The sequence below is a fragment of the Tiliqua scincoides genome, chromosome 1, assembly GCF_035046505.1.
Source record: "Tiliqua scincoides isolate rTilSci1 chromosome 1, rTilSci1.hap2, whole genome shotgun sequence".
Classification (NCBI taxonomy): domain Eukaryota; kingdom Metazoa; phylum Chordata; class Lepidosauria; order Squamata; family Scincidae; genus Tiliqua; species Tiliqua scincoides.
Genome location: NC_089821.1, coordinates 300,858,955 through 300,976,161, shown reverse-complemented (window position 1 = coordinate 300,976,161; position 117,207 = coordinate 300,858,955). Strand labels below are relative to the sequence as shown.

The 117,207-nt window shown below is 43.0% G+C and overlaps 2 protein-coding genes, 1 long non-coding RNA gene and 1 pseudogene across 3 annotated transcripts; 3 read left to right on the top strand and 1 right to left on the bottom strand.

Annotated features, from left to right (window-relative positions):
• Positions 1-6,389: 6,389 nt before the first annotated feature.
• Positions 6,390-56,353, bottom strand: WDR20 (WD repeat domain 20). Its single transcript, XM_066629216.1, has 4 exons — positions 56,096-56,353; positions 25,860-26,042; positions 18,787-20,067; positions 6,390-7,188 (listed from the first exon to the last, which is right to left on the bottom strand). Exons 1-4 carry the CDS (start codon positions 56,342-56,344, stop codon positions 7,135-7,137), a joined length of 1,767 nt encoding a protein of 588 aa, XP_066485313.1. The 5' UTR covers positions 56,345-56,353; the 3' UTR covers positions 6,390-7,134.
• A 384-nt stretch (positions 56,354-56,737) lies between these two features.
• Positions 56,738-69,409, top strand: LOC136636919 (uncharacterized). The gene is made up of 3 exons (XR_010793571.1): positions 56,738-56,822; positions 67,658-67,907; positions 69,316-69,409. It is a non-coding gene; the product is annotated as an uncharacterized lncRNA (long non-coding RNA).
• On the top strand, positions 64,631-64,748 carry LOC136637934 (5S ribosomal RNA; annotated as a pseudogene).
• A 9,193-nt stretch (positions 69,410-78,602) lies between the features above and the next one.
• HSP90AA1 (heat shock protein 90 alpha family class A member 1) lies at positions 78,603-88,066 on the top strand. The gene is made up of 11 exons (XM_066629205.1): positions 78,603-78,689; positions 81,225-81,380; positions 81,471-81,837; positions 82,257-82,390; positions 83,626-83,937; positions 84,249-84,414; positions 84,872-85,062; positions 85,159-85,306; positions 86,250-86,518; positions 86,786-87,119; positions 87,362-88,066. Exons 2-11 carry the CDS (start codon positions 81,225-81,227, stop codon positions 87,469-87,471), a joined length of 2,187 nt encoding a protein of 728 aa, XP_066485302.1. The 5' UTR covers positions 78,603-78,689; the 3' UTR covers positions 87,472-88,066.
• Positions 88,067-117,207: the final 29,141 nt, after the last annotated feature.

The window sequence follows — 117,207 nt, the reverse complement described above, 5'->3', positions numbered from 1 at the left end:
CTATGTTTTGTGTGTATCTGCTAATTGCAAACGGCTGTGAAACTGAGACCCAGAGACTGTTTGGCTGGAATCCTAACCCCACTTTCCTGGGAGTAAGTCCCATTGAACACAATAGGACTTACTTCTGAATAGAACTAGCTTGGATTGTGCCTTTTGTCTTACAATAGCAGCCAACAGAGTACCTCCCCCAAAAGGAGGCAGGAGGAAAAAGGGATGGCTGAAAAGCAATGGGGATTTTTTTTATTTTTAATCAATTTTTGGAGACAAAGCCATCAAGAGTGGCCTTTCTTGTTTGAGGGGGGAGGAAAAAGAGGAAGGTGAGGATCCTTGGTAAAGCTGACACAGACCCCAAGCCTATGTAGGTCTACTCAGAAGTAAGCCCCATTTCAGTCAATGGGGCTTACTCCCAGGAAAGTGTGGAAAGGATTGCAGCCACACCCAGCAAGATTACAACTCACCCCAAAGTAGATGAGGGCTGCTCTCACACACACACCCAACATGCAGATACTACCCCTGTTCCCCCCAGGCAAGACGGAGGGATGCAGGCTGGGGCATTTGGACACCCCCCCCCCCAGGAGCAGGCTGGTTCCTTCCTTCCCAAGCAGCCTTGACCAATCCCAGGATGCACAGGGCAAGGGGCACACTGGGAAATGTAGTCCTTGGGGTGAGGTCCCACATGGAGAGAGATCCATGATGAGACGCAGCACCTCTGCCTGCCCAGCCAGCCTTCTCTCCTACCTCCCCTCACCATGTTTCACATGCCCTCCCAGCCTCACACTGCTCCACCCACCTCACTCACAGCTGCAGAAAAGCGGCAAGTCAGCAGGCAGCACGTGGAGCTGAGCAGAGCAGCCTTGCATCTCTCCCAGAGATGCCTGGCAATGCCCCTGGAGGCCAGGCATGCCTCACTAGGGAGGTGGGACGCAGATTGAATACCTCAGGCTTATACCATAGTCTTTTGAGACTGAAGGTTGCCAACCATGCTGCAGGTCTCCACTTGTTTTTAACTAGTCTCAGACTGACCTTCATATTATGATTATGAGATGCTATTAATAACTGAAAACATCAGTTGAGAATAAAGGCTGAAACACTTGTCCAGCTTCAGGTTGATGCTCACTCTGAAAAGCAGCCAGAGTCAAACTCTTCATTTGTGTGCACTCCGGCCAGTCAAGACATGTTGGAGGGTCTTAATACCTAATTACAACTAACTATGTAAATAAGTCTGAGACTCAGATGCTAAAGCCATTTGGAAGCAGATGAGCTGTTCTTCAACTCCTCTTCACTCTTGAATACTGTAAGGCAATTTCAGCAAATCTTTGGAGCCTGTTCTATGAAATACAACACCCCTACCCCAGTTCTCATTGAATTAGAAGCTGCTTCTGAAGTTATTCCTCCCCCACCTTAATTTTGGGAACTTGTGTGACAGATGCATTTAGAAAGGGGGAAGGATAGTTAAGTATATCTTAATATGTTGAGTCACAACACAGCCTGTGAACCAACCTGGGTCCCTACTCAGGTTACAGTCTGGCTCCTTCCTGCAGTCTGAAGGTTAATGACAAGATGCTTTGGACCACATGGGAAGAGTTAAAAGGCACAAAGAGGTAGTTGGGGAGTGAACTCAAATATAACTAATAAGGCTTTTGGGGCAGATTTGGCAGTCTTGGACATCACAGGAGGAGCAGAATACAATTTCCTATGGTCAACGAATGGGATTCCTCCATAGCTGTTCATAAGAACATAAGAACAGCCCCACTGGATCAGGCCATAGGCCCATCTAGTCCAGCTTCCTGTATCTCACAGCGGCCCACCAAATGCCCCAGGGAGCACACCAGATAACAAGAGACCTCATCCTGGTGCTCTCCCCTACATCTGGCATTCTGACTTAACCCATTCCTAAAATCAGGTTGTGCATACACATCATGGCTTGTACCCCATAATGGATTTTTCCTCCAGAAACTCGTCCAATCCCCTTTTAAAGGCGTCTAGGCTAGACGCCAGCACCACATCCTGTGGCAAGGAGTTCCACAGACCGACCACGCGCTGAGTAAAGAAATATTTTCTTTTGTCTGTCCTAACCCGCCCAACACTCAATTTTAGTGGATGTCCCCTGGTTCTGGTATTATGTGAGAGTGTAAAGAGCATCTCCCTATCCACTCTGTCCATCCCCTGCATAATTTTGTATGTCTCAATCATGTCCCCCCTCAAGCGTCTCTTTTCTAGGCTGAAGAGGCCCAAACGCCGTAGCCTTTCCTCATAAGGAAGGTGCCCCAGCCCCGTAATCATCTTAGTCGCTCTCTTTTGCACCTTTTCCATTTCCACTATGTCTTTTTTGAGATGCGGCGACCAGAACTGGACACAATACTCCAGGTGTGGCCTTACCATCGATTTGTACAACGGCATTATAATACTAACCGTTTTGTTCTCAATACCCTTCCTAATGATCCCAAGCATAGAATTGGCCTTCTTCACTGCCGCCGCACATTGGGTCGACACTTTCATCGACCTGTCCACCACCACCCCAAGATCTCTCTCCTGATCTGTCACAGACAGCTCAGAACCCATCAGCCTATATCTAAAGTTTTGATTTTTTGCCCCAATGTGCATGACTTTACACTTACTGACATTGAAGCGCATCTGCCATTTTGCTGCCCATTCTGCCAGTCTGGAGAGATCCTTCTGGAGCTCCTCACAATCACTTCTGGTCTTTACCACTCGGAAAAGTTTGGTGTCGTCTGCAAACTTAGCCACTTCACTGCTCAACCCTGTCTCCAGGTCATTTATGAAGAGGTTGAAAAGCACCGGTCCCAGGACAGATCCTTGGGGCACACCGCTTTTCACCTCTCTCCATTGTGAAAATTGCCCATTGACACCCACTCTCTGCTTCCTGGCCTCCAACCAGTTCTCAATCCACGAGAGGACCTGTCCTCTAATTCCCTGACTGTTGAGTTTTTTCAGTAGCCTTTGGTGAGGGACCGTGTCAAACGCCTTCTGAAAGTCCAGATATATAATGTCCACGGGTTCTCCCGCATCCACATGCCTGTTGACCTTTTCAAAGAATTCTATAAGGTTTGTGAGGCAAGACTTACCCTTACAGAAGCCATGCTGACTCTCCCTCAGCAAGGCCTGCTCGTCTATGTGTTTTGAGATCCTATCTTTGATGAGGCATTCCACCATCTTACCCGGTATGGATGTTAGGCTGACCGGCCTATAGTTTCCCGGGTCCCCCCTCTTTCCCTTTTTAAAAATAGGCGTGACATTTGCTATCCTCCAATCTTCTGGCACTGTGGCCGTTTTGAGGGACAAGTTGCATACCTTAGTCAAGAGATCTGCAACTTCATTCTTCAATTCCTTAATAACCCTTGGGTGTATGCCATCAGGGCCCGGTGACTTATTGATCTTTAATTTATCAATGAGGTCTGAAACATCTCTTTTAACCTCTATCTGACTTAACTCCTCGGTCAGGAGGGGCCGTTCGGGGAGCGGTATCTGCCCGAGGTCTTCTGCCGTGAAGACAGATGCAAAGAACTCATTTAATTTCTCTGCCATCTCTAAGTCTCCTTTTATCTCAGGAGGACATCACAGGAGGAGCAGAATACAATTTCCTATGGTCAACGAATGGGATTCCTCCATAGCTGTTCATCCCTCCCTGTGGACAGCAGAACCCAAAATCAAGAATATGCAAGTAACTTAGCTGATGAGTCAGCTCACGTAATTCAGATTTTCTAGTGTGAAATGTTAATGTTTAGCACAGCTTGCAAACAGTTCGGATGCTGGCGACCTACAGAAGTGAGAAAATTGATTATGCATATCCAGAAAGATTTTACTTGACAAGAACCAAAAAGAGTATATTTCTTTACTGATGTGTCTCCTAAAGAACTCTTCCAACTTATGCAAAAGCTTACAGGTGCACAGGGGCACTTACTATACAGCTGTCCTTTATGGAGCTTGTTTCTGATACACCAAGAAGATGGGGGGGGGGGGCTTTTTCAGAATGGGTTAAGAATCCCTGTACAGCCCTCTAGAGCAGGGGTCTCTAAACTTTTCGGCCAAAGGGCTGCATCAAATATCTGGTACAGTGTCGAGGGCCAGAAAAAAATTAATAATAAAATTTAAATACGTTAAAGATGGAACTTAGATTAATGAATAAATGCATGGGTGCGAATGGCCAGGATTTCTCCAAGCACCAAAAAAGCCTAAGAAATAAAGCACACACTTAAATTGACCCCCATTCCCCAACCGTACAAGTATAACTACAGGTTGTATTTGGGCAACTGGGCCAGAGTTTCTCAGGGGATCAGAGATTGGCCGCGGGCTACTTCTGGCCCCCGGGCCAGGGTTTGGAGACTCCTGCTCTAGAGCCAGGTCCAAAACTGAAATTCATACACAGGTTCCCATGCATTTTGAAGAATGGCTGTCCTCCATTATGCTTTAAACACCATTCCAAGCAAATACTACTCATATTTAAACAAAGGGAAAGGCAGAAAATTTTAAAATAGCCTTCATGCTACTTAGTACAGCTGTCTCTTGGTTACTGAATCAACTATATTGCTGATTTTATTGAAAAACTGAGATTCTGATGAAACATTTCAGTTTTTCTTTAAATGATTCCTTTAGTTATGTAGAGCGGAAAGTTACATGAGATGCAGTTACATATACAGCTTTTCTTGTTGTCAATACTGTTCTGTAAAAAGGTGGATATGAATTGCAAGCGTGCTTGTAAATAGACACTTGTCTGGAACAACTAAGAACATGCCCAAGAACTAATTTATACCCCATCTCCCCCACTACAGGGTGCCCAAAGAGGTTTAAGGCAAGGGAGCTTTTGTTACTTCCTCTGCCCCATCTCTTAGAATAGCAGCATACTGCAAATGAATAATAAAGGCAGATGTGCTCACTGGCCTATCTGCCTCCAACATACTACAGCTCAAAGTCCTTTTGTTTTTCTTCAGAATCTAAAAATGAGCAGTGATGAGCACAGCTTTTCAGTGCTTCTGTGTTCTCTTTCAGGTTTAAAAATTGAAATGTCCAGTTATTCCCTGTATATAGTTTAAAATGAGTCTTGGAAGAATCCAGAAAGCTACACTTTTGATTCTAAGGGCTCACACAGTGCAATTGTTTTTCATATTAGCTTCCCACACTGCATCAAACTGCTTCTGGAAAAATCCTGAAGTTTAAAAAGTGAATCACCATACAGTGAAAGGGGACATAGACATTTACAGAGTTGCAGACTTTCCAATCAAACAAGCAGCAGAACTAACTGTGCAAACATACTGGCCTGGCTTAGACATCACATCCCTGTGCAAATCACCACTGCATTTTGAAGTGGTAATGCGCAAGGAACGCAAAGCATTCACTCCTGCCCTATTCTTTGCAATCCTGGTTCGTAGAAAGCACTCAAAATGCTGTTTCCTGGTTTGGATATCATAGCAAACTGTAGTTCCACAAACTATTTATGAAGCCAGGTAGTGAATTTGCTGGACTGGAACTAAGCCAAGTCGACTCAGACAAAACTACCACCTCCCACAACAACCACCCCTACCCCTTTGTGCTATTGTGATAACCTACATTTAAAGTTCCAAGCTTTGGGTGAAGACGGTTAGTTGTACATATCTTAAAAATAGGCTCTGTGGGTTGCAGTTTGTACATCTCAGCATGATGGGGGAGTGAAGAGAAGAGGATGTTGCAGCCATGTGGGTGCCCAGATCTGGGCTTGAAGTTGCAAGGCAGGCTCTCTTATATTGAGAGAAAAAGAATCCTGTCATAGTTTTTTGCTGTCTAGCAGTGGAGGAAAAACTAGATGGGATACTACAGCCTTTAATGTGTTCAAGTTTGTTTAATAGTAACTAATCAAGCAGCATTTAAATTCTTAAATCTTCCAGCCCAAGGCATCTTTTTTCCTCTCGTAAATTGCACTCTGGCACTCTTTTCTGTGGTAGACTTATTTCAGTGTATTACAATAATTTTAAATATTCACATGTTCCTTCTAGCATTAACAGACTTTAAGCTATGCATTCTTAATATGAAAATTTACAGTATCACTATTAACTGACCAACATTTGTGAAACTGAAACTTGGCTTATTAAAAATTAGTGTAGTGTTCTGAACAATACATTCAGAGGAAAAGATGTACATAAAATAAAGTGCAGAGCCATGTTTCCTAGTAAAGGTAAACCCAATTAAATAGCTAGTGAACCTGAGCAAAGTGTCAAAGGAATATATTGTACAAGAAATAGACCATATCTGTACCAAAAACATTCCATTCAAAATAATTACAACAAAATTGATTTAATTTAAACAGAATGTAAACAAAACTGCATATTCAAGATAGTTTAATATGTATTTTCTGAGAAATATCACTTTCTTAAATGATGAAAATTACTAGTGTAATGACCAATATCTCCCCCAATCACTGAATTACATTATTTACACATATAATACAGATCTGATTGTAGTTGAAAACATTATTAAAATTAAAAGTTTAATAGATACAAAGGATCTCTTCTCCATAACATAGCTTTACAGGGTGTCCAAACACCCACTGAAAAGTAATTCTTTACTAGCATTAAGCTATTTAAGTGCAAACAATCTTTTTTTTTTTGTAAAGAAAAACTATGATTGCAGCATCCATATTCCTGAATAACATTTAAGTCAGAAAGTAATGACTTTCATTTTGCATGAGAGTATGTCAGACTAACCATCTCTGGTTAAAAAAAGAATCAGTGCAAAAACCCGACAACAGTGATGTACTAATTTATATAACCATTAAATTTACTTGAATTTAAGAAACATTCTATTTTACACTTATCTCTCTCTCTATATAATCTTTTATTTTTTTAAATTACACTGAACTCGAAAAGTATAAAGAAACTGGAAAAAGTTGAGCTTTTTTTTTTTATTGCCACACCGGAAGAAGCACTTTTAAGCAAAATTCTTCTTTGGGTGAGCAGCCTAAAAATATTAGTTGTAAAAAGAACATTACATTATTTTTGTAGAACACTATGTGATTCACATAACTCCAAGTTTACACTCTGCCTTTAAGAATTTGTGATGCTTTCTGGCTGAACAGCAGCTCCTGGTCCCATTGCCATTACTTCTTGTTCTTTTTTCAAAGATTTGCTAGCAGGAGTATGATGACTATACTACAGTTCCACTTGGAGAATTGGCCTGGTTTTGGGATGGCAATAAACCCTGCAAACAAAGCAATTTACATTAATCCAGCAAAAGAAGCCAACATTGTTTTTAAAAAGTTACGTTTGCAGATTCAGTACACAATGTATTTGAATATTCTGATTTATAACTGGAAGATCGCATAGTTCAAGAGTCTTATGTGAATGATTGACATTTTTACCAGGTAGCTTAGTTGAAAGCAACATTCAAGATTAAACCAGTTAGAATTCCAAGAGATGTCTTTTTGATGAACATTTTAGTTTGTTCTAACAAAACATGAGATCCCGTGGGACGTAGAAATCAGCAGATTTTAGTATGACAGAAGCTTTTCTGAGTCCACATCAGCAAATGCATGGTAATCTTAGGACATCTAAGTGGGCTCTATTTTATGAAAACTTGAGTTGCAACAACAGTGTTAAGGCTTAATAGGGTCACAGGATTGTTTTCATACAAGAGGACACAATAGGAATATGCTGTAAGGAGTAAGGTTCTGTTTCAGGTTTTATCCTGAAGCTTCTGAAGCTTTTCTAAGTTATAGTACCAAACCATTAGGAACAAGGAGAATTCTCTGTCAGATTACTGGTGCTTTCTGTAGACACATCATTCGTACCCATGAAGAACAGACTTAACCTTGACTAATCATCCCAGGCCAAGCTGCTAAACTCATACATGCATCAACTGGTTCAAACAGCAAATGGAGCGTCTCATAGCCACCTTATTCCTTCCACGGACAAGAATAGATCCTGCAACCTGTTAAACCTTTTCCAGAAGAACAGCACTCAGTGGTACTCAAACTGGGGCATCACAATGCCCCAGCCTGTGGGTCCTGGTCTCTGCCCCCTTAAGGGGTGGGGCAGCCAGGACACGGGGAAGGCAGCTGCACGATCCGCAGAATTGCGCCCCTCAGGGGGGCTGCAGGGGCTTGGGTGCACTTGCCCAAGTCTCCTGCAGCCTCATGGGGGTGCAGGGAGCCCTGCGTAACCTTCGGCAGAGCTCCCCAGGTCAGAAAAAGTGAAAGCTAAGCGATTGTGCCCCGCTCTGCAAAACCGGAAGCAGAGCATGATCGCTCCGCTTTCCCTTCGGATGGGGCTGCAGGGACTGGGGTGCACCCTCCAGTCCCTGCAGCAGCCGTCCCTGTGTGCGGGGAGCCCTGTGCATGCACCTGCAGGGCACCGCAGGTCAGGAAAAGGGAGAGTGGGGCCATCACACTCCGCTTCTGCTTTTGCGGAGGCAGAGCAGATCACTCCACTCTCCCTTTCCCTGACCTGGGGTGCCCTGCAGGTGCATGCACAGGGCTCCCCTCACACAGGGACGGCTGCTGCAGGGACTGGAGGGTGCATCCAGAGTTTGAAAACCGCAGAACAGCACTGCTGGCTAGGAAAGCCTTCTCCCTGGTCCTTTCTTTAAGTAGTATAATTGAGACCACCCAACTTGAAGATCTACTCAGCTAGCAGATTACATGGTTCAATGTCCTATGTCCTAACACTGCACAAAACACATCCTGGGGAAAAGTCCCTCTTTTAATGAGCTACTACATTCCTTGCAACCAGATTGCAAAGGGGAAACACTAATAAAGGATTTTGATGCAAATGGCACCCACAGTGCACCATTTCCAAATTAGGAATTGTTTTCAACTGTAAGCTTTGGTAAACCAATTAAGATCAACTCATTTCAAGTTCAGCAAGTAATCTTGATCTGCCTTAACATTTTATAATCATTTATAGAACCAGTTTCTGATTGAGAAACTAAGATTAGTTCTGGAAAAACAGAATCAAACTGAACATTTCCATTTGTGCCTTCCTCTACTCTTTCATACATTAAAGTATATTAATAGGAAAGCTAAACTCAACCCTGGAGTTCACTAAAAATGGTGTTCTATTTTAAGTATCTATACAGAGAAATTCCTCAACTTCCTTCACCTTACACTGAACTGTGGAACTTTGTCTTCCCTCATCTCCCAGTCAAACTCAAGATCCAAGTGCAATTGTAATGTAGAATTAAACCCTTCTTCAGAATCTACAGGAGCTCTTTCTGGCTCTGACCTACCTATTCAGAAAGCACTACTGAAACAGTCCCTGATCTTGAAGCCATGGAGAAGCCTTTACCAGAAACTACGTTGACATTTAAGAGGCACTGTGAGAAAGTACACACTTTGAATAAAGTATGGAATTAGCAAGAATTCAAGAAGCAAAGTAGTCAAAAGTTAAGTCATGTCTGAGCTATGTATAAACATCATATGCTGCACAGGTACACTCTTCTAGAGATGTTCCAAATTCAGATCTCCTGGGCACAACAGATGCTAATGGGCAGCTGTAGCTTTTTCTATAGTTATAGTCTCCCAATTCCTGTCCCAAAAAAACATTTTAATACTAGGATACAGCCTTTGAATAATGAAGTGTCACTTTTACTTGTGATAAACTGGGCTATATGCATGTCACATTCCAAGAAAAAAGTCAAAGTTCCTAAGCAAAGCTGAATTCCGTGACTTGTATAATTATGTCAGCTTGCTGGATTTGAACATGTTCCTGCCAGCCACAAGAAAGGACATGGAGCTTCAGAGCACTGCAATCCTGTTCCTCAACCAATTAAAATATTTAGCTGCCACTCTGGCTTCTGCATGCTTCTAGGCCAAACATATCTGTGAAGCTATGAATGTCAAATTGGATTTAAAAGCAACAATTCTTAGCATGCTGTAGTTTTCACCATGTATTAAATTCAACCATTTTTCTGTGCTTGCGTGAACATAATATAATATACAAGTGTATCCTTGGGCACCTGCCTCTTATCTGACTGCCAGTAGCTTCCCAAAGTCTTTTCCAGTCCTGTTACTGGGATTCTTTAAACTGAATCTCTGCAAGCAAAGCATGGGCTGTACTAGTCAGCCCCAATTGCAGCCAATTGCTATGCTTATTCTCCATCATATCTATTTCCTACAACCTCCTTAAAGATATTTATAAAAAAAACAGCTGCAAGTAATGCCATAACAATCAAGGACAAAACCTCCACCTTCAGAGGCAGTATTACTGGTGATTACCAGATGTCTTTAGGACAGTGAGCAAGTTTCAATGATGATCAAATTTAAGTATTTTGCTTACATTACAAGCCCCAAGCATTTGGAATTGGATGAGCTATATAGACATTGTTATAGCAAACAGTTGATCCCAGTCAGCACAAAGTGCCATATTTCTCTCCCTTTTTTATAATCCAATCACATGTACATTGGATTCTTGCACTGTGATTTTAAAGCCTTGGCCTGCCTCCCAATAAGTACAGACCTAGTTCCACATGCCCAAGGGACTTTTGGAGTTGCTCTTCTCAAGCAGCAGCAGCAGCAGCAGCATCAACACTGTGCAGCAAACCTCTGAAAAATGGGGCAGATGGTTTAAAAAGCAGTGAGACAACATTGGTATAAGGTGGGCATGTCACCACTGACAGATTTGGGGGCTCCTAAACCACCAGTGCAGTTAAAGAAGCTTTTTTAATCCTTCGTGCCCAGTCCATCTGATTCTTGCAAGTCATATTTTTTAGTATGCAAGGGAGGGTACCAGGATGCAGGTCTCTTGTTATCTCGTGTGCTCCCTGAGGCATCTGGTGGGCCACTGCGGGATACAGGAAGCTGGACTAGATGGGCCTAACCTGATTATTATTATTTATATACTACTTTTCAACAAAGTTCACAAAGCGGTTTACAGAGAAAAATCAAATAACGGCTCCCTGTCCCAAAAATCTAACAAGATACAAAAGAACACCAGCAGATAGCCACTAGAAAAGACACTGCTGGGGTGATGTGGGGCAGTTACTTTTCCCCTGCTAAAAAAAGGATCCAGTAGGGCTCTTCTTATGTTGTGTTCTTAATATGTCAGACTGGATTTGGTGTGATTCTAGTCTTCATGGGCCTGTTTCAGAAGCATTTTGATATTTAGAGTTTGCCACTATCAATACTTCCCCAAACTGTTCAGCCAGGTGGTTCAAACCTTATGCATCTTTTCCATATGAGCATTCCAAAATTAAGCTGTACAAAAAACTAGGCAAGTGATTTAAACTGTGATATATAATTAGGATTAGTAGCCATCCTGGAATGTCAAGCAACCTGAGGTAGCCAAGTTTAATTGGGTAACTTGCATAAAGTGCCATTATTCCATTTGAACTGTGCTGAAATGGGTATTGAAGTTTGGCCTTTGATCAGAAGGGTGCAAGACTGGGTTGCAAAGATTTTGGGTTTCAGAAAAGCACATATAAGAGACTCCAATGAAACAAACCACTAAGGAATTTCAACAATATTGTTCTACCTCAAAAATTTTGTTCAGATCCATTCAAAACGTTGCCAGAAACAACATTAATATGGACATGAAAATCAAGCCGAAAATTCCTGCACATAAACATCAGTGCTGTCATGTTATTATAGAGATGTTAAAGAAAGTGGAACTGGAGCCACTTATCTGGCATACGCTAACATTTCCAGTGGCAACTTAGAAGGACCAAGTGGATACAAATCCAAATTGTGCAATAAGACAATGGAGAAAAAAGCTCTCATTTTAGTTGATGTTGTCTTGCATTTACTTTAGAAATCCCTGCTTGGGGAGTTAATCTGCCCAAAAGATTTCCATCCAGGAGTCATTCCTCAGAGTTGTACATACACAAGCTTGGAAGCATGAGCACAGGTTAGCTGGGAGGCAGAAGATCAAATATGGCAGGTTAACTTTTAGTAGTAATTGGAGCTTCTGTAGTTGTCATGCTCCATGGGAGAGAAATCTGCTAAGATGTCTAAATCAGAATCCTGAAATCTCACCCATTTTAGATTTGGCAGTAGCAGAAATACAAGTCACATATACTTCTAACACTTGTGTCCATCAAGGACAGCCTTCTCCATTACCACTGAACATCCCTCAAAGCACATATAATCAGTAGCAGTCCTTTACCCTAACCTGTTGAGACTGGCATTCAATTTGGAGCAGAGCCAAGAAGCAGAATATAATTGAAAGGAGCAAGGCTATAGTTAATATTTGCTGGGCATATTCAAGACACATAAGAGGCATGTTCTCTATATGATATACACAGTATGCAAACCAATAGCTTTCATGGACGGACCTTTCCTTGGTAACACACAGGCAACCTTTTACTTTTCAAATCCTTCGCAAACCAAGCCTATTCAGAGGGTTTTTTTCCCCTTGTAAGCAAGAAGAAAACAAAAAACCTTAAACTGGAAAACCTTGCAATTAGATTCTTGACAAAATATGGTTACTTCATAAGAACATAAGAACAGCCCCACTGGATCAGGCCATAGGCCCATCTAGTCCAGCTTCCTGTATCTCACAGCGGCCCACCAAATGCCCCAGGGAGCACACCAGATAACAAGAGACCTCATCCTTGTGCCCTCCCTTGCATCTGGCATTCTGACATAACCCATTTCTAAAATCAGGAGGTTGCGCATACACATCATGGCTTGTACCCCATAATGGATTTTTCCTCCAGAAACTTGTCCAATCCCCTTTTAAAGGCATCTAGGCTAGACGCCAGCACCATATCCTGTGGCAAGGAGTTCCACAGACCGACCACACGCTGAGTAAAGAAATATTTTCTTTTGTCTGTCCTAACCCGCCCAACACTCAATTTTAGTGGATGTCCCCTGGTTCTGGTATTATGTGAGTGTAAAGAGCATCTCCCTCTCCACTCTGTCCATCCCCTACATAATTTTGTATGTCTCAATCATGTCCCCCCTCAGGCATCTCTTTTCTAGGCTGATAGTTCGCACCTGCAGCCAAGCACAGCAACAAATAGATAGGAGCTAACTATTTGAACTACTAAAGAGTTTTCACTGCAAAACAAAACTGGATTCCCAAGTTTTTATCAATATGAACATAAAAATTCATATTTTTATCAATATGAACATAAAAAGGAATTCACAGTGGTTGAGTAACTAAGCTCCAGCTACAAAAGGGCTATATGCGTTCAGTCGGTTAATCATGTATTCTGTATGTGACATCTACAAAAGCTAATCCCATACATATTAGTTGGATTCAACCTAACTTATTTCAAACAGTGAGACCCTTCACATGGTTATGGTGTGTCTTTTCTGCATGTAGATTAGAAACCACATCAGTGAATAATTCAGGCTGCTAACTTAAGAAATTCATGAGCCCTCAAACATAACCACAATAATTTTCACAAAGATGAACTTTGAAATGCAAAAACTCAGCTCTCTACTTTGCCCAACAAGAAACTATGGCCAATTCACTTTAGAACTGGTCAGGGAAAAAAGTTGTGTTTGTCATTGCTTGGGAATTTGAAAAGTTAGAATAACCAGGCTAAAAATTAGCATAATCTGGCTTGGCTAAAAAGACAACAAGACTCCATTGAAAGTTAAAACTTTTGTTAAAACACTTCAATTTTGTAGTCTTTGTTTTTAATAACTTCCTTGCTCTTAGAAAAGGGCACAGCTAGTATTATTGTTAAGTAGAGAGAAGCGTTAGTGAAATAAAAGCAATGGGTTCACAAGAAAAACATGCATAAACATGGCCATGGAAATAAAGTCAGAAGCTAACTTTAAAGCTTATTTTGAAGGGCACTAGTGTGGCGATACTAATTACACGTACTGTATTTCCAGTACTAGTGAGATTTTAATTCTTGCTTTGGGAAGAATGCTGCACACTCTCTACCATGACTGCCATGAAAGTTTATCCGCAATATTTCAAGATAGCAGCAACCTACCTGGCCAAGTGCCTACATATGCTTTGGGTTTTCAAGTCCATTTAAGTTTGCAGCTATCCTTGATTGTCCATTTATGCAGCAGCTAATTGTAAATGTTTTACAAAAGTGCTTGCTAACCAAATGCTAATGCAAGGCAGATCTTAAGGAGATCTGGAAAATGAAAGAGCTCCTGTAGAGTCTAAAGGCACCAGTTCTCCATTTCAATGGCTTATCATAACCACCTTAACCTTCCTTTTGTCTAAACTGAACACACTTATCCAGTCCACTCTGGATTTCAATTAAGTATACTTCAACAGACCAGTGTGGTATTTATGACAGTTCAAATGGACATGAATTATAAGTCAGATCAATGTTAGTTTTTGCTCCTAAGGGAACATTTGAAATAAGTATGAAATACATCATACATGAAACATTTAGGGTTAATTATAAAATGGCAGTTACAAAGAGACATTTCAGTGGCCATTTTTCAGGATGGTCCTACTGCATAGGGAAAGTTGCAATTTTTGGAAAATCAACATTTTAACTTCAGGTATGAGAAGCACTACTGACAGTTATCTTCATTTTACAGTTCAGTCACACATTTTTTATTTAACGTCAGTATACAGAGGACAACCCCGGTAAATTATTTTGTAATGTCAAGTATTTAGTAGGGTTCTTCAGCTGAAACAGTGACATAAAATGCTCAAAAATAAGCAGTATGAAACAAACATGATTTTTAAAAATTATAAATATACCAACAATACTTATTAAAGCTTCATTATTATTGCAACAGTCAATTTAGTTTAACAATTTGTCATGTTAGAAAGGCTTTTATGAAATTTATTCAAGTTGTCAAGAAATTAGATGAACGTTTATAAAGAAAATACATATGAATTTCACTGTTGATTTTTCACTATCATTACAATTTTGTACAATATCACCTAATGTGTCAATCTTAACAAATTCATGTATACAGATTTCATAAATGCAGGAAAAAATCTTGTTTTTAAACTTTACACAAGTAATGTGACAGTAAAGTAGCTGGTTTTCTCTCTTAACACAAGCAGGCCAGCAGTTATTCAAAATGCAAATTTAGTAGCTTGAAAGCCATAAGGAGGAGGCAGAAATATACAGTCTTTTCAAGTACATAACTCTGTTTCCCCCCTCCCCCCAAATCAAGCATTTAAAACAAGGTATTTGTGGAAATAATCATTTCTTCCTGATCTGGATACCCTCACTATAAGGCAAACACTCTCTCCTGGCATCATGGAAGCAACTGGCCCATCTGCAAACAGGCCCTTTTTAGACTGGTACATTAGTCAACATTCATACTGATGATGATGATGATGTATGGCAACATTTCAAGGATTCACCACTCTTGTTCGCAGTGTGTTTATATTTCAAGATGTTTTACATTTTATAATGACAACCTTAAATTTAGACACTGAATAAGCTCTTCCAAAATCATCCCTGAATTCAAAATTGTGTCAAACAATATAGATAGTACTTTCCAACAACAGTACTTTATACTTCAATTGCAACAAATAATTGTTAACAAATAACTGTTTTCCCAACAAGAAGGATTTCATAGTAAATGTAATCTCTTCCCATGCCCAAATATAGTAGCACAATATGTGTTAAATATTTTAGCAAAAACAGAACTCATTTAAACAGGATGCTGTACTACAGTTACTGTTTATTGGAAAACTTAAGGATGTTCTATAATTTAAACCTAGATTTTTCCTGTACAATATAGTTCAAATAAATATTCTAAATTTCATGTGCATTTGTTGTACAAAGTGGTAACACATTTACTCTGCCAGGGTATATGCTGCTATTTCACTTAAGAGTCTTTTATCCACTCTTACCATGAGCTTTTGGGATAAGAAGTGGCAAGTTTCCCTGAAATTACAAGTGGTTATATAGATAATCTGGGTAGGATCTGTCATTTAAGGCCACACCTAGACAGAAATCTAGGTGTGAATGTAGCATTGCAAAAAGAAATAGAAACCTTCCTGTTTGTTTCTTCCAGACTAAAATCATTGGAAGGAAATGGCCTAGAAATTCAGATGCCATTTTCCCAGTAGCACAGACCATATGTTTTTATAAAATTATTACTGAGAAGTTATGCTATTTGCTGAGTAGGCCATTTCCTCAAAAATTAGTGCAGTACTAAAATTTTGCTATAATATGAAAACTTGGGTTGACCCACAATTTATACTGGAACACAGTACGTGACATCTGAACATGTGTTGAAGTAATATTTAAAGAGAGGACACAATGAGGAAGCTCAAGCCATGGCAAGAATGCTAAGTAGGAAGTCCTAAGGCTTGTAGTGTGAGTCTTCTTACTCTATGTTGTAGTCTTCTTACTGTCTCAGCAGTGTATCCTTCTGCCTAACGGTTCCCAGTACTGAAACTATGTTTTGGAACACCAGCCAAGGCAAGTAGAGCCAGACCAATGCTGCTTATTCTAAGGAACAAGTGTCCAACACTAACCCAGCTCTTCTGCAGAAACATACCACCTGCAATCCTGATCACATCAGCATGACAAGGTGGGAGAAAGGGGAAAGGTAGGGCTGGCTCAGTAGCAGTGAGGTTTCAGACTGAACAAAGGGTTGAGTCTTCTGGCCCAGGCTTTCCTCAAGCTGGAAGTTTGAGATACTTCTATCCAATTGAGATCTTCTGGCAAAGGGTGGAAAACAGTTTTAGCAAGAAAAATGGCAACGGAATCAGTTTTCTAAGAGTCTCAGGGACAAATGGCAACAAGTTAAGGTAGCAGCTTTAAAAACTTTCAAAGAAACTCAACTTAATTGTCAGACTAAACTACAGACAAGACAAAAATATGCAGTGTATAGCCCAGGGGGAAGAAATATGTTACCATGAGTGTTTTTGAAGACTAATTAAATAGGTATAAAGTTTATTAAGTGCTCTCCTATAAAACAAAAAAGATGCTATTAACACCTTTCTGGTACAAATACCTCCCTGTCCTGAGCCCTGTAAACATATCACCTAACTTGCTAGTTTAGTGAGTTCACTGACTGCAAAGATGAAAGGAAAAGTAGCAACTTGAAACCCATTCTAGGTAAACACATCCTAAACAATATGGCATTTACATCAGTGTGTGATATTAGTTCTCAAAGACCTAGTGAATAGCATCAGCATGAAACTTACCTTTAATTAATGATTTCCGCATTGGCCAAATATATAAATCCTAGCTTTTGGTACTGCATACTCTATCTCTGAAATACTTGAAATGTGTCCATTCACATACAGTTAACTAGTACAGTTCACAACTGTTTTATGAAACCTTAAGCATTAAGGAATGAGCCAACAGGCCACTCTTATTTTAGAATTTAATCACTAAACAGGAGGCAATACTGTCCATTATAGACAGTCTACTTCATCAATGCACATCTGAAAAGTCATCTTCAAAACCGACCACCCCACAAACAAAACATTTCCATGACTATAGCACACAAGAAGAAATGCCATTTTGTCATGTATCCATAAAATCTGTCATTCTGCTCCACCCCACCCCCCAAGTGAAAATCAATCCTGTCCATTTCCAGATTTAGTCTACCCAAAATAAGGCAATACAGGACCAATACAGGTACATAACCAAAAATGACGATTAAGATTACTTAAAATGTCAAATTCGCATTTCACATTTTATGGAAGTTGTGAAGCTGTACAGTGAGTTCCAATTTATACTGGAAGATCTCTTCTTGCATAATATGTCTGAAATCTGTGCACTCAGGAACTCTCAGCAAAATATTCAAGTATATCATGGCAGACTTTCTGGGAAATAGCAAAAAAGCCCGCAACACTGAACCCTCCAATAAGACAAGTATCAGCCACTAAGGCTGCCATTACCGATTCATCTATTCATTGGCTGGGACCCAGAGAACTGTGTGCATGCCCAACAGCACTTCTATATGCATGGTAGGCTTCAGAAATCTTTATTTTGTGCTGCAGCTCTCTACACAGTGTCAGATACTGCCTGAAAAGGGTCCCTAAACCTTCCCATGTGAACTCTTCAGGCCAGCTCCAAGTGACCCAATGCACAGAAGCCGCCTCTGGGTTCTTTGCATTCTGGCCACAGACTGAAAGTTGCCAATGAGTCTTAAAGATAAGCCTTAATAGCACAAAGGTGCTAAAAGCGAAATAGCTATTAGTAAATTTGTGGAAAACAAAAGAAAACATTACTAGTGCCACATTTAAGCCTCGGGATTTAATGGAAAATTTGTGAGTTAAAAAGACTTAACATGGGGGAGGAAGAGAGTAAGGATACATTCCACTATATGACTTTTTTTTAAAAATCACCTTTTACATAGAAATGTTTGAAGGAAATTGATACCAGTCAGAATGCTACAATGCATATTTAATACCAGTTTATTCAAATTTTAAATGGATATACTACAAACTGCCCTTGAGATATCACTGAAGGAGAATTAAAAACTCAGAACTGTGACTAGCTTTTGAAAAAAAAAATTGAGAACACATCCTGCTTTATGGATTACTGCTAGGTAAGTGTTCCAAATTCAGTGTCCAAAATTCATGTTATACTACACCAAGCTACAACTGTATTATATTCCTGAATATCCTTAAAGTTTACCCTCACTGATTTTAGATTTGTCTCAGTAATTATACAAAAATAGCTTTGAAAATATAGGAAACTATCACTGACACTTTAAATTCACAACACATCTCCGGCTGGAAGGCAACTGTATCTTAAAAGAACTTTATCCGGACCAGACACTTCAAATTGTTCAGAAATATGGCATGCAGTATCCAAAAGTATGGCTCTGAGGAAATAATCTTTTTTACATTAAGCATAAAGAAATTTTATATTCAACATTCAGTTATGTTTGGAGAAAACTACCTATTCAAGTTCTACTTCTTTGATGCAGCATTAAGGATTAAAACTTACCACTTTACCAGGCCTTGCCCATGTGCAAATAAATCCCTCCTGACAAGCAGTGACTATACAGTCTTCAAGAAAAATTAACACAGTCAGTCTTTCGTGTGCTATCTTTTTACAGATAAGAGGCTCTAACAAAGGAACATCTTCCATTCTGGGACAAAGAGGTGTCCCCAAAGTTTTTGCTGGGTCCGTTTTGGTTTTAGTAACTAGGTTCAGTTTATCACTGCTCTTACTAGATATATGTCCCATGCTATGGTTTCTCTTGTGATCTTTCTCATGATGTCTTTCCTTCCGGTCATGTAGTGATAAGGTTGCAAACTTACTAACACCAGAGGCAATGGCACCATCCATGACACTGCTTTTACTGCCAGAATTGGAGACTGTAGAATGTGGAAGGCTATTTGACCGTGGAAGAGGTGGGGGCACAGAGTTTCCAGGTGTTGTGATGCTGTTTCCATTACTTCCTGGGTTAGCTCCACCACTTCCTGCAGGCGGGCTTGTGGCATTCATTACATTTGTGTGTGTCCTTGCTCTTGAGAGGGGTTGGTGTGGGAAGAGGATATCTTCCGTTAAGTCCCATAAACATAACTGTGTGTCCTGGCCTACTGAACCAAACCTATACGTTACACTTACTGGGCGACTGTCTGTAGAGTTCCTTTTTGATAACCTAGATTGCGTGCTGTTTGCTCTATCTCTTCCAAAATGAAGGAGGTCTTGGAAATCCTCATCACTGCCACTAAATTCCATTGGATCACTCTCTTCTACGCTAGTGGTGTATGGATCAAAGGCCACAACACTGACCCATGATTTGTGTCCATGGCCTCTAGCAATCACTCGACTATCCACAAAAGACCAGACAGTCACCAAGTCATCCTCTCCACCTGTTACAATGTATTTTCCATCTGGGCTCCAACATGCACATAGCAGTCCTCCAAAGTAGCTTTTCATTGTACCGTGCAACTCCACTGAATCAAAGTTAAATACACGAAGAAAGCCATCCTGGCTTACGCATGCCAAGAACTTCCCATCTGGGGAAAATGCAAATTCATTCAGGGCACCCTCACCTACTGTCCATTTGAGCAACGGGTTTCGTGTAGATTTGCTCTTGCATGTGTGGACCGCAAAACTTTCTCCTTGCTTAAGTAGCTGATAGTGTGGGGCTGTGGTACCACAATTGTGTTCCACATTATACAAGTACATATTGCCACTGGAATGAGCTACTAGGAAGAGACTTTCTGAACCGGGTACCCATTTTACACAGGTTACTCTGGACTTGTCTATTAGCCTCTGAAAAAGAAAGAAAAAAAAGAGTCATATCAGAGTCATCTCAGTTTTAGTTTAATTATTCTACTTATGAGAAGTTTACTTTCCTTGTACACAAATATGGAATAAATTACAATAGGCAAATCTGTAGTAGACCCCCCCCCCTTAAAATAATTTAAGCAAATGAGAAAGTGAGTCTCTGGAAGCTATATACATTCTGAGAAAAATGCTACTCACCGATAAAGATCTGACAGAGATGCAAAATCGTAACAAGAAACTAAGATATTCACTGAGATCATCCTCAGAAAAATGAACCTAGCTTAAGGAATCCACTAGAAAGTGTGCAATCTAGTGTAACCATGGGGTCACCCTAGCATTACTAAAGTGAAAATGAAGGAAAAAAACACAAGTTTTCACCGGATGTAATGAGGATAACAAGGTATGTGTGACTCAAAAGGAAAATAAAAGGTTACTTGGAGACACTGGACCATGATGGGAAGAGATCCAATACAGTGGGTCCTTTATACCCATGGGTCTGAAACCTAGAGATTCTACCTTAAATTACCTCCATTTCAAGAACCAATGGCATTTTGGCCTATGCATTCATTGGTTTTGGATAGTAACACTTCAAGTGTGTTCAATTTACAATCATGGAATTTTCTATGACCCTTGGATAAGTCGGGGTTTTTTTTTTTAAACTTAGGGGGGTGTCTGACTAGAGTTTTGTCTGATTTTACTCGAGGCCAGATCCTGAAAAATAACCCACCACTAATTATTACCTAAGAACTGTAGTCTCTAATTTATTAAAAACATAGGAAAAGATCATAAGATACATTTTTATTCTTTTTAAATTCTGGTCTTCACCACCTTTTTGTAAACGCTATCAGAGTAAGTGTACTGTAAAAAACATACCAGTAAAACAGTGGTTCCCAACCTGGTATTCATGTACTCCCAGGGACACTCAACAGGACCTTTAGGGGACTTGAAAAAGAATGGAATAATGGTAGAAAAAGGCAGGTCATTGTCCAAAATGCCTTGCAAGGACCAGCAAGGCAGGAATGGAGGTAGCTAGTTGGCTGTGAAAGCCCCACCAACAGTTAGTTTTTGGTCATCAATTCATGTATGAACCAGTGATTGAAAACCAGCACAGTAAAAAAGCTGAAACATAATAAGGAAAGTGATCAATCACCCAGAATTTCTCAGCACACTTCTGGTATAAAACAGTGCAAAGGCAGAGTCTTCTGTTCTTCAAACAGATAAAAAGAGAAAACACTGTGATAAATACATGAAGTTGGGCTTTCATAGAGAGGAGATGAGGGCTTGTATTATTAATGAGAAACAGTTAGCTAATATGAAGGATACAATTTATGGAAATGGGCTGCCAAGGGATATGCAAGTGAAAAAGGTTGGGAACCACTGCAGGAGAACCATGAATCAAATCCACCTTTAAGGCGTCTGGTGTGTTAAGCCAGAAGCTCTACATACAACATACAACCCATAACACATAACTGGGAGTGTGCAATTCAATTCACAGCAGAGAGATGCAGATGCATATATTTGCAACCCTTTTTACTCAGAAGTAGACCCACTGCTTTCCATGGGTGTTATTCTTAAGTAATTGTGCACTGAATTGTAGCCTGGGAAGGAGGGTCCCATCCTGGTGTTTCAAAAAACAGACCTGCTTTGCAAGCATTTGCAAAGCAGAACCAGGTTGCAGCAGAAGGAAGGAGACTAAAAGGTTAACAAATTGCTTCTAAGGAGCTGTGCCTGCCTGCTGCTTGAGAAGCAAAACTTTTCAGAGCTGAAAGGCTTTGCCCTCTGATTGACCCGGAGATAAGGCAAAGTGATAATTTGAGCTTGATTACTTGGCAAAAATTTCATGTACTATAGGTGAGTATAGGTGCCAGCAGTCTGAGGCAAAGAGGCAAAGAAGGAAGGCCCATAGCCAGGGAGACAGACCAGGGACAGACTGCACTTGCTCCCGGTGTGGAAGGGATTGTCACTCCCGGATTGGCCTTTTCAGCCACACTAGACACTGTGACAGAACCACCTTTCAGAGCGCGATACCATAGTCTTTCGAGACTGAAGGTTGCCAATACTGATAGGTGAGTATCTACGATAAATGACATTAATATCTTTCTTGTAACCATCTACAAAGCTACATGCCTTCCTTCTCTGAAATAGTATCAGATGGATTCAACTAGGATGCAGTGGTGTTCCACTAGTATACACGGCTCTTGATGCAATTGCTTCATTCAGGAAAGAATCATTTAATATAAATTTGAACTCAAAGACTCAACCAGCTACAATGCAATATGAAACTGAACCTACAGAGCTCTTTCAGCTTATTTGATGCAAGATATACCCCTGCTAATTGGGTAAGAGGCACTTTTTCAAGTGGGTGCTCCTTTTTTTAGCAGGGGGAGAGTAACTGGCCTATCTCATCCCAGCACTGTCTGTTCTAGTGACTGTTTGCTGGTATCCTTTTGCATCTTTTTAGATTGTGAGCCCTTTTGGGACAGGGAGCCATTTAGTTATTTGATTTTTCTCTGTAAACTGCTTTGTGAACTTTTAAACCGCTAGTTGAAAAGCGGTATATAAATACTGTTAATAATAATAATAATAATAATAATAATAATAATAATAATAATAATAATAATAATAATAATAATAATAATGTACATCGACATGACTGACTGTGCATAGCTTATAACATATCCAGTGAGTAGCTATGGTGAAAACACATGCGTATTTCTAGAAAAGGACAACATGTGGGTGACAACATGACAGAGCCATGATCCTAATTAGGTGCAGGATATAGAAATGCAGGATAGCAAAGAGCCATAAAATGACAACGAAGGTGTTAAAACTGAAAGGAAAGAATTGTACAGACATGTGGAAATAAAATAGCTATAGGTGTTAAGGCAACAAATCACTAAAGTGTCCTGACAGGGAGGCAGAGAACAACTGTGAAGCTTCACAAAAGCTAGGGTTTTAGTTTTTTTTTTTAAATAAGCCAGCATGCAACTTTAGGATACTCCCCGCCCCAAGAGAAACCAACTTGTGGAAAACATTTGCATTATCATGTGGACAGAAGTAGTAGATGCTTAATTTCTGTATATTAAGCAACATGGCAGTGTGATAAGGGCTGTAGCAACAGGAGGAGAGCACATGCTTTGCATGCAGAAATTTCAGGTTTAATCCCTAGGATCTTCAAGTAGCGCTGGGCAAGCCCTCTCTGTGAAACCTTAGAAAACTGCTCAGTCAGTAGACAAAACTGCCAGAGGTACCAATGGTCCAATTCAACATAGACAGCTTTATACATACTTGTTCTCCTAGTAAACCTCAAGCACCACTTTGTATCATCTCATGGCACATAAAGTTTACACACCTTTTCAAAGTCCTTTACTATTCTTATTCTGGCAAACTTATGGAAATCTTGCCCGTTTTAACATCCTCTGTATACATACAGAGGATACATACCCATAATACAACCTTAGTGCTTTTTTAGGAATACACCTTTAACAGAACATTTTTCTGCAAAGTAGAATTTGGGAAAGTTAACAAGTCTGACTGCTATTCAGCAGGCTACTGCAAAATGCAAATCTTGTACTCAAGCTTCACTAGATGATCTGCAACTCAGTGGGATTTAAGTTAGACAACCAGTTAATGCTTTTACTGACATCAGAATGCTAAAGTGTTGGAATCCCACACTTTTATTTTGAATACTCATTTGCATCTTCTGAAGTTCCTGAAGCAAATTACTAGAGTGTTTTCAGGTGGATAAAAGCAAAGACTTAACATTAGAGGTTTCAGAAACTCACTTTCCAGTAGAATTTGCATTTACACTAAACAGTACCATTTTCTACAAGTAAACTTTAAGCAGCTGCTGATACTTTTTATATGAATATAAGTTACAGAACCCCTCAATAAATTCCAATGAGGACTGTTTCCCTCAAATTTTACTTTATTTTTTTTCAATCAGGAACAAGGTGTTAAAGCTAGTATAGCGTAATTAAACTTTCTATCTAGAACAAGGCTTGCCATCTTAGTTTTTAAGTAATGCAGCATAGTGGCACTATCTTTTTCCATCACCCTCTAAGATAAATGAGAAATATATTGCACTTGTGACACAATATTGTGTTGTTCTTCCTGTGAGGAGCTGGTGCATGGATGTTCCTGCCTTAGGAAGCAGTTTTCTACTGAATTAGATCACTGGTTCATCTAGCTCAGTATTGTCTACACTGAGGGAGTGAACTCCTTCACAGTTTGAGATAGGAGCCTTACTCAGCCCTATATTCACATGCTTGGGAATGGCTTAAGACCTTATGCTCGCAAAGCAAGTTTTGTACCACTGAGCCCATCCTGAGGACAGGTGAGAAAAATTGGGCATGACAGTCTCTAATTTAGTCTCCTTCAGAGTAGTTTGCATAATACAGATGTGTGTCCCCTCCCCCCCATATCCATAGATTCAGTTATCTGTGGTGTGCATGTGTGCCCATTACACTATCTTAGTTTTTGTTTAAAAACAATGGAAGAGCGGGTGCTTCTTGCTTAACAAGGAACATTCTTGAATGTGCAGACAACTAGCCTGCACACTAAAGAGGGACTAACTGAACATTAACAGGAAGCAGGAACTGTCCTGCTTCCTGTTAATGTTCAGTTAATCTCCTTGTAGCGCACTACCAGAAGATGCAGACCTTGCCTTGTAGGCATGCCTCTTTGCTGCCACTTATGCTCTATTTCTAAGTAAAGCAAGTATAAAAATGCAGTGTCACCTCCAAAGGAAACCCAACCTAAGTGGTGTTGTCCTGTTTCCTGCCCCAGGGAAAACCCCAATTTGTAGCTTAGTTGCTATGCTACACCAGTCTTCTCATAGGTAGTGTCCAGAATCTAAAGAATCACTAGTTCCATACTTCCAGGAGTGCCTTGAACTTTCATTTATTTAACAGCAGCCTCTCCACTTTTTATGGCAAAGACTTTGCAATGGGGGAGAGTTGCAAGAGCAACATCGTAGAATGTAATTTAATGAAAGTGGTCAATGAAACCTACTGAGTGTGCACAACTCATTGGTCTTACCTAAAGGAGCTACAGTATTTAGATTTAGAGAGAATGACAAGAACTCAAAGAAATGAAGTTGTGTTTCATTAGTACTGTTTGTTACCTCTAAAACAGGAGCAAAGTGTACATGAAACAAGAGTTTATCAAATAATGCATATTGCTTCATTTAACCATTTTAAGAAATGCTTTGGTTTAAAAGGAGCAGTCATCTCTCTTCAAACAGAATCTCAGTGCAAATGCAGCTCTAACCCATCACCAAACCATGGTTTGCCAAGTCCTCTTCCCTGGCTTCCTCTCTCCCATTCAGTTTTTGAACTACAATTAGCACTGCATTAGCACCTGCATTTCTACAGCAATTTGCAAAATTTGCAAAATGGAACATTCAACTATAGTTACTAGCAAACTGAATGTTTGGGGGAGAGAAAGAGAAGAGAAAGAAATATGCATGCAAGGGAGGAGGAAAGAGGAGTAAATGAGCCTATAGGATTAGGAGCACTATCAGTCTATGAAGTCAGTATGTACTATTGGTGTCACAGTGCTCTTGTCTTCTTACCAAGTAGCTAAGAATGGGGAGGAGAAAAAATGCTACTTCTTTCAAAGCACAATTCTACAAGAGACTATTTCAAGAAATATTTTGTTGTATTCATCCAAGTAAAGTGCTTTCAAAAGGAAAAGAAAGTTAAGATGTATATGATGAAGTAGTGAGAGGATATAAAAGTATGTTCACATGCATCAAGATGAAGACTTCTACTTACTTCTTCATTAAATAGTTTGCTAGTTTCTTTTTTAATAGGATCTATAAGTTGCACCTGGCCTGCAGAGAAGCCCACTAGAAGAGAGACACTTTCTGCTGTGGCTGTTAAATGATTGAAGTCATGACACGTAGGTTGTGTTCCTTTGTATATCCTTTTATCTATTGGTTTACTCAAGTCAGCAGCCTGTAAAAAGATTGAAAGTAAGATTAGCAACTGTATTAGTGAGAGCTTTACAACAGAACAAGCAAGTCTACCATGGTATCATTGCAAAGTTAAAATGCAGACCGAGTTTAAAAGCCAGCTTTAAGAATCAAGTAGACTTTAGTTTAGTCATTTCCTACAGAGATAGCAAACTTTTGTATACTCAAAGGCCACTACTCAGAAGAACAGGCAGTCAAGGAGAACAAACCAACCTGCTCACAAGGAATCAGGCTTTGTAATAAACTTAGTACTATCTAGCATTAAGGCCTTTCTGACTGTAGAACCCATGCATTCAGGTACAGTATTACATACTCATATGTACCCCAATGTGTGGCTCACAAAATTTGAAAGGTTATTTATTACATTTTTCTTTACAAATAAAAATGGACAAATGTTTATCACACATCCATAAAAGATTTTGTAGAGCTATCAAATTGCAGAAGAACTGAATGTGGCCCATGAGCAGTCAGTTGCCCATTCCAGATTAACTGCACAAAGTAAAATAATTTCCTCACTGAGAAGTGTACTCCAAGTAAATTTTGTATTTTCCTCTGTCCTAAGGGCTTGAGGATGCATGAAAGGGACATGTACTATTTTTACTGACAGGCCACTACATTCACTGATTTGAGGTTACTCTGACATCACTATAATTCATTTTTTAGATGGAAAATATTTTTGACAACCTCCTTGGCCAAGCAAGATGTTGTATGAATAGAATTACTGAAGTTCATGTCCTGTTGTCTTCCAAACTGTGCTTTCACCAAACTACTGACTTTAGCTAGAAACAATTTCACAATTTGCGAAAGCTGCATGACTGCCTTTTTCTCGGTATTTGATATGAAGGAGCATCTCCAAAAAATATGACCCAACAGCTCAGCCATACGATGCTCCTAATCAAGCATAACATTATGACATTCCATGATTTGTATAGCAGGCCAACAATCAGAAAAAGCCTTTCCTGTAATAAAAACTTGATCAGTCATAAAAGACAATGTACAAGTGGCAACAGACAATATGTAGGATATGTATGAACTTCAGAGGACTTTGAGAAAGGGAGGGGGCTCGTAGAATCCATAAATAATGACTGATTAGTAAGCAAACTCAATGTTTGCGGACCCCTGAAATGCAATATGAGCAAATTAAGCTTATTTATAAAACAGTCTAACACAGAAGTTATAGTAGTTTACTCTGTTAAAATGTGGTTTAAAGGTTCTGAAAATGCAGTGCTGAACACTAACAATTCAACAAATACTGACATGACTATTTTTAAAAGTGGCTAATTCTCTTGTGCAGAAAAAGCTATGTAGCCGAACTTGAGGTCATAGTACTGTACTAAGCACAGCAAGGCTAGAAATTTCAAGTGTTTAGATGCCAAGTAGTATTTCAAATTCCTTAGTGAAAACATCACATTCTACATTTCCCAACAACAAGCCATATGGAGTATTTTTTAAAATTTGTAGATCTTTTACTCCATGAAGAGCTAGATCACCAGTAGACCATAAGAGCTGCAATTCTAGAAGGAAGCCATTGACACAGTTATTGCAACACTAGGCTCTAAGTTCAGAAATCACTTTAATGAATATAGGAGGTCACCAAATATGGACACACTTTTCTTTTCTTTTACAGTCAAGTTACTTAAAATCTAATTGCATCAGATCAAATGACTGGATCTCAGTGAGCCCATTTTCAGCACATTTATCCTCTTTCTCCAAATCTGTCCTGGGACCGGGACAAAATTATGCATGGGAAGGATAAAGTGGATAGAGAGATGCTCTTTACACTCTCACATAACACCAGAACCAGGGGACATCCACTAAAATTGAGTGTTGGGAGAGTTAGGACAGACAAAAGAAAATATTTCTTTACTCAGCGTGCGGTCGGTCCGTGGAACTCCTTGCCACAGGATGTGGTGACGGCATCTGGCCTAGATGCCTTTAAAAGGCGATTGGACAAGTTTCTGGAGGAAAAATCCATTACGGGTTACAAGCCATGGTGTGTATGTGCAACCTCCTGATTTTAGAAATGGGCTATGTCAGATGCAAGGGAGGGCACCAGGATGCAGGTCTCTGGTTATCAGGTGTGCTCCCTGGGGCATTTGGTGGGGCTGCTGTGAGATACAGGAAGCTGGACTAGATGGCCTATGGCCTGATCCAGTGGGGCTGTTCTTATGTTCTTAAATGTGTGTATGGACACATCAGCCCTACTTTTTGCCTGTAGAAGCGCCACTCAATTTAATTTTTGGATTTTATCATTATGTACGTTCAGTTTTTAGGTCACAACCATGCAGGCTAGCCACTTGCTTTCAAAGCTACCATATAAGAACTAGGATTGCACTAGGAATTCTTTTTTGCTATCTGTGTCTGTGTCAGGTTTCTTGTTAAGTTTGATTAGAATACTGAAGATTCCATCTCAAGCACTTTGTTTCATATCATTTAACCAGGTTTTTGCACCCTGTTTCCTTTTGTTCTACAATAACAACATATTTGGTCTACAGCATCTTGGACTCCGCTACCCAAGGCTCTAATAAGGCTTACTATGCTAATAAATGGTCCAATAAGATTCAGCTAAAGAGTTTATTTTTGCACATATGTAAGAGAACTTGAGGCTTTTAAAATACCAGAAGTTATGCGTTTGTAACAGACAGAGGAGACAACCTGCAAGTAGCACACATAACAGATGTTAACAGGTGGCTCTTAAGGCTTTAAGTTTAAGGGGATACATTTTTCACCATTTAACACACTTCTTGGAAGGACAACAATATTCTAATCAGACAGCAGTAGGGGTGGACAGATGGATCTGGATTTAATACATGTCTTGGGAGCTAAAACATTTCTTCCATCCATCATGGTATTGCCTACCATTTGGAATTAGAGCCTGTCAGCACTCAGATAGATTTATTTTCACAGTTGGACCATTATTTATCAGATATTCAGGGTACATATATGCACAAACAAAACACCAGGTCAGAGCAAACAAAATGCCTATCTGCTTCTACATGAAGACTACTTCTGTCTTACAAGAGGTGGTGAGGCAGCAATAATTCTAGGTCAGACTAAGAGCCTATCAAGCCCAACATTCCCTTCCCAGTGGTGGCCAACCAGATGCTTCTAGGAAGTTCACAGAAGGCATGAAAGAAACAACCCTCTTAGAAGCATTAGGAAGATACTGACAGAATGTAATACTAGGCTAACATGAATAAGATGAAATTCAACTGGGACAAATGCAAGTTCTGCACTTAGGCAAAAATAACTAAAGGTGCAGTTACAGAATGAGAGACAACTGGCTTGGCAGCACAACATGTGAGAGGGATCCTGGAGTTGCAATGGATCACAAGTAGAAATTAAATCTGTAGTGTGATGCAGCTACAAAGAAGGCTAACAATTTTAGCCTGCATCAGTAAAACCATAGCTTCCAAGACCCAAGAAAGAGAGGTTCCACTTTACTCAGTGTTGGCACACCAGGTGAGGCCTGACCAAGCCCAATTCTGGGTACCTTAACTGGAGCAGGTTCAAAGAAGAATGACAAGGATGATCAAATTGCTGGAAAACAAGCCTTACAAGGAAAGGTTGAGGAAGTTTGGTACGTTCAGCCTAGAAAAGACTGATATGATTGTGCTCTTCAAATACCTGAAGGGCTGCCAAATGGAAGAAGGAACAAATTTGATCTCAACTGTCTCTGAGAGTAGATCAAATGGGTTCAAACTGCAAGAGAGAAGAGTCTGGTTAGATAGCAGGTAGAAATTCCTAAATGGCAATTCCAATTCCAAAGGGTGGAACCAATTACCAAGGGAGGTGGTGGATCCTCCCTCACTGGAGATCTTCAAGCTGAAGATCAACAGGCACCTGCTGGAGATAACAGGATTTCCTGCTATTGGGAGATGACTTTGTGGGTCCTTCCAACTCTATGATTTGAGAGTTTTACATGTCTGTAAACTATAAACTGAAATTGCCCAATATTATTAGAAAGAGAACGGTCTACTCCTATCCAATTTCCAGTGCTGATGCAGCCATGCCAATGGGGCATGTACTGCATCCAGAGGTGAGGGGTAGTCACGAAGGCCTCCTCAAAGTAAAGGAATGTTTGTTATCTTACCTTGGGGCTACATTGTAGCTGCATCAGCACTGGAACATTTGATAGGCTTGGGCCCTAACAGATAAATGTTTCTGAAACCTCATCTTAAGAAAATGAGTAAGAAGATTTTACTCATCATTCAAACATAGAAAGGTTTCATAAAAAGTTTTTTACCAGCATTTCCTACTGCAAAAAACTGAAAAATTCCTTGAGGGAGGAAAAAAGCACAAGCAACTAAATATATCAGTTAATGAGTACTTCCATAAAGCCATGTAAACAGCAGTAGTGAGGCATCAGAGAACTCAACACCTTGGTTTACAGCTGCATGCAATTACATAATGGATTATTACAAAGAAGCATAAGAGAACTGAAGCAAGAGAACTTTCCCACCCTTCCTCCCCAAGACCGTCTCTAGCAACCTCCAAAAAACTGCTCAAGGATCAAGGGACCCCCCACAGAACAGCAGAGATGGGGTAAAGGAGGCTGCAGCAGGAAGGAGGAAATTTGTGGGTGCCTTTTGTGAGCAGGAGTATCTTTCTTCGTGTACATGGTACTTTTGGATCAAATCTAATACAGTTTAAAAGAAACAGTTTGAGATTTGACATAGTTCCATAATATGAGCCAGGCAGAATTTAAATCTACTTGTTTAAATTTCACTTTGATGGAAGTAAGTTATCTGCAAAATAAATGCAGTTTGTATAATTGGACCCAGGGTTGCTATGGAGACATTCTAATGTGGTGATGGTTAATCAGTGTACATTCTCTTCACTATGATGCTTGCGTCAAATTCCAGTATTGTACTTTTGCCATATAGTGGGGATGTTTCTGATCACACTTCAAAACTGTCTAGCAAGGACAGGTAAGAAGTTTGGATGAAAGCGGGATTTCATCAGTGCAGCCTGTAAAGATACTTGTAGCAAAGAAAACGAAACCCATCCTAACAGACTCATGATACAGAAGACTTACGTACTTCTTAATTTGTCTTTAGCCTTAACCACCATGCTTTATTTAAAATGGGTATGAATAAAATGCCTTTTTATAGCAGAATATTTTGAATTCTAAAAATGAGACCCAACTGGTTCATACACATATTCCAATTGTCACAGCCAGAAGAGCTGCAGTGCTCTTTTATTGTAATGCTGCCTCAGAGTGAAAATATGAACAAGGGTTTTTTTAAAAAAATCTGTACTCTGAATGAGCAAACGTTTTCCTTCCCTGGTTCCAAGAACTGCATTATGGTAGAATACAGTATCAAGGAAAAATACATTCTCGTAGCATGGTACACATCAGTAATTCATGCAACTAGAATTGGCAAGTATTCAAATTAAATTAGAGAGAAAAAGTTTTGTGGTTTTAAATATAATGGTTGGAATACAAAGTCTCAGGCACTGTGATGTGTGGGCCAGAATTTTTCAGATGTCCACCTCAGGCAGAAGTTCCTTGTGTTATGTCACTGCTAAGAGCCCCCCTCCTTTCAGGAATAGTATTCTGGAGCCATGTATGTAGAAGCCACGCCCCACAGCCCTTTATATCCCACCCACTATATTACTTTACTTATCATACATGGACAAAGGAAGAATTATCTTCAACAAGCATTTGTGGACTGCAAATTACAAAAACAAACGTGCGAACACACCACTATAGCCACAAGCCCAAACATCAACCAGCCAGTATGTCACTAAGCAGGAGGAAAGGAGACACTCTCTGTAAATTACAAATAATTGGGTTTTCACCATTTCAAGTATTACATCCCTAGTGGCTCTGAAACGTGAGCAACTATTTATGTACGAGTAAGTTACCGCACACTTTGTTCCTGCACTTTACATGATTGCAAGGTATCCATTATCAGCTTGTATACTACACCAGCAGCCAGGTCCTAAACATCTTTAAACTGAGTTCAATGGGATTCCTTCCTTGTTAAATACAACTGAAACGCCCTTCTCAATTCTACAGTTTACATGGATCTCCAAGAGTAAGAAAGTGCATGCATTACATCCAGAATAAATTTTTTCTAACAAAGTGAGAAAGCAGCTCTCTTATATTCCTCAGTCTGTGTATGTTCAACACAGTCGTGTCAGACTCCAGTTTTCTTTTCAGGATGCATGCCTTTCACCCAAAAAGTCAAAAGGTGGTTAGCCAACAATCTCAAACAAAGCAAAACAAGAGCACTTCACATAAAACAATGGGCAACCCACACTAGGCTTGTCTGCGACTTGAGTTTGTATATGACTAACTGCTGTCTAGGAAAGACACATTCTTGAATATGTTTACCAATAGTTATTAGTCATTACAGTTAAATGAAACTTCATGATTCAGAAGCAGCAAACCTCCAAGTAACAGCTGCTGGGGAAAAAACATAGGGCAATCCAGAATTAGTGCATCTATGTTGAAGAAAAGCCTTTGCAGAAATGGGATTAAAGGAAGGAGATGCAGCAATAGCACACACAGTTTGAGAGAAGGAAGACAGAATGAGAAACTAAAAGCAGATGACCTTAAGATGGCAGTGTGAAAGGAGATGAAGAGTCAAGGAAAGTTTATAGAGCACCTTGTATCTACGCTTTGAAGCCAACACAGAACACAATATGTTGTCTTGAAAAGCTTACTTAATACAGTTAACACACTCTCACAGAATATCTTCAAGTCAGAATTAGAAACCTGCTTCACAACATGGCTTCTGATTCTGGCCTGAAGGCATGGTAATAATCTTTTACCCAATTCAGACATCACAGCAAACTATGGTTGCCATAAACCAGGAGATTGAAAAGGAAGCATGGAAACCTAATGGACACTACTGGTTTTGAACCCATCGCTTGCCCATCATAACTAAGTGACTGAAATGGCATCAGACGGAAGGCATCCCTGACAGATCTACCAAGGCATCCCTGACGCTTTTAGTTTACATCTAGAACTGAAGCAATGCCACATAGTAACACTGTTTACATATCAAAAATGTACAAGTAATGGGTGAGGCAATGGCAAGGGCACTGGGGATGCACTACTTAAACACCACTGTTGCTAGGATTTTAAATAATGAGAAAGAGAAGGTGGTTCTGACAATAGCTGTAACAGAAAGGTAGACAGGTGATGGCAGGGCTCTGTACCTCAAGAGAGGAGCTGAAGATAGGACTTCCCATGTGGCACTGAACTTTGAAAGTGGCTCCCAAGCATTGTACAACATGCACAAACCTCTGCGCTTCTCCCAAGTGTGGGGTTGGATAACAATAATTGATTTTGCATTCTGCTTGCCTCCAAAGTTTAGTAGGACACTGTAGCCAATGCTGGGTCATGACAAGGACCAATTCTGACAACCAAGGTCAGTCCAAATTTCTAAATGACTAGTTATGATATGACAACTGTAAGCAGATGATTATAAAGTATTATAATCATATTCATAATTCATACATCCATCTTTTTTATTAACTTTTAAATTTCGTTTTTCAGAAACAGTTAATCTTCTTTGCATATGGAAAGATTTTTCATTTTCCTCAATGTCTGCCAGCCTTTTGCTAAAGCCAGAAACCTCATTACTAGTTTCACTAATTTGCTCTCACCTAAGCATATGACTGAACTAAAAGTTTAACCAATTATTAAACAACCAGTGTACTGAGACACCCCTGTCTTAGTTAAATCATAATGTCTGCTAATCTACATCAATTTAAAAAGTATATTTTATCATGCACACACCAAACTGCAAGGTCAATCAATATAAATTAATCTTAAAAAATGAGGAAAAGTCCATCAAGTTTTCATTAGACAGGACTCTAGTGGATCAGATCCAATATCAGGATCAACCAAACGTTAATTTCTAGCAGTCAATGTACTGAGAAGAGTCCATCAAAAGACTTCATCAAAAAGAATTCATAAGAAATTTCAAAATTCAAGCAGGTGAATCAGGTTAACAAGCTGATTCATACAAATCATTGGATTACATTAGACCAGGGGTGTCCAAAGTTTTTGGCAGGAGGGCCACATCATCTCTCTGACACTGCGTTGGGGGCCGGGGAAAGAAAGAATTAATTTACATTTAAAATTTGAATAAATGAATATATTAAAGATGAAGGTCTTGCAATAGATCAAGGTCTATGAAAGGCCTTGTACAAAGCAAGGCTGGCCTTTCCTTCACTGCCACTGCTGCATCACAGATGTAAAACAGTAAGCAGTGAAGGGAGCCCTCATCCCACAGCTCATGCAAGATGTCAAACAGTTGTTCTCACACTGAGAGCAATTGTGTCGGGCCAATGTGGGCTCCAATAAATCTTCTGAGGGCCAGAGGCTAACTGGAGACTGGGGGCTCCCTGAGGGCCGCATTGAGAGGCCTCAAGGGCCGCAAGTGTCCTCAGGGCCAGGGTTTGGGCACCCCTGCATTAGACTATTAGAAAAGTTCAGCTAATTAATCTCTTCATGTCCAAGTTCATTTAGTAACCATAAATCTTCTACTTAGAAGATAAAGGAATAGTGACCTCAAACTATTTCCACCATCAAAACTCACAAGTTTCCACTTCTAATTATTCTAAAAATTCAGCTAGGAACAAACAGCTTCAATCCAGTACTGCCATATGTGCGAACACTAAACCTCATTTTGGCTGCTTTAAGCAGTAAGGAAACTGAAGTTTCTTATCCAGCTCTCTCTTCAGTCCCATCTGTTTCACCTGAGTAGACTGCACCAATTCAGAAGATGAAGAAGTTCTTAGAAGTTAATGAAACTTATGATCCATCTGTGCTAACACTTTTTCAACCAGTGGTACACATACCACCAGTGGCACTTGAGATGTTATCTAGTGGTATGTGCGGCTCCTGGGGGACACCCACAGCAGTAGGAGGCTCAGCTCAGTGGGCACAGCTCCAGCATGTGGTTTTCATGCACTTGAAAAGCCCATCTTACAGTTGTTTGTAGCATCGCATCTGGTCTTCCAACCCTGAAGTAACTGGCAATGACATCCTCACCAGTTACTTGGATGGTACTTAAGATAATTAGAAAATGTGAAGTGGTACATCAGGGGACAAAGGTTGAGAAACACTACTCTAACTGTCCTTATTTCTTCAACCCAAATGCAATTATTTTTGAAACCCAGATGACAGCGACCATGCTGTCTCTTGCCATTCAACTGTAAAATTATTCATTAACTGAGACAACACTGTACAGAATTTTACCAGCACCAAGGCAGTGTAATCGGTCTCCTTCCTAAAAATATTTCCAACATTAAATGGAAGGTTACAACTCAAAATCAGAGGCAACTATTCAAATGATACAGATACAATTCATCTGTTTGGGCAAAAAAAAAAATCACATTTGGTACTTTTAAAAATACTAAACCAGTTTAGTGCCCTTTTAAAATTGTTTTATTCTGCTAATAACATTTCCTAGAGCATTGATCAGAGTGGAATAAGGACAAGAGGGATAAAGCTCATTTGCTAGACCAGATTTAAAGTTATACTGACCAAATTACAGGATTTTGGCAGCCTTCTTAAAATGGTTTGTTATAGGCTTCTCTGTTCTCTAGAGCAGGGGTGTCCAAATTTTTTGGCAGGAGGGCCACATCAGCTCTCTGACACTGTGTCTGGGGCCGGGGGGGGGGAGAATTAATTTACATTTAAAATTGGAATAAATTTACATAAGTTTACATAAATGAATATATTAAAGATGAACTTATATGAATGAATGAGGGTCTTGCAATAGCTCAATGCCTACAAAAGGCCTTGCACAAAGCAAGGCTGGCCTTTCCTTTGCTGCCACTGCTGCATCACAGATGTGAAAGAGCAAGCAGTGGAGGGAGCCCTCATCCCACAGCTCACACGAGAGGCCAAACAGTCACCCTCACGCTGAGAGAAGTTGCGTTGGGCCAGTGCGGGCTTCAACAAATCTCCGGAGGGCCAGAGGCTCATTGGAGGCTGGGGCCCCCTTAGGGCCGCATTGAGAGGCCTCAAGGGCCGCAAGTGGCCCCCGGGCCGGGGTTTGGGCACCCCTGCTCTAGAGTTAAGTGAAACAATTAAAAGATGCTCTGACAACACTTAGCGATTAGCCTGTTAGTTTCATAATGGTGCAACCTGTTAAATTTCAGTAAGTTGCATCTGAAAATTTTGCTTTACTGTCAGAAGGACTTTCACATTTTTTCAAAATGTCTATACTCTGAGGGGCCCCCCCCCCGGGGGAGGGGAGATGATGCAGGTTGACTGAGTACTGGAACTATGGGAGCAACCCATATTCAAAACTGCTGGAAGGCAAGCAGGTGTCATATCAAGAGCTTGATCTCTTCCATGCCCAGTCAAGGAAGTTCCCAGGCCCAGGAAGTGAGGGGGCAGGGGGCAAAGTGAGAACTGAAACAGTTGAAGAGAGCCACTTAGTTCCTGGCCTTTGGAGCAGTGTCTGAAATTCCATTATATTTCTTTTCATCCTTCCATGCCATGCCCTTCAGTCTACTGAGACAAGTCAGCTCCTTCACATTTCAAAATTACTACACTCTGCAGGTAACAGCAGTATTCCCTCTTCAAGTGAGCTCTTCACTTGACAGGCACTCTGGCAAAGAAGTACTGACAATAGAGGTAATGGATCAAAACTTGTTAAAACCAATGTCCTATCCCTTTGTCCCACTCCTAATTCCTCACACACAGCAGTTATATGTGATGCTTTCTTCACATCTCCCCCAAATAGGAGCTTGACAGCAGAAACACTAGTTGAGAATATATGTTCCATTCGATTTACAGTCTTTTTTGCATTAATGCCAATATGGGTAACCTCTCAAGGAAACAGGTCACCATTTCCTACTTTGATCAAAACTTCAGAGCCTGAATCATACCAATACATCATAAATAGTTACAGTTTGAAAATTCAATAAGTAATATTCAAACACAACTGTGATGAGTGCCTGAAAATAAGGAAAAATTGTTGGGGGAGAGAACAGTATTCTAACACCCAGTAGCTCCTGTGTAGGTTCAGCAACTTAAAAAGCTGCTGGGACATCCTTCTGCAAGCAGCCCTTTGTTTGAAACACCATTAACCACCAGTCACGTGCGTTTGTAAATTCAGAGTCCTTCCCCTGTCTGGAGTACTGAGACTAGCAAGTGCTTATCAAATAAAATACATAAACTGCCTTACTAACTGGGCAAAGAGGCACTTTTTCAAGTAGTGCTCTTATGTTTAGCAGGGAGAGTAACTGTCACCTCTTCACCCCAGCACAATGTCTTTTCTAGTGGTTGTTGCTTGGTGGTGTTCTGCATCTTTTCCGATTGTGAGCTCTTTTGGGACAGAAAGCCATTTAATTCTTTGATTTTGTCTATAAACCAATTTGAACTTTTTTTGTTGAAGTGGTATATAAATGTTCTTAATAAAATAATTGGGTAGTCAAACCTGTCTGTCTCGATATTATTATTATTATTATTATTATTATTATTAACAGTATTTATATACTGCTTTTAGGGGTAGGATGGTGGCCTTCATTCCTCCAATCAGGCAGCTTGATGACATCAAACCTAAGTTGCCCAAGTCCAAGAACAGGCATGATTTGTGCATGCCTAGTCTGCCATGAAAACTTTGTGGGTTCACAGAAGACACAATCACCTACACTCTAGTCAGCGCAGGACACTGGGGCAATATAAGAGACAGAGTATTTATAGCTAGAAGAGTTTGTTTCCTGTGAATAAGATATGATTACAGTCCAAATCTTACTGAACACAATGGGCCAACTTCTGAGTAAATAACAATTTTTAACATCTCTATAGCAAAATGTATTCAAGGAATTTGGTTTGTTTGCTTTCACTCCTAGTCAGCTTCAACTTTACCATGGTTAGCAATATCATGTGCTGGATAGCTTTTGCTTGTGAGTCCCAGCTCCATCTGCTGGGCATTGCAGTTATTGAACCTAATGAGATATGCTGTGTCCATCCAGCCAAGCACACATCTAGCTGTTGGTACTTTTTTCTACCCCCACACCGTGTCTAATCCCTTTTCTTTTTGATTTTTAATCAAATGCAGTTAATTATTAACTCTTTGCTTTCCTAGAACATGTTCATAAATAATTCAGCAGGCTGTCATGTGCGATCACTCACAGACCTCTTGTAGTTTTGATTTGATTAAGAACCTCTGGGGTTCAGTGCTCACCTGTGTGCGGTATTCCAAAGAGACCCCTAGTGCCTGGTTTCTCCAGCCCTGAATAGAAACTAGCAGTTTCTCTCTAACCTCTAGTAGAGAGCTGAAAGAATTGGATGCTACTCATCCCAGTCAGCATGCTTTTCCTGATGCCTTCCCTGACAACAGCAACCTATCAACTCTGCCAATCAGTTATGCAACTGTTAGCGCTTAAGGAATCTTCACTGGCAATGTGAACATTAAAATAGCAAATCAATTGACAATTTAGATTTGATTGTTTTAAGGCAGGGGTCTCCAAACCGCAGCCCAGGGGCCAGATGCGACCCACAGAATGCTTCTATCTGGCCCGTGGCCAGCCTCTGATCACCTGAGAGCCTCTGACTCAGTTGACCAAGCACAACCAGAGTTGTTCTTGTGGGGTGTGGGAATGGGGGTTCATTTAAGTGTGTGTGCTTTATTTCTTGGGCTGTGTTGGTGCTTGGAGAAATCCTGGACATTTGAGCCCATTCATTCATTCATTTCAGTCATTCATCTAAGTTCCATCTCTAATGTATTTATTTAAATTTTATGTATTTAATTTTTTTTTCTGGCCCTTGACACCATGCCAGATATTTGATGCGGCCCTTCAGCCGAAAAGTTTAGAGACCCCTGGTTTAAGACTTAAGATCAAGACAAGAACAAACCGTTTCCAGGGGGGGGGGGAGTGATTTGTTATGAGAGGGGTGACTTTTGTTATACAGTATTGACTAGTGCAATTTCAATGGATGTTGGAGAGGAACCACCAGTTGGCTAACAAGTTACAAAAACAGATTGTTTTAAAAAAATATTTGGCATAAATTCCAAACCAAGAAATATGGGAATAGTTTACAATACTAACACATTGCTAGCCTTGCATTCCCCTTTGCCCAACTGGATCTGGAGCCAAGGTACATTTGCTTACTCATGAGTTTCACTTTTCATAAGGCTCAAAACATTCATCATCTTAGAGGGAAGGACTTTCTTCTGTTTTGGGGGGGCTGCGTTCATCGGATTGGGACCAATCTGGAGATGTTGGATTCCTCTCGGCCTGCCCTTTCCAATGGACTAAGGCATGTTCACCTACTCATGAGTAAACATGCGATATGGCCCAATTTCACTTTCCATAGGGCTCCATACATTTTTGTTTTTCTGGTTTTTTGGCCATAACTTTTGACAGAATGGAGACATTTCACTCTGGTTTTTTTCATTCCATTCTGCTGTATATTCCACATCCAACGGTGTATAGTATGATGGTATTATTCCTTACCACAGTGATTTTGGTCACCCCTACCAAGGCTGGTACCTAGGGCGGACTGCCCCCTCGCTAGCTATGCCACTGGTAATATATGAAAGCTGTAACCATCACCTATGATTTGTGTAGCCACCATGTCTCTTCTCAATGCAAGAACCCCATGAAGTGAGAAACTTATTTAGTGTTACCCACAGATGCCTCTAGGGACTGCATCCCAGACCTCTATTTATGTTTGAAAAATATGTGTCCTATGCTGCAAAATGCGCCTTCCAATCCATCTCAGCCACTTTTCTAAATCCTATAAAGGGGATGTCAAAAAGTCCTATTTTCCTGCTCCTTCTCTCTCCCACATTAGTTAATTCATCTCAGCTTTCTGCTTATATTCTCACACTTGAAATACTCAATGTCTCTCAAGTATACCCAACCAAAATACAAAATGTATGCAATTTACAGGCATATAATCACAGTGAGATTCAAACTGCATTTCAACTGAATAAAGCCGTATAAGCCCATCTAAGCATACGTTTAAATTGTTTAAAGATGGACAAAGTCAGGTAAATTCAATCAAGTTAAACAGCTCAAATCACCCACAAGAACAAAATCACATCAGTGCAATCAACGTACAAAAAATAACGATAATCAAGTCAGTTACTAATCTGCTGATGTGCAACTATGAGCAGAGAAGACCGTAACTATACAAATGAAGATAAAAAAACTGAAGTACTTCCTTAGCCAATTAGAGATAATTATTTTGTTCTATAGACCTCTTATCTATATACTAAGTCCCCCATGTACATACAGGTTAGGTTCCAAGGGTCTGAACTTAAGTTGACACATAGATCAAAACATTTGGCTCTTACTTAATCAGTGCTATCATACCTGCATAAAAGCACCACTGAAGGACTTGCTGTGCCCGTGAAAGTACTGATGCAGATGTCCTTAACTCAGAGAACTAGTGAATGGCATTCAAATATTTATATTTATGCTCAATAAACTCTGTGAAAAGGACCCATGTTGATAAAAGAAAGGGGATTCTCTGTGTCCCAAGACAGCTAACAGCATATTTTAAAAAAATCTAGACAAACATTGTAAGATTTAAAAATTACAGATGCAACCCAGAGAACATAATGCAAAAGAATCAGGAAAAACTCAATGAAATTAATGAGTCTATACCACCTTCCTAAAGGAGAAGAGGGAAGGAATTCCACAGGGGGGGGCCTTAAAGGACAGACTTTAAACAGAAGGGTTACTATTTCTACTGATGACAGATACAACTGTGTGAAGATGATCCTGTATGGTTTTTTACAATTAAGAAATGTCATCCTAATTTTAAATCTTTCTAACTCTTCAAATAGGAAGCCACATTTCACTCTGTCAAATGCTTTCTTAAGAGTCCAGAATGGTAAATTTGTAGTGTTCTTGACATTCAGAAACAGTTAACAGCCCCCTTTCAGTATTGTCAGAGAGCAATCTCCCAGAAATAAAGCAAATTCATTCTATGTGTACATAGACAGATGTGCTAGATAGGCATCTAAGTTTTGCAAAAAAAATAATGCCAAGATCTCTTAGACCTGTTTAAGAGGGCAATACAATGTCACTTTTGCCAAGGTCTTAATAGTCAGTGTTTCATTTTAACCTCCCACCCCCACAAAAGCAGCTAATGGTTTTTCCCAGTACCATTCCCTGTTTTTGGTTTCTAGTTTGTTGGGGTAAAACAGCTGTGATATTTGGATCTGATTACAACTTGAAGTTGTAAATTGTTTACGTTTCACAGGTGGGAATGTTTCTTCCACTAAACAAAGTCCTAGCAAAGAAGACAACATATTATCTGCATTCTCCTTGGGTAATGACAGGACCCAAAGGCTTTAGAAATGAGGGTGTGAAACACCTGCTCATACTGGCAAGTTTTCTATGTGGAAGGATTGGAAGGTTTTGCATGGAGAAGCATTCCAAGTCCATCTTCAACCTGAAGGAACACAGTCTAGACACAGGTTTGCCAACTTCACTGAGAAATAGGCCTCAGACTACTAAGGAAAATAAAAGTTTGCTTGTTGTGGTGCTAGAGTACTAGCTTACTGATCTCAGACTGTAGATTTTAAAAGGAAATTTACTATACAGTGTAAATTTGCATCGCCTAGAAATATATCATTTAACAGTGGCATTTCATATACTACTTATCACAATCAGCATCGGAACCTTTTTGAATTAGCAACTACTCCATTCGGTGCACATATTCTGTATACTTTGGGTCTCACTTTAAACTCTTCCTCTCTCTAATCCAAAATATTTTAGCAACAATCTCACAGCACAAAATAGAAGCTGCCATCCATCCTGTTAATCCCATTTCTAGGTGCCATAAAGCTCTTTGCTAGCAGTAATGATGCTGGCATTTTCCACTTGCAGGAAACAGCTCTCCTCCCACTTTAAATGCATGGGTTTTTATTCTGAAACCAATGCTGGCTAGCGGAAGGTTTCCATTTCCACTTTCAGAATGTTCCTCCCATCCTGCAAATCTGGACATTTAACATAGGACTAGCCATGAGGCCACTGCAAGAAACAAATGACCCCACCCACAAGTCAAAAAGCGCAAAGTATAGATGAACTCTTCATTAAAACCCCATTGCCTCAAGACTAGCAGATGCAAACTGTTAAGAACGTAAGAGCCCTGCTAGGTCAGGTCAAAGGTCTATCTAGTCCAGCTTCTCATATCTCAGTGGCCCACCAAATGCCTCAGTGAACACACAAAACACCTGCATCTTGGTGCCACTACCTTGCACCTGGCATTCTGAGGTAGCCTATTTCAAAAACCAGGAGGTTGGACATATCCATTATGGCTTTTAACTTGTGAACTTTTCCTCCAGAAATCTGTCCAATCCCTTTTGAAAAGCATCTAGTCCAGACACATCACCACATCCTGTGGCAAGGAGTTCCACTGAGTTCCAAGCTGGGAAAAAGGAATACTTTCTTTTGTCTTTTCTAAATCTCCAAACACTCGCATTTTAATGGATGTCCCCTGGTTCCAATGCTGTGTGAAAGGGAAAAGAACATCCCTCCATTCACTCTATTCATCCCCAGCATAGTTTTGTATATCTCAATCATGTCCCCCTTCAGGTGTCTTTTTGTCAGACTAAAGAACCCCAAAGGCTGTAGCCTCTCTTCATAAGAGAGGTGCCCCAGCTCAGTAATCATTTTGGTCGTTCCCTTCTGCACCTTTTCCAGTTCCACTATGTCCTTTTTGAGATGTGGTGACCAAAACTGGACACAATACTCCAGATGCAGCCTTACCATTCATTTGTACAATGGCATAATATTGGCTGTTTTATTCTCAATTCCCTTTGCAATTATCCCAAGAATGGAATTAGCTTTCTTTACTGCCACTGCACACTAGGTTGATACTTTGAGTTGTCCACCAGCACACCAAAGTCTCTCTCCTGATTCGTCACAGACAGCTCTGAATGTATTAGCCCAGGGTCAAACATAAGGCCCAGGGGCCGGAAGAGGCCCCCGGAAGCTTTTTATCAGGCCCCCAGGCTCTCAGCTGCTGAGCAATGCTGAGGTGTTACTGCTGAAACAGTAGCCCACATGAAAATTGGGCTTTCCCCTATCTTGAAATATGATCAAGATTTGTATATTTTCTGTCATTTGCAGTTAATGCAGTTATTGAGCACAAAGTGCTGATTTTTGCCCATCAGCTACTTAATGTCACTTTCTGGTTAATGGCGTCACTTTGGGCCCTCAGCAGGCACCCTGAATGCTAACTTCAGCCCTCTGTATGAAACGAGCTTGATACCACTTCATTAGCCTATACGTGAAGTTTTGATTTTTTGCCCCAAATGTGCATTACTTTACACTTACTTATATTGAAGATTGAAATGCATCTGCCATTTTGCTCTCCATTCTCCCAGTTTGGAGAGATCCTTCTGGAGCTCTCCACAATTCCTTCTGCTCTTCCCCACCCAGAAAAGCTTAGTGACATCTGAAAACTTGGCCACCTCTCTGCTTATCCCTATCTCCAAGTCATTTATGAACAATGGTCCCAGGACAGATTCTTGGGACACAACGCTTTTCACCTCTCTCCACTGACACCTATTCTGTTTTCTGGTCCTCAACCAATTCTTAATTCCTAAGAGGACCTGTCCTCTTATTCCTTGACTGCTGCCAGGGAATTCCACACTGCTGCTGTATTCTTCCCTTGCCTGGATGGCTCACAGGACCTTTGCTAAAGTAAACGACAAAAACAGCATCAGCAGGAAATAACTAGGATCCACGACTCCTCCAAACGGCACTTAAGAACTTTAGCACTCAGACAAGGATGACTTGTCCCTTTTGCCTTGTAGATTCTACTTACCCCTTCCTTCTCCTCAAGTCATCACCTTCCAACGCATCTGTTTGGTTGAAGGTTTGGATGCTCCTTCTTGGATCATTCCAAAGCTTTTTAGCTAAAACTCCAAGTGAATTTAGCTATGTACCTGAAGTTACTTGCTTGTCTTCTACCCAATGCCTCATACAGAATCCAGAAGAGAGTACAACTGGTAGCCTTTAGTTTCTGGATCCTCTCTGTTTCTCAAATGCGGTTAATGTGTCGTGTGACTCTACAGCCCTATTCTTCTGCCTTTCCCTATTTTTAACTGTTTAGGGTGAAAGTCTGGAGATGCTCCCTCAAGTTCCCTTGAAATTGGTCCTCTTCACTGATTCAGCAATAACTCTAAGGCAGGGTTTCTCAAACTGTAGGTCGGGATCCACTTGCTTCTGTGGTGGAGGGTGCTGTGAACCACCTCCTTCTCTGGTGCTGGGCCTCCGCAGGCCTCAGAAGGCCTCTTGAAGCAACCCAAAGTCACTTTCACGAACCCAAAGTGACTTTCCAGCTATTTTTAGAGGCCTGCAGAGGCTCAGCACCAGAGACAGAGGTGGGTTGCAGTACCCTCCACTGCAGAACAGGTGGGCTGTGGCAAGGGGAAGTTTGTGACCCCTGCTCTAAGGAAAAAGGAAAATCAACTCTTCCTCCAAGTACCATTTCTGGGAGACTTGAGATGGATCAAGAGTACTGAATGTTAGGAAGCAACTTTTCAGACTACAATTTTAGATTGGTCTGCTGCTCTCTAGACAGTTTCCATGCCCTCTCTCATTAAAGAAACTCGGCCACCTCTTAGAAACCCACCCTCAGTTTCTCTGCATCTATCCACAGTTTTCTTCTGTCTACTTCTCAAGTCCCACATCCACAAAATCCTTTGGAACCCCAAAATACACAATACTGCATACCTACCAGGTCACAAGGCCAGCATCACTTTGCCCATTCCCTTGCAGAAGCTGTACTCTCCCTTCTTTCAGTTTACAGCACAGTACCAGCTTGCTAGTCAATTTCATTCATTACTATGTTGCTATACAAGTGTGTATCTGCAGTCGATTCCTTCCAGGGTTATTGAAAGGCTTACCCAAGGAAAAATATTCTTCTTTTACAGGGTTGCTAGAAGCATACAGCAACACGCAGGTTGCCTCTCAGCAGCCTGAAATGCTTGAAAAGACTAGGTTAACAGGAGGTGAAAGTTAACTGTTTCAATACAGTGTTTTCAAGTATTCAGGCTGCCAGGAGGCAGCCTGTCCATCATTATAAGCTTGTATGTTTATAACAACCCTGTAAAGCTGCGGTTTTCAAACTCTCAGGTAGTGGATCACTCCGCATTCACTTTAGAAGGCTGGGGAGCCCTGCAGACACTAGCGCAGGGCTCCCCACACCCCAGGAAGGCTTCTGCAGGGACTGGTGAGTGCATCCCAGTCCCTGCAAGCCCCCCTTAGCTACGCGATCCTGGGGATCGCATCGCTGCCCTCCCCCTGCCCCCACCCCTTAAGTGGGCAGAGACCAGGGCTCTCAGGCTGGGGCATCACGCTGCCCCAGTTTGAATAGCTCTGCTGTAAAGGAAGAACTTTTCCACTCCGTTAAGCCTTTAAACCACCTTAATAGACAGCCTAGTGCTGCCCCACCCCTCAACAGATAATCGTGCCCTCCCTCAGTTGATAACCGAATTGTGGATACCGGATCTGCAGATACAGGGGCCTACCTGTACATGGTTCCCCCTCCCTTTCCAACCCCTCAATAATCTGTGTATTCATTTCATTATGTTCAAGCTCCGACTTGCTTTTTCCTCAGTACTAGATTGGGAGGTGTGCAGACCATGGCCAATCAAAGATCCTTTACATGTGTCATAATCTGATGCTGAAACTAGATATTGGACTGGATGGAACATCCAATTATATGCACAGAGGTCCTGGCAAAAGCATGATACTGTTTGCCAGACTAGTTTCCAAACATTAGATTAACATTTTCTCAAGATTGTTAGTTCTCTGGAAAGACTTACTTTCTACCACTTGAAGTAGGTCATTTGAATGTAACACTATTTACTTTTAAATCTGTAAATGGCCTTGAGCAAGGATACAAAAACCATACCAGCTGACAAAGTGGAATGGTACAATACTAAGAGTTGTTGGGGCAATGGAAGTGGGACCTTGATGTTTCAATCTTTCATTCATCCTCTCGTTAAGTGCAGCTCAAATCCCAGTGCTGTACCTTCAGCAGTGAGCACTAAAAGCAACTGAGTCCGTAAGTGGTTGTCTAGACCTTAGCATATTTCAGAAATACAAATTTCCTCAATGCACTCTCCCCCCCCACCTGCTCACATGCACACCCTCATCCAGGAAAGTCCTGCTTATGTCAGAGTCTTTGCCTCTGATGAAAAGCTCTGTGTGTGTAGCAGAGTTTAAAGCAGCTGGTGGTGCCACCAGCTGCAGTTAGAGCTGCTGTGCCAGCCTCTGGAGCCTGTCCAAGTAAGACTGGGAATAAGTACACACCCTTCCACCCACAATAGTCTGTAGAGGTCTCTCCAAGCCAAACAAAGAGGACATGACTTTTTATCCATTTTCCCAATAATGCATGCATACACCATTGTCTCCCAGTCATTGTTGCAGAGTATGTCCTCTCCCCAGCAAGCCTGTGAAAATATCCTGAGCCAAGCAGAAGTTGTAAGGGAGAGGGAGTATTATACTCAAATGTGGCATTAAAGGGAACTAAAAATATGAATACATATTAGCGAGAAAAATACAAGCTATGAATATATAGGATTTGTGGAGTTATCCCTTGTTTGAATTGAAGCAATCAACTCATTTAGTTTACCAGATTTTATGCACAGTGCTGAAGGGACCTCCAGTTGGAGTTTGGTCTGCAGTTTGCTCCTTCCTCCCTTAGTATCCCTGCAGCCTAGAATGTTTATACAAGTGGCGCATTTAATTTGTCTTATATCCTTGTTTGCTTATACAAGCCCCAGATGTAGCCAACGCCTTGGCCCCATTTTCACTCTGCACTTTTAAGATATCTATGCCATTTTTGGAATAGATAAGGGCAGTTTATTAGCAGTGAAGATCAAGGAAATCACTTCTTCAAATGCTGCTCAGCAGTCTCAGATAAAAAACCAGCTTCTTTCTTTCAAAACAGGGGAATGTTCTACCAAGAATGTTTCTACACATCTAGCTTTCATACCATTTTAGCACAAATACCACTTTAACTTTACCCAGAGATTTGTAGAATTCAACTGGGATAAGCCTATCAGAATCCTGTCCAGGGACATGATGTGCTCTGGGAATTGCACATCAACAACACCTATTATTGTGCATCACCAACACCTACAGCACCATAGGCTGGCTATATGAACTGCTTATGAGGAAAGGATCATATTCAGTGACTGTGCTTGCACAAGGTCCCAGCTTCAAATCCATGCATTTTGCAAATACATGCAAAAAGGATCTCAGGTAGTTGGGCCGGAGGAAAGTTCTGCCTGTGAGGACTGGAACTGGACAGACTAACAGCCTGACCTGAAAAACATAGGATAGAACAGATTCCAAGACATCATTTACAATTCAGATGACCTCTGAGCACACCGCTGACACCCTTATGTCTAATACAGTGATGATGGACCTATAGCACATATGTCAAAGATGACACACCACAACGTTTTGGGCAACACACCAGCATTCACCAACACCAAACAACCAAGAATAGCTGACCAGCACTTCTAGCACATTGCTTGCCAGCTCTGGAGAGGGGTGCATGCACAACAGTCTCCTCAGTTCCGCTTCCCCTTCAATTCTGCATTCTCCTACTCTCTCCTGCACACACACTTTCAGATCTGGTCAGCAAATGCCACTGCTGCTAACCTGCCAGAGGCTTCCCACCACTTCTCCCCCCAAGCAAAGAGAAGCAGCGCAGAGGAGGGAGACAAGCTGAACATGATGCTCTGGTAAGGGAAAGGGAGGTGGGGTTGCCTCTGTTTCCCCTCCTTAGTCATGGGGGGGGTGCCTGCCTATTTACCTACTTATGGGAGCTCAGTGTGCAGCCTCTCTTCCCTGGGGCTTCTGCTTGAAGTGAACAGCAGCAGCATGAGCTTCTCTGTGCCTGCTGTTCCTGTTCATTTCAGAGAGAAGTGGCACGATAGAGGAAAAGAGGCTGTGTACGAACCTCAGTTAAGTAAAGGAAAAATGAGTTGGGAATGCCTCAATTTTCCCTTCCTTTGCATGGCGCTCTACACATGATTAGACTGTTAAAAAACAGCTGAATATGTAAATATTTTTTTCTCTTTTATTTGGGGGTGACAAGCAAGCAAAATCAAGTTAGGCATTTTCTGAATTTAACATGCCAAGCCCAGAAAGTTTGCCATTACTGGTCTAGTAGTAGGTATTTGGATATTTTACTCAGTTCATCAGGTGACTGTGCAAGAAAAGCACAGAAGGAAATCCTTTAGCCCAGGAGCCTCCAAACTCCAGCCCATGGGTCAGATTCAGTGCACTGGAATTATTGTTCTAGGCAGGGTGAAAACTTAATGTTCCACCCCGCAGCCACCGTTCATCATGCTGGATCATCTCAGAGCCTTGTGCTCAGGGGCCACATCCCTGGGAAATCAAGGCACAGAGCCTTCTGGGGCAACATGCAGTAGAAGTAGCTCCCAGCATGAGACTCTCAGACCTGTTAATTAAATGCCCAAAATCAGACTATAAGTTATTAATACTGTCTCAACACGATTGTCTTGGAAAAAACAATCAGGTCAGATGTTACACATTTTATCCAGTGCGAGTCATGGTCACACAAGATCACAAGTCAACCTTTCCAGAGGTTACATGGGCAGTGAAGTCATCCAGGCAGAATAAATAATCTTGGCTCCAAAAAAGAGGAGGAAGCTCTCAAATACAAAATTCTAAAAGCCAGAAAGTGTGAATTACTGGGACTTAGATAGATACCTTAATAGAGTATTGTAATTCCTTAGATAGATATACCTGCAGTCCGGTGTTCTTGAATCCTGAAGTCTAACTTCAAATACTGCAAGTGATCTTAAGAAGAAACTTATTATCAAGCATTTCCTTTCCTCATGTTAAGTCAGTTACCCCACACACAGAAAGTTAAGACAAGCAAGCAACAAATTTCAGTAGGGGCAGGTCAAAAGGCTCACATAATCGGCACACAAATGTTAACCTTATCATGCTCCTGACTTTGTTATTATTCATTAAGGCACCCACTATTCTGATGTAACTTGTATGGTTTCTCTGGGAAAGAGCATACTTTTTTAAAAGCAAAGCATCCAGTACAGTGGGTAGAGTGTTGGACTAGAACCAAGGAGACCTGGATTGATTTCCCCACTCAGTTATGAAGCTCAGTGGGCAACTTCGAGCCAGGCACCATCTTTCAGCCTAAAGTGAAAGAACACTCAGTAATGCCCTGGCTCTTTGACGGAAGGGTGTAATAGAAATACAATAAAAATAAATTAGGAAGGACAGACTACTAATGAACTATTGGTCAAATTTCTAGCAAGTCTCCTACTGCATGCTAGTTGCTAGAATCCTTGAAAGAATGCTGAACTAGGTGAACTTTGGTCAACCAGACTGGACTAAGGCACTTACTATGTTTATAAGCAAGAACACACTTATGATCACTTAACAGATTCGTCATAGCTATTAACTGGTCAGAGATCCTTAGTATGCACTCTTGGCCGGTAACATTTGAAACGAGGGTACAAAAGTAGCAAGCATAAGACAGTGTTATCCTACCCCTATGTAGTTTGTTCTTTCATAATAGTAAGGGGGGCAATGTAACCATATAATTTGTACAAAACTGAAAATTCAAATTCCAAATGTTTATTCCCTAACTTTATCACTTTAAGTTGTTCAGGCTATTGTTGCTGTTTATGCAATACAATGAATTCAAGGAGAGACTCTGAAAATTCAATGAAATTCTAACTTCTCTTTTTAATGACAATTCCCCATTTCATATCAAACTGCTTTTCAAACTCTGAAGAGTGAAAAGTAGCTTGTGATATGATATGAGCAACTGCAATTCAGAAGGAAGAAGTTAGAGAAGCATTAAGTATGCCCAAACCCTTGAGATGTGCAAAGCAGTTCCTGGGATCTAAGCCATTGTGTATACCTGGTTCCCCCCCTCCCCCACCAACACACCTGACACAGGATCAATCTGAAATACAGAGTTCATGAACCAGTTGCAAGATTTTCAAGAATATTCACTCCCCTTATGTTGTTGAGTACATCTAATTTCAAACACAGAAAGGACTAACACATAGTACTTTTACAAAAAGTCAAACCAAACCCAAACCAGAACCCAAAATCTGGAAGACAAGTTTTTGCAGTGAACTGGAATGGAAACCGAACCTAAAGTCTCTTGGTCACCTCGAACCTCAGCTGGAACAGAACCCAAAAATGTAAGTGGTAACCAGTTCAAAATTGGCTTAACCAAAAGCTAACACTCGTGATTCTTTTGAGGTGTAGTGATAAGGGTTTCTCTCTGTTCCACCTGTATTTTGAGTAATAATTTCCTAATGAACTATCTGAGAAGGAGAGGAGCAGCAAGCTAAATTGATAGGAAGGGTCTGCAACTAATAGACCTCCTGGTGCGCAGAGATTTTCTCACCCATAGGCTGCTGTCAAGAATCAAGACCTCAGCATGGAGAATTTTTGAAGTGAGGCTATAAGAAGCTTCTTGTATTTCCTTGGCACTTCGGTTTCTCCTTGTCACCATGTGGTAGTGAACAGGAGGTATTTAGCAGGTTTAACCCAATTTAATTAAATCACCACTTTGCTACATTGCCCAAGTCATTCCTAGGTGGTTGAGACTAAAGCAGTATTTCACAGTGTTTCTCCTCAGCCGTACCACTTCACATTGTTCACCTATTTGAAGTACAACCGGAAGCAACCAGCAATGACACCATCGCCAGTTGCTTCTGGGTTGGGAGGCCAGATGCAACACCATCATCAGTAAGGGTGGACAGGAAGGCTTTTTTAGTGCAGAAAAGCATGCTTTGAAATTCTGCCCCCAAGCCTAGGCTCCTACCACGGTTTGCGTCACGTTCCTGGTCTAGCTGCTGGGGTCCCTTGAGTACCACCAGACAAAGTATATAAAGTACCACAGGTGGTACCTGTACCACTGGTTGAGAAACACTGGTCTAAAGGATTTCCCTCTGGCGAAGAAGATTTTTCCAGAATAAAATCATTGCATATCATTTTGAATTTTCAACAAAACATTCACTAAGTGGATTAAACAGGAAAAGGTCCAAGAGAATGGATTCCAGCATTTGACTGAGGCTTCCATGTGCTGATTCTAGTCCTCCAGGTAAGGAACAGCACATAAGAGCAACAATAGCAGTGCCCATGTTTTGTGAACCGGATAGTTTAAGAAAAGTGAAAACCAGAACTGACCCCAAGTGTTTAAACTGTTCAACTCCCTGATACCACTATGAAGAAAGGTTAGACTCTCAAATACTCTGCAGGAACACACACACACAATAACTTCTCTGCTCAACAGATTCAAGTTCAACAGTCAGTATCTATCAGCAGATTGTCTTGACAGGCAGAATGTCAGGGACAGACTCCTCAGTATGCACAGACATCTTTACAAAAGGTCTGCAATGCTTGAATTTTCTTTATTTCATTTTGTCTGGCTACCTCTCACAATCTACTAAAAATGTTCTACATTTTAGCAAGCTGTGAGTTCTTTGCCAGAAGTGTGAAATCCAGTCTAACTTATGTCCATGAAAAAGTATCTATTTCATTTAGACCAGAGTTAAAATGAATACGTGGACAAAAAATTGTACCTACAGTAATCAGTTTAGAATAGTTATGATAACCTTCAGGCAATATCTACCTCATGTAATATGCCTTTAAAAAATAAGGCATACTAGTCACCCTTTTAAACTATTCAACAAACACAAAGAGGTTCAAGAGTACCTAGGAATAGCTAATCAACCTAAAATGATGTTGATAACATACCTCAGAATACCAGTAGCTCTTACATGCCAATGAATGAAGAACATCTGCCACCAATAATTACAATGAATATAGGACATATCAAGATTCTGCAGCTAATCTATATAAATATAAATTAAATGCAGAATTTGCACACTTTTGATAGGCACAAGGCCTCTGACTGAAAATGTATTAATTACCAGTAGTTCTGTGCATGCTTATCATGGGGGGAGGAGAATCATAAATAATAATTGGTGAGATATTCTGGAATCAGTTACCTGGTTTATTTTATTATATTTCTCACCCTTCCTCCAAAGAGGTTGAAGCAGCATTTTCACAAACTTGTGAAGCACATTAGGCATAGAGAGTGAACCACGTCCCATATAAAGGAGGTATGAGCCCACTCTAATGGACTGCATGTGTGATCTTCAGTTCTAAGCAGCAAGAGCCAGATACTTTTTTGGGATGACAACAACACTTAACTCTTGAAACTCAGGAATTTAATAAGTGTTTGAAACTACCACCATATTGCCCAATTCAGATATAATGCACTTAAAAACATATGCCTAAGAATTTACCAGCCTATGGTGATCTGTAAACACAATTAAGGTAGCGGAGAGCTAAAGAACCATACAACAAATGTCACAAAAGTTTGATTAACTTTGGTTACCAAACTCCATACATTTTTATTTGCCAAATGTATGCCAAAACAGCTTTTGAAAAATGGAATAGTCTATTGTACTAATGCACAACTAAAGACACTACAGTTTCCAGGGCAGTTTGGCAAATTGCTGAAACGGAAAAGGCAAAAATTTCACTGGACTCACAAAAGTCCAAAGTAACTCTTTAAAACATTCACAAAATGAATACAAGTAGTAAGTTCCTTAGGGCAGGGATGTGTCCCTTTCTTCCATGAACTACTATGAACTCACTGCTGACACAATATCATTAATAAACACTGTAAAAATTAAAGTAGCTCTTAGTATCCCAGCCACAAAGACAAAAAGATTGAGGTGATAGCTGATGTGAAGAGAGACATTAGCCTCACAGATTCTAGACAAACCTAAACTTTAGCCTTTCAGGTACACACTACCCACATCACAAAACTAATTTCAATGATGACCAAGGTGAGCATGTTCGTTCACAGTCAAAGTTTCCCCAAATGTAAGCTGGTAAAGTTAGCAGTACTTTTGTAGGCAATTATCTAAAATTAACAGCTTTTTAAAAAAAAATAACTCAGTAGGAACTGGTTTTAAAGTAACATGAAGACAATCTTTCAAAGACTGATGCTACAGCTCTATTATGAATACAAATCACTCATTTTTTCTTACGATATGTGCTATTCCAGTCAAACTGAAATCTATGTTTTCAGGAATTGTTAGGCTCATGTTTTCTCTCTTCATAAATACAAATTTCTTGGAGGCAATAAAGCCAAGCAAAGCGTATTAGAAGAAAAATTGCGTCAAAAACTATCACTTGAACTGCAAGCATCTCTCTGCATACAGTACTTAACAAAATTAAGAATTTCATTAGCATTCCAGAATATCACCTGTCATGTACCACAGCCTTGCAACTCAACTCATAAAAGTCACTAGCTCACAAAAATGTCTGGTAGCCCACCAACACAATGGACATCAATATCCTTGGTGATGGAGAGAATTCTATCTGGGAGACCCAGTAGCTTACACAGCTCTTACCCCATCATTTAGTTTAAAATGTTTCTTTTCACTGAAAATGATATATTGAACAACTGTGGTACAAGAAACCACAGGAAATGTACTGGTTGTATTATAGAGACTTTACTGATCGTAAGATGACCCTTCAACATGTCCTACTTTCAGGCTCTTTTTCCTTTTGCTGTTTCAACAGGTGTTGAAACAAAAGTTCTTAGTGATATGCAAACTGTGCAATTTGGAGATTTACTCTATATGAGAGTGGCATGGCTGTATGCATTCTAAAAACAACATCTCAAGTTAGTAGCCTTCCTAACACTTAAAACGAGATAAGTAGCAGATAATTACATGAAGTATTAGGACACAGTGACCTGCAGAAGCATCTGATAAAAGCTACATATTTTAAACAATAAAAGTTATGAAATGCTTTAATTACAAATGAAACAAAACACGAAACTTAAAATTTGTTAATTGATACAAGAGCTCCAACAGTGAACTTTCTTGGAAGAGTGAATGGCTCACACTGGTACATGTTTACAGGATTTGGACTTGAATTCACATAAGCTTAAGTTGGGTCTGTTCAGTAAGTAATTACCCACTGCTCCCTCAGCCAAAATCATTCCTCCCCATATTTCACTGACAAAATATCCATCACATCATCACCAAAAAGGAAACACGGGTTTCAGTGTAATCTAGGGAAACCCAGATTTGTTATGCTCATGTTCATTAAAATGGTATTAAGCCTATCATCAGATTGATGAACATCTGATTAACACACATGAAAGTACAGGCTTCCTAAACTATATTAGCAAGTAGGTTGAACAGCAATTACATTTTATCTAAATCAGAAACACCTTTCACACCCTTTCTATTATCCTACTTCACACTGCCATTTATACTTATACTAAATGCATAAGCAGCCTCCTTACTTTTTAAAAATATTTCCAAATCAATGAGAGACACTCTTCATACCAAGACAACGATATAACTTCTCACTTTCAAGGGCAAGGTACCCACTCTTTCCCAGTAAACTTAAGAAATACACCTCAATAAGCATGTTGCACTGACAGCAAGATTCTTCCTTGTCTACTAGAAGATACTCTTGTGGTAGAAACAGATTAACATTTCAGTTGCCCTTTGAACTAGAAGGATCCATTATCTGATTACAACAAAAAATAATGCTTTTTTTCCTTTTAAAGTCTAAACATCTATATAACATCAAACTATCCATCAGGTAATTTCAGCCAGCAGGTTTTTTTAATTAAAAAACTAATAGAATCAAGTTTCTAACCTACACATACTTTCAGACAGATCATATGATATTGGGCAAAATGAACCATGGTCCAACTCAAAGTATGAGACATCCTCTTATGCATACTCCCTGTCAGGGCCAATTACATATAAGCACTCTTGGCAGGGGTCAACTTATCCACCCGCTTTTCTTTCTCTTTCTCCATTTCTGCCCAGCACTGCATATACGCAAGAGATCAAACATGTACACCTGTAGGCTGGGCAGAAATGTGGACCTCTCAGGGCACACCAATGTGCCAAGGCGCAGTGTTTGAAAATGGCTGCCTTGGAACCTATCTATGCCCTGGAACCTATGTAAAGTCTAAGTAAAGTCTGTACCATTGAGTTTACCAAAATAATTCCACCCTCACCACATCACCTGAAATCACATCAGAATATCTTCCCACCCTCAAAACACCCCCAACCCACCCAAAGGGCCACAAGGAGGAAGGCCTGCTAACTCCAGGCATGTCTAGTCACAAGGAAGTCAATTCATAACCAATGGGGCTTACTCCCAGGTAAGTATGGACAGGAGTGTAACCTCAGAACCCAATCGTACACATGTCTGCTTAGAAGCAAGCCCCAGTCTAACCAATGGGGCTTACTCCCATGTCAGTGTAGATAGGACTGCAGTCTGTGAGCCCAATCCTAGGTATGTCTACTCAGAAATAATTCTCATTATCATCAACAGGCTCACTCCCAGGTAAGTATGGACAGGAGTGCAGCCTCAGACCCAAATCCTACACATGTCTGCTTAGAAGTAAGCCCTATTCTAACCAATGGGGCTTACTCCCATGTCAGTGTAGACAGGACTGCAGCCTGTGAGCCCAATCCTAGGCATGTCTACTCAGAAAGAAGTCTCATTCTAGCCAATGGGGCTTACTCTGAGGTCAATGTGGACAGGACTGCAGCCTCAGAACCAATCCTAGGCATGTCTACTCAGAAGTAAGCCCCATTCCAGCCAGCAGGAATGACCTCCCAGGTCAGTGAGGAGAGGATTACAGCCCAAGAGCCCATCCTAGGCATGTCTACTCAGAGGTCAGCACCCTTCCAGCCAGCGGGGCTCACTCCCAGGTCAGCGTGGACAGGAGCGCAGCGCGAGAGCCCACCCTCGGCAGGCCTGCTCAGGAGAAGCCCCATTCCAGCCGGTGGGGCCCCTCCCGGGAGGGCAGGCAGGAGCGCAGCGCGAGAGCCCACCCTGGTCGTGCCTCCTCGGAGCCAGCCCCACTCCGAGCAGCGAGGCCGCTGCAGGCGAGCGGACGAGCGCACCGAGGCCGCCAGCGCCCTCCAGGAGGCGGGCGAGGGAGGAGGCCCCCGCTGAGGAGGGCCGGGCCGGGCCGGGCCGAGGGGGCGGGCGCACCTTGCGGACCCCCTTGTAGATGTAGAAGTAGAGCTCGCGGCCGACGTTGAAGCAGAGCCGGTCGCCGCTGCCGCTCTGGTCGTTGACGTTGACGAAGGAGACGCGCACGGGGTTGGAGCCCTGCGAGCTGAAAGGCACGCGGTTGGGCCGGCTGTACTCGGAGTGGCTGAGCAGCTTGTGCAGGCCCTCGCGCGTGCTGAACTGGGTCTTCAGCTCGTTCATCTCCTTCCCTCCTCCCTCCGCCGCCATCTTGCGAAGCAGCGCTCATCCTGCTGCCCGGGACCCGGATGCGGCGCACTGCGCACGCGCGCGCCGGGACGGGCACTTGCCCGTTCGCGGCGCGCGCGGGAGGGGCCGAGGCGTGCCCTGTTTACCGCTGCCCGGCGCATGCGCACCGCCTCCTGCCTCTGTCGGGGAGGGGGGACGGGGCTCGGGTGGGAAGAGGAAAGGGGGCGGAGCCTGCTGGTGAGGGGACGGGGAGCGCAGAGGAGGCGCCGGTAATACCCTCCTGAGTTGCGCATGCGCGGGAGACGCCAGTGAGTGCGCCCCTGAGTTGCGGATGCGCAGTGATGTGCCCGTGACTCCTCTCTGCGGTGCGCATGCGTATACGGGTCCGGTGCTTTCCCCAGTGGGTGTTGGTAGGGCAAAGGTGGCAGAGACTGTGAGTAGTGGAAGGAAGCTCAGAACAGCTGAGAATGGTCGCAATTCTGTCCATACTTACCTGGGAGTAAGTGTCATTGAGCATAATGGGACTTACTTCTGAGTAGACATAGCTAGGGAGGGGTTCTAAGTGGGCCCCATCCCACCACACCAGAACCAGGGACATCCACTCAAATTGAGGGTCTGTGGAACTGCCTGCCACAGGATATGGTGCTAGATAACATGGATAGGGGGAACATTCTTTTTCCTGTCACTCAACACACAAGCATCTGCTAAAATTGAGTGTTGGGAGAGTCAGGACAAACAAAAGAAAATATGTCTTTACATAGTGTGCAATTAGACTGTGGAACTCCCTGCCACAGGATGTGCATCTCACCTGGATAAGAACATAAGAACAGCCCCACTGGATCAGGCCTTGTTGTTGTTGGCAACCTTCAGTCTCGAAAGACTATGGTATTGCGCTCAGAAAGGTGGTTCTGGAACAGCGTCTAGTGTGGCTGAAAAGGCCAATTCGGGAGACGTCGTCTATTTCTTGCAGGTCATCAGAGAAGCCATTATCCTTACATTCCAGGTGCCCAGCTTTAGGGCAGGAGTTTTCTGTTTTCTGTTGCATGGTGCAGAGTTGTCGATCCGCTAGTCGGTTTTCACCCTAAACCCCACGCACCCCATGAGGTTAACGAACTGTGGCGAGGCAACACCTTACTGGCTGGGGACTGCCCAGCTTAAGGCGGGTGGTAGCTGCCCAATGAGATGCAATGATCTCTCCCACCTTCGGAAGCAGCCCCTGGCGTCACGCTCTACGCCAATTGAGCGAAGACTTATAACCGGTAACTGCTGCTTCCCGTGTTGTGCCGATGCCGTATGGCAAAGTTGAAGTGTCCTCTCCAGTGCGCGAAGCCTGGGTAAAGAAGGTATGGAGGATAGGCTGTTACCCATGCAGCAAATCCCCCCTCTCCACGTCGCTGGAATGGTCCAATGGAAAGGCAGAAGCCAATATGTTTGGTTCCAGCAGCGTCGCAGGAGTTGCCAGAGCGTGACTGTGTATAGCCACGAACTGCCTCAGGGACTCCTGCTCCAGACTTTGCCTCAAGGTTGACTCCTGAAGCCTTTTCCACAACTGGATGTAGCCACAAGGCAGTGGAGGTTTGGGATCAGAGTTTTCCTTCTCTTAGATGAGCTGCCTTTCCAGACTGACGATCCAATGGATCAGGCCATAGGCCCATCTAGTCCAGCTTCCTGTATCTCACAGCGGCCCACCAAATGCACCAGGGAGCACACCAGATAACAAGATACCTCATTCTGGTGCCCTCCCTTGCACCTGGCATTCTGACATAGCCCATTTCTAAAATCAGGAAGTTGCACATGCACATCATGGCTTGTAACCCGTAGTGGATTTTTCCTCCAGAAACTTGTCCAATCCCCTTTTAAAGGCATCCAGGCCAGATGCCATCACCACATCCTGTGGCAAGGAGTTCCACAGACCAACCACACGCTGAGTAAAGAAATGTTTTCTTTTGTCTGTCCTATCTCTCCCAATGCTCAATTTTAGTGGATGTCCCCTGGTTCTGGTGTTATGTGAGAGTGTAAAGAGCATCTCTCTATCCACTCTATCCTTCCCATGCATAATTTTGTATGTCTCAATCATGTCTCCCCCCCAGGTGTCTCTTTTCTAGGCTGAAGAGGCCCAAACGCCTTTCCTCATAGCCTTTCCTCATAAGGAAGGTGCCCCAGCCCAGCAATCATCTTAGTTGCCTGCTTGTGTGCTCCCTGAAGCATTTGGTGGGCCACTGTGTGATACAAGAAACTGGACAATATGGGCCTTTGGCCTGATCCAGCGGGGCTCTTCTTATGTTCCTCAGCTGAACCTTGAGTAACACTGAAAACATACTCTGCAGTGTACCTCTGGTAAGCTGTCACTCCATTTAAGTTCTGGCTACACCTGAGCATAGCCTGTTGATGATGCATTCTATGCATATAGTTTTAAAAAATAGCCGCAAACATCTGCTCATGGGAATTCTGGCTGTGCCTGTTCATTCAAATATGGGAACTCCTGAAGTTGTCTTACACTGAGGGCGCAATCCTAACCCCTTATGTCAGTGCTTTCCAGCACTGACATGAGGGCAATGCAGCTCTGAGGTAAGGGAACAAACATTCCGTTACTTTGAGGAGGCCTCTGTGAGTGACACCCAACTGCAGGATGCAGCACACGTCCCATTGTCACTGCTATGTCAGTGCTGGAAAGCACTGACATAAGGGGTAGGATTGCACCGAGTCAGGTTGTTAGTCTATCCAGCTCAGAATTAACTGCACTAGCAGTAGCTCTCCAGGCTTTTACAGGGCTCTTTCCCTTCCATACTTGGAGATATCAAGATTTGAACTGGAGACCTTCTGTATACAATGCATACGTTCTACCACTGAGTTACAGCCTCTTTTTTTGGCATAAAATGGCCATGCAAGGGGTGGCCCTTGTTGATACTGGGATGGCCAGAGAGGTTCCTTGTTTCTCTTCACAACATTTTAGATGATGGCTGCTGCTTCAGGGAGGTGGTTTTCAGTGGGAAAACACCATTAAGAGAAACCTGACTGGGGTTGTGCAACCCTGCATGGCTGGTGTTGTGTTTGTGTGTTTGCTTGTTTTTCTTGACAAAGAACTAGTGCTTATGTTTGGAATCATGCTTTCTTGAATTGGAATCAAATATAGAATCACATAGTTGTGTGCACATTAGTTTGACCCTCCAAGAAACGTTGGGCTAAGAACTTGCAGAAGGCACCAGAGAAGAGACAGATCCCAGCAGCAGAGCACATACTTTACATGCAGGAGGTCCGGATTCAAACTTCAGGGAAATGTGTGCTTGATGGTGAGCTAATTGATCTGATTCAGTATAAGATGTCCCAGGGTTGGGGGAAATCACTTTGGGAATCTGATGTAATCTGTTGCTGACATACAGGAATGTATATTTGCTCATCCCCTTTTGAGGTTCAGCCTATATGTTTGTAAAGGTACCTTAAGCCTCCAGTGACTTCTAGTACAGGAGCCAGAATCCAAGTACTGCTGTCTTTCTGGAACATCTCACAACAGGCAACTGGAGAGTGTGCACATAATAATAATAATAATAATAATAATAATAATAATAATACAGGTATTTATATACCGCCTTTCTTGGTAGTCAGATTTCTCCTCAGACTTTATTCAAGGCGGTTTACAAAGGCAGGCTGTTCTAAATCCCCGTAGGGATTTTTACAATTGAAAGGTTCTATCTTTCAAGAACCACAACATTTGAGATGGATCTTTCTGATCTGGTATCACATTCTGGCCTCCAGTTTCCTCCCACGCAAGCTGACTAGCAGCTCCTCCATCTCTCACATGGAGGGCAGCCAAGACGCTTCCTCGCTCACACCAAAGAGCTGGTGGAATAACTCAGCTTGGCTTGTCAGCTGCTTCAAGGTCTCACCATTCACGGTGCCGTTGGCCTCGAACTGGCGACCTGTGGATGTTGTCTTCAGGCAAACGGAGGCTCTACCCTCTAGACCAGACCTCCTGCCCAGTATTATCAGTATTATTCTCCAAGCTGGAGTGTAATGGTATTGTCTATGTACCCAGAAGTTCTCTCTTAGCTCTTATATCCCAAGATAAATGGTGTTTCTACTGGGAACAGTTCCAGGTCTGAAAGGCTGTGGTCATTTACATCAAGTTGTCTTGCAAGGGGTTGTTGAAGCTTCATCATTGTTGTGATTGCTGACTTGTGATTTCTGAAATGAGTACAAAGGTTATTTCTGTGGTTGTTTTCTGAACCTGCTCTGGGTGGCACCCAGGGCATTTGCATTGTATAACATATGTTACATAGCTGGACTTGCAAGTGGTATTCTGTTCAGATCTGCCAGTCATTCTGCTTTTGAAGGTGGCATTTCCCTAAGATAACTGCAGGTGATACTGTGTTATGATTCACAGTGGTTCAATCTAAGATTGATGATTAGTGTTTTTCGTTCAGCTCCCACAAGTCATTTGTCTTGGTCTGGAAGCTGGCAGGGCAGGAAGCAAGGAAAGGAGGCTTACTGATTGCATTTTCCAAGAACCAACTATGAATTTGTTATTTTGGAGTAAAGTTCATTGTTGTTACAGGTAATTTTAAAAATGTGAAGGCTAAATTAAATGTGACAGCAACAAAGAAAATTGTCTCCAAAACCCCACAAACTTACAAAACGCCTTCTCTGCAGTGGATATTGTTTCATACATCCTGCTTTCCCAAGTGCTGAGAAATTTCAAGGGTAATACATTTGTCCTCTTACCCTAGAGCAGTGTTTCTCAAACTCTCTGGGAGAGTTTGAGAGCCAGTAAGTCTTTGCCAGGGTGGGAGGGGGAGGCGGCGGGGGGAGGAAGGCAGCAGCCCCAGTTTGAATAGCACTGCCCTAGAGTAAGCCCCAGCAACCACTATGGGTCAATTTGGACTTTCATCAGTGATATCGGTGGCACAAGTCTGCATTGACCCGTGCAGGCAGATCAGGTCCAGGAAGGGGGTCAAGATTTGGTAGGTGCCACCACTGCCAAACCTGCCCCCTCCTGGGTATAATCTGCCCATCCCCTGCCCCATCTCCTCCCTGTTCCTCTCTCCTTCACCCCATTCAACCCCCTCCTCACCCTCTCTCCATTCTGTTCCACCCACTATACTGGGCTTACCTGCTCTGGAAAGCTTTCTGACATCCATTGGTGCAGGGACTGCTTGTGCTGCTGGCACCAACTTTGTGGCAACCTGCACTGGTGAAACGCACATTCTGCAGTTGCTACTGTTAGATAGGATTGGGCCAAAATGCTATTATTACTATTCCCTGTGCTCCTGAGGAAGCTCTCTCTTCCAAAATACTTCATTCTTCAAACTCTGACACCTACTTCATTCAAACACACAGAGAAATTGTCCACTTATGTTCCAAACATCAGTTCCCACTAAGGAAACATAGACTCATTATCATCAACAAGCTATCACTCTTACAGTGGAAGAAGGTGAATCAGCAGTCATAACAGTATCTTAACTCCTGCTTGATTGTAAGATCCAGGAGGCATCTATCCAATCCAGATATTACTTCCCACACAATTATATCGATTTTAAGGTTGTCTTTCATCCAGCATCCCTTAACTATCACCTTGCAATGGTACCCAATTCATAAAGCTTCCATTTGTTGCTTTCTGCCAGCCTCAAAACCAATGCAAATTACTTCTGAGAGCAAAATTAAAATGCCCTATCATCAATCCAGATCACATCCCTGTGAAGCCACTTGTATTGCATGGACTTAGGGACACTCTCACCTTTAACAGCAGAAATACTAGCAAGACTGGGTCCATTAAGCTACCTATCACCTGCAAGCCTACCAATGTAAATATGTTATAGACTGCAAATGCCCTGGATACCACACGCAGTGTGCAGGGAAAACAACAACAACAACTAAAAACTTGTGTACTTTTTTTAAAAAAGTCAGAAGTTAGTAGTAGAAATGATGGCCAGTAGAAAAACGATCAAATTCTGAGACACTGGAAGCAAGAGAAAATATGGCTTCCTGTCCCAAGGGCACTCACCGTCTGAAAAGAAACAAAAGGAAGACACCATCAACAGCCAGTGGGAAGAATAGGGGTAATTACTCTTCCCTGCTACAAAACTACCACTTGCTCAGTCAACCGCTGTAGGAACCTGAGGCTGAATGAGCAGCAGGCTTGTCAACCAGACCACAACCTGAGTAATACAGCATAAGGAGGGGGCTGTCTCCCCATACGGTATTGGACAGTTTGGGCAACTCCAAATCTGAGCATTACAGAGCTGTAGATTGTAGGGGTGTGTTTGGGGCTGAGGGGCAAGTCAGCTCAATCTCAGCAGTGCACCATGGGAGGGGAATTCACTTCTTGGAGCACCCTTGGAGGGTCCTTTATTTCCTTGTTGATGGGACAGCAGTGAGAAAACATATCCTTTGAAAACTGATGGTCTGCCTTGACAATTTTAGTGCCGTGTCTGTGTGCTATGAGATGAAATAGGTTGAAAATTGCTGGTCTAGGATTTTAAACCCTAGATAACACCTTGCATGACTCTAAAACTGCTATTTGAGTACTTATGCCAGCCTTCATATGCATTTTTCCATCCGTTTTCATGGGGAAAAAAAATCCAACCAGATACAGCCAGATAGCAAACCATTTATTTATAATTTAAAATATTTCAAGGACTATGTAACCTAGATCCCCATTCTCTTGCACACCAGATATCATAAAAATATGTTGCAATATTCCTCATGAAACTATATTGCTTTTAAATCATGTATTGACTAACTATAAGAATATTGTTTTATGTCATATGTATCTAAATAGCTAATAAAGTGACTTAGGGCCCAATCCTATCCAACTTTCCAGCATGGGTGCAGCTACAATGCAGCCCTGAGATAAGAACATAAGAACATGCTCCACTGGATCAGGCCATAGGCCCATCTAGTCCAGCTTCCTGTATCTCACAGCGGCCCACCAAATGCCCCAGGGAGCACACCAGATAACAAGAGACCTCATCCTGGTGCCCTCCCTTGCATCTGGCATTCTGACATAACCCATTTCTACAATCAGGAGGTTGCGCATACACATCATGGCTTGTACCCCGTAATGGATTTTTCTTCCAGAAACTTGTCCAATCCCCTTTTCAAGGCGTCTAGGCTAGACGTCAGCACCACATCCTGTGGCAAGGAGTTCCGCAGACCGACCACACGCTGAGTAAAGAAATGTTTTCTTTTGTCTGTCCTAACCCGCCCAACACTCAATTTTAGTGGATGTCCCCTGGTTCTGGTATTATGTGAGAGTGTAAAGAGCATCTCCCTATCCACTCTGTCCATCCCCTGCATAATTTTGTATGTCTCAATCATGTCCCCCCTCAGGCGTCTCTTTTCTAGGCTGAAGAGGCCCAAACGCCATAGCCTTTCCTCATAAGGAAAGTGCCCCAGCCCCGTAATCATCTTAGTCGCTTAAGAAGTCGGTAAGGGAACCAATGTTCTCTTACCTTGAGGAGGCATCTGTGACTGCCCCTCCACTGCAAGATGCAGTGGACAACCCATTGGCACTACTGCAGCAGCACTGGAAAGTTAGATAGGACTGGGCCCTTAGTTGAATAAATGTTAATAGAAAAATTGAATGTTGTAATGTTTTGGGTTCGTTTAGTTATACATAGACACCTGAATGTACTGCTATTGCTCCCTCTGGTGAATCTGCTTCATACTGCAGGGTAGGAAAATCTGTCTTACCATATTTTTAAAGGGCTCTTGTGCTGTGAGGTAAATTAGTAGGAAGTGCCTGCTGTAATGGGGGGGGTGCTCTGGGCAGGGTCCAACTCTATGTCCACCTTCTTCCCTTTCTGCATCTCACCACCTTCTTTTTTCTGGTCTATACCTATGTATAGGTATAATAATACCTATACATAAAGCAGAATGGCCTACCCACTTTAGGCTGTAAAGCCATTTTTAAAGCTTTCTCACTTAAGAACATGCGTGCAAGAAAAAACTAGCACATTGGGAGAAAGATTCTTGACTAGTCCTTTCCATGCTGTGCTAGTTTTCTACTTTCAGAGAGATTTTTAATGTCTGAAAGTATTCAAAAATATGATTCTCCTGTCTGAAGCATGAAGTTGCATAGGCCATTCTACTACATGAATCTACCCTTTCATTTCACTGCATACACAGAGCCAGTTTATTTATTTATTTGTTTGTTTATTTATTTGCCTTGCCTTTCTCCCCAAGGGGACACAAAAAAAGGGTGCAAATACAAAAAAACATACAATCAGAGTTAAAAGCATATTACATAATAATCTAAAACCGCTAAGCGTTAAAACAATTTAAAACAACAATAAACACTATTACAATGAAACATAGGAACTGTTACCCTGCACATGCCCAATCTCGTCTGATCTTGGAAGCTAAGCAGGGTCAGGCCTGGTTAGTACTTGGATGGGAGACTGCCTGGGAATACCGGGTGGTGTAGGCTTATACCATAGTCTTTCGAGACTGAAGGTTGCCAACCAACCAGCAGCCGCCTTATAAAAGAGGACCAAGCCTGTAAAGTGAGATGTCAATTTAAAAGGCCAAGAACTTGAAGCGTTTTTGAAACAAAAATGTCTTCAGACCTCGCCAGAAAGTCCAAGGAGGGAGCAATTCTTAAATAAAACGGAAGCGAGTTTCATAAAGGTGGTGCCACTACTCAGAAGGCTCTACTTTTGCCGCAGCCCCTTGCACTTCCCTAGGCAGTGACACTTGCAAAACGGCCTTCTCGGATGACCTGAGGAGACAAGCCTGACTGTACAGAAGTAGGCAGTCCCTCAAATACCTTGGCCCCAAGCCATATAGGGTTTTAAAGATCAAAAACAGCACCTTGAATTGGGCCTGGTAACAAATTGGCAGCCAATGCATCCGTTGGAGGAGTGGCCTAACAGACTCAAATTGCCTACATCCAGTAACTCCACAGGCCTCTGCATTCAGAACAAACTGCATTTTCTGAACCACCTTGAAGGGTAGCCCCATATAGCATGCATTACAATTATCTAACCTCAGTGTCACTGTGTCATGGATCACCATGGCCAGGTCTGCATGATCCACGTACGCTTGAAGCTGGTGCACCCAAAACTGGGCAAAGGCCCACTAGCCCCAGCCGCCACCTGTGAATCTAGGAGCAGCTGTGAGTCAGGCAGAGCCCCAAGCTGCGGACTTGCTCTTTCAGGGGAAGTGCAGCCCCTTTCAACACAGGACAATCCTCTAGCACCTGTACCGTGGATTTCCAAATCAGGAGAACCTCTTTGTTGTCCAGATTTAGTCTCTAAATGCCAGATGCAAAGAAGTAACAACAGGATATAGGTATTCTGTTGTCTTGAGTGCTCCCTGAGGCATCTGGTGGGTTACTTTGAGAGACAGGAAACTGGACTAGTTGAGACCATGGCTTCCATCCTGTTGTGGGGGTACAGTTATGGAGGTCTCTTCAAGGTAAGGGAACCTTTTGTTTGCTTCCCTTGGGGCTGCATTGAAGCTGCACTGACACTGGAAAGTTGGATAGAAACCCTAGTCGAAGAAATGCTAGTCAATTTCCCATTTTAATCAATCAATTAATTGTAACTGCATAAATGTGCATATGAATGAAATAATTCTAAAGAGAAATAAAATATTGTTTGTTTTTTAATGATGCATATGCAGCAACTGTTACCCTGGCTTCCGTGCCTCTGTTAGGGATTAGAGAAGGAATGTTGACAGGGGCAGCTACGCTCAACCAAACATGACAAGCTCCCCTGCCAACATTCCTTCTTCTCCACTGTTAAAGGTATGGAAGTGCTGCCATCATTTTATAGCTGCTCTATACAACTACATCTGGGGGGAGGCCTTCCTGGCCAGCACATCTATTTACATACCTTTATACTCAGCCTTTCAGGGTAACAAACAGCATTATAAAATGCTTATGGGTATAGCCAATATATAATGGACAAAGACACTTATGTCTCCTTTTGGAAGGCCCTGTTTCTTGCCATTCTGTGAGGAGGTAAAAGAAATACAAGTAAAAAACAAAGCTACATAGTTTCACAAACCAGTAAGAAAAGCAAAATGGATTGAATTATATAGAAGATGGCTATATGGGCACTAGTAGCTACTACCAAAAAGGTTGCTAGTACTATACCAGATTCTGGTTTCTTGATATGAAGGGCCATCTCTAAACTTCAACATTGGCAGATGAAAGCGAAAAGCAGGTAGCAAACAGTTTTTGTCAACAAGACCTGGAGATAATTGACATGACAGAGTCATTTGATAAATACTGCATGTAGCAGCTAAAGGTTTTAAAGAGGAAATCCTTCTCTTCAGAAGCAAGAGCAGGACTAGGGTTTCCAGAGAAAAAGTTTCTGGGGTTTGCTGAGAAAAAGGCAAAATCGGAGGAAAAGGCAAAATCGGACAAGAAAGCAAAGCTAGAAAACCTCTGCAAAATAATGGAAGAGAGCCTGGGTAGAGAAAATAAGTCTTATCTTGGTTTGGGTGTGTAAATGTAGGTAGCATGCTGCAGTGCCAAGGGGGGGAGGCAGAGGCAAGATTAATAAGGGACAAATATGAGCAAACACAGTTGGAAAGGGGGCAGCCCTATATACTGGTGTGGAAACCCACTTTATATATGACAATCACTGCCAGGATCCTTTACACAAAATACTGAAGACTGAATGAAACCCAAGTATAACAGAATGGAAGTATATAATTTGATTTGTACTGCAGTGACTAAACTAATTTTTTTATAACAGAATAAAAAGAAAAGCAGAGTAAATTATTTTGTTTATCAAAGGTCTAACTTTATTTATTACTATAACAGGTTAAAAAAAACACCTGATTTGTCCATTTTGTTGAGGGCTGGTTTCAGGGGACCTTCAAGAAACAGCTGTCTATGGGCTCCCTCCTAGCTGGGTGTCCCCCACACATCCTTGCCATCACCACATGAAGAATAAGGACACACAGTGCCTTCCTAGATCCTAGGCACTAGATCCTCAGTAGCTGCCAAATGCTGCTTTGATAGGCTCTTGAAGGAAAACATGCTAAGTGCACATTCTAATAGGTGTTTAAAAAAAGCAACACACATATTGTTTTAGGATCAACTGGTGTTACAGTAGTATTTATCCAGTGCACACATAAAGTTGGGACATACACATGCACCTTAGAGCCCTGGCCCTATCAGCGCTCCCAGATGTACATACAGAAATCTCTCTAAAATGGAATACCTAACAAGGTGTATAGATATTTCATTAACATGCTTGATCAGTTAGATTTCCCACCTCTTTTAAATAAACAAATGCTAGTACTGAAAGTGGAATTCTCAGTACCAGTAAAATAGGAGTACTTGTAAAAGGACAGTTATAATTCTGCTAATGTTTGCTGCAGGAGGCCTCCAACTAACTGGTGATTTCTCCATGCTGTGTTGTGAGTGGTATAACATGCTGTGCCAGCAAGAACCGGCTATTCCGACCTATGTGGGATTCAAGTTACAAACAGACCTGCAGAACACAAAAGTCACTCCTTGAGAAGAATTTGAATACCTGTGGGGAGGGACACCAGCCATCTTGAAGGAGCCCTTATGCCACAGCAAAAACTGGAATCACAAGGAAAGCTCCAACAGCCCTGGAAGCAAAAGGTAGCTGACTGCACCAAGGCACAGACAGGGAATCTGGCAAGACAGGTTTGAGCCCAGCCAAGGGAATTGCCTTCAACACCAAGGCACTCACTTTTTGCATGAAGGGCCATGACACACCCATGGCAAGGACAAAGGAAGAGAGGGAAGTAGGTCTAGAATCTTCTGTGGCCATTCTACAAAGTGGCTTGCTAATCATCCAGCCACAGCAATAGGCAAAGAATACCACCTGGTACTGAACATCTTGTATTACAACAAAGTGGAAGGTCATAGCAAATGGAGACTTCAGAGGGAGCACTGACTGGGTGAGTAGAAGGGATCTACAAGAGAAACAGATGTGAGGTTGCCAACCATTTCCTTCTCTCAGGGCTTTTGTGCCATTGTAAGTTATCCAGTAGACAGCCAAGTAACAGATGCCTGTGAGATCCAACTGCAACAGTTGGTCATTGTCTGCAATGGAGTTTGCAATGCCACAGGAGCCTGACTAGAATGAATAGGACATCAACTTCACTGAGCAGTGTCTGGGCTCACACCAGTCACTTCAGGCAGGAGGTAGGCTTCCCTTGGGATCTGCAATGTGTTTGCCTGTAGGACATCTGTCTGTGGGAATCAAGGTGAAACATAGAGAGAGTAACAAGGACTTGACAACAGCATCAGCCACACCTGTTCTCTGGCTTGAGATGGGTAGTCAGTGTTTGGGGGGGAGAGTGTTGTCACCAGAGTATACATGTAGTGGTGCCCCATTTGGGGAAGAGAGCTTAGGCACTTGGAATAGTACCATTCCCTCTTGGGGGGGCTTGCAGTGGATCTCTTCAGAGGACCAATGTTAGTCTTCTGTTGCAATGGTGCAGCCGTGATGAACAAAACAGGTTCTGATGAGTGTTCAGCCAGTAGTAGCAATTGTTGGAGCCCCTGGCATTCACCAAAAGAGCAGACACACCCTGCTCTTAGCTGTCACAAAAGGAAGAGATGGTAGGCAACACAGCTGATAGCAGAGACACGTGATAATCTTGAAAGGTGAGGAGGTAGGTGATAGAGATGTAAGACAGAGATGCAGCTTTAATAGATGCTTACTAGCTTACCTGTGTGGGGTGCATTATGCTTGCTTCCCCTGCTGGGATGGTGAAGTAGAGATTCCAGTTGGGTGCCTGTCTGTGGAGTCCTTCTGGAATTCTGCAATAAAGAATTCTGAGGAGGCAAGTGTTAAACTACCTTGCCTTACATGTAATGAGGGATTTTGCACATCTTTGTGCAAAATGCTCCTTTTGTGCAGCAAGTGCTCTTTCACTATGGTTCCTATAATGTACTGGCCACTTTAATGCCTTAGTGGTTTTGTTTTGCTTAGGGTGTAGTTGCCTTGTATGTCAACTTGTGCTCTGATCTGTGCCCCATTGCTGTAATGCATGCCTAGAGCAAACCCATCCAGAAGCCAGACACATCAGCGACAACCACAGAGACCACCCACGGAGGATCCCCCCTAGACCCAGGACTGGAGGCTGCTATCAGTGGAAGACGCCTGACCAGGCACAGTTGGCCATCTCCAAGGTGAGACTGGGCATGTCCCACTCTCTAGCCTTGGACTTAGTGACTTAGGAACTCTAAACCCACTCCATGTAACCCCCTGAAACGGACCTGCATACTATGCCTGAATGCTCTGTGTTTGTGATTACCAGTATTTTTCCAATGTATGGAACTGTGTTTCAGGACCTTATATTTTCTACTCGGCTGTTCTTTATTTGTAAATTGTCACAAACTTAGGGGCGTTTGGGGTGCTCAGAGTTCTTGGTTCGCAAACCCTAAAGCCCACAAGGCCCCCTGTTCAGTAGTACTGCCACCACCCTGTATGTGCCAGTATCAGTCCAGGGACACTGAGACCCTCTATGCTTAATTCTATCCCTTGCAGACACTAAATGCTTTCTCCAATTAAAGCTTCAGTCCTCAAGTTACTAGACCTCAATGAGCACTTGGTAGCTTGCTGAACAGCTAGGCAGGATTCTGAACTTTTGTCCCCAACAGACAATGAAACAACGTAGTAAAAGAGATTTTAGTTTAATAAATACATGAGGTTACATAAGGCAGTAAATGCTAGAGGCATAAACATCTAGGAAACATATCAGCAATAAAATAATAAAGCTAGCTGGCTATCTCTATTAATCTCTCTCTCTCTCTCTCTCTCTCTCTCTCTCTCTCTCTCTCTCTCTCTCTCTCATCTGGGTCAGCTTCTTGTAGATCTTTTAGCTCCAGGCTACCTGTGAGGCCAGATGCCCATGTTAGACAATGGAGCTCACCGCATGCAGGATGTTGCACCCAAAACCTCTGTCCAAGAAGGACCCGGACACACCCGTTGGGCCTCATTATTATACTTCTTATGCTAATAGTACACCTCATCACGCTGTACAAGAACAAGAACAAGAACAAGAACAAGAACAAGAATAGTACAGCTCATCACGCTGTACAAGAACAAAGGTGACAGGGGTGACTGCAACAACTACCGTGGCATCTCTCTCCTTAGCGTTGTAGGAAAGTTGTTTGCCCGAGTTGCACTAAAGAGGCTCCAGGTACTTGCAGAGAGCGTTTGCAGAGAGTGTTCTTATGTTCTTATGTTCTTATGTTTATCCAGAATCACAGTGCGGATTCCGAGCCAGCAGGTCCACCACTGATATGGTATTCTCCCTTAGACAACTGCAGGAGAAATGCAGGGAACGATGACAGCCACTCTTTATAGCCTTCATAGATCTCACAAAGGCTTTCGACCTGGTCAGCAGGGACGGCCTCTTCAAGATTCTCCCCAAGATTGGATGTCCACCCAGGCTCCTCAGCATCATCAGATTCTTCCACAAGGACATGAAGGACACTGTTGTCTTCGATGGCTCCACATCAGACCCCTTTGACATCTGAAGCGGCGTGAAGCAGGGCTGTGTTCTTGCACCAACCTTGTTTGGGATTTTCTTCGCTGTCCTGCTGAAGCAGGCCTTTGGAACCGCAACAGAAGGCATCTATCTCTGGACCAGATCAGACGGAAAGCTCTTCAACCTCTCCAGACTGAGAGCAAAGTCCAAAGTCCAGCTGAAATGTCTGTGTGACTTCCTCTTTGCCGACGATGCAGCTGTCACTACCCACTCTGCCAAAGATCTCCAGCAGCTCATGGATCGTTTTAGCAAGGCCTGCCAAAATTTTGGACTGACGATCAGCCTGAAGAAAACACAGGTCATGGTTCAGGATGTGGACTCACCTCCCTGCATTACAATCTCTGCGCATGAACTGGAGGTTGTCCATGACTTTGTGTACCTTGGCTCAACGATCTCCGACACTCTTTCGACACCGAGCTAAACAAACGCATCGGTAAAGCAGCTACCACATTTTCCAGACTCACAAAGAGAGTCTGGTTCTACAAGAAGCTGACGGAACATACCAAGATCCAGGTCTACAGAGCTTGCGTCCTGAGTACACTTCTATACTGCAGCGAGTCATGGACTCTTTGCTCACAACAGGAGACGAAACTGAACGCTTTCCACATGCGCTGCCTCCGATGCATCCTCAGCATCACCTGGCAGGACAAAGTTCCTAACAACACAGTCCTGGAACGTGCTGGAATCCCTAGCATGTATGCACTGCTGAAACAGAGACGCCTGCGTTGGCTCGGTCATGTCATGAGAATGGATGATGGGCGGATCCCAAAGGATCTCCTCTATGGTGAACTCGTGCAAGGAAAGCGCCCTACAGGTAGACCACAGCTGCGATACAAGGATATCTGCAAGAGGGATCTGAAGGCCTTAGGAATGGACCTCAACAAGTGGGAAACCCTGGCCTCTGAGCAGCCTGCTTGGAGGCAGGCTGTGCTGCATGGCCTTTCCCAGTTTGAAGAGACACTTTGCCAACAGTCTGAGGCAAAGAGGCAGGCCCATAGCCAGAGAGACAGACCAGGGACAGACTGCACTTGCTCCCGTTGTGGAAGGGATTGTCACTCCCGGATTGGCCTTTTCAGCCACACTAGACGCTGTGCCAGAACCACCTTTCAGAGCGCGATACCATAGTCTTTCGAGACGGAAGGTTGCCAATACTAAATGCTAATAGTACTGAGGTGACTTCATACTTATTTAGACTGACCAATCAGAAACTTTTGAGGACAGAACCTTCTTGGAGTGGGTCTGGTTGCTAGTCCTCACCCCTCCCAACTGGAGATCCACAGCTGCATTTCATCAGCTTGATAAGGCACTGTTCTGTCTGCAAAGGTGCTACATTCCAATGGGTTGTAATTCTTGTTGTCTGTCCTTTCTGGTCAGCAAAGGAGAGACAACAATCTTTGTGTTTGTTTACTCACATTCTTGCAGCTAGGAACTGCTAGCAACTTACTTAGTTTGGTTCAGGCTCTACATGCTAACCAAGGCCTAACATGTACATATTCATGACATAAATGTGAAACATTCTCTAATAAAAAGTTAGTTATACCAGCTGGGGCAAGGTAACGTGACTAGGGAAATGCTTGTCGGCTGATTTGCTGAGGATTGGGGCTATGAAGTGTGGAACAAGGAGGAGAGAAGCCTCATTGTCAGCTATAGGTAAGCTCTAGGAGTAGTTTCTTGTATGAGCCTCCCTTTTCTAGTTCTTGGAATTGTATGTGAATATATATGCTTCTCTATTAATAATTTTAAGTGGCCTTCATGTTAACTTAAGTTTTGGGTTTTGATGTATTTAATAAAGTGGGATACTCTGCAACCTGTATTAGCTTTTTTTGTCCTTAGTATGAAGGGACTAAACATTCTCCACCCCATCTAGTCCTTCCCTTTTTTTTTTCTTGGGCTTGAAAAACCCAGTAAGGGGAAGGAGCTTAAGGTCAGTTGACCCATGGATAGGTATGGGACTGCAACAGTTCCCATTACCAAAGTTTCCTTTGAGGGACCAGAGAGGCATAGTCCCATGCTGCTCATCTGAGTTATAGCCTCCATGGTCTATAGCCTTTAGTACTGGGATGGGTGTGCTGTGATTGGCTGCTAAATATAGTCAGTATCCTATGCTTCATAGGAATGTGGCCAGGGCAAGGAGGGCAAAGTTACTTTTTTTTTGTTTTTTTCTTACTATTTACTACTAAAAGAGTAGGTGTTTAGCAAAATTGGTTTATTTTGCCTTCCATATGATGTTTATTGACACTGTTACTATGGTAGGATTATTGTGCATGGACTGATGTTTTGACTAGACAACAGACATGTACCTTAGAGTTGGGTCAAACATGCACATAGAAAAATTACAGAGGAAGCTTATAATGCTGGGGTTCTGAAACTCTTTACCTTCACAGTCCACTTCATTGTTCATGGCCGATCCTGGGCACACTGCAACCAGGAAGCTGCAAGGTAATATTGCACAGAATCCACTTCTGGGTCATGTCAGCCCACAATCTGCATTATTGGGCATGTCACACCCAGTAGCGTAGCTAGAGGGGGTGCAAAGCACTAAGTTTTGCAGGGAGCTTCACTGCAGTGTACAAGTGGCCCCTCCCCTTCAGGGCAGGGGAGTAAAACACTGGCATTTGCCTCTGTTTTGCTCCAATTGCCTGGAAGGGCTCAGAGTAGGAGGTACCACTTGCACACTGCATTGAGATACAGCATACTGAGATACTGTGAGATACAGGAAGCTGGACTAGATGGGCACTTGGCCTGAGCCAGCAGGGCTCTTATGAGGCTCCCTGCAAAACTTAGTGCTTTGCATCCTCTCTAGCTACACTACTGGTCACATTGCATCAAACCTGCAGGGATTCTGGGTTGCAACAGGGTAATGTGGCCAATGATGTGGGTTATAGGCTGCCATGCCCTGAAAGCAGCTTCTGGATCACATGCCATATTGCCCTGAAGACCTGCAACCCACCAAAAATTGGGTCACAACCCACAGTGAGAGAGGCTGATATACTGTACTGTGACTTATATGAAATGACCTTAATGATATGGTCGTTTGGCATTCTATATGAAGTAGAGGTTCAGTACCTACCGGTAAATTGAGATCTGAGATGACTATATGGAGATTTGAAAGTGGAAAGCAAAGAGCAATTTGCAAGCAGAGAGACAGAATATTCCTCCTCCTGCCTTAATTTCCTTGGTAAATATTTAAATTGCATATATACACCTTTTACAGCATTACAAACAGATATATTGGATTTTTACTTAATCTTAAAAATATAAGATGCCCATTTGTACTTCTGGAGAACTGCATCATTCCCATTTGAATAATACATGCAATTTTTTGTTGGCTCCCTTTATTTTCACAAAGAGCTTGCTCAGAAGTTAATTATTTCCCCATCAATTGTCTCCAGGCTGGTGCCAGACCACACCTTGAAAATTTCATGTTTGGAATGTTAAGTTTTTCTACAATAAATGAGAAGTGCAAACTGGAGGGCAAAACACTTGGACACTTTGTAGCCTGGGTTGTAGCTACAACTGAAGCTAAAACAAAACTAAAATAGTATAGCTGCTACAAATGAGTCATAAAGAAATTAGAGCTCCAGAGGCATGCATGGGAGCAGAAGTCCAGAAACATGTGAAGGTGGGACTCTGGCCCTCTGTACTCTGGTTGTGTGTTTAAAATCTGTCACTTTTTCAGTTCAGGGATATATAGCAAAAAGGAACAGCAACTTCTGTTGTGAATATTCTATTCTAGAACATTCTATGTTGCCTGTTTCATTCTCTCCTCCCCTTTTAGAGTATACACTATACTAGCACTACAGAAGCACTAGATGAAGTATTTGATAGTGGGCTGTCACTGTAAATGGCACTCCCATGATGAACACAGTACTCTGCCCTCTAAGGGCTGCTTGGGTTTGTATGAGGTGTTTCCCTGTCAGTAGTGAAATGTGAAGCAAAGAAATGACATAGAGGAAAGTTGAACTAAACTTTATGGAAATGGTGGGAAGTTAATTTGACATCACAAGTCTAATATAATTCTGCCCTGAGATGCCCTATTCACTTAATTAGTAGGAGCTAGATGCCGCTTGCCAGAAAAAAAACCCAGCACATTGCAATGCACATGTTGCCTTGCCCTTTCTTCAGAAATGTGGTAGACACCTAGGCTCCATACACATTATTTCTGATGGTGGTTGTCTGGCACCTTTGTGTATTGCTGACTCCTTGTGAATGGTAAAGCAGTGCAGTTCCAGGAATGCAGTATTTTCTTCTCCTATTCTAGAAATGAATGTGAGGCTCTCAGCTGATTCCTTCATGCATGATAAATGTATAACATAAATAATATACTAACTGCAAAGCTATTGCTACACTTCACCACATATACAGTACAGCTGGTGCAGTACACCATCACTTACAGTGTGCGAAGGCCCATGCTGCTATTTATTTGTGTAGCAGGAAACCTTTTGGTAGTGGGTCCCTATAATATTTGCAGGTAGCAAAACAGAGGTGTACATGTGCCACACAATGGTACACACATTCCCTATTGCAGCATAATCATGTAGAGAATTCATAGTTAAAGCTGTCCTATGTGTCTAACTTATTATGGGATGCCCACCACTGTGGAGGTCAGGATTACTTTTTGAACAAGGAGGCAAAAAGATGTTTACATTCATATCCTGTTCCTTTACCCCAGCCCAAGATGTCATGATGCCTGAGGAGATGCCAAAAGCTGCCTCTCTTACCTAAGTCAGGGTCTGCTCTTCCATGGTTCAGCTTTGTCCCTCTTTTCCTTTTCCAGGAGAAGCAGAAGGATCTGTGGAGATGACCAGGTGGATGGAAACGGGTCCCCTCTGCCAGTCTACTGGCTAAGGCAACTGCTTGAGTTGGCCTCAAGGATGGCCATGAATGGCTCTTATCCCCCCCCCCCCCCCAATTAGGGCAGAAGGCCCAGGGTTGGAAATAATTCCTCCTGCTGAGAACAGGTAAGATGTGAGGATTCCTGATGCACATCTGTGTTTGTTCATTAGAAGCAAAAACAACAAAGATACTTGTTTGGTAACCAAGGAAGCCAAACAGGTCTGCCTGCTTAGGCAAGAATCTAGAAATATCTGGGATTTCCCCCCTCTCTGATTGCAGCTTTATGCTGCTTTTGTATTAATACATTTAACTTCTTGTTTACGTAAACCTGATGTTCAGAATGAAGACATTTATTCCACCCCCACCCCCCCCATGCCTTCTGTCAACATAAAAAAAGCAGCATGTTGATTTGGGCTACCCATCCACACCTCCTCATCCTAAGGAGTTAACTCAAAGCCCAATCCTATGCATGCCTACTCAGAAGCAAGTCCCACTATAGTCAATGGGGTTTACTCCCTGGTAAGTGTGAATAGCACTCTGTTACCCCAATTAGAGCCCAATCCATGCATTCGAGCTGGGTCTCCGCACCAGGAGGATGCCAGTGAAGAGCCACCTAAGGTAAGTAGCACTGCTGGGCAGTGGTGCAGCTTTTAGGGGTTGGGGTGAGGTGTTCTGGGTGGGGAGAGTGGAATGGGAAGAGGGACCAGCCCAGGAGGAGGTGGGACCAGTGGAGGCCTCCTCTGCTGGATCCAACGTCATGTGTTGGGCTGCAAAGTTTGACATGGAGCTTCTCAAGTCTGTGCCAGCAAAATAGCTGGTGCAGTCTCGAGCAGCCATGGTGGAGGGGTGGGGCTTTACTTGGGATGATGGAAGTCTCCTTCCTCCCCTTCCGGAGATCTCCGGCAGCCTCCCTGGCCCCACAGGATACACCAGCGTAACCATTTTGGTACTACTGTACCTGACACTGCCAGGGAGGATAGGACTGGGCTGCCCGTTTTCTTGGGCTGCCCGATGGAGAGATCTAACTGGGATAACTGCCTTAGCAAAGGGCAGCACTCACTAAAGTGAATGAAGACAGCTACTGATTACTGCAAAACTGCGGGTCAGAAAATCTTTTTGTCAAAATCTGTGGTGGCTTTATATGAATTTAGGGTGCCGATTCCAACCGCATCAGTTTCAGCCTATCGTGCATAGTTTCAGAGATATGGCATAGCCTCATTAGTGAATGTTTCAAGCAGCTTCCTCATGACGAAGACTATGTCATGTCTTCCTCACGCAGAAGCAAACCACCCCTGTGGCGTTACATGGTGCATGTCATGGGCACCATCAAGGGGGGCTCCAGAGCATGCACACCGATTGCTTCCCCATTGGGAAAGTAGTTGAGGTGCATGCTCCCTCTTGGCAGTCGGTCAGGTGAAATCGCCTGGCTGGCTGCTGAGTGTGCACTCGTGCTCAGGGAAGCAGTTGAAGTGCAAGCGTGCTGATGACTCATGAAACTGTGGTGTCATGATGTCAGCCGCCAGAAGCCCTGGGTACGTCACTGTCCTCAAGAGGAAGCTGCTTGAACCATTCACTAATTAGGCTACATCTTATCTCCAAAACTAGACATGACAGGGCAAAATGGATGCCATTTTTTTGTATCGGCACCACAAATATACCCAGGAATAGGTTTAACATTTAAGACAGCAAAATATGTGTTGGCCTGTGCTGTTGTACTGTGAGAGAACCATATGGCCAGTCCTTCAAGGTGGAGTAAACACACACACTGTGTGTTCCCAGTGACGTATGGTGTGTTTAAGAGGAGGAATGTGACCAACAGGCAGGCTTGTGCCACCAGGGAAATGTTCAGGCTGGAGCTAAGCCACAGTGTGTTCACTGCGGGGATGTGTGGTGGGTGGGGAGGCAGGTGAGGCAGAGCCTCCCCACAGGAGTCCTTTGAAAAGCACCTTTGTCTGCCTCAGCCTGACAGGAACTGAAGCAGGGACATGTGGGGGGGGGGAGGCAGGTGAGGCAGAGCCTCCCTGCAGGAGTCCTTCAAAAAGCCCGGCCATGTGAGGCGCCCGAGCACCCACAACCCACACGCAATGCTCTTCCTCTCCCCTCACAGGAATGCGCGTGGGTTGTGGGTGTTTGTGCGCTGGCGCTTTCTGAAGGACTCCTGCGGGGAGGCTCTGCCTCACCTGTCTCCCCACCCCCTACACGTCCCTGCTTCAGTGCAGCTCTTTTCCCCTTCAGCTGCCACAGAAGTGTGGGGGAGGGGCAGCGCTACCACTTTCGCGCTTCTTCTAGGACATTCTGAGGGCACTGCAGGGCGGGAGCGATTCTAAACCACCGCCCTTCTGAGGGGCGGGCACAGCCAATCGCCTAGCAGCCCCGCCCCCTCTCTTGGCGGTTGTCCGCGAGCCTCGTGGGTGACGTCACTCTCTCCTTCCCCCCTCACCCGCCTTGAAGGGGCGCCAAAGGCAGGCAAGCAAGAAAGGAGGGGGCGGAGAGAAGTGTTGTCTCAGTGCATGCGTCGTTTCCTCCTACGCGTCGCTAAGGAGCCGCGCGCCCGCATTGTATTGTCCCGCCACCGCTGAGGTAACCAACGACTCCAAGCGCGCGGGACGAACTGCGCGTTCGCTTTCACTTCACTCAGCGCTGCGGCCATGAGCGGCTCGGAGCGCTCGAGAAGGGTTGCGCATACGCGTTACTTCTGAGGTGCTCAGCGTTCGAGACGGGCTATGGCTGCGCGCCACATCTCAGCTCCTCGAAGGGCCCGAGACGCATTACGCATGCGCCTCACCACTCCCTCCCCCTGTTCGGCTCCTCCCCCTTCTCCCTCGCGGGAAAAGGGCGAGACGAAGCCCCGCCCACTCCCCCCACCCTCTCCCTGTCAGTGAAGGTTCCCGATGGTTCTGGAAAGAGGCGGGGGCGCGGCTATATAAAGGGAGCGGGAGACGGCGCGCGCCGCGCAGTGCAGTTGGTGCCGAGCTGTCGGACGGTTCTGCGCGCTGTCTGTGGGGTAATCGCCCGGTCACTCGCTCTGAAGACCGCCAAGGTGAGGGGGGGGGGAGAGGCGGCCGTGAGGCGAGTCCGCCCTCGCGGATGAGGGGGGGTGAGAGGAGACGTGCTCCTCGAAGAGGAACCGTCGAAGGAGTCGAGGGGGGGCCCTCGGACGTCCACAAGGCGTTTGCTGCGGCGAAGGGCAGCGACGTGGGCTCTGCCTGCGGGGGGGAGGTGTGGGGGGCCGCATGAGGCTCCACGAGGAAGCTGCGCTAGGCGGGGGAGGGGAGCTGCTGGGGAGTGAATGAAGAGAGTGGGGGAATTAAGGGGGAAATCATGTGCTTACTTGAGGGCAAGCCCCGTTGGAGCCTATGGGGCCATCCTCTATGTGCATGCCTACCCGAGAGTAAGCCCCATTGAATGTAATGGAGGCCCCTATATGTGCCTATCCCAGAGTAAGCCCCATTGCATCCAGTGGGGCTATCCTCTATGTGATTATCTCAGAGTAAGCTCCATTTAGTACAATGGAACCATTCTCTATGTGCTTACCCAAGAGTAAGCCCCATTGGATCCAGTTGGACCATCCTTTGCGTGCTCATCTGAGAGTAAGCCCCATTGCATACAATGGGACAATCCTCTGTGCTTACTTAAGTGAGCACCATTGAATACAATGGAGCAATTCTCTGCTTTCCTGAGAGCAAGTCTCATTGAATACAACGGGACCTACTTCTGAGTCGACATGCACGGGGTTGGGCTCTAACTAGGCTTAAACTGCAGCCTTGTCCACAGTGACCTGGGAGCCCATTGGCTATAACGGGACTTATTTCTGAGCGGACATGTATGGGATCGGGCTCAAAGGCTGCAGTCCCATGCGCGCTTTCCTGAGAGTAAGCCCATTGACTGTGATGGGACTTAATTCCGAGTGGACATGCATGGGGTTGTGCGCTAAATGGGAAGTTTCTTGCTTTCTGAGGCCTTCGCAGGAAGGGGCCGGGCGGGAGGTCGTTTCCCATTCGCGCTTTAATGGGAAGTTGGGGATAAGAAATGGAGAGCCCCGTCCATGAAGGTCTACTCAGAAGTAAGTCCCATGATAGTCGCCGGGGCTTACTCCCAGGAAAGTGTGGATAGGATGGCAGCCGTGGTGGCGGCGGCAGCGGGAGGGCCTGCTATGGAAGTGCTGAGTGAGTGGAGGCGGACTTGAGGCTCCCCAGGTGGGGAGACGGAGCGGAAGGGCGCTCGCGGGATGGTGGGTTGGCGGGCGCCCCCCAGCCGGGGGAGCAGGAAGGCGAGGACAGGTCTGCGGCGCGTGCACGCGACGTTGCTCGGGCTGCATCGCGATGGCCAGAGGATTGGCTCGACAGCGCGCTGGTGGCAGGTGGGGTTTTAAACGGGGGGGGGGCGGGCGAGCTGGCGCGTCACCAACCGACAGGCGTGGGAGGGGGGGTCGGGAAGACTCTAGCAGTTTCTAGAAACCTGCTGGCGTGTGTTCCGCTGACGGGCCAGCAGGTGGCGCAGCTACTCTCGCCTTGAGGGGGGAGGTCTCCTTGCCGCCTCCTTCATTCTTCAGGTTCTTCCGTGGAATACATGGGGGGCCGTCTCGCGTGTCGTGCAAGGGCCATGGGGGGGGTGTACAGGTAGTTTAAACAGGAGCTGTTCTTTGATTGAAAGAAGGGTTGTCTGGAACAGGAACGCATTGACAATACAATGGTGTCAATGCAAAAATGCCTGACTTGCATGTTGAAAATGGTGTCTGAATGCATGAGCCTGTTACTAGAAGCAAAAGTGGAAAAGGATTTTAAAAGGATCGGTTTATTTTTGTGCCTCTTATAAATTAAGCTATTTTTGCCCAACATTGCATATGTGCAACAGGGATGAAATGTGTACACCTGTAGGCTGGGCAGGAATGGGTTAAGCCTTGCTGAGTTAAGCGGCACTAAATACAGAGTAAATAATGTGTGGGAATTGCACTAAATGTAGAGCAAATACGCATAGGAATTGTAACTGTAGTAAATTGTTCACCTATAGCATTTTTTATTTCTTGGTTACTGTCTTTTCTCTGTTGTAATAGATTGTAGCGAGTTTCATCCAGGTTCAGATATATGCCGTCTTCATACATAGTAATTCAGGTTTTCTTTTCCAAAATCCAAGGGAAGGATCCTGTTTAGAACTAGTTCATACAATGCACTGTACTTACGAGGACACGGAGAGTTGAGGACTGATCACATGGGTGGGCGATAATGTCTGCAAAGTGGGGCTGGTAGCGAAATATTTAATCATATTGACAGCCTTCCATACTGCTTTGGAACTGAAAAAACCGAAATCCCATAAGTTGCCTTGAGAACTAGAAAACAAAACTTGTCTGAAATATGCAGTCAAACTAAATACACTATGTGTGTACATGTGATCATTTCTGTTTATGTGAAAGACCTAAGATAAAACTGAATTCAATCTCCCCTTTCTTGGGACAAATGTTTAGTAGAACTTCTATATGGGTAATGGTTGGTGTAAACTGTCGTCTTAAGAATGCTGTTGAGCATATTAAAACGTAATTTGATAGTTAATGTTTGAAATATTTTTTTACTTTTGGCAGATGCCAGAGGAAGTGCAAACACAAGATCAACCAATGGAGGAGGTGGAGACCTTTGCCTTCCAGGCAGAAATAGCTCAGTTGATGTCCCTGATCATCAACACTTTCTATTCCAACAAGGAAATCTTTCTCAGAGAAATCATCTCCAACTCATCTGATGTAAGTATTTGTTTCTAGCTATGTTGTAATACAAATGTGCGGCTCTTATAGAGTCTCATGAGCTGAAAAAGCTACCTTTTGTGTTAACAGGCCCTCGATAAAATAAGATATGAAAGCTTAACTGACCCAAGCAAGTTGGACTCTGGCAAGGACTTGAAGATCAATCTTATTCCTAACAAGCATGATCGTACCCTGACTATCGTGGATACTGGCATAGGAATGACCAAAGCTGACCTGGTGAATAACTTGGGTACCATTGCCAAATCTGGCACAAAGGCCTTCATGGAGGCCTTGCAGGCTGGTGCAGATATTTCAATGATAGGTCAGTTTGGTGTTGGCTTCTACTCTGCCTATTTGGTGGCAGAGAAAGTGACTGTGATCACCAAGCACAATGATGATGAACAGTACGCGTGGGAGTCTTCTGCTGGTGGATCGTTCACTGTCAGACTGGACAATGGTAAGGAACAGGATTGCTTACTGTCTCCCACTGGTGTGGGTGAGTGAATGATGACTAGGCAAGAAGGCACAGGACATAAGTAGGTTACGTTAGAACCATAATAGCATGTTCTTGCTGTTGTAGGGATAGTAGGAATAATAGGAAAGCTGCAATGGCTGACTGGTTTTTTACATGCAAGGAGCATTTTGGAAGTGTAGTTGGGGTTAGCCACAGGTGCTTGAGGAGATATGTGCTGTAGAACAGACTTGTGAAGAGTGCTGCTTTCTGTAATAGAGATTACAGTTTTCAGTGACTTTTTTGCATGGTTTCAACTCAGATATTCTGGAGTTGGTTTCTGGAAGTGTTCACTTGTCAATGACCCTTAAAAGCAAAGGTGTTGCTGATACTGTAGTTGAATTCCAGAACTCATTGTATTGCAGGAGAGCCTCTAGGCCGTGGCACAAAGGTTATTCTGCATCTGAAGGAAGACCAGACGGAGTACTTGGAGGAAAGACGAGTGAAGGAAATTGTCAAGAAGCATTCTCAGTTCATTGGCTATCCAATAACGCTCTTTGTAAGTGTTCTTTTCATGAAACATGATAAAGTTGTATGTAATCAAGTGTACTTGAAAATCCAGTGAACTCTCGCATTTGGAATCTGAATTGTCTGTTGGTAGTATATGCTAGTTCTTAACCAATTTCACATTGGGTTCAACAATTTTCTGATGCAGTGGTCTTCAGCCTTTTCTGTGCCATGACCCTCAATAAGTAAATAAAGTATAAGACCTGGGACTCACTGTTGGTCCTACTTCCCACCCTGTTATGCTCTCCCAGTACTGTTCACTATAGCCAACTTAGTCTTATTAGAGAGAGCAGAAAATGTTACCATGAAGCGTGGCTCCAGTGAAAGCTTGTTTTAGCACAATTGGCAAGAACTTTGGCTAGACTGGAACACAATCTCCTGGCACCTGAAAGGGGACACCAGATGCCTCCCCATTTACCTGGTGCTCTGGTCCAGTGGTCTTCATCCTTTTCATTGTTGTAAGTTGCTACAACCCCAGAACTGAGGCTTCGCATTCCCCTTTGGGGTCCCAACTTCAAGGTTGAAGAACAGTGTTCTAATGCTTAGAAGGGTTCTAGGGCGGTGTTTCTTAATGTTTGACCCCCACCATACCACTTTGTACAGTCTACCTATTTGAAGTACAATACCACAGAAAGAGCCTAAGACATTGTTGCCAGTTCTGGGTTGGGAGGCCCAATGGGATGTGACAGAGCTGTGAGGGGCTCAGTGGACCAGGAGGGCTTTTTTGAATACGGCAAAAGCATGCATTGGAGCTCTGCCCACTGAGCCAGGCTGCCTGCCTCTGTTGTGTTACTTTACTGCCAGGTGGCATGTGTCCAGAAAGTACCACCAGACACCACTTCAAGTATCACTGGTGGTACCTGTACCACTCATTGCGAAATATTGTTGTAGGAAAATTTTTGCTTTTAATTAGAGAATGCATACAGTGATGGTATCAAGGTTCCTCAGGGATAGTCTTCAGGCTTTGAGAATTACTAGTTGTGCATAGCCTTTAATGCCCTTGTAGTGAGAAGATGTCTAATCATGGGTTGGCTGTGTTCTTACATGGCTTGGCATGGCTCTGAAACCCTTTTAGTTGACCCGGCTGTTGGGGTGGTCAAGTAGCCTTTGGAAGGGGGATTGTTGTGGAGAGGGTTGACTAGTCTTATCTCTGCACATGGGTATGATTATGTAATGCGGGTGAATTAGTTTCATTTGAGTCACTCATCTTCCATTTCTTGTGTTCAGGTGGAGAAAGAACGCGATAAGGAGGTGAGTGATGATGAGGCAGAGGAAAAGGAAGAAGAGAAAGAGGAGAAAGAAGAAAAAAGTGAAGAGGACAAGCCAGAGATTGAGGATGTAGGCTCTGATGAGGAAGAAGAAAAGAAAGAAGGTGACAAGAAGAAGAAAAAGAAGATAAAGGAGAAGTACATTGACCAGGAAGAGCTCAACAAGACCAAGCCGATCTGGACCAGGAACCCAGATGATATTACTAATGAGGAATATGGAGAATTCTATAAGAGCCTAACCAATGATTGGGAAGATCATCTAGCAGTAAAGGTATGATTGTTTCTTTGGGAGTCTAGGTTTGTGGTTCTGAGTCTTGGTATTGGTCTGAGCGTTGCAAAACATTTTCAAGTTTGAAAACATTTTCAAGTTTGAGCCAGTGCATCATTTGAAAAACATTCAAAGCAGCACAACAAAGGCTTGTTTTTCAGTAAATAAAAATCTTCCATTACTGACTTTAAAATAAATTAGAAATTCAGTCCATCGTTTTAAAGGCAATACAGAATTTGTATCCAACGTATATACTTGTGCTCAGATTAAGTTATATGCATCCAACATATTATAACTACTACTTGCTTTTGCAGCATTTCTCTGTGGAAGGACAGTTGGAATTCAGAGCACTCCTGTTTGTCCCAAGGCGTGCACCTTTTGACTTATTTGAAAACAGAAAGAAAAAGAATAACATCAAGCTGTATGTGCGCAGAGTGTTTATCATGGACAACTGTGAAGAGTTGATTCCAGAGTATTTGAGTAAGTAAACCATGTTCTGCATGTGTTGGTGGTATCAGGAAAGACATTGAATGATATATGTTCCTGCTTATGAAGCTTCTGCTGTTCCTGTACAGTATACAAAAAGAGAGCCGATCTCTCTCTACATAGGAAGGTAGAAATTTTGCTGAATTGGTATAACATTCTGTCTAACCTGTTTAACCTGGCGTGCTGTTTAACAGCAGCTTGTCAGATACTTATTGGATGGCCATTATTTGGGCATGTGCGCATTTGATGCTATGGCATACTGCCCCTTAAGATTCGCTTCCTTTTGTTTATCCTATATCCTAGTTAGTGTCACTTAGAGACCCTGATTATTAGTATTAAGGAAAAGGAAAAGTAGCCTGTTGCTGCTGTCCAAGTTTTGATTTTAAAAGCCTGCATTGTAGGAATAACCAGGTTTTCGTCCTCCAGAATGATTAGTCTATTTCTTTTGCAGATTTCATGCGGGGTGTGGTCGATTCTGAAGATTTGCCTCTTAACATTTCCCGTGAAATGCTACAGCAGAGCAAGATTCTGAAAGTGATTCGGAAAAACTTGGTCAAGAAATGCTTAGAACTCTTTACTGAGCTGGCAGAAGATAAAGAAAACTATAAGAAATTTTATGAGCAGTTCTCAAAAAACATTAAGGTTGGTTGAATCAGAGCATGAACTTAGTCTTCTTTGAAGGTTAGTTTTTGGGTATAAATCTTTTGTCTAAATGTTTATGAAATAACTTGTTTTTAGCTTGGGATACATGAGGATTCTCAGAATCGCAAGAAGCTGTCAGAGTTGCTAAGATACTATACTTCTGCATCTGGAGATGAGATGGTGTCACTGAAGGATTACTGCACTCGCATGAAGGATAACCAAAAACATGTATACTACATTACAGGCAAGTTATGCTTTTGTAGTTAATTGGGAGACCTCACTATGGCAGAATACCAATTTGTATATGGTATAGAGGAGGATATCTTACTTGGTCTAGATTGGGGGTGTCAGACATAAGGCTCATGGGCTGGATACAGTCTGTGGCAGCTCGTCATCTGCCCCATGTGGTGATTGGACTCTCCCAGTACTGCCCTTTCAGCAGTACTGTCTCTGCTGAGGTTCTGGGAGGAAGCGATTAAAGGCAAGGAATGCTCTCGGGAGGGCCAGACCTAGAGGGGTGAGAGGAGCTTCTTCTGTGTTGCTGGGAAGTCCAATTATCACATGGGTCGCCCTTTCAGAAGCAGTGCTGCTGATAAGTTGGCCTGAAGGATAATTGGACTTTTTATATCTTGAAAATATCAGATTTGGGCATATTTTCTGGTCACTTGCACAATGAGCTATTGTGAGGACAAAGTGTTTACTTCTTGCCATCATCTGGTTAATGGTGTCACTTCTGGCTTCAGCAGGCATCATAAACTATTTGGCCCACTGAATGAAATGAGTTTGACACCTGTTCTATAGATAGGACCATAAATAAAAAATTTTTTCCTCTGACTTGTAGAAGGAAGCACCCAGTTTGCATCCTGAGGGCTTTAGGAGAACTCCTTTATTAGATATTTTGCATAGATGAAGTCTGCCCAGTTTTTTCTTTCTCTTTCCTGAAGGAACCATGGAACCCAGGGAGCAACGAGTGATGTGGAGGATTAGTTTACTGTTTAGCATGCTGGCATGATAATAACATTTGCTTTTCTTTGAGAATCTGTTGGTCCTGGCTATAGAACCAACCATGTTGGCTCAAAGCATCTAGATTGCCTCAAGCAACATGTGAAAAGGAACAAGTAGACCTTATGAATGATGTAGATTTTGGCCTATGTGGTGAGACATAACTGAACAGTTTTCTTTTGTAGGTGAAACCAAAGATCAAGTAGCAAACTCTGCTTTTGTGGAACGTCTTCGTAAACATGGTTTGGAAGTCATTTACATGATTGAGCCTATTGATGAATATTGTGTACAGCAGCTAAAGGAATTTGAAGGGAAGACTCTGGTTTCAGTAACGAAAGAGGGTCTAGAGCTTCCTGAAGATGAAGATGAGAAAAAGAAGCAGGAAGAGAAGAAAGCTAAGTTTGAAAGCCTGTGCAAGATCATGAAAGATATACTTGAAAAGAAAGTAGAGAAGGTAAGCCTACCACATACACAACTTGAATAGCTGCCATGACTTCAGATTTTATGTGATTTAGATAAATCTGTCTTTGAAATGATTCTATACACATGCATGTATGCATATATTATGCAAGCATTGATGCTTATGTTTTTCTAAACTACAGTTTGAGATGGGGGCTTGAATGTTTCATAGCAATCAACTTTGGTTCTGCAGCAGGAAACAGTGAAGTAAATTTGCCTGCTTAAGTTGTATGGTTAAAACTATTTATACAATTCTTTGTAGGTTGTTGTCTCCAACCGACTAGTGACTTCTCCATGCTGTATTGTGACCAGTACCTATGGCTGGACTGCTAACATGGAGAGAATAATGAAGGCACAAGCACTTAGGGACAACTCCACAATGGGTTATATGGCTGCCAAGAAGCACCTGGAGATAAATCCTGACCACTCAATCATCGAGACGCTGAGGCAGAAGGCAGAAGCTGACAAGAATGACAAATCAGTGAAGGACCTGGTAATCCTGCTCTATGAGACTGCTCTCCTGTCTTCTGGCTTCAGTCTAGAGGATCCCCAGACACATGCCAACCGTATCTACAGAATGATCAAACTTGGTCTGGGTAAGTAACCTAAAAGCTTGCTTATAGGAATGTTATTTTAGAAGTTGCATAGGTCTTTGGGGGAACTTATTGTTCCTAGAAATTGGCTAAGTTTGTTTTTGTCCAAATTTCAGCTGCGCTGCTTTGGTTTCTATTCTGTTTTTATAACTGGGTGACCTTTATTTGCATTTTTCTTAATTATAACCTGCTTTGAGAACCATTTTGGAAAATAGTCCCTAAATTGCTTTTGTAATCTTATACAGGCATAGATGAAGATGATGCTGCTACAGAAGAAACTAGTCCAGCAGTTGCTGAAGAAATGCCACCACTGGAAGGCGATGATGACACATCACGCATGGAGGAAGTAGATTAAACAGTTGACTACTTGAGAAATTTGGATATTTCTTTTGTCCTTGGCTTTGAATAAGTTATATTTTGTATATTATGAATGTGACCTGCCAAAAAGTCTTCACTTGTCTGCATTCCCTCTTTATATTTATTTTTGAAAATGTTATACCTTTATTTTTGTTACATTGCTTTTTTTAAAGGTAATGTTGAGATGCCATTGAGGGAGTGTCCTTTCTTGGTGTGTAATGCTGTACAATCTTACCAGTACTAGCAAGTAAGGAATAGTGCTTGTTTAGTCAATGGCAGATGTTAAAGTGGCTGTTAACAGGAGGAGCAAGTAAGTTTCTGCAGTGTTTGATAAACTCAGCCATTCTAAATTGAACACCTACTGCATACAATAATACCTGGTAACTAGGTATTAAAACTGAAAATATTGGTGTACTTAACATCTAGTCAAAGTTTCAAGGCATTGATGTTTAGTTTTTTTATACTGTACAAAGGGTTCTAAATTCCACACTTACCATAGAATAGAATCTACTGTAAACCTATTGTGATTAATGCAGTTTTGCATGTACAGTTCTACTCTGAAACTATCTAGAAATAAAAGTGTTCTGAATGAATCTTCTGTTGGTCACAACATTGCATGTTGAACAACACTCATCCAATATTGGGGCTAAATAGTTCCATATGCAATTCTGGAGATGGACTTCTGCATCTAGAAACAGTTTTGCTAGTCTGGGAGATGGGAAGGGGGGAGTTCAGGGCAGTGGAATACAGGGCAGCAAGATGAGCATCAATCTGTTACTTGACCTGAATTTTCTGAAAGCTCTTTAGTTGTAAACTAAGTTGGTGCCAGTGTGAAACTTAGTACCAGTAGGTAGTTTCGCTTCAGAGGAGGTGCTGTTTCTTTATCTACTTGACAGTTTTGCTACTAGCTTCCCCATGATTTAATGTGCCCCAGAGCATGGAAGGAGACCAAGCTCTCTGGATAGAAAACTCCTGATCTGATAAGCGTTACTTTTGTGACCTTGGTCATTTCAGGGGGCTACCTTTTTTTTCTCTTAGCCCAGAGAGGCTAAGAAAGTATTTCTAAAAGCAAAAGCTTTTATCTAAATATTGTATAGATATTTGAAGGGAGCTCATGGAAATGCCACCTAGTGGATGACCCTGTGGCTGCACACTTTACCAAAAACTACTATTGTAGTTCCAAAAGGTGGGGAAGTGTCTGAAGAAAGAACTTGCAGCAACTTGTACAGCAGCCTTCATGATTGAGGCAATTTCCTCTAGGACAGCAATTTTCAGCTGGTGTGCCATAATGATCTGTAGGTGTGCAGCAGAAATTTGGGAGAGGGTAATTTCTTAGTAGGTCCATTGGGGGAGGTGAGCCCCTCCCCACCTGCAGTGCAGTGTGCCTTGTCATCAAAAAACAATGGTGTGCCTTTACAATTTTGAGCACCTTGGTTAGTGTGCCATGAGATGAAAAGGTTGAAAATTGCTCTAGAATTTTGTCAAGTTTACATGCACAAGGCTATTTTTTCTATGGTAGATACAAGGTAATACAATGTTCATGTAGGTGCAGATAAGGCTTCAGTAGCTATACTTGGCTAGGAAGTGGCTTTTGCTGTCAGTTGCAACCACTCAAACTAGAATTTTGTGATGTTTCAGGTATGTATGTTTCTCAGAAGCAGGTCACCATCTCTGGTTCAAAATCTTGTGCTCAAGTATTGTTTTCATTCCAGGATTTGGTACCTTCCCCTGAAAAATTTTCCATGTTGAACAGGACATCCATGTGGAAAAAAATAGACTCAAGATTCTTAAGAGACCATCGTGCCTTTGCTTGAAAGTATCCAACAAGGAAAAGCCCACTTGAGCCATTAGGTCCAGAGCTGTTGGGGTAGCTTTTTGTAAACCACAAGAAGTCTCTGGAACCAGCTCAGCAGATTCAGTTTACAGGAGTCTTGTTGGATTCTTTGCACTGTCTTAGGCTATCAGACTATAACATCCTCCTGCACACCATACCCTATGGCTCCTAGGCCAGATAGCATCTACCTTGGCTGTACTTAAGGTCATTACAGAAATTGCTCTTGTCAGTGTTTGGGCCTCAGGTCCAATGCAAACAGCTACTAATTGTGCACAAAGTATTAATTGAAGTGGACTCTTCCATACTCCAAAAACTTGCCTTTCCATCCAGTTCCACCATTCAAAACCATAATCACTGACACAACTTGTGCAGGGGGAACTGACTATGACTAGTAGGGCTTAAATTTACCACAAGGGGGGCCAGTGGTACATTCTGGTTAAGAAGCATCTTAGAAAGGGAACACAAACTTGATAAAAGTTATCCCCATATGGAAGAAAGGATCTTTTCCAAGGTAAAAAACTAAACTGGAAGGAAAAACATGAAAAAACAGGAATTTCATTGACATGATAATCTTTAGGAACAGGTGAGTGGTTGTGATATCTAAACATGCACAGGCAATGTCTATGCACTCTAGCAACATGATTTCTTGCCCAGCTACATTTTTCTTTTCCACTATGCAGACCTGCAGCCAATGCAGAAAAGATGTCATGCAAAGGAGCCTGGAGGTGGCTGGGTCATAGGGTAGTACATCTAAATACAAATGTACCTTTTCAGAGAAATTTATGTGGTAAACAATGATCTACTTTTCAGTGATACACTAATAATGACCCAACACAGATTGGAAAAATGCAGTCATTGTAGTAAAAATTCTTGCCAGATTACTGTACTTGTGGATGGGATGGACCATTTGTTACATCCTCCCATGCAAAATTGTCTCTAGATTTCAACTGTAAGAACTATCCTTGGAAACCTATGCGCTGTTGGGCAGTCCGTGTTACCAGGAACAGTCAGGCCTGGTCTAGCATTTGTGTAGTTGCCTACCTCCAGGAAAGGAAGCTAATGGGTATAGGACTTAAGATTGAAGGTTGGAAGGTTCTCATCAACTTTGGCATTGAGTCTGTCTCCTCAATTGCTTGCTCAATGACTTAATCAGCTGCAAGAGTTATTGGGAACAGAAGATGTGTTGGGAGGTAAAAAGTCTTTTTGGGAAAGCTAAGGGTGTGTTCTCACCTGACAGTTACTTTTAACAAGATTGTGCAACACTTGATACATTCTGTTTCTAGCCTGCAGTTTTAAACATTCACAGAGGCATGCATAGCATGAGAGGCTAAAAAAAGTCTTCATGTAAAAAAGCTCTAGACAAGAGACTGGGGTGGCCCCTAGGACAGCATCTGTGAGAAAATGAACATTACAAATTAGAACAGTATTACAATCTGTTTCTACCACTTTTGTAGGGCAGTGTTAGGATGAAGTGAGGGGCAGAGAATGGCAGGTGCGAGGAAGCTTCCGTTGGCCTTTCTCTGCTTGCTGATCTCTCCTTGCAGCTGGGTTGGGACCACAAACAGACCCTGAATAGGATTCTGCATTTTTGAACATGAGATCTGGTGCACTGGAGTAAGACTTGAAAAATCTGTAGATCACTAAAGTCGGTAAGGGCGAATCTATTCCTTACTTTAGACTGCAATCCTAGAGTAAGCCCTGTTGACTATAATGGGACTTAATTCTGTGTAGACATGCATAGGATTGGGCTCTTAAGCCAGATAAATGAATGGATGCTTGAAGCATTGTATAAAATATATTTCATGCACAAATGAAGGAAAGAGAAGAAATGCCAAATGTTAATCCTTGTTTATACAGTACTGGGAATTTTTAGACACTATAAAATTACATAATAGTATTGGAATGGTTTTGTTACTGAAGAAACTACTGGGAACCCCTATGACGATTACATTTAAATTTTAATCCTGCCCTTTCTAAGGAAGTTCCAGACACACTGTCTCATATATTAGAGACATTTCTGGGACTTGGTCTCTGGGTCAAATGCTAAGCAGACATAGACTCCTTTAAAAGCATATAGGAAATTTATTTACATGCTATTTACAGATTAAGAATAGATTAGGATGGATACAGGTTCGAAGTTTCCCCATGGTGGAGCTTTGATTTCTCTCCGAACCACACCCAAAACTCCTTTACTTGTGCTCTGTCACAAACAAGTGACCATGTGATATTGCCATGTCACTTCCCTCTCCTTTTTTGGCATACTGGTGCATGGTTCCAGCCCTAACTGGGAAGTCTTGTTAGCCATGTATAGAGAAGTTCTGGCCTGCAACTCTGATTTCACAAGACCCTGGAATGTTCCTTTTGGGAAAGCTATGACGCACATGTTTTTCTCTCTCTCCAGGTCATCTTGACATACTGACTTTTCCTATCTTGGTGTTAACAAAAAACCAGTCACAATTTTGGCTCTTAATTTCAAGTGTTTTTCTTAACTGAGGAGAAGTTAGGTTAACCCTTAAAATCTATATCATTTTTCTGTCCTCATCATTCTATACGAAAATTATATTTAGCCACCTGGTTTTCCTATTATCCTCCTTCATGTGAATTTTCTCTTTCAAGCTTTATGGAAGATGCTATTGGATCCTTGACATTTGCTGTTGCCAGATACCTGGCTCTTGTTCTATCAAAAACTCCTGCTTTTAGACAAGTTAATTTGTCTTTGCAAAATGTGTGACCTGTTGTTGTTTTTTCACTTGCTTTCGGAATTTCCAGAACGCTTTATAGTTGATCCTAAGCCATGATTCCTGAGTCATAGTATTGGTTGGTTGAACAGTTTACTCTTTGTGGATAGATTTTTTCCTTGGATGTGTGTCGCTTGTGTTGCATGCTTTTTGGTGTCATTGTTTTGTAGAATTTGTTACAGATGTATTTATGCCATTAAAGGTTTACTACTACTTCCTGCCCTTTCTCCAAATTGCTCAGGGTCTCACCTCTCCCACAATTATGTGAGGTTAGGCTGAGAAATAATGGCTGTCCCAAGTTTAACCAGTGAGCTTCATGTCTGAGATTTGAACCCAGGTCTGCCTAGATACAGTTCAAGTATGCAGCACAATGGCTTGTCCAAGACAACCTATTCATGCAGTTAGTGATGTCATAATATGCTGTGCACCACAACACTGTTACCATAGTCACAATCATGACATGAAACAGGTGCCCTTGATGTTTGGTAACATTTACAAAGGCATGGACTAGCTTTTTGTAGGTAATAGAATTAAAATGACTGAAAGATGCTTATATACACTAATGGTTTGGTTTGGAAATTCAGATCCTAGTGTGCTATTAGTGTAATAATGGTATCACTAGTTGCACAGTTGCATGATTGTGGGTTCTATGCTTTGGAAGCAAGAAGACAGAATTTTACAGAGTTTTTACAACTTACTATAATGTTTCTGGTGTACTACAGAAAGGTGGAATGTCTGCTCAGCATGGCTATGTCATTAGTTTTAGCAATACAGGAAATTCAGATTACAATTTCTAGCTGCCAGCTGTGCACATGGACGTAGTATCTATATTTTAGATCCCTTCTGTTCAGAGCTTTTCAATTAGTAATTGCCAGAAGGTGTAAGCAGTTGTAAAGTACAGATACTTCTACATACAAGAAATGGTAACCAGCCTTGGTTTCCTTTGGATAAGAAAGCACTGTAGGCTTATGGCAATTCTCCAGTTGTATGAGGTAATAGAGCTACCACCCAATATCAGATCTCTAGAGAGAGACCCGGAATCTTCAAGGTACCTTCAGCCAATTCACAGTGCTTCCTTTTCTCACTACAAAGATGAAGTGGTTGGTGACCAGCCATGGTGCCCCATCTATGGAACTTCCTCCTCAGAAAGGTTCACCTGACACCCATTCTGCTAACTTTTCAGGGCCTGGAGAATTTTATATATTCTTTTAAACAAATCAGCCCCAGTTTCTCTCATGGGTATCTTATTGAAACATAAAAACTTTCCCGGATCTCCTGAGCTAATCACTAAGCACGCAATCCTAACTGACTTTGCAGCATCAAGGTCAGGGCAATGCAACTCTGAGGTAAGGGAGCAAACATTGCCTTACCTTGAGGAGGCCTCCAGGCTGCCCCCCCCCCCAACTGCAGGATGCAGCATATGCCCCACTGGCACAGCTATGCCAGTGCTAGAAAGTTGGTTAGGATTGTGCCCTAATTCACGTTAAAGATACATCAGTCAACCATTCTGGTTTATTAAGCTGCAATCTGCTTCACAAAGGAATGGTTAGCCAGAATCTGTAACACCATATGGGGAAGACTATATTGAAATTACAACAGTTTGCCTAAAAATGTCTTTGGGGAATGGAAAATTCTTTCTTTAGATCCTCCCTCTCTCCCCCCCCCCCCCACCTCAGAGCAGTCCTAACAAACACTTGGAGCCTTGGATTTATTTTTAGACATGGTTATGAAGAAGGGGGGGGGCTGGGGGAACTGAGGTGTAAGAGGAAAGCAGCACCCCTCTTGGAGTACCACAGAGCAAGCTGTTGAAGGCTTAATTAGGGATGGAACTCCTAGGGATGGAACTAAGTCTTCAAGACTTAGTTCTGGAACCTGGTAGCAACAGTTTTAATATTCAGCCCTGTAAAATTCCTAGTAATAATAAGGAAGAGAGTGCCTCTGAGTATGTGCAGGGTGCTTTGGTGATCTGGCATAGCAGAGAGGGTGTGTGTGCCTTAATGTCTGCCTGCTCCCCCAGGGACCTGCTGGTCAATCTTTTCCTTGCTTGCCCGTTCTTCGCTCTTAATCAGTTTCACCATTCCAAATTGTTTTCCCTCCTGACATCCATATACTACGTGTTTTCACAAAATGGGGGAATGACACACTTCATTTTCTCGTCTGTTACCCTACCCCCCACAATAAACCCACATGATTAAGTCAGGGTCCACTATTTACTTATGGGCTGTGTGTTGCGTAACAATAGCTGAGGTTATCATCACCATCAAAACTCTCTCCAGGGGTTTGGCTCCCCAAAAGCCTCATGGGACAACAAGGGCACAGGGGAACAACCAACTATTAAACCATCATATTAATGATGAAAGGATGCAGTGAATGACATGATGCTGGGATAAGAGCAGCCACTGCTGGACATGGTACTCTCGTAGAAGTAGCCAACTCTCCCCTCATATTGAACTTTAGTTTAGGCTTGCATATGCTGACGGACTTTGTCAAGGGTCCGGCTTGAATGGAGGAACTACAGCACAGGTTCATGGTAAATTTCTCCTTCCCCCAATTATTCATTATTTAGTCTACACATAAAATTATGAAATAAATATAGCTTATTTTATTATTTATAAAATAGATGTAGCTTACTTTTAATTACTATTATTGGGTATGCTCAGATTTCAAATTATTATGGCTGTCTAATCTTAGGAAGAAAAATAAAACAAAATGGGAAGTGTTTGTTATCCTGTTCTGGATCTAGGTGCTCAGTGTTTGCTACCCATTTTATTTTTTAATTGTTTTCCTAAGATTAGACTGCTTACTTAAGTCACTCTGCTATTTTATCTTCCTAACAACCCTCAAAAGGGGAAAATTAAGGGTCCTTCCAGCTTATCGGTTACAGTATAGCCCCTTCCTATCTATTTGTGTACAAAAAGCTTCATGTAGAAGCACAGTGATCAATAACTGCACAGGACTGCGGTTTACTACAATCCTTGAAAGCCTTTATCAGCACGTTATCAGCCAAAAATACACACTTCATTTAAGTAGTGGAATGCAGATGTAACAATGCAGTACAGTGAAGATGTAAAGGATAAACTAAAGCTCCTTCTTCAAAATCCCCACTGTTACCTTGCAGTATTAGTTACACAAGTCTTTGAGGTGGACATCTTACCCAGATCACCACAGATGACTGAAATCTGTCAATAGCTTATGAATGGACAATTGGTAAAGACTAAATACTTCATAGTTCGTCCTGTGAACCCCCATCCATTGCTTAGCATTTGTTATCACTATCCTAAACTTCTAGGGAATTTCCACTCCTCAGCTGCCACATCACCCAAATGCCGTGATCAGGCTCTGCTTTAAGCCAGTTGGACTAATTGCTGCCAACTGGGCCCTGCACCTAAGGGGCCCCGCGGTAGGGAAATCTACTCTTGTCAAATAAACACAACAACACATTGGTCAATTAACTCACATGCACTTTTTAAGCATACACTTTGATTGATTTTCTTTCTTCCATGGAGATATAAAGTCTATAACAAATTTTATTTATACCTCTAAGATTCCACAGACCTTGGCCACCTGCAAAAAATGTTTCCAGTTGTGCCCCGTAACTCCTAAGGCTGGCCCTGACTGTGATAATTATAAGTTCTTGTACACAGTAGGGTAGCAAAGTGTGTAATTGTGGTCATTTCTCGTTTGGTCCTAAGACTGCCCACCCTAGGCTTACTTGGGAGTGAGCCCCTATTGAACTCAGTAGGACATGCATGGCCTGAGTCGAAAAAGTACCAGACAAATTCTTGCTGGATAGGTCTATCAACAGCTGTAAGACATCACAGGTAAACAGAACCTCTGTGTTCACTCTTGAAAACTGTACTAGATCCTGGCAATGTACATACAATGGTGGAGGGGGTGCAGTGGGGTAGCTAGAGGGGGTGCAAAGCACTAAGTTTTTCAGGGAGCCTCACCATGGCATGCAAGCAGCCCCTCACCCTCCCCTTTGGAGCCATTCAAGGCAGTGGGAGCAAAACAGAGGTGTACGCACCACAGTGAGGCTCCCTGCAAAACGTTGTGCTTTGCACCCTCTCTGGCTATGCCACTGGGGGCATATTGCCTTTGCATCTTGCCTGTAAATTGTTTGGCTAGCCCTGTTGCAAAGGTTGGATTAGAAGGACGTCTGATCTAGACAGCTTTTCCCAGTGCCAGGCAATTCATGCAGCCACCTGAAGCAGGTTGCGTCAATGGCAGATTGTGAGATGCCTGTGAGGGCAGTGAATTCAGGGTGCCTCCCTCCCCAAATCTGCCGCTGCCACCTCCCTCCAAGCTGCCCATCAATCCAAGAAGCACTCATCACATCACAAGAAGCACATCACAAGAAGCACTCATCACATTCACTCATCACGTCACAAGAAGCACTCATCACATCACAAGAAGCACTCATCACATTCACTCATCACATCACAAGAAGCACTCATCACATCACAAGAAGCACTCATCACATTCACTCAAGCACAAGGCAGATAACTCCCTTCCTTGTCATTCTTCTCGCACACCGTCATGAAACCTGCACTTCTGGGTTTCACAGCAGCATACAAGGGGCATGGCAAGGATTTTTGCTTTTCTGCACAGAGATGGCGAACCCAAGATGGAATCCACTGGCCTTCTGGGTAATGCCACCCCTGGCTCTTCCCGTATTCCTCGTGGTAGGGGTTGTGGAGATGTGGTAGCAAGTTTCAGAGATGCCAAGAACTCTTCAGGGTTTTGGTCTTCTTTGCCTGAAGTAGTGCTTTGTGCAACTCCACAACATGATACGAAAAAGGCATAATCTGAGCCATGAGGCCTCCTTTAACTGAATTGCCTTTTCTGAAACCCCCAGATCCGGTTCCAGTAAAATATTTCATCTTCCTTATTTGGCATCTCTTCAACTTCAGACACATTTGTTGCATATTCGCAGTCCGCTGTTATTAAGATTGCCTACTTTCTCCCTAAAGCAGAAATGCGCAGTGAACTCTGGTACAGGATCAGCTTCTGAGGTTCACTTTAAGGTAATGCTTATTTCTTCTCCAGTAGACTGCAGGCATTTTTAGATGTACAGTAACTGGAACGACCAGTTCCCACCTCCCTCCTGCAGCCAATCTTTCCCCCATTCTGCCCTCCTCCCACCCAGAAACGCCTCCTCCCTGCCTCCAAAATGCTCTCCTGCCACCTTCTCCCACTCCCTGTGCTGCCCTGTGCACACGTACCTGTGCTGGCTGGTGCAGGGTCTGGATCTGGCCTGACTGAGCTGGCACAGGCCTCCACGCTGGCCCAGCTGACTCCCGAGTAAGCCACAGATCCTTCATGGCACTTTTGCAAAACTCTGAGGTGGCACAGGGAGGCCTGCACCAACTCAAGGGGGGTGGTAGATTGGGCTGCCCACAGTATAACTAAATACAATGGGTTAAAGCCTCACTGATACACATAGGAATTCATGAAAATTTCAAAACTTAAGATGACAAAAGCAAAGGCTGCAGTTCTGTTATGTGGGTGTTTGGGCCATCCTAGATGTAACAACGGAAGGGTGACTGCATTTCCACCTCTTAAAGACTTTTGCAAATAACAGCCATGGGGTGGGGGAGCAGTATCTGAATCAGGACCATGCAAGTCGGAGTAACCCTTTTCTCCCCACTGTTTTCCCTAGCTACTATTTGTGTTGGTATGAAAAACATATACTGTATTGTTGGCAACCTTCAGTCTCAAAAGACTCTGGTATCGCGCTCTGAAAGGTGGTTCTGGAACAGCGTCTAGTGTGGCTGAAAAGGCCAGTTCGGGAGTGACAATCCCTTCCACACCGGGAGCAAGTGCAGTCTGTCCCTGGTCTGTCTCCCTGGCTTCTTTGCCTTTTTGCCTCAGTCTGTTGGCCAAGTGTCTCTTCAAACTGGGAAAGGCCATGCTGCGCAGCCTGCCTCCAAGCGAGCCGCTCAGAGGCCAGGGTTTCCTACTTGTTGAGGTCCACTCCTAAGGCCTTCAGATCCCTCTTGCAGATGTCCTTGTATCGCAGCTGTGGTCTACCTTTAGGGCGCTTTCCTTGCACAAGTTATCCAAAGAGGAGATCCTTTGGGATCCGGCCATCATCCATTCTCACAACATGACCGAGCCAACACAGGCATCTCTGTTTCAGCAGTGCATACATGCTAGGGATTCCAGCACGTTCCAGGACTGTGTTGTTTGGAACTTTGTCCTGCCAGGTGATGCCAAGAATGCGTCGGAGGCAGCACATGTGGAAAGCGTTCAGTTTCCTCTCCTGTTGTGAGCAAAGAGTCCATGACTTGCTGCAGTACAGAAGTGTACTCAGGTCGCAAGCTCTGTAGACCTGGATCTTGGTATGTTCCGTCAGCTTCTTGTTGGACCAGACTCTCTTTGTGAGTCTGGAAAACGTGGTAGCTGCTTTACCGATGCATTTGTTTAGCTCGGTATCCAGAGAAAGAGTGTCGGAGATCGTTGTACCTTGGCTCAACGATACTGTATATGCATTGTAATTTTCAATAAGTTTCCGTTTATAATGTCTTTTTGAGACTTCCACCATTTTTTGTTTCCTTCTAAAATTGTGCACATGACACTTGTGTCCATTTTCTAAAAACAATGTACGTTTTTCCTTTCAGAAACATTGTTTTATTCATATGTAGATTTGATAAACTAAACTAATCAATGAATAAACTAAAACTCAAATGTGTAACCACGCTATAATCCTAACATTAAAGAAGTGAGCACTTTGAGTTCAGTGGGAGCACTTTGGAATTAGGACACTTAGAATTGTGCAGTATAATTTCCGTCACTGGGTGACTGCCACCATCATTATTTACATTGTGCATTTCAAGTCAATCGACATTCACTTTCTCAGGATTTCACAGTAATTCAGCAAGAGGTCAGGAGGATTCACAGTGCGGCAGCAAATCACAACTATTTCTCATTCTATTACAGTATATATCTATTGTGATTATTTATGTCATTTCAGAAACAAGGTGCATGGTACTTAACTGCAGATAGTATCCTAGAAAAAGCAGGTCATATGGCTCGTCAAATTGGTTTGTACATTTTTGTAGATCAATTACTTAATAGCATTCAACAGTTCGTTTATGTGTGCTAGGCTGCTGCTTTCTGAACTTTTCTGATTGGAGGGAGGCCAGAAGGAAGCTGATATACTCTGCGGGAATTCTATCCTGACTCATACATCATGTTGCAAAATAAACTAAACTAATCCGATTACACAGGCCAACACACATTTTGCTTCCTTAAGTGTTACACCAATTCCTGCATATATTTGGAGTGCCAATTCCAAAAAAGGCATCCGTTTTGCCCTATCACATCTAGTTTTGGAGAAGCTGCTTGAACCATTCGCTAATGAGGCTATACTATATCTCCAGAACTAGACGCGATAGGGCAAAACGGATTCCATTTTTGGAATCGGCACCCCAAATTCATATCAAACCACCATAAAGTTTGGGAAAAACTTTTCTGACCCTCACTTTTGTAGGCCTGTGTTATTTGAAACTGTCTTATATTGAATCAGACCATGGTCTATCCATTTTGTAAAACTGCATTTTAATGAACATGATAAGCCACCTGGGTGGAGTGTAAATCTTTTAAATAAATAAAATCTAGGCTGCTACTATCTACAGTGGGACTACTGGGTTTCAGGCAGGATTCTTGCCTATTACCTATTAGCAGATTCTTCATTTGGCGAGAGATGCTGCAGATTGAACTTGAGATCTCCTGCACATAAAGCATGTACTTTATTGTCAGCTATGGTCCCTCCCTTTAGATCAGGGGTGTCCAAACCTTTTGGCAGGAGGGCCACATAGTGTCTCTGACACTGTGTCGGGGGGCCAGGGAAAAATTAATTTACATTTCAAATTTGAATAAATTTACATAAATGAATATATTAGAGGTGGAACTTCTATGAATGAAAGAATGAATGAATGAATCAAGGTCTTGCAATAGCTCTAGGCCTATAAAAGGCCTTGCACAAAGCAAGGCCAACCTTTCCTTCACTGCCGCTGCTGCATCACAGACATGAAACAACAAGCAGTGGAGGGAGCCCTTGTCCCACAGCTCACTTGAGAGGTCGAACAGTTGCCCTCACGCCGAGAGCAGTTGTGCTGGGCCAGCACAGGCTCCAGCAAGTCTCTGGAGGGCCAGAGTCTCATTGAGGACTGAGGACTCTGTGGGCCAGACTGGGAGTCCTTGAGGGCCACAAGTGGCCCCCGGGCTGGGGTTTGGGCACCCCTGCTTTAGATGCTGCTTCCAAACAATAGTGGCAAAGCTGCTGGTGGTTCACATTATCACGGCATTATTCTGTGATGCATCAGAAACAGTAATTGCGTTTTCATGGTACTAGCTAATTATTGGTTTTCTAATTATTGGTTTGGTACAGTTTGTGCTGAAGGCAGTTTCACAAATATTATTCTTCGTTATTAGTCCATTCTGGGTTCTGTGGAATCATAGGTGGCACTGAGCCAGGCCAAGGCCCAGGGCCTAGGAGAGGGGGGTAAAGGGGGTAATTTGTACCCAGGCCCAGGGTCAGAAAGGGGGCCCAGGAGCCAAAGGAGGGGGCCCAGAAAATTCCTGGGGTCTGGCATTTTCCAATCTCACTCAGACTCACTGCCCGCGGGGGATGCACATGGCAGCGACTACTGCCAGAAGCCACATGCACCAAGCCCAGGAATGCATACATTCCTTAACAGTGTCACATCTGGGAGGAAGCTGGCCTGCTCCAGGAGCTCTTTGGCTTGTGGATCTGCTTACCATGAAGGAATGGATGGGAGCTCAGGGACACAGCTGCGGGGCTACAGCTGCTGCCGAAGTGCTGCCCACCCCCATTGCCCCCCCCACTGTTTCAGCCCCTCCCTCTTTGGGAAGGGGCCCCAAAGAAACTTTGTACCCCCTGGTAGAATTCCTCTTGGAGGCCCTGCCAAAGCCCTAAGGGTTGCTGTGGGGCAGGATTGAAAACTGGCCGTGTTGAGGGAGGAGTGTAGGAATGGAATGCGAAAGTATTGGTTGCTGCTATCTAAAAAGTTTTCTTTTGCATTTTCTGCATGGCCACAAAAAACCTTATTCTCTCTGCTTCACAGCAGGCGAAAAGAGAAACAGAAGAAATTGCACCAGGGGAGCTTTCAATGTCATTAGCACAACAGGCTCCCTGAAGCTGCGGAGGAGAAATGCAAATTTTTGCTACAAGGTGCCATGTCTTGTAGTGCTCTCTTGTTTGGTGAGAGGGAAGGCCTGGGTCTACACAAGGATGCTACAAAAAGATAAGAAGGACTAAAAATCACTGGTAGTAGCTCTGCTCTGAACGCCAAGGATTTTTCTCCCTAAAGACTGTCCCCTCCCTATCAATGAGCCCTCCTTCCAGAAGAAGGAATGTCAAAGATACAACCCAGTAGTTCCTTGGCTTTCAGATACTCTGTGGAGAGTGAAGGTGCCATAATGTTTTCCTTGTTGGCTGCTGTCAGTAGACAAAATGCTGAACTAGATGAACCACTAGTCTAAACTTCCACATCGGTTTTAGGTGTTTGCTATTCCTAGGATTAGCAACATACCGGAGTCTCCTTATTTCCAGCTGGGTGACAGAGTGATATGGAATAGTCACCCCCTATGTCATCACATTGCCCCATGTCTGTGCCGGACATGCCCCACGCTTCTGGAATGTCTCCATTTTGCAACCATTCACAGCCAAGGGAGGGTAGGTGGGCCCAATTTGCAGCATTTCCTGCATGCACCCGCCAGATGAACCTGGGAAACACCCTGGGTACTGCGTAGGGGGAATATAGCACTGTGTAGGGGGAGTGTAGGGGGAGTTGCTCCAGTTACGCCCCCGCACATCACTGCCCCCAACAGCCCCCTGCAGCCTGGCACATACGGCCCATCCCCCAGCCACCATTTCATCCACTACTGCTTAGAATACTCTGAGTGAAGAAGTGACTGTGGATCCCAATTCTTGGCTATACTTCAGTGCATGGAGAATGTGTAGTAATCAGTTATCCTCATATCAGTCATTATTACTGATCATTTATTATCAAATCAAAGATATAAAAGCAGGCCAGACCATCCATTTTTCTTGTGAGTTGGCAAATATAGGAAGAGCTGAAGTGAAAAAGAAGCACTTTGCCCCAGACCAATTCCTATAGCCTAGCGTGCCTGGGCTCCCATGTCTCTTCAAAGGGCATGGCTGCATGGAGTTCATTTGGAAGACTGGAGACACTCATGCAGTGCATTTGATGTTTTGTGATGTGCATGCACCGGAGGCATGCCCACTTTGGAGTCCTCTTTGCGGTTGATGGAAACAAATGTGGGACTGGGGGAAGATGACTGTAAATCCCCTAACAGTAGTCTTCCTATTGCCAGTGTGGCAATGTCCTAGGTGAAAAGGGGACTTGCCTTATCCAGCAAGTTGCGAGTCTGTCATACTGACTGTGAACTATCAAGTCCTGACTTTGTATCCTAGTTGAGACAGAAACTGGCTGTTTCTTAACCTCAGCCTCCCCATCTGTGAAGTGGGGATGAAGTGCAGCTCCTTGAATACTCAAAAGTATGATAATTAATTATGATCAGCTATTATATTTCTATCTGACCCTTCTTCCAAGGAGATCAGGAAAGCACATATGGCCGTTTTACTTAGTCCTGTTTTATCCTAAGAACAACTCTGAGAGGTAATCAAAGTTGAAAGAGAGCAAGTCACCCATGGCCATACTGCAAGTCTTGTGGCTGAGGATTTCAACCCAAGTCTCCTCAGTTCCAGTCCAGCAATCTGATATTTGGAACTACTTTACCCCAAGTGAGACTTGCACTATCCTGCCCACAAGCTGCACAAGCTGTATACCACAGCTGAAACTCAAAGCCTGTAACTTGGGACACATGAAGCTACCTTGTACAGTCAGATCTTTGCTCCATCTAGTTCAGCGTGGTCTACATTGACCAGCAGTAATTTGCTAGGGTTTCAGACAGGAGTCATTTCCCAGCCTTACCTGTTGACGCCAGGGATTGAACCCAGCATCTTCGCTGTATAAAGCATATCCTCTACCTCTGAACTGTTTTTCTCTTCCACCTCTAGTCACAAGCCATAAAACTATACAGAAATACCGTGCTACTTATCTGAACCTCCAGTTATCTGATTTATCTGAATCTTTAGTTGTTATGATAATCTCTCCTTCCCCCTTTCATATTTAATCAGTATGGATTAATGAGGATGTTTTGGATTTATAGTGGTGGTGCCTAGTGTGATTATGTTGTGGTAGCTTTCAGATTCTGGGAGCAGATACTGGGAAGACCTGTCAACTCCTGATTGTAGTGTGAACACTCTTCTTGATGGAGGACTTGATCAAGGACTTGGAGTCAAATTTTCTGCCACACACATGATAGAACTGGGAGAAGACCATGAATCCTTTCAAACAGCAGCAAGTTGGGTCCTTCCATCCAGATTTGAGGACATTGACATGGAACCAACCAATCACCTGCCAAGAAGAAGAGAAAACCTCCATACAGGCTTGATTATTAATATGCCCCAAAGAGCTTCACGTTCCTCTGAGTTTCCAAAAGGTTTGGAGGTCTTTGATGAAGAATTGGGGATGGTGCTTGATCACTCCTTGCTCATGGACACTGAACCTTCAGACTCTTCAAGAATCTTACGAAGTCCAGTTGCAGGTTCATTGTCAACACCCTCGTTACCAGAGCCCAGGGGAGACGTTATAATGCACGAGGAAACAAGGATCTGGAAGTCAAAAGAAATACCACTTCTGGAGTGGGCTGGGGAAACACTTCGGCAAAAGAAGATCCGTGCAACTCAGGTTTGAGGTAGGAAGTGGACTCATTGTGGATATTACAAGTATCAAGCAGGGAACCATGATCAGTCATGCTGGGTGGTAGGCAGGACAGAGAGGCTTATTAAACAATGCATGGCAAAAGTATACAGAGTTTTTCTGCCTCATAATACTAGGACTAGGGATCACCCAATTAAACTGGTTGTCAATAGATCCAGGAAGATCCAATAGATCCAGACTTTGCCCAATGCATAATTTATCAAATATTTAAAATTACTTTTGATTTAGGATCCGTAAATATCAAAATGCTTACACTTTTTGCTTGTACTCCAAAAAGCATGCACATTTGGAGAGTAAAGTGGTCACTCTAATTTCTGCTTCATGTAATAACTGGATTTTGAAATGAGGATGATTGTATACAGGCATCTCCCCATATCCATGGGGAATAGGTTCCAGCTGCCACCATGGGCAGATACCTGCAACCGTGGAAGCAGTGAAGCTTCCCAAATTCCCCCTATCCTGCAAATGACTTATCTGTCTCCGATTGCAGTTCTCCTGTTGCCGTCTCCTGTCTCAGCGATACCAAAAGACTCCTCTGGCTCCCTGGGTTTTTTTCCCCTACTCTCAGTGACTGCTCAATGCTGCTGCATGCTAATGGATTTTCACAGCTTCCCAAAGAGACAAGTTGTAAAATAGATCCAGTGAAATAAAACATGTGGTGGAAGAAAAAATAAAGCCCTTTACCTTTTCTCTTACAAATCTTCAGCCTACAAATGTGTGTTGTTGTCCATCCGTCCATCCCCCTGCAGGGAATTCCAGAGCCTGGATGTGGCCACCATGAAGGCCTGGTTCCATCTGCTTGCTATTTACATAAGAACATAAGAACGGCCCCACTGGATCAGGACATAGGCCCATCTAGTCCTGTATCTCACAGCGGCCTACCAAATGTCCCAGGGAGCACACCAGATAACAAGAGACCTGCATCCTGGTGCCCTCCCTTGCTTCTGGCATTCTGACATAGCCCATTTCTAAAATCAGGAGGTTGCATATACACATCATGGCTTGTAACCCGTAATGGAGTTTTCCTCCAGGAACTTGTCCAATCCCTTTTTAAAGACATCTAGGCCCGATGCCATCCCCCCATCCTGTGGCAAGGAGTTCCACAGACCGACCACACACTGAATAAAGAAATATTTTCTTTTGTCTGTCCTAACTCTCCCAACACTCAATATTAGTGGATGTCCCCTGGTTCTGGTGTTATATGTTATATTTGAACCTCTCCAAGCATCAATAGGCAGAGCAGAGCTCCTTTAGTTGATCTGAATTGACAGAGAGGAGCAAGCAGACTAGCTACCTTTGTCCCAAGCCATTTTGGGCTTTAGAGTTAAGGACTAGCTGCACCTGGTACAGCAGCATTAGCTTCATTTTGCATCAGCTGCAGTTCCTGAGAACTTTTCAACAGCAGCCCTGCGGAGACCACATTGCAGTAGCAGGCCTGATGATAGGTGGACAGGGGGGTCAAAATCCCCGAGGCCTGGGCTTCCAGGGAGGGAGAAAGGCCATAACAAACTATATAGTACAAAACAAATACATTACAAAATAAATTCAGGCACTTCAATATCAGCTTTTCCAGGGCTGTGTTTCCACTACAGCTTTAATTCACTTTCAATGCAGTTCTGTTCCCCTAATAATGCATTCTGGAGACTGTAGTTTGTTAAGGGTAGCTCCAATAGCTGTCAGATTTCTTAACAACCTACAGTCTCCCCTAGAATGCATTGGGGAAAAGAAGTACATTGAAAGTGGATTAAAGTTGTAGTGGAAACGTAGCCCTGGTCTTCTCTAAAAGCATCTTTATGCATTATTACAATTCAAACATGGGTTGGTGAAACTTATACCTTCAGACCAGAACTACTGGGCTCCAGCAGTAAGTCTGATGGAAGGTGGAAGGCCTGTTATGTTATCAGTAGAAGTTTAGCAGGGCATGTTCACCTGAAACGTATGTTTTTGATCTGTCTGTAAGTTAGAGTAAAGAGAAAAAAAAACGGTTTCATTTTTAAAGTCAAGCGGTTGGCTGAACATAGCCACATGTCTCTGCAGAACAATGTTGATACATTTGAATCAATAGGCTTTTGTTCTCAAACCAAAGGAAAGAAAAAAAATGTTTGTGCTTTTAAAATCGGTCTGTTTTGCTTTTTAACACACAGGATCATTGCTTCAAGCTAAAAACCTTATATATGCATATAGGTATGTAGCTATATGATAATCTCATATAGAAGAACACTAGTCAACTTATTTTTCTTAGTTTTCCTTATTCTTCTAATTTTAAAACCAGTTTGGTGCCTAAACAAGTGTAACTAACATAATAAAGCCATTTCCGGTTCACATCAAAGCCATTTCCGGTTCACACCAAAGGTCAGGTTCCCAGAGAAAGGCATAAGGCTGCAGTTTTGTTTTAGCTGAGCCCGCAAACCCCCTGGCAATTAAGTTGCATTTTAAGGGTTCGGTGGCTACAAAGAAGGCCAAAGATGTCATGGGATGGTTATGAGATGAGGTCAGTTTTGAGCAAAATTGAAAGTGCAGTACTACCCACTGCCTGCTCAAAATATGTAAATTGTTTGGATGTAACTAATGATTTGTAACCCACCAATGAAATGTCTCCAATGAGAAATGCATGTGTTTCAAGGAGGGAACCCACATTGTAATAAAAGTAAGCTGGAGAGGGCGCTCTGAACTTCACTCATTCTCACTTCTCACTCTCAATGCTTGGACATGTTCCCTTGAGAGGCTGGTCGATGGATTACAATAAAGGCCTGGATTTGATCACCACTGCCTACTGAGTTTGCTTTTGAACCTTGGAATACCTTGCAACATCTGGGGGCTCGTGCAACATTTGGGATTACCTTGCAACAAGTTCACCCAGTTCACAGAATTCCCAGGTCCAAACAGTCAGCTCCACCCCTTCTTCTTGTTCAGTATGTGTTGAGAACATATGTCCTTGGATTAAGTCTACATGTGTTTTGAGAACATAAGAAGAGCCCTGCTGGATTGGGCCCAGGGCCCATCCAGTCCAGCTTCCTGTATCTCACAGCAGCCCACCAGATGCCTCAGGGAGCACACACAAGACCACAAGATACTTGCATCTCGCTGCCACCTCCCTGCATCTAGCATTCTATTTATGCTCACACCCCCCAGCAAAGACACCAGGTTGCAAATGGGTTTAACTTGTACTACTTTATTAAACACAGTGACCAGTTTTTAATGCATGAAACCTACTGCCAGTAGGTTTTTAATGCATGCAGTTTTTAATGCATGAAACCTACTGCCACCTTTTCACCAATGCCAGTCTGGGATAGGTGAAAAAACTGCCATTCATAGCCAATTTGGATGACAGAAAATAATTCCTACCCGGCCCTCATAATGAGTGACTAGCTAGTCTCAAACTGCACATACCCATCATGGCTTGTAACCTGTGATGGAGTTTTCTTCCCGAAAACTGTGCAATCCCCTTTTAAAGGTTTTCAGGCCAGATGCCATCACTACATCCTGTGGCAAGGAGTTCCACAAATTACACATTGGGTCAAGAAATATTTCCTTTTGTCTGTTCTAACTCTCCTGACACTCAATTTTAGTGGATGTCCCCTTTTTTTTTTGACTTTGTTTGAAGATGAAATTAACAGTATGACGAACCAATATAATTCTGGAGCATAGAAGAGAAAAGAAAAAAGAGGGGGAAAATAAAAAATCAAAGTAAGGCCAGGCAAGTTTATTTCACTTGGGCTTTGTTTCAAAATCACCACAATGGTAGGGAGATGATGAAAGCCCATCCTGCTTTGGGTGCCCCTGCATTATTATTCAAAGAAAAAGCAAAGGAGGAGGACTTTGCTGAGTTAGAAGAAAGGAAATGCACTAAAGGAATGATCCCATCCTGATAAATGGGATAAATTTTCATTTAGTTTCAGTCGTGCTCCTGCTAAGTTATAACTGTCAGTTAAAAACTTGTTTAAAAAATGTAGTAACGTTTGGTTTCTACGTAGGAAGGACTTCTTGTCCCAGGCCCAGTGCCAACTCTCAGTGGCCCTGTGCAGTAGTCCAGATTGCAAGTGACGTACAGCATGATCCTAGGCAGTTTTGTTCAGAAGTAAGTCCCTCTTACTTGCAGGAAAGTGCTTTATGGCACAGTGCTGCGCACTTTACGGCACAGTACAGTATGTGGTTGTAGCCACATAATACAACAAACGGATTGTAGCCGTGGGTGACAGTGCCTTCGGAAAAGAGATCTCTTTAGAGATCTGCCTTCTCTTAAATTGGTGGCTGCAGCAGCTGACAAACTAGCTGAAGCTGCACAAAGCCACAGTTGCTACCTGACTGTCCAGGGGCAAAGCTGGATCCAGCAGGACCACTCCCAGATTATGCACCCGGTCTTTCAGGGGGATTGCCACCCCATCCAGAACAGGCTGAGCCAGTGGTGGTCCTGGAAGGGGGGTCAGGGGGGGAGGCACCATGCCTGTGGGCCCTGTGGGGGCGGCACCATCACGGTGCCACCACTACCTCCACCTGCTGCGCCATCATTGCTGCCTCTGCCCATCCCCCAGAGCCATTCCTGGGGCAGGCGAAGCCTCGTGCTCCGAAAGCCTTCTGAAGCCTATAAAGCACCCTGAAACAGTACTTCATATTTTCGTCGAAAAACTAGAAGTACTGCTCTGGAGGCCTCAGAAGGTTTGCAGAGCACCCAGTAACGTTACACGAGGATTCGTAGGTTGGGTAGTTATCCCCTGGGTGGGTGGTGTGTTGTAGCGGCCACTGGTATGTTGCAGTCCTGTGCTCCAGGGTGGCACAGGGCCCAGGTTCACAACTGGGCTGAGCACCATTCTTCAGAATGGCATTATTCATGTTCTGAAGAGTCTTGGGACAAAGCTATGTGCGGGGCCCCCCATGCTGTTCATGCATACATGCTTCCATGCTAGCACTATGTGCTTGGATATTGTTGAGGTACTGGGTCACATGACAGTGGGCATTCTAATTTCATTTCTTTATTTAATTTCAACCCAAAGCAGGTAATATATGAAAAGAGGCTAATAAACTCAACCTATCACACTAAACCAGAAATTTTCCTCCGGGCAGGAGGTCTGGTCTAGAGGGTTGAGCCTCCATTTGCCTTAAGATAACATCTTAAGGTCACCAGTTCGAGGCCACCGGCACCGTGATTTGGCGAGACCTTGAAGCAGCTGACAAGCCCAGCTGAGTTATTCCACCTGCTCTTGGAGAGATGAAGGAGCTGCTTGTCAGCCTGCATGGGAGGAATCTGGAGGCCAGAAATTGATAACAGACCGTAAAAGATCCATTGGAAATGTTGTGGTTCTTGAAAGATAGAACCTTTCTTCAATTGTGAAAATCCCTACAGGGATTTAGAATAGCCTGCCCATGTAAACCACCTTGAATTAAAGTCTGAGGAGAAATCTGACAACCAAGAAAGGCGGTATATAAATGCCTGTATTATTATTATTATTATTATTATTATTATTATTATTAATTTTCAAATTTTTCTTCTCATGGCACACTGTCCTCTATGGTCTTTGCCTCTTGTGCTATCACTTCTGGCTTCCGAGAGACTCTTCCAGGTTCTGCGGCTCTGTTTCTAGGGTGACTGCCTGTAGTAAAGAATTGTCTGTCCCTCTTCCTCCACCAGTTCTGCAGTTGCCCTAGAAATGGAGCTACAGAACCCAGAAGAGTTTTTCAGTGATTTTCAACTTGGAGGGGAGCTCCAACCCCTCCCGGCACACTTGCAGACCTTTCAAGGGCACACCAATGTGCCATAGCACACAGGCTGAAAGTTGCTAAGCTAAACAAAAAGCGTATGAACAGCATTTTAAAAAATCATTATTTTAAAAGTCATGTATATCTTACATCTCCTACTTATCAGTATTGGTAATTGACAAGCACTTGGGTTAAATTATTGACAAGTATACTAATAACTGAGTAAAATCAACATAAACAAAAATGATTTTGAGGGTGTGTGTGAGCAGTTTGAAATTCTCCTGAGGATGCAAAAGGTTCAGAACTTCTGTCTTACATGTTAGTTAGAGGAAAAGACATATGGGCCAAATCCTGTCCAGCTTTCCAGCACTTGTGTCGCTGTGCCAATGGGGAGTGCTCTGTATCCTGTAGCGGGAGGGTAGCTATGGAGGCCTCCACAAGGTAAGAGAACATTTGTTCCCTTGCTTCAGGGTTGCATTGCAGCTGCAATGGTGCTGGAAAGTTGGATAGACTTGGGCCCTATGTTCACCACCTGAGCTCCTTGGAAGAAGGATACTATACATGTATGAAAAAATTATTTATTTATTCCCTGCCTTTTTACCACATTCAAGGGCACTCAAGACAGCTTACAAATTAAAACACCAATACAATTCTAGATTCAACATTACTAAAACATAAATAAGTGTGTTTTATTGTTTTTATTTATTAAATTCATTTAAATAAATAGATGAAATAAAGAATTCATATGATGCGCTCCATGCACTCAAAAACACGGCACCTGTGCTAAGTACTGTAATCTACCTCAGGGCCCAATCCTATCCAACTTTCCAGCACCAGTACAACCCCAAGGTAAGGGAACAAATGTTCCCATACCTTGAGGAGGCCTCTGTGACTGCCTCACCACCACAGGATGCAGTGCATGCCCCATTGGCACAGCTGCACCAGCACTAGAAAATTGGATAGGACTGGGCCCCTCAACCAGTGGCCTAGGCTTCCCACTGATTACCACTAATCACTTACCACTAATCTGCATGTAGAAAAGAAAGCTATGGGTAGAATAACTGGGTGTAGATGAGGATCATGGGACTCTGGCACCTTTAATAGGAGAGAGGAGCTTTCAAGGTGTTTGTGAAAGTCTGAAGAAAGCAGCACCAGCTGAAATTCCTTCCTCTCCAGACTTTCACAGCAATTCTGTCCTTCTCTGCAGCTGTTCATCCTTCCCTAAAGAGGCTTCATGCAGAAAATGTTGCAGGTGCAAGTATTTGAGGTAAAAAGCCCCATCTGATTGTGGTGGTAGGTTTGACACCATTAAGGCCAGAGAGCACTGGAGCCTGTTGGAGACAGGATGGCATCTGGGGAGCAAAGAAGGTGGAGAAGAAAGAAGAGGCAACGTGGGAAGCCTATGGCAGGTACTGTATATCAACACCTGTTTGGAATTAGCAGTACTTCTTGTTTACAAGCTCAGTCTCTCCAAGGGCTGATAATTTGGAGTGAATCTTGTATTGCAATGCTGATTTTAAGATTGAAGCTGCATATATGTTTCCCTAGAATGCAGCTGAGTATGGAGATATAGGATTGACTTATCCTAAGCTCTGATGTACACCTTTAAAAAATGATTTCTGGTAATTCTGAGGGGAGGATATCTTCTGGGGAGAGGTGATAACTGTGTAAAGCTGAATGGGAAAAGAGAGCCAGTTTTATTACAAGGATTTTATTTGTATTTAGAAAAGTAAACCTAATATATGACAGTTGGCCTGTGCTGTGGGGGGCTTAAACAAGATTGGGAGGGGTGGGGTATTGGTACTTCCCCCCAGTTAGGTGAATCTGAAAACCTACTTATCTGCTGAATGATGGGCATTTCAGATGCAGAAATAGGCAACATCCTGAAATAGTTACTGGTTTTGTTTAAACTTCTATTGCCAGCAGGCCAAATAGATGATTTTAATCAAAGTTTCTTTCTTTCTTACTCTTTTTCTGTAGTAGATTCATGTTGGCTGGTAAACTTAGAAAAAGAACCAGCGGACATAGAGAGATTAGCTCACAAATACATGGTAAGATGCTCTTTAGACAATGTGGTGTGTGAGAGAGCATCTCTCTATCCATAATATTGTTCCTGTGCATAATTTTGTATGTCTCAATCATGTCCCCCCTCAGGCGCCTCTTTTCTAGGCTAAAGAGGCCTAAACGCCGTAGCCTTTCCTCATAAGGAAGGTACCCCAGCTCAGTAATCGTCTTAGTCGCTCTCTTTTGCACCTTTTCCATTTCCACTATTTCCTTTTTGAGATGTGGCGACCAGAACTGGACACAATACTCCAGGTGTGGCCTTTCCATTGACATGTGGCCTTATCCACCCCTGCCCTAAGGTATAATTTGTTTGTAATAATTTAGGATTGGGCTGTTAGGCCTTCCCCTTCCCTGATTTTAGAAATGAATGAAGCAGACATATGGATAAATATGGCTGTCCCTAACCAGTCTAGTCAGCTTTCTGTGTGCAGTGCTAGTAAATTTGCTTGGGGAATGAGTGTCCTGAGGAGAAATTATATAAGTGGTTATAATGACACTGTGGTGCAGTGGACAGAAAGCTGCACTAGGAGTGAGGAAATGTGGGATCAAATCCCTACTGTGCCTTGAAGCTCCCTGGATGACGTTTAGCCGGGGTGGTCAGCCTTTCAACTTTAGGACTCCTGGACCTTTAACAGTTTGTAGAAGAGGGAATTTCAGCAGGTGCATCTCACAGATGAGCTGCACCTGCTGAAATTCCCTCAAACAATTGTTAAATGTCCAGGAGCCCTAAAGTTGAAAGGTTGGCCACAGGCTTGTGGGCAAGAAAGGAGACAATTTATGCTGCTCTGAACTCTTTAGAGAAAAGGCAGGATGATAAAACTGGACAGAAATGCTGGGGAGGGGGGTTCATTCCCCAAATGGCACCCAGATAAAATGGCTGAGTTTGGAGTACCTCCTTCTAGCTTTAACTAGGTGACTGTAGGAACACTGTCAGGGTGTTTTGTAACCTGAATGGTTGTGAGGTACAGTTGGGAAGCAGGATAGATACTTTCCAAGTAAATAACATTGCTTTATGTATGTTAGGGTCTTTCTCTTGTTACATAAGAACAGCCCCACTGGATCAGGCCATAGGCCCATCTAGTCCAGCTTCCTGTATCTCACAGCGGCACACCAAATGCCCCAGGGAGCACACCAGATAACGAGACCTCATCCTGGTGCCCTTCCCTGCATCTGGCATTCTGACATAACCCGTTTCTAAAATCAGGAGGTTGCGCATACACATCATGGCTTGTACCCCATAATGGATTTTTCCTCCAGAAACTTGTCCAATCCCCTTTTAAAGGCATCCAGGCTAGATGCCATCACCACATCCTGTGGCAAGGAGTTGCACAGACCAACCACATGCTGAGTAAAGAAATATTTTCTTTTGTCTGTTCTAACTCTCTTTGCAGCGGAAGTGCGCAGTTGAGTCCAGCACGGAGTCTGAGTCTGATGCAAACACAGAGGTACGGAACTGTGGCCGTTTCAGTACCAAAAAGGTTTGGTTCGGTTTCTGGGGTCCTTTGAGGCCCGGTCTTGTCACGCAGAGGTGATAAAATGGACTGTGCCACTTTTGACTGCAGGATGACAAAGTCATGTTGAACCCTAGTGAAAACATCCTACAAACAGAAAACCTGTGGGCAAGCATTTTGGAATGAAATGCAACATGTAAAGAAGGGAGGGTGAAGAGTCTGCAGGGAGGGAGGGAGGAAAAGGCTCTCTCCCCTTCATGTCCTAGTTCATCTATATACAGGGAGGCCCTTTTTCACATTAGGAGCATCCAGTAATGATACTGTCCATTCTGGCTATAGGTGGAGAACCACATTTCAATCATGTATTTCTCCCTCCTCCTCTCTTGGGTGTAGGGCTGCTGGCCACTGTATACAACAGAATGAGGCAGTAAAAAAGGTGCAGAGTCCTGTACTGGTTAAACTCCTGAAACGGGTAGCATTCTTTATTGCACAACTCCATGGATAACTGTTGGCAAGCACTTCTGGCTCTGTGTGGCAACAAAACAGTCTTGCAGCATCTTAAAGATGGGCACATCTATTACCGCAAGATTTGCTGACTTGAAGTGTTCTTTCAGGTGGTGGGTCATCAATGTATTTTTCTATAAAAAAAGAGAAAAAGGACTATGGAATGCAAGCAAGTGGGTCAGTCTGACAATTCTGTGTAAATAAGATAAGCACAGAAAGATTAACAAGTGCAATAACTGGTGATAACTTGGCTGAGCTAGAACTTTGTTCGCTAACTTAGATGTGACAGATACAATCTCCATTGAAGCCTGTGTTAATGCAATCAAACATCTGATGGCATCGTGTCCCTCAAGTCCTTGCAGAGATCTAGCCAGCACTTCAAGGACTGTTAATGCTTATGTGCAGTGAACTTCTAATATGCAAATAAAAGTTTACTGGACCCAGGCTTTAAGAGTACTGTAATTCAGGCAGTAAGACTTGTTCTCGCAGTTAACATGCATGTCTTAGAGTGTGTAAGCTATCAACATCTGCAATGTCTTGCCACAACAACCAGGTTATCTCTGGCAGCATGGCTTCTGGAGGATCAGTTGAGCAAACAAGCTACACTAAACTTCATGTAAGTTTGCAACTTCTACTTATTTTTTATACAGCTTGAGTGACATTTTGCAGCTTTAAAAGGTGCTCAAAGCAACATGCGCAAAATGTATAGAACAGGGAAAAACATATTGGAAGAACATTTACAGCCCAATTCTAATCTGGGCTAGCACCAGAGCAGCAGCTACTGCTCAGAGGGCACAACAGGGCTGGGGCGCAGATGGCTGCACCAGTGCAAACTGCCATAAAGCACATTTGTGATGACTTATGAGTAAGGAGTGCTGGTGTGTAGGCTTGAGCCATCCTGCCGACACTGGTAAGTGCAGCACTGAATGACTCAAGTGGGGGATGGCAGAACAGAGTAAGGGTGTGTTTCTGGGCAGGGGGGGCTGGGAGGGGGTGGTTCAGGCCCAAGAGGGGGGTAGGAATGATGGAAGAGGCCTCTGCCATATCATAAGAACATAAGAACAGCCCCACTGGATCAGGCCATAGGCCCATCTAGTCCAGCTTCCTGTATCTCACAGCGGCCCACCAAATGCCCCAGGGAGCACACCAGATAACAAGAGACCTCATCCTGGTGCTCTCCCCTACATCTGGCATTCTGACTTAACCCATTCCTAAAATCAGGAGGTTGCGCATACACATCATGGCTTGTACCCCATAATGGATTTTTCCTCCAGAAACTCGTCCAATCCCCTTTTAAAGGCGTCTAGGCTAGACGCCAGCACCACATCCTGTGGCAGGGAGTTCCACAGACCGACCACGCGCTGAGTAAAGAAATATTTTCTTTTGTCTGTCCTAACCCGCCCAACACTCAATTTTAGTGGATGTCCCCTGGTTCTGGTATTATGTGAGAGTGTAAAGAGCATCTCCCTATCCACTCTGTCCATCCCCTGCATAATTTTGTATGTCTCAATCATGTCCCCCCTCAAGCGTCTCTTTTCTAGGCTGAAGAGGCCCAAATGCCGTAGCCTTTCCTCATAAGGAAGGTGCCCCAGCCCCGTAATCATCTTAGTCGCTCTCTTTTGCACCTTTTCCATTTCCACTATGTCTTTTTTGAGATGCGGCAACCAGAACTGGACACAATACTCCAGGTGTGGCCTTACCATAGATTTGTACAACGGCATTATAGTACTAACCATTTTGTTCTCAATACCCTTCCTAATGATCCCAAGCATAGAATTGGCCTTCTTCACTGCTGCCGCACATTGGGTCGACACTTTCATCGACCTGTCCACCACCACCCCAAGATCTCTCTCCTGATCTGTCACAGACAGCTCAGAACCCATCAGCCTATATCTAAAGTTTTGATTTTTTGCCCCAATGTGCATGACTTTACACTTACTGACATTGAAGCGCATCTGCCATTTTGCTGCCCATTCTGCCAGTCTGGAGAGATCCTTCTGGAGCTCCTCACAATCACTTCTGGTCTTTACCACTCGGAAAAGTTTGGTGTCGTCTGCAAACTTAGCCACTTCACTGCTCAACCCTGTCTCCAGGTCATTTATGAAGAGGTTGAAAAGCACCGGTCCCAGGACAGATCCCTGGGGCACACCGCTTTTCACCTCTCTCCATTGTGAAAATTGCCCATTGACACCCACTCTCTGCTTCCTGGCCTCCAACCAGTTCTCAATCCAGGAGAGGACCTGTCCTCTAATTCCCTGACTGTGGAGTTTTTTCAGTAGCCTTTGGTGAGGGACCGTGTCAAACGCCTTCTGAAAGTCCAGATATATAATGTCCACGGGTTCTCCCGCATCCACATGCCTGTTGACCTTTTCAAAGAATTCTATAAGGTTTGTGAGGCAAGACTTACCCTTACAGAAGCCATGCTGACTCTCCCTCAGCAAGGCCTGTTTGTCTATGTGTTTTGAGATCCTATCTTTGATGAGGCATTCCACCATCTTACCCGGTATAGATGTTAGGCTGACCGGCCTATAGTTTCCCGGGTCCCCCCTCTTTCCCTTTTTAAAAATAGGCGTGACATTTGCTATCCTCCAATCTTCTGGTACCGTGGCCGTTTTGAGGGACAAGTTGCATACCTTAGTCAAGAGATCTGCAACTTCATTCTTCAATTCCTTAATAACCCTTGGGTGTATGCCATACACCTATGGGTGTATGCCATATCCTAACCCCTGTCCCCAGCCTGAAAGCACTACATGGGGCTACTTGGACTTGGGCCAGCAATTTTAATGGTGCAGAGCTGAGTGGTCCCATTGGGTAGGCTGTGGCTTGATGTGGGGTAAGAGCAAATGTTTTCTTACTCTGAGAAGACCTCCAGCCTGCTCAATTTAAGTGCTGGATATGGTGTCTGCCAACAAAAATTATCTTACTTTTGGATGGCCATGTGCTTTGCTTCCAAACCGCTGGAAACAGGACCATCTAAGTGGTGTAACATAGAAACAACCACAAGCAGAATGTTGTTGCTTGGATGGTGCCTTTTGTAGGGGCTCAGATAATATTTATGTGCTATTTTGTAATGTGACACTTCTAAGCTGCCTCTGCTGTAAATTAAAAATCTGCTACTGTTTTTGCTGTTAGTTCTTGGACCCTTATGATGGTGATTATGAAGACATCTCTGGCGCTTCTGACTGTAGTCTGGATTCCCTTGCTGACACAAGTCACAGGAGGAAGATCTTTCAGGGATGTCCCATTTTGGGGGCTCTGACTCCAGTAGTCCATTTTCTTCTGGAAGGCCAGGAGCCCTTTCCTGCTTCACCAGACAGGGCAGTCTCTGCAACTGTAACTCATGAAGATGAACTGGATCGGCAGGAAACCTGTGAAGTCTTACAGTTGCAAATGGAACCTTTCTGGGTTTCAGGGTCCAGTTCTTCAAAACAGGATGAACCCCCTAAAAATTCAGCTCCAGCTTCTGTACCACAGCCGATGCCAATGGAATGTGACAACAGGGTATATGAAGAGCCAAATGCCCACAGGAAGCAAGGGAGGCCTGTTCTTGAGAATGCCATTGAAAAACTGAGAAAGAAGCTGCGGGTGACTTGATTCTAGCAAGGGGTCAAC

Bases quoted from the DNA above. Each gene is read 5' to 3' on its own strand.
- HSP90AA1 (XM_066629205.1), top strand. From the start codon at position 81,225: ATGCCAGAGGAAGTGCAAACACAAGATCAACCAATGGAGGAGGTGGAG. The intron at 85,063-85,158 runs GTTGGTTGAATC...ACTTGTTTTTAG, and splicing joins AGTTCTCAAAAAACATTAAG to CTTGGGATACATGAGGATTC. The intron at 87,120-87,361 runs GTAAGTAACCTA...AATCTTATACAG, and splicing joins AATGATCAAACTTGGTCTGG to GCATAGATGAAGATGATGCT.
- WDR20 (XM_066629216.1), bottom strand. From the start codon at position 56,344: ATGGCGGCGGAGGGAGGAGGGAAGGAGATGAACGAGCTGAAGACCCAG. The intron at 26,043-56,095 runs GTGCGCCCGCCC...ATCTTTTTACAG, and splicing joins TCTACAAGGGGGTCCGCAAG to GCTGCTGACTTGAGTAAACC. The intron at 20,068-25,859 runs GTAAGTAGAAGT...TTTCTTTTTCAG, and splicing joins GCAAACTATTTAATGAAGAA to AGGCTAATAGACAAGTCCAG.